This window comes from Artemia franciscana, chromosome 21, assembly GCF_032884065.1.
Source record: "Artemia franciscana chromosome 21, ASM3288406v1, whole genome shotgun sequence".
In the NCBI taxonomy this organism is placed as follows: Eukaryota; Metazoa; Arthropoda; class Branchiopoda; order Anostraca; family Artemiidae; genus Artemia; species Artemia franciscana.
The window spans coordinates 126,747-270,925 of record NC_088883.1 but is presented as its reverse complement, the minus strand read 5'-3'; the positions used below and the strand labels follow the sequence as shown (position 1 = coordinate 270,925).

The 144,179-nt window shown below is 34.3% G+C and overlaps 1 long non-coding RNA gene across 6 annotated transcripts; it reads left to right on the top strand.

Annotated features, from left to right (window-relative positions):
• The first annotated feature begins 39,377 nt into the window (after window positions 1-39,377).
• On the top strand, window positions 39,378-110,217 carry LOC136040993 (uncharacterized). Of its 6 annotated transcripts, none has more exons than XR_010620923.1 (5): window positions 39,378-39,463; window positions 52,845-53,123; window positions 57,354-57,471; window positions 63,974-64,107; window positions 97,073-110,217. It is a non-coding gene; the product is annotated as an uncharacterized LOC136040993 (long non-coding RNA). The 6 variants fall into 6 exon arrangements; XR_010620924.1 differs by having other exon boundaries at window positions 63,974-64,116; XR_010620926.1 differs by lacking the exon at window positions 97,073-110,217 and adding an exon at window positions 76,500-77,389.
• The last annotated feature ends 33,962 nt before the right edge of the window (window positions 110,218-144,179 follow it).

The window sequence follows — 144,179 nt, the reverse complement described above, 5'->3', positions numbered from 1 at the left end:
TTGGATTTCAAATTATTGATGATTATCCCCTCCCTCCTCCTCCGGTTCAAAAAAATTTAGTATATCAGCTTCACAAAACCTTGCTTGATGCTCGTACTGTTTGCAACCCAAACTTTTTATTCTCATTATGTGTTTTCTAAGTATAGGTTACTGTGTAAGGCAGAAACAAACGTGTAGATTCATATTATATCATACAAAAATATTATAATTGCAGATTTTGTATGTTTTTTTTAAGTATAGGCCACCAAATAAAGTGAAAACAAACATATAGATTGATATTCTTCAAGTAATAACAAATAATTTGCTTAATAGCATTCTTCTTTTGGTGATGACATTAAGTACATGCATACATGGCTCTGTTCTAACTAACAGTTAAAATGGACGGCATTCATCGACAATTCAGGCCACTGCAGATGCATATATCTACAGTGATTAAATTAATTGTTCAGTGTTAAATTCACCTATAGGGATTCGAGCTGAGTATCTGGCTTCAACTCATAACAATTAGGGGGGGGGGACAATATACTTTTAAAAAATCTAGGGTTGGTGTTAGTTGCTTTTAAGGTTTTTGATGAAAATACCAAAAAAGAGATTTTTTCATTAAAATACCCAAAAGAAATATCTAAAGATTAAGGGGTTGCAAAAAATAGAAGACTACACATATCCCCAAAATTCCTTTCTAAACAGAATTCACAGAACAGGGAGCTTAATGGAGAAAATACTACTGCTACTACTGCTGCTACTATTATCTCTGCTTCTACTGCTACTGCTGTCACTCAAACTAAGGCTATTACTGTTAATTTTTCTAGTACTACTACTTCTGCTATTGAAATAAAATCAATTTTGGATGTTTTCACTTTTTTACTTTAATAAAAAAAAGATTTATAACTTTAAGAAATAAATATCTGCAGGCCCTATATTTATATTAAACTGACTAATCCCGGTCTTTTTTTTCAGTAAAGCACAAATTATGTTCTGGTCTTCAAAAGGCATGGGGGTTATCAGCTCTACTCCTGTTAGTTTTTGCTCTTTTTCAGTTTGACTCGATCATTTATTGTTATTTCTGTTAACTATTTATTTATTTATTGTGATTTTTGGCCGTTTTACTCTTGGAAGATTATTTGAATTTATTTTTCTGATTTTTGGCTTAATGGAGCAAGAAGGTCTTATCTTTCTTCTGAGACATTTGTTTTGTGTAAAAACTTTCATTTTTTAATTAGTCAGACATATATCGGAAAAAGTAGTGCAAGCAAACAATCTGATGATATTTTCATATGTTTGTATGTTTAAAGAAAATTAGCGCTTTCGGTCCTAATTTTGATCTAATGTAATTTTCAAGGGAATCCAGGTTGTTTTCCGAAATGGCCATAAATCGTTTTCGCAATAAACTTCTACTTTTCAAAATCAATCGAAATAATAGTTACAATTCCTGAATTAGTTTCAGATGGCAATTTTTCTCATTATCAATTTTTTTCCAAAACAACAAAAGACACATGAAAAGCGGAAGATAGAATTTTTCAACTAAAAGTAAGAAGCAAAACTTAAACTTGAAATGAATTTATATTGCTCTGTATGACACGTGTTCTTTCTGCTATACTCTCAGAGCTCTAAGAAAAGATCCACCTCATTCAAGGTCAACGGCCTTGTGTTTGAACGGCATTTATTAAAGAAGTATGACAAAAGTCAAATCTTAGGGTAAAGAGTGAGAAAGGGGGAAGGTGCAGCTCCCTTATAAACAAAGTAATATCTGTTACTTTCCGTACTTAACATTCAGTTGAAAAAACTTTTTTGTCATTTAATTTCTGACTCATTTTCAAATCATGCCAGGAAACCTCCCATCTAAAATTTCTCAAGAAAATTCCCCCAGAAAATTTCTTCTCCAAGTACAATTTTCCCTGTGGAAAATTCCTCCCGCAGGAAATAATCTCCTGCAAAAGGTTCACCCAAGGGTCTCTGCTATATAACTAAACTGGGTCTCTATTGTTTAATGTTATGAGAGGTTTGGTGACGATTTATGACAAATATGCATAAGATATACATTGTGAAAAATTGCAAAAATAAATTTACAGTTACAGAGAAATGCTTATTTCGAGTACTTGATAATATTAAAACTAGCTTAGTGGAAATAGTTCACTCCCCTCCCTCCCCCCAAATAAGCTTATAAAAAAAATGTAAACTAGTGCACTTAGCAGTTGTATGCGTGTTAATTTTGAGTTAAATCTTCATAGCAATATTACACTTTGGATTTGGATAACCATTTTGGATAAACCATTTAAAAACCGATATTAATCTTATACAGTAAAAAAAAAAAAAATAATAATAAAGATAAAAATGTGGCAGCTGTATTGCCAAGGGTCTTTCCCATGCTCGGTCCATTTTGGCAGTTTTCTAAAATCAAATGGGGGGGGGGCGGGGGCAAATATAAGAAATGAGAAAAAGGTAAGAATTTTTGCCTCAGTCACCTTCCTCTATGAAACTTCCCATGAAGTGAAATCTGTTAAAATGGGGACAGTGAGTATATTGTTCGTCTTATATTTTTTGCCCTACCCCTAAATTCAGAAAATGTTGTCTTGAGTAATTTTATTGACAAGTGTCCCTTTTGGTGTTTTATCAAAAATCTTGAAAACAAAAAAACTTAGTCCGGCCCTAGATTTAAAAAAAATACATTTTGCCCTTCCCCTACTGACAAGAATGTAAGCCAATTTCTCATTTTGAATTGTAGATGAATGCCATCCATTAACATGGTTGCAGCGGTAGCAGCAACCTAGTGAAGAGCGAACCCCAGCCATGGCATCCAAAAGTTAAAAAACGCCTTTTAAAAAAGACTACCTGGTGAAAAAATTTGCCATTTGACTCAAACCGCGGATTGGTAACTATTATTTCGGTTCGTCTTAAAACTAAAAGTTTATTGCGAAAAGAAATTTATGGTGATTTCGGAAAAAAAGCCTGAAACCCCTCAAAAATGGTGTCAGATGAAAATGAAAAGTGGTCCATTGGAATCAGCTTTGTCGAAAGCTTTGTAGAGGGAAAACACAGTCTCCCTCCTTAAACAAAAAGGAAAATTACTTTTTTGCATGGGTAGCACTGATCTGTCTTCCGTTTTTTTTTTCGTTTTTTTTTTTTTTCCAGCGGGCCTAGTGGGCTACCAGAACGTCATAAAGACATTAATGGCTCGTTCAAAAGCTTTTTCGCATATTTAAGCACTTTTTATAAATTCCGCCACCTGCAAGTTCCAAATGGCAATGAAAACGGCGCTTTCGGTGATGTGTCTCAAGTGGCTAAGCTGGGGCTATTGGGCATGCAGAATTTAAAAGATTGATGTTTAATGGCACATTTGAAAGCTATTGCTCATAAATAAGTGCTTTCCTATCAATTTTACCATTCGTAAGTTCGACATAGCACTGAAAACAACACTTTTGGTGCCACTTCTAAAGCGGAAAAGCTCTGAAGCACAAAAAAGGCACTTTTGTGATTGCTATATTCTAGAACCCTTAAGTGGGGGTTTACAATAACCCCTCCTATACACCCCCCTCCCAGCCGTCTTAGTAAGTTTCATAAATCGTCTGCTCATCAGTAAGCTACTAAAACATTAGCTGGCAACCACACCATCGTAGATAGGTGTGGTCTAATGGTCTTAATTTGTGTCCAATGCTATTTCTCCTATGATAGAAAATCATGAATAACTTCTGCGATTTTGGTGATTTTGAACTGATTTTTTTTTTGATGACTCTCGAGTTAAAAAGGAAAAAAATGTTGGTTTCACTTTTTCTGTATATGCTTTACCTATTGTGCAAAAAAAAGAAATCAAGTTATTTTAGTTTGGTGAATAAAAATTTAGTGGATGGGAAATGACAGTAGATTTTTTTTTTAGTTCATCCTGCCAGTATTTAAAAAAAAATGTTGGTTGCAGAATTGTTATATTTTTATTTTTAACGGTGCAAAAAATTATTTTAATTTTCAACATTTTTCTTGCTAGAAGGTATGAAGTTGGCTCCAGAGGGTAGAATTTTGGATCATATGTAGATTTTATAATCTACAACCATTACAGAAAATTTCTGATGTCTATCATAAATAGTTTGAAAGCAAAATCAGAAAAATACAATTTCAAAATGTGCTTACTTTTTACTTATTTTACCCCTGTTTCCGGCTTAATAGCGTTGTTCATCAGCCAATAGAAAAAAAGGCGGGATTCTTATCCAATTTTAGGCATTACGCCTCCAAGGCATTGTGTCTCTGATTAGTTGACTTGTCAACTGAAGTCAATAAGACATTTGAGATATGAGGAAGAAAATTATCAACAAAAGGTGGCTGAATTTAAAATACCGGTAAGTAAAAATTACATATACAAGTTTCATTCCCTCTTGTCCATTAAATAAAAAAAAAACAAGTTTTTTTTAACTGCATGTAAGGAGCGACATTAAAACGAACAAAAATTATTCCGTTTATGAAAGGGGGTAGTCCCTCAATGTCCCGCTCTCTACGCTAAAGTTTGACTCTTTCTCACAACTATACTTTTTAAAACAATAAGAAACTTTAGCGTAAAGAGCGAGGCGTTGAGGAAGGGACTACCCCTTTCATATACGGAATAATTTCTGTTCGTTTTAAGTTTTAATGACGCTCCTTACTTGAAGTTAAAAAAAAACTGTTTTTTTTATGTAATTTCTGAACGTTTTTAAATTAATGCATGTTTTGATTTGGCTAACCATTCAACGAAATTTGCATATCTTTTTTTGTCTAAATGGCTTTCTCATATTTTCGTTCTGACGATTTTGAAGAAAATGGGGTGGGGGAGGAGGTCTAGTTGCCCTCCAATTTTTGGTAACTTATAAAAGCACCTAGAACTTTGTATATTTGTATTACATATATGAGGGGGTTTGCCCTTTCGTCAATACCTCGCTCTTTACACTAAAGCTTAAATTTTCTCCCGGTTCTTTAAGAATGACCCTAGAATCACCAAGTCCGTAGAATATATAGTTGAAATTACTTTAACGGAAAGAGCGAGGTATTTAGGAGGAGATGAACCCCTCATATGCGTAATAATTTCTGTTCGTTTTATGTTTTAATGCTGCTCCTTACTTTCAGTTGAAAAACTTCTTCATTATTATTTTTTCAGTGTTTTTTTTTAATAATGCTAGAAAATTCTATGCCCCTTCATTGAATTTCTTTTCCCCCGTGACAAATTCCTCTAAGTAAAGATCCTTCAACGTAGCTCCCTCCCCTCTACCCCCCCCCCTCAGCCAAAACCCCTCAACCGTTGACTTTTAATTAAAAGGAATAGTTGTGGGAAAAGTCAAGTCATGGCCAATTGTAGAAAAAGCCAAGACAGATTGTCCAATTAAGTGGGCATCAGGTCAGGGTAAACACTGATCAAAGTTTATAACTTGTAGCCCCTCCCCCGGGAACTATGGGGGAGTAAGTCGTCCCCAAAGACATCTTATTATGTTTTTTGACTATGCTTAAGAAAATGGCTATCTCAAAATTTTGATCTGTTGACTTTGAGAAAAAAAATGAAAGTGGGAGGGGGCCTAGGTGCCCTCCAATTTTTGGTTGCTTAAAAAGGGCACTGGAACTTTTCATTTTCATTAAAATGAGCCCTCTTGCGACACCCTAGGACCAATGGGTCGATACAATCACCCCTGGGAAAAAGAAAACAAAAAACAAATAAACACGCACCCTTGATCAGTCTTCTGGCAAAACAATTCTATGACTTTTAGGGCGTGTTTCCCCCTTTTTTCCAAAATAAGACAAATTTTCTCAGGCTCTTATCTTTTGATGGGTAGGAATAAATTTAATTAAAATCTGATTCTTTTGACGTATTTATTAGTATCAAAATTTCGTTTTTTAGACTTTCGTTTACTATTGAGCCGGGTCGCTGTTTTGTTTTTCTATGGTTCTTTTCATTTTTTTTTAGAAAGGTGCTGCTTGGAGAACAAGATAAAGATAATTTGTCAAATGGATCGAAAATTTCAGAAGAATTTTCAGCAAATCCTCTCATAGACGATTCAAATAAATTGGGAAACGGTAGTGGTTCTCACGGTGTTGATTGCCCCGATACGAATACTGAGATAGACTTATCTGGAATTCCAGATGGAAACTGCATTGTGAATCTAAGGTATTTCCTTGCTGAAGTAATTTCAGCATTCAGACACAAAATCAGTTGCGATCACGGAAAATTGATTATAAAGCAATTAGAAAAGAAAGGCCTGAAAACTGAACTGAAAGTTAAGTGTAATAAGTGTAACTGGGAAAAGAGGATTAAAGGTGAACCAGAATGTCCAGCAACAAGCGTAAAAGAATATCTTTCAAGTTTTACGGACCAGACACAGGTTGCTTTTTCCGAAAAAAAATCAAGTCTTAAAGGCTGCTTGAATTCGAAGGCTGTTTGGGGAGCCATGGGTAGTGGAGGAGGGTATTCTACACTGTGTGAATTCTTCGGGGTGCTTGGAGTGAAACCAATGTCACGAATAGTTTATTCCCGTATTGAAAGGCAGCTTGGTAATGCTTGGATGAATAGTTTATCGGAAATTTTACTAGAAAATGGACGAGAGGCCTTAAAATCTGCCATTCATGATGATAGGTATAAGGAGGACTCATACTGGACAAAAGTGATATGTGATGGAGGCTGGAATAAGCGTAGCAAAGGACACGATTATTCGGCCAAAGGATGTGTTGCAGTTATCATAGATGCATTTACGAAAAAACTGTTATATGTTGGCATAAAAAATAAATACTGTTATATATGTTTTTCTTCTGCAAACGCCAAAGTAATTCCCAAAGATCATTTCTGCTTTCTGAATTATAACGGAAATTCAAGGAGCATGGAAACAGATATTCTAGTTGAAGGCTTTCGTTCCAGTGAGGAGATGCACGGATTACAGTTTTTAGAGTTTATCGGTGACGGTGATTCCAGTGTTTTTTATAAGCTAAAACAAAGTGTTTCCTACGGTTCCAACATACGGAAACATGAATGTGCAAATCACGTCACAAAAAACTATACAGCCCATCTATATAATTTGTGCAAAAATAAAAAAGGTTTGTACACAAAATGTCTTCCCCGAGGAATTATCCAGCAACTGACAAAAAATTTAAGGGGTGCGATAAAAATAAATTCTGAAAATAATGGAACAGCAGAAGAATTGAAAATCTTGTTAAAAAGAGGTCCGTACCATGTTTTCGGAAACCACACAAAATGTGATTCTGGATGTCCTAAGATTGCTGAATTGACCGTGAATAGTAAAATAGAAGATCGGTGGAATAATTTTCCCCTGCACGTGTTTGAAGATGTTATGACAGAGGTCGATATTGTGTGTCGAAAAGCAGAGCAGCTTCGAAATGACGCAACTACAAACTTAGCTGAAAGCTACATGTCAGTTGTTGCTAAATTCATCGGAGGAAAGCAAATAAGCCGGTCTAAACGAGGTTCATATCATGCAAGAGTTCATGGAGCAAGTCTTGCTTATAATTCAGGTCCAAAATGGCATCAATTAGCTTGGAAAAATATTTTTGGGCTTAGTCCTTCTAGCGTAACAAAAAAATATTGTAATAAAACGGCTAAACTCCGTGTAATATCTAAACGTAATTTGACCAGTTATTATAGTGCTCTTGGAGGAAAACACGTTGCTAAGTTAAAAAATAGAAACTATAACTTTGGTAATCGTGACTATGGACCAAATTGCAATAAGCCAGACATGACTTCTGATGAAATGAATTTGGCCATACAAAAATATACTGACGAGAATTTAAAATTGGATTTTGCCAGTATAAGCTGTTTGTTCAACAGTACCAAGGGCCAATCCAAAAATGACACTTGGGTTGAAGAAAGATCTAAGAAAATAACTATCAGTTACTTCCACAGAATTGCAACCAGAAAAAACAGCACCAGAGTTGCCCCAATTGTTCAGCAAATTCGAAACTTGGGACCTAGATTCTGCTCTGCCCTAATGAAAAAGGGCTTAGATTTAGAAGTAGTGGCACTAGAAGCATATGAAAACAAATTCAACTTAAAAGTCGTAAAGGGAGATCAAATAGGACTCAGTGTGCATCCACAGTATCAGTATCTTGCTGCATCTGTAGATGGGCTGCTCCCTAATGGCACACCTATAGAGATAAAAACGGTGCATAATATACCAGAGTTCAAAACCATTTATGATGTGGCCCAGTCAAAAAATTTAGTTAAAGCATTTTTTCTTGAATTATCCAGTGAAGGTCTTCAGCTAAAAAAAAATCACAGGTATTTCGCCCAGATACAAGGCCAACTCGAGATACTGGATAAAATGGTATGCCACTTAATAGTTTATAACTCTATTGAGGATTGGGAAATAATTACAGTTCACCGATCGAAAGACTACTGGGAAAAAATATTTCCGAAGCTTGAAGCCTTCTGGAATGAATCCTTACTTCCTTAAATTTTAGACTCAAGGGTTGCAAGGAATATGGAAATCAGAGAACCTGTGTCTGTAAAATGTACAACAGCCCACCAACCGAAGGACTCAAGCTTGTCTCAAGAAATAAAAAGAGGAAAAAAAAGAAGGTTGAGTCGAGTTGAAGTGAACAGCAAGAAAAAAAACGCACAGAAGGGATCGGGGGAGAACAGTGAATTTACCAGGAACTCAATGCATGAAAACAGTGATTTTGAAGAAATAATTTGGTCTGATTTGGAATAGATAAATCTTCGTGTTTGATAAAAAAAAATGTGTTAAAAAATATTGGCACTCAATTAAAAGCTATTGCTTATATTTACTAGGTTTTTTTTTGGTTTTTGTTTTTTACAAACTCCACCATCTATTAGATTTCACAGATTTCAATGTTAACTAGTTCCTGAGGAGAATTTGCAATGAACTCTTAATCATGGTAGCTGCTTTGGCTGCAACCTAGTAAAGAGCGAACCACCGCACATAGTAAATAAAATTTAAAACGTTAAAATATTTTTTTCTTCTTTTTTCCAGTTCTGGCAGGTTACTAGAGGGTCATAGAGAGATGCATAAGAGTTCATTCAAAAGCTATTTATCATATGTAGTATAATTTATTTATGATTTATATATATATATATATATATATATATATATATATATACTAGCTGTTGGGGTGGCGCTTCGCGCCACCCCAACACCTAGTTGGTGGGGGCGCTTCGCGCCCCCCCCCCAAGCCCCCCCGCGCGCGTAAGTCGTTACGCGCCATAATAGTTACGCGCCATTGTAGTTGTGTCCCTATGTCCCACCTGTGAATATAGATAGATATATATATATATATGGTTTTAACTACGTAAAACTTGCGAATATACAACATTCTTTGCTGTCCCATTGTCTTTGCATATAAATAGATTGTCAGGTTTACCGACTCTTGAACATGCAACATATAATGGTCCATGGGAAAACAATCTGTATTCAGATCTATACCTCATGATTCTAATGATTGCCCTTGAGCTTTGTTGATGGTTATTGCTAATCGACCATTCCCTGTCCCGGTGTCCCGGTCGTCATTTACATCCCCCTGTTTCCCCCGGTGTCCCCGTTGTAGTTGTGTCCCGGTCGTCATTTATATTCCCTGTGTCCCGGTCGTCATTTGTATCCCGGTGTACCGGTCTGTATATACATTCGTTTTTTAGTTTTGTTCTTCTCCTTTATTTTTTTCCTTTTTTTTTCTTTTTTAGTTTATTTAGATTTTTAGATTTTTTAGTTTTTTTATTAGTTTTTAGTTTTTTTTTCTTTTTAGTTTTTTTGTAGTTTTTACCTTCTTTTTAGTTTTGTTAATTTTTTTTTTACTTATGTCCTGGTCGTCATTTATACTCCCTGTGTCCCGGTGCTTTGTTGATTGCTAATCGAACATTCCTTTTGTCCTGGTCGCTTTCTCTTTGAGTGTCGTCATAGTTTTTTTTTATTTTTTATTTTTTTTAGTTTTTTACCTTTTTTTAGTTTTTTTAGTTTTTTTAGTTTTTTAGCTTTTTTACTTTTTTTATTAGTTTTTAGTTTTTTTTTGTAGTTTTTGCCTTTTTTTAGTTTTTTCAGTTTTTTTTTTAGTTTTTTATTGGTTTTTACCTTTATAGTTTTTTTAATTTTTTAGCTTTTTTATTTTTTTTATTAGTTTGTAGGTTTTTTTGTAGTTTTTGCCTTTTTTTAGTTTTTTCAGTTTTGACGTCACCTGATCCAGTTTTTTCAGGTGACGTCACCTGACACATCCATCCACACATCCACAGACAGACAACTTATTTTTATATATATAGATATATATATATATATATATATATTGATTTATATATATAGATTTAGGTTAGTGATTTATATATATATAGATATATATAGATTTATATATATTATATATATGATTTGTATGATTTATATAAATTCTGCCATCTGCAAGTGCCATATAGCGCGAAAAAAGGCACTTTTTATGCCGTTTCTCAAGGGATTTTAATCAGAAACGAACTGAGATTAATTTTTTTTAAAGAAAGTTTTTCCGAGGGAAGTAACGAGTGAAGTTGAAACTTGAAACGGACAAAAATTATTACTTCACTGCCTATCTATTAGATATCAACAAAACTAGTACAAATAAACCAACTAACTATGTTTCCCTATACTTTTAGGACTATACAAAACTAGCGCTTTACTGAAAACGCAAAATAATATAGGAGTTTTGGTATAGTAAAAGCAAACCAGTGAAGGATACTTTTTACAGAATAAAAGTATTATCAATACGTTTTAGGATTAATCCCTTTTAAGATAAAATAACAATCCATTTTAGGATTGTTGCTTTATTTTATTTTTTTGGCGATTAATTTGGTATTACTCCTGCACAATGACTCAGTTTAATGGAAGGCTCTCGTTTTGGTTCTGAAAAGGACATGTTATGATTAGTTTGTACACAAGTTCGAAGCAAAGCCCTCTCAATAACATTAGGACTATAGGACTAGCTTTAGAATTTTTATCATAGCTTGAAATTCACTGTTGTATAGAGAGAAATAATCGGATTTCCAGAAATCATATTATGTCTTATTTGACCTTCAATTCAAGTAATACTAAAGCATATTTCTTGCAATTTATCACTGTATTTTACTCACTATCAAACAGTTCGTGGTAACGAACTGTAGTAAGGAGCGACCCGGCTCAATAGTAAACGAAATTCTAAAAAACGCAGTTTTCATGCTAAAAGATACATCAAAAGAATTGGATTTTCATGTTGATTTTAGATATATAAGTTTCATCAAATTTAGTCTTTGTCATCAAAAGTCACGACCCTGAGAAAATTTGCTTTATTTTGGAAAATAGGGGGGAAAGTTCTAGTGTCCTTTTAAAGTGACTAAAAAAATTGGAGGGCACCTATGCCCCCTCCCTCGCTCATTTTTTGCCCAAAGTCAAAGGATCAAAATTTTGAGATAGCCATTCTGTTCCGCATAGTCGAAAACCATAATAATAATAACTGCTGATAATAATAACTACTGCTGATGATGAACACTGTATATGTGTTCGAAATATCCAGTGAAATAATTTTATATCTATTCACTGTCAATAAAAAGGCATCATCCCTATTTTGAACTGTTTTACTTTCGTCATAATAATAATGTCTTTGGGGATGACTTACTCCCCCACAGTCCCTTGGGGAGGGGCTGCAAGTTACAAACTTTGACCAGTGCTTACATACAGTAATGGTTATTGGGAAGTCTACAGACGTTTTCAGGGGGATTTTTTTGGTTTGGGGGTGAGGTTGAGGGGAGGGGACTATGTGGAAGAATCTTTCCTTGGAGGAATATTTCATGCGGGAAGAGAAATTCAATGAAAAGGGCGGGGGATTTTCTAGCATAACTATAAAGAAAACAATGAAAAAATAAACATGAAAAAGTTTTTTCAATTGAAAGTAAGGAGTAGCAATAAAACTTAAAACGAACAGAGACTATTACGCATATGAGAGTTCTAAAAATACTTTAGCATAAAGAGAGAGGTATTAAGGAGGAGATAAATACCTCGCTCTTTATGCTAAAGTATTTTTAGTAATTTCAACTATTTGTTGTACGGCCTTTCTGATTCAGGGGTCAATCTTAAAGAATTGGGACAAAACTTAAGATTTAGTGTAAAGAGCGAGGTATTAACGAGGGGACAAACTGTCTCATATACATAATAAAAATGTAAGAATATAAAAGTTTGTTACGTAAGTTAATTCATAAGTTATGTATATTTTTTACTAATAAAAACGTTCGTTAAAAATTAAAAGTTCTAGTTGATTTTTTAAGTAACCGAAAAATTGGTGGGCAACTAGGCCTCCTTCCCAATCCCTTATTTCTCAAAATCGTCTGATCAAAACAAAGAGAAAGCCATTTAGCCAAAAAAAGAATTAATATGAAAATTTCATTTTAATAATTTATGTGAAGAGGGCCAAAATCAAACATGCATTAATTCAAAACGTTCAGAAATTAAATAAAAAAACTAGTTTTTTTAACTGAAAGTAAGGAGCAACATTAAAACTTAAAATGAACAGAAATTACTCCGTATATGAAATGGGCTGTCCCCTCCGCAATCCCTCGCTCTTTACGCTAAAGTTTGACTCTTTGCCACAATTCTACTTTTTAAAATAATTAAAAACTTTAGCGTAAAGAGCGAGGGATTGCGGAGGGGACAATCCATTTCATATAGGGAGTAATTCGTTTTAAGTTTTAATGTCGCTCCTTTCTTTCAGTTAAAAAAAACTAGTTTTTTTTTTTTTTATTTAATTGGTATTAAAGCCAGCGAGACCAAAATGCGACAGCTAGTCCTATAGTCCTAATAACATTAGGACTATAGGACTTAATATTAATTTGACTTATTTCATTTCAAGTAATATTTGAAATTATTTGACCTTCATTTCAAGTAATACTAAAGCATATTTCTTGCAATTTATCGCTGTATTTCACTCACTATTGGTATTAAAGCCAGCGAGACCAAAATGCTACTTAATAACTCAATCCAATATTGCTCTATGTACTTTGCGGTGATTAAAAACATATTTAGTTTTATGCTAGTGTTTTTAAGACAATTTTGATTGTACACTGAAAGTTGCTGATGTCAAAACTGGTGTAAGACTATGAAAGCTTTATAGGTTTTTTTATTGCTGTCAAGCTAAATGCTCACTTTTATTTCCCCAAATCAATATTCCTGTTTTGTATACTTGACTTTTGTGTTTTCAGTAAAGCACTAGCAATCCTAAAAGCATAGGGAATCATAGTTAGTTGGTTTATTTGTACTAGTTTTATTTATATATATTTGATAGGCTGTGAAGTAACAATTTTTGTCCGTTTTAAGTTTCAACTTCGCTCTTTACTTCCTTCGGAAAAACTTAGCTTTTTTCAATTAATATGGATCAGTTAATATTCAATCTAATGGAGCCTAAACACCATAATAGATAACCAGTTTTCTTGATTACAAATTAGAACACGGCCATGTATGAATATATTGATGTTATTGTCAAAAAAGAGTGCGATTAGGCAAATTATTTGTTGTTATCAGAAAAATAGGAATCTACCTGTTTGTTTTCGCTTTACACATTGACCTATATTGATAAAATAACTGCAAAATTGGCAATTGTAATATATTCAGTCAATTAAGGTTTTTATTGCAAAGAGTTCAAGTATCAAACTGGGTTTGGTGAAGCTTACAATGAATTTGTATGGACCGGTGGAGGGAGGGTGGAATAACATTCCTCTAAAGAGATTTTTTTACTGTAAAAGATTCATTATTTTGCAATTGGAAGCTTACCCCTCATTTGCTGTTTTCACTGCGTTTTTTTTTTTATTCCTAAAAAGCAATAGAAAATCTATAAGAAGACCACTGTCAATCCTGAAACCTCAAAGAAACCCTCCCCACTCGGGACAAATTTTCAAAAACTATTTGTCCATTTTTTAATTTGTATTACTCCTACCCCCCCCCCCCCCACACTTCTCAAAAGGTATCAACTCCCCAGTCTCTCCTGCCCACTTGAAAAAATAATGACACGTATTAAAAATACTGGACACGGCTCTGAAAGAAAACATTTTCAGGCTTATAACTTTTGCTACGAGAGCTTAAATCTGGTAATTTCACATATCTGCAACACCATAAAAATAGTCTTTTGATGTATATGTTGTTGGAAAAAGCGTAGTATCAATTTCATTTGCTATGATCCTAGGCTGCTCCATAAGTACAGTTTGTTTTCATTACCACAACCTTTTTTTATGGCAGGTTTGAAAAGATACATTAATACAACTATTTAAACTATTGGACATACTGGGGATATTTTGAATGTATTCATTTTGATTTTTAGTACTGCCTTAAGGTCCTTAGGGAAACGCTTATGCAAAAAATAAGCCTTTATACATATGGATCTTTTGATACATCATTAAAAAAGACTAAAAAAATCATTAATTTGATTAATAATAAAATTATTACAATAAAAGCCAAACCTGCATTAATTTAAAAACAAAACTATACGCAAAGAGGTCTTTCAGAGAAAAGCAAAGAGATCCAAAATCAAAACCGAAACCGAGAAAAATAAAGCCCTGATTTCTTTTTAAGTTATAAAACAAAAAATCTGGAATCTTGAACTGCAAAAATTTATAGGAATTATAATCAGTATATATGTAAACAGTGATTTTTTTTTCATTACATCTTTTAAGTCTTTTTAACAACTGAAGTAATTTTAGTTTTAGCAGAAATTTTGAAGAATTAAGTATATTGTCCACAATCCACATAGTTCTCGAAATCCAAAAACGACAGAATTGGTCTTAAAAATTTTATGCAGAGCCACTTGGAGGGGGCAGGGGCAAATGGACTTATGACGTGGGTATCGTGACTGGGGTGGAGGAAGTTGCACCGGGGGGGAGGGGTGATCACTTTGATCAAATTTCTGCTTTAATTTTGCTTTTTTTTCTTATATTTGAGTCAATACGGGGGATTCCGTAATTCTTCGGGTACCATTAGCCCTAGGAAGGATTTTGGACTTAGAGGTAGCGGGTGGCAAATAGTGAAACTCCTGTTCGTTGTAATTTTGTTGTTCTTTACTTGACTTGGTATGCATTTTAACTTCTACTCGCTTTATGATTTAATTTTCATCCATAACACAGTTGTGTGTAGGTTTGATGACACTATTTATTTTCATTTGATTTATGATTGCTTTTCATTGCACGCGGTATTAACCAAGTGACATATAGCGATCGCAAATTCTGTCGGTCTGTCCCGGTTTTGCTACTTTAGGCACTTCCAGGTAAGCTAGGACGATGAAATTTGGCGGGCGTATCAGGGACCTGATCCGATTAAATTAAAATTTTCCCGACTTGACCATCTGGTTGGGGGATGGTTAATTCGGAAAAAATGGAAAAAATGAGGTATTTTTAACTTACAAACGGGTGATCAGATCTTAATGAAATTTGATGTTCCACTAAAGAGTGTTCCACTACCAGATCCGGTAGATCCTGACCAGATCTGGTGATATTGAAGGGGAGAGTTGTGGGGGGGAACTAAATTCTTGGAAAATACTTACAGTGGAGGGATAGGGATGAAACTTGGTGGGAAAATAAGCACAAGTCCTAGATACGTGATTGACATAACCGGAACGGATCCGCTCTTTTTGGGGTAGTTGGGGGGGGGGTTAATTCTGAAAAATTAGAAAAAACGAGGTATTTTTAACTTACGAACAGGTGATCGGATCTCAATGAAATTTGGTATTTAGAAGGATATCGTGTCTCAAAGCTCTTATTTTAAATCTCGACCGGATCTGGTGACATTGGGGGAGTTTGGGGGGACCAATAATCTTGGAAACACTTAGAGTGGAGTGATCGGGATGAAACTTGGTGGGAAAAATAAGCTGAAGTCTTAGATACGTGATTTGCATAATCGGAACGGATTCGTTCTATTTGGGGTAATTGGGGGGGGGATTAATTCTGAAAAATTAGGAAAAATCACGTATGTTTAACCTATGAAGGAGTTATCGGATCTTCATGAAACTTCATATTTAGAAGGATCTCGGTACTCAGATCTCTTATTTTAAATCCCAAACGGATCCAGCGTCATTGGGGGGCTGTTGGGGGGGGAGATCAGAAATCTTAGAAAATACTTAAAGCGGAGAGATCAGGATGAAACTCGGTTGGAAGAATAAAACAAGTCCAAGATACGTGACTGACATAACCGGATCGTATCCGCTCTCTTTAGTGGAGTTGGGGGGGGGGGATAATTCGGAAAAACTAGAAAAATGAGGTATTTGTAACTTACGAACAGGTGATCAAATCTTAATGAAATTTGATATTTAGAAGGATCTTGTACTTTAGAGCTTTTATTTTAAATTCCGATCAGATCCTGTGACATTGGGGGAGATGGAGGGGAAACCGGAATTCTTGGAAAACGTGAAAACTGGGGTATCTTCATCTTACGAATAGGTAATCGGATCTTAATGAAACCTGATATATAGAAGGATCTTATATCTCAGATATTGCATTTTCGACTCGAATTGGATCCGTGGACATAGGGGGTCAGAGGGGGGAATCATAAATCTTGGAAACGCATAGAGTGGAGAGATGGGATGAAACTTGATGGGAAGAAGAAGCACAAGCTCTAGATACGTGATTGACATAATTGGAACGGACCCGTTCTCTTTGTAGGAGCTGGGGGATGTTAATTTGTAAAAATTAGAAAAATTGAGGTATTTTAACTGAAGAAGGGGTGATCGGATCTTAATGAAATTTGACATTTAGAAGAGATCCATGTCTCATCGCTCTTATCTCAAATCCCAACCAGATCTGTAGACATTGGGGGGAGTTTGGGGGGAAATCGGAAATCTTGGAAAACGCTTAGAGTGGAGGAATCGAGATGAAGCTTGGTGGGTAGAATAAGCAAATGTCGTAGATACGTGATTGACGTAACCGTACTGTATTTGCTCTCTTCGGGGAAGTTAGGGGGTGGGGTTCATTGATTTGACGAGTTTGGTGCATCTGGACGTGCTAGGACGATGAAAATTGGTAGGCGTGTCAGGGAGGTGAAGAAATTGACTTGATTAAGTCGTTTTTCCTGATTTGACCATCTGGGTGGCTAAAGGGAGAGGAAAAAATTAGAAAGAATGAGGTATTTATAACTTAGGAGCGGATGATCGGATCTTAATGAATTTTGTTATCTAGAAGGACATCGTGACTCAGAGCTCTCATTTTAAATCCCGACCGGCATTAAGCCTCTGATTTTCCTTTTAAATCAATCTATTGATTCTTAAAATTATGTTAGAGCTCATACCATATGAGCTCTTGGCTCTTCTGGCCTCGTCACAAGTGCCATATGAGCTCTTAGCTCTTGTTTGTTCTATTGATTGTTTGATAACAGCCAAAAATCATTTATTATGCCAAACTGGCTAATCATGATAAAACGAAAGAACTGTAAATATGAGAGACTGTAAATAAGAGAGAGCGACGGTAATACCAGCTAGTAAAGAATTAAAGAAAACTATGTAAATATTTCAGTCGACACCTTTACTTGACTGTCTTTAAAAGGCAAAAAAAAATACAGGTGAAAGTATGATAAAATAAACCGTACTAAAATAATTTTCAAGTTTGCAAAATTTAGGCAAAATAAGTTATGGTGATATGGTTCGCCTATTTTAAGGGCATTATGAAAAATTTAAAGCAGTAAATAAGGGCAATATTAGGGCAGTGGAGCGTAGCCTCATAATAATGGATTTTGATTCTTATAGACTTTTTTTTCAAGTGAATATTCTAATGGGGTAGCCGTCACACTCTTCCCATCCTAGCTTAGGATTAAATGAAGTTCCTTCTTTTGTGGTGGTCTCCTTAGGAAATCATTCTATGAATCATTTGAAAATTTGAAAATTCCTAAACTCGAGATGGCGGCATTGCTTAAGAAGGTCATCTAAAATCGGGGAAATCCATGCCTTAGGTGAGATTAAATACCCTTTTCATTGTGTTGACTCGTCAAGTGAATAATTCCATTATAATATTAGATGACAGGTATTTGTATGGAGATCGTTAGTATTATTGAAAACAAATTTTATATGATAAAGAAAGTTGTTCATTTTGAATTTCTGCGTTTTTCTCTGTGAGCTAGGGATTTTTTTATAGTAAATGTAATGTCATTTTCTAATTATTTTTATGCCTTTGAGGTGAGGTATGTTTTCCCTGGGATCCATTGTTTGGGTTTAAATCAACCCAAAACTCGTGGCAAATCCTTAAAAATGTGCGTGATTATGAACCTGTAATTACAAAAAATAAAATAAAATTGTAGTTTATTATACTTTTTTAGGCTAATCGGTCATTTTCGAACAGAGTACTATGTTCGCTTCAATTAAATGTCACAATTGGCATTGGATGAATCATTTTGCATTTTATGGCCATCTACATTCTCTCATTTCGTCTTAAAATGCTTGACTCTTGATATATAACACCAAAGCTGTCTTGGCAGCTTATAATTTACTTTTTAATTTTCTGAATATTAAACTTTGAATACTTGCATCTCAAACGGAGTAAAAACTTTGAGTTCCTTCATTTAAAGTCTCTTAAGCCAGTGCCCCTGTCAGAAATGTAGAAAAAACAATTTCAATACCTGTTCAGTATTACAAGAGTCAAAGGTGATCAGAAAACAAAAGTTCCCCTCCGCCCTCTATTCCTTAAATTCAGTTGACCAAAAATTTGAGACAAATACTTCGTTTATAACAGCCCAAAGATTATAGATAGTGCCTTTGAGGTTGAAAAATATTCAGAGTCCGGGACAAGGGCTTTAAGTTATGCTTGGGGAAGTATTAGGTGCTTCTGAAAAGGTTTCCACATAAGCCTTCGAGTATACTCATCCGATTTGAAATGGGAATTTCTATTTCTCTTTTAGAGAGTCAAAAGTGATCAGAGGGCAGCAGAACCCCCCCTCCCACACACCCTTTTTTCTCAAATGGCCCGTATAGAAATTTTGAGAAAGGTATTGTGTTCAAAATTGCCCATTGATCATAGAGCAATGCTACCGGGATTAAGAAAACCACGCAAAGTCCGGGATAATGGGTTATAACTTATAACCAGAGAGCTTATAAGGTTTGATAGAAGGGATGGTCTCACAAATCTTGGAGAACGCTAATGTGATTGGAAATTAAAAGTTCTAGCTCAATTTATAAGACTCAAGAGAAACCAGAAGGTAGCCAGACCCCCCCCCCCCTGGCACCCTTTTTCTTCAATATTTTCGAACAAAATTTTGAGTGTGTCGTTAATTGCAAAATGATCCAAATGTCAAATAACTATCAATTTTATTTCTCACTAAACGTTCCTTCCTAATACAATAACTGTATCAACTTCGGAGGAGGCTCACTCGAGTGTACATCGAAGAGTAAATGGCTAAACATGTTTTTTCCCAAAACATCCTATCAAAATTTGAAAATAACCAATCTGTTCTAAATAGTCCAAAGATTACAAACAATAACTTTGGGGCTGATGCAATCTTCAGAGCCCACGGGCAAGGGCTTCAAGTTAGGTTTGGGAACATCCAAGGTTCATATTGAAAAGGTGTCCGTATAAACTTAGAAAGATACTAATTTCTTTGGAAATTGGTAGTTTTATTTCCCTTTTAAGGAGTCCAAAGAACTTGGAGGGCAAAAAGGCTTGCCACCACCCACCCCTCCCCCAGATGCAGTCTCTTCCCCGAATGAATCCGATTGCAATTTTGAGATAGTCATTTTGTCCAAAATCATCCAATGATAATATAGCAATACTTCCACGGTTAACACAACCCCACAGAGCCTGTAGGTACGGGTTTTAAGTTATATCCAAAGAGCATATAAGGTTTGATAGAAGGATTGATCTTCTAAATCTTGAAAGAGGTTCATTTGATTGGAACTTGAAAATTCTGGGTCTATTTCCAAAAGTCAAAAGTAACCGGACGGCCACAAGCCATCCCTCACACACCCTTTTTCTTAACACTTTTGACTAAAATTCTGAGTTGGCCATTCTACTCATAATAGTTGAAATGTCGAATAACTATTGCTTTGAATCCCTCCCCCCCTCAGCCCTCAGTGGAAGCGCTATAAGCTCTATTAGTTGTCCTTCGTCAGCATATAAAGTTCTTACGGAAGGTATGGTTGTATAAACTTTTAAGGAGGCTCCTTCCATTGGAAATCAAAATTTCTTGCGCCCTTTTTAAGAGTCAAAAGTGATCAAAGGGAAATCTTTCTTCGCCCTTTTTCCCCCAAATTCTTCCTATAAAATTTTAAAATAGCCAGCCCTCCTTCCCTATCCTCTTTTTTCCCAGAGGTATCCAACCAAAATTTTGAGGTATTGTCTGCGGTTGGGTGTTTTCTGGGTTAATATTTTTTGTAAGCACCAGCTCCCACATCAGTAATTCATTGCAACTGATTAAACTTTAAAGGTTATAATAAAAGGTGGAATAAAAAGGGATATTTTCTGTGTATGTTGGGGGGAGGGTACTGCTGTGGGATAATTTCCACGAGATATTTTACGAGGTATTTTATTCCAGTAGGTAGGTTGAGTACCTACTGAATTGCCTTCTCAGTGAGGGCCCTCTGAAGGCCACTCTGCGCGTCCCCAAGTACCGGATAGGGGAAGGTCTTATAGATGCATAGGATATATCCCATAAAGGGAGGCGCTGATCAAGGGGAACCTAGCCCCTGGTGATCCATAAATTGAAACTGGGGTACCTTTACCTGGGGGCCATAAATACAGGCGGAGGAGGAAGAACGTCCCACCGGCAAGTGGACATGTCACGTTAGTTGAAAACCTTTTTCAAGCTATGGTTTAAATTGTATGATACTGCAGGATACCAGGGTGGGAGGATCCTCTCCAGGAGGACAACTGCAAAATAGAGCGGAAGATCCAAATTCGGACAACGGCCTCTGCATGTTGGGTAGGCCTGTTGGGTTCCAGCCCAACAGTCACCGACTGGCGTCCCTGCCCCTAGCCAAGCCAAAGAAGCCGGTTGGGCCTTGGCCTAGCAAACTAACCCTGTGAAATAAGGACTGTTAACGAAACGTCAACGATAAGCCTTGGATGTGGACATCTAAATCTGATGACGACCCATCCAAGCCCCCAAACCAGATTTTGAATGCGAACAATCTGTCTAAAATAGGCCTACGAAATGTTAGAAACCATGTCAATACTGTCAAAAACAGAGTAAGTCCTTCGCGAATGCAAGAAGATTGGACTTGACATAGTCGCCATTTGGGGAGCAAGGTAAAGATTGCAGCGAAAAGAAAATCAGCGACGACCGGGCGATGTTTAAAGTTTTATGCAGCAGAAAAAATTAAAGTCCCCATGCTTGAGTTGTACCAAAATTAAGTCCAAATGCGAAAAAGTCTACACCAAATTGTCGATGATCGTGTGCTATGCACCGAAAATTTATGCTGATGACACCCTTAAAGAGGGGTTCTACGACAATCCCCAGTCTGTGATCGATTCAATCCCACTCCACGACCTCACCTGTATTGCAGTTGACCTCAAAGCAAAGGTTGGCCAAGACAGATCCTACGGCCTTGGAGTGATGGACCAACACGGACTTGGCACCATAACCAAAAATGGAGCTCGACTTTTCAGCTTCACTAAGGGGAATGATTTGCTGATCAGTGGAGAGCTCTTTCAGCATAAAGATATCAACACATACACTTGGACATCCCGGAACGGTACCGTCAAAAACCAAATCGACCATTTCCTGATCCACCAGATATGGCGAACAAGCCTACGAGGCGTTCGAAGCTTCCAAAGCGCCGACGTTGGTTCAGACCACAAACTAGTAGTCACCATACTGAAATTGAACCTGAAGTCTAATACTCAGAAGCTAAATACAGACATACTCAGAAGCTTTGACGTGAACAAACTAAGTGACAAGGGCGTTCGATATTCGTTTGGCATCAAACTGTCCAATATATTTGAATCCCTATATGACCTACCAGAAGACGTCAAAGAAGATTGGGAGACAATCGGGAAAAACTACACAGATGCAGCCAAAGATTCCCACGGGTTCGGAAAGCCGGCTAAGCAACATTAGATATCTATGAAGACCTGGATCTTATAGAAAGGTGAAAGAAACTCAAGTCGAGCTCCCTTGGGAAAAATAATCGCTTAGAGGTGACCAAGAGCTTTGCCTATAAAGAAGCTGATATAAATCTAAACCAAAAGTGCCAGATCTGACAGACGGCAATACATGAACAAAAAGACTAGACAAGCCGAAGAAGCAGTGTGTCGTGGAGATACACAAACCATATATTGCCTTACCAAAGAAATAGTAGGCAAGTCAAGGATCTAAGAATGCCTCTTAAAAGATGAAGATGGAAGGCTCCTTACAGATGTAGAAGAACAAAAAAAATGGTGGGTGAGTTATTTCAAAGAACTACTTAATCGCCCAACGCCAGCAGTACCACCGGATATACCAGACCAATTTCTGTTCAGTTTTCACATCAGTGATGAAAAGCGGATAGCTGACGAGTTACTCTCAGCAACTAAGAGACTTTTGACTGGGAAGGCCCCTGGTAGAGACCGCATTTCAGCAGAAATGATCAAGTTCAGCCTATATCGAGCCCTGGCCATCTGGCTATCCTTCTTCTCGCTCCTCTGGCAGACCGTAAAATTCCCCAAAGACTGGAGAACAGGAGCCTTCGTCGAACTCTTCAAGAAAAGAGACGCTAAGGAATGCGATAACTATAGAGGAATCAATCATCTCTCGATCCCTGCAAAGCTCTTCACAAATTCGGCATTGTGAAGTGACATGCTTGAGAGGTGTCGCATAAGTGGGAGATGATAACAACAGCAATGAAGAGGAGAAAATTAATGACATGTTGTTCCTCTCACTTAATTGCACTATCTGTTTTGGCTTTTTCTACAATTAGCCATGACATGACTTGCCCAAGACTATCCCATGTTTAATTCAAAACGAAAATACCTAAGAAGATATTTTTCAGTAAAAGTACAAAAAAGAATTTTTTTTGAAATTTAGAAGGGCTGAATCTCATTGCCTCTTTGGCACCACCGGGCCTGGGGTTAGACCAAAACATACCAGCTTGGGTAAATTCAATAGTCTTTTACACTTTTTAAATTTAGTTTTTCACTATTTCGGATACCAGTTTCTTAAAGCAAATTAAATTAAAAAAAAAAATAACAGCAAGTAAGGAGCGACATTAAAACTTATATACGAACAGAAATTATTCTGTATAAAATGGAACTCGTTTTTATTTTTATTTTTACGAACGTCTTTACTAGTAATAAACTAGTAATAATTCGTACCTTACGAATTAACTTACGTAACGAACTTCTATATTCGTGTATTTTTATTACGTATATGAGGGGTTTACCCCCTCTCCAATGTCGCTCTTTACACTAAAGCTTGAATTTTGTCCCAAATCTTTAAGAATGACCCCTGAATCACAAAGCCCGTAGAAAAATAGTTGAAATTACTAAAAAATTCTTTAGCGTAAAGAGCAAGGTATTGTGGAGGAGACAAACCCCCTCAAATACGTAGTATTTTATGTTCGTTTTAAGTTTTAATGCTGCTCATTACTTCCAGTTGAAAACATTTTTTTATTTATTTTCTCATTGTTTTTTTTTAATAACGTTAGAAAATGCGTTGAATAAGGCATGGAAATTCTCTTCCCTCATGAAAAATTCCTCCATGGAAAGATCGAAAATTGGTATCAAAATTTCGTTTTTTAGAGTTTTGGTTACTATTGAGCAGAGTCTCTCCTTACTACAGTTTGTTACAACGAACTGTTTGATAACAAGGAGTAGGATATTTTATTTAAACGCCATCTAAGAAACTAAAATGATATTTGTAAAGGATGCGATTTATTTGATATATTTTAAAAGAGCACAGAAAGACGCATAAAGTTGTGTCTTTATCTAGCAAAATAGCGCAAAAACCATAAAATGCCCAAATTGTTAAGATAATTGTAAACATGTTTAAATTTTCAGAGAGGGCTGGATTTGAAGCCCCTTCCAGGATAGGGGCACTAATTGAACGTGGGAGGTAAGTAGAACCTCCCTCGAAGAACTAATTGAACGGCAAAAAAGTAGGAGAGCGGCTCGTCTGATGGGAATACTTTAATAAATTGGAATTGGAAATTGTTTCCCAATAAACGTTCTTTCCTAATATAATGTTTGTTACTCTGACAATGAGCCCCACATCCTTTATTTGTCAAAAGTATTCGCCCTATCTGATTGCAAAGTAATTTAAAATATTCAAGAATGATTTATAAATGTTGATGAGAATAGAAGGAAACATGATAATATGTTTAATAAAAAATATGCTCCATGTTATAAAGTAAGAACTACACTGTTTTAGTAGTCTATTCTATTTCTAGACTGCTACAAAATATCGTTAGTCTGTGGAAGATTGGAGTTGAGAAAGCATATGGGTTCTAGCCACCACAAAACTGAGTTCAAAAGCCAAGACACAGCAAAGTGAGTAATTGTTCCACTGTATCGAGTCTGTGGCATCAATAGGTAAAGAAAGGAAACGGATTTCAACACCGGTGGGGCTTATCTCCATTTCAAGGCCCATCAGCCAGGAAGTACAATGAGGGCTGGAGGCCAGCAATCTTGTGCTTTAGATCACCCGTCCTGCGTACCTTCCCCAGACTTCTCCAAGTACCGATCTAAAGCTGGGTCGACTCTGGGTGGCCTTATAGTCATGCCACTGACCCCCGTTCCAAATCAAATAATCAGCCACGCCAGGAATCAAAGTGCTATTTGTTTTTCTTTTTTTCACATGTTGTGCTTTAGTTTTTAAACTTTACTTATTAAGAACCCAAAGTATCAGCTACAGCTGATGAATGTGAGGACTGATTTTTTCTGTGATTTTCTGCACTAAATTTTTTATGAATTCCCATTGTTTTTGTCCTTTTTTGTGCCAAAAAGAATGAATGAGGTTCTACTCTTCCTGGCGTTGAAATTTCAAAAATTTCTGTCAGCAAGAATCTTCAAACTGTCTTATTGACAGGTTTGCTTTAAAACGTCATATAGCAATATTGAAAAACGAGTACATTTTAGCAAAACATTTTAATCCAAAGAACTATCACACTATTGGAATAAAAACAGACAATTAGAAAATTATCAAAATAAATTGTTTTTCTAATCAAGTAGATAATGAGCTTTTATAAATTTTATTGACTCCAAGGACAACTTCAAGTAATAATCCTTTAAAAAATGAAATTATATCAATCAAAGAATCCTGATACTTTATACCTCTGTTAATAGTTAATTGTGGATTGTTTTTCGATAATATAACCCATAAAATATTTGCTATTTTACTCTCTTAGTAGCCACTGTTATTGTCTTCGTTTTTGCGTAGACATAATGCAGCGTTATCAGCAGCGTATAATTTTTTTCCTTATGACTTGTTGTTTCGTCGCTTCATACCACCCAGCTTTCTGTTTCATTGCCAAAATAATAAGTCGTTCTCGAAAGGCGATCTCAACACAAAATAACAAAAAATAACGCCCGTGTTGGGCAAAAGGCTCATTATGTTTGAAAATTGGGTTCCAAAATACGTTTTTTTTTTTTTAAGTTAATTCCGAAGCGGAGTGTGTAGGAACCCGTAAAATTCTTAGTATACCCCCCAACTGGCTCCTAATGGTGCCAGGTCAAGTTATTGGGGCAAAAGGCTGCTGCAGCTCTGTTTGACTTAAAATCACAATAATTATGTAAGGAGTATAAATTTTTAAGAACAATATTAGCTTTCTTTTGAGACATTAAGCTGGTTTTTATTATTTACCGTTCCAGAGCTATGGCCCGATACGTCAGCGGCCGAAAATTTGGATTTTTCAAGCTTTGAGTGACGAGGGGGACGGGCTAACGTCGTCCATTCGAGCTCAAATTTCGGCTATCTCAATATCTGAAAAGGGTAGTCATTGCTGGGGTTAAGACTAACATAATTACGACATTGATTTTTTGCAGTCCCCCTTATCTACCCAATAATGTAACACAACTTGGATTCGGGTAAGCCATTTAAAAACCGACGATAATCTTGTACAGTAAATAAATAACAAAAAATATATAAAAAAGATGAAAAAAGGAGTAGCTGTGTTGTCTAGGATCTGTCACATGTTGAGTCCATTTTGATAGTTTTCTGAAATAACACGTGGAGGAGAAAAACGAGATATGAGAATAAAAAGGTCATATTTTGTTGCCTGAATCACCTTTCTCCATGAACCTCCTCGTTTAGTGAAATCTGTTGATAAGGGGACAGTGTGTATATCATCCGTCTTATATCTTTTGCCTCCCCCCCTCAATTTTGAAAATATTTTCTTGGGCAATTTAGTTGGCAAATGCCTTTTTTGTCAAAAACCTTGAATACTAAAAAAAAATTTCCCCACCCCTAGATTAAAAAAACAATATTTTGCCCCTCCCTAACTGTCAGAAATTGAAGCCAATTTCTCAGATTGAATTGTCGCTGAATACCGTCTGTAAGCAACTAATCGAGTCTGAATGACTGTCTGAATCAGTGTTTCCACTTTCTCGTTTTTTAAAACCCTAATAAAGAGCTGAAAAATCCCTAGAAATCCCCATCTTCAGTTCCAAAATCCCTAAAAACCTCCCATTTTCTAATTACTCCCTGAACCGCTTCTCCCTATCTCATTTTAACCGTACCATTAAAAGGTAACATATTTTGTTATATGGTAGTGATAGCTATCACTACCATAATAGAATGTCTTGTGATGCCGTTTAAAGTGCTTTTTAATGATCAGTTAAATACAAATAGCTTCAAATATGCTTCAAATAATATTAAGCAAATAGAAAAGAAAATGTAATACTATAATGTAGATTACAGTACAAGATGTTTAACACTGTTCAATCGTAACTTGTAAAACGTAATCAGACCTTATCTTCCCCTGATGTGTCTTCAACATTTTTTGTATGGTGGCTGAAGCTTTCACTGTTCTCATGTGGTGAAGTGACTGATCATCCTCACATTCCACATTTTCTTTAGCCGTTTTCATTCCATATTTTGTTTTTAGAATCCCCTGCAAAGTTTATGTTTTCAATTTATTCTGACGGTCAGTTTTTACTACTCTTACAGCACTGAAGAACCTCTCGACATTGACATTTGAAAATAGAACAGTGGAAATAAATAATACTGTCGGTTTCAGGTTAGGATACAAATTCTGTTCCAGCAGCATTTTTTGTAAATGTCGTCTTCGAAATGGAACCTTTTCTGTATCTGGCCTACTGCTTTGATATGGAACGCCTGTGCAGCTTTAAGAACTACTTCGATTGAATCAGGGGGGACGGCGGTATCTGACCTTGACGTACAGAGGGAATGTTGTCCGTTCGGACCCAAGTAAACGCTTTCAAGGGGAAGTTAAAACTTCCAAATGTTCACATCGATATCTAAAGCACTAGTTGATTCCACATAGTCCTTTGGCAGGAAATTCAGGAAGACCAATGTTTTAAGCTTTGTTTATGCCCCAAAACTAGAAATATTTTGGTTTCAAGAGCTCAAATTGTGCTTAAATTTGAATTTGCGACAGAAGTGATTGTTATATTTGTAAAGAACATAAAAAAAGACATCGACTGGTATGTTCACTTTATTTGTAAGTCAAAAAACTAAAAAAATAAAAATTTACCAATTATAGTATGAAGGTTCATGATGTGCCATTGTTTTTCAAAAATGGCTGTCAGTTTGTTTGTCTGTTAAAAACTAGGGTAATGAAACGGTAAGAGAGGTATTCGAATAGTTATAGCCTACCTCTATTATTCACGTCAGTACTTATAAAGCTGGCTACAAGTTCGAGTTCAAGTTTTTTTGATTTTACACAAAAATCGTAAACAACATACATACAAGTACTGTGGAGAAAAAGAATCGTACATGCCATGCTTGTCAAAAAAAATTTACTACAGTAAGAACAACTACGTACCCTATAAAACTATCAAAATATATTATAACTTTATTTATCTGAACTGTAAAAAATGACATGCTATCTACCAAATAATCTTATGAAAAAACAACCCAAAAATGACAAACCATATGACTTCATTAATCGAGAACAGTCCAAGCTGAAATTATTGTTTGAAGCCCACATCAGCATGGAACTGTTTCAAACAGTTCTTTATTGCTAGTTTGTTACTTAGGACACCTGTACATCTGAAAATCTGTGTGGTATTAAAAACTTTTAAGCAACTGAAGAAGTTCTTCTCTGTGATTCTAAGTTCAATTCGCAAGGAAGCAAATCCTAAATCGAATTATCCTGCTTCACTGATCAAGAAGATGATGATGATGAACAAATTAAAAGAAACCCCCCAAAAATTTCCCTAACAGTCCATGGGAGAGGAAAAATCCCTAGAAAATCCCCAAATCCCTAAGAAAACTCTCGCCCCTAAAAGACTTAAAAAATCCCCATTTTAGGGGGGAAATCCCCATAGTGGAAACACTGGTCTGAATACCATTATAGATAACCGGTTTCGTTGTTTGCAAATTAGAACTAAGCCCGGTATGCATGTACTTAGCGTCATTGCCAAAAAAGGATGCAATTAAGCAGATTGTTTGTTAGTATTTGAAGAATTAGAATCTAACTGTTTATTTTCGCTTTACACATTGGCCTATATTGAGAAAATAAATACAAATCGGCAATTGTAATGCATTCAGTCAATTTAGGTTTTTATTGCAAAGAGTACAAATATCAAACTAGGTAAAATCATTTTATATTAAGCATTAGTTCTTTTTTCATTACTTCTTTCAAGTCGTTTTAACAGTTGGAGTAATTTTAGCTTACTTATCGGTTATATAATAGACACTCGGTAAGTGAAGTTCGATTAATGCTAATGAAATGAAACAAAATACGATGAATATATAATAGATTAGAAACAAATTTGGGCTATATATTTGCACATTAGGGGTTGGGGGTAAAGCGTAGCATGTATTAAATTCGTAAACTAACCATTGCTGTATTTAATATATGCTATGCTTTACCTCCACCCCTAATTTGCAAATATAAAGCCCAAACTTTTAATAAACCTAATGAAATAAAACTAACCGGTTACTATCCCATCTGATCTTCGCCATCCAAATGATTTAAGGTATAAAGAAGTTACTTGACCAGTTTCTTGTGCCGAAATTTTATAGTGTCGATTATATAACCGATAACGACAAATTTTAGTTACAGTTTCTGTCAAAATTTGAAGAACTAAGCACATTGTCCAGCATTCATACATTTCTTGATATGTAAAACCGACGAAATAGGCCTTAACAATGTCATTCAGAGCCATTTGGAGGGGGGCAGGGGCAACTGAGAAAGCTGACATAATTACCAAGACTTAAGTGGGCGGAGGAAGTATGTAACTGGAGGGGGGTGGCGGGTTTCAGTCAAAATTTGAAGAACCAAGCACATTGTCCAGCATTCATACATTTCTTGATATGCAAAAACTTCGAAATATGTCTTAACAATGTCATGCAGAGCCATTTGGAGGGGGCAGGGGCAACTGAGAAAGCTGACATAATTACCATGACTTAAGTGGGCGGAGGAAGCATGTAACTGGGGGGGGGGGTCTGCCAACTTTGATTAAGTTTTTACTTTGGTTTGCCTTTCTTTTCTTATTTTTGAATCGAGAGGGGGGGGGAGTTACATTTTACTTTCCACTTGCTTAATGATTTTTGTTTCTTCTATTTACCTGTTGTGTATGTTTGACGAGGCCATTAATTTTGATTTCTGATTAATTTTTTGTTTACTGATTGTTTGATAGCAGCCAAAAATCATTTCTGAGACCACACTGGCTAATCATGACAAAATGAAAGAACCATAAATATGAGAGACAGTAAAGAAGAGAGAGCGAGGATTAATTTTGATATAGAAACGGCAACTATTTCTTTTAGCCTTTATTTTGTATTGTGCTCTGTCCTTTACTTTTTAATTAAATAAAAAAAAACAAGTTTTTTTTAAAAATGAAAGTAAGGAGCAACATTAAAACTTAAAACGAACAGAAATTACTCCGTATATGAAAGGGGCTTCTCCTCCTCAACGCCCCGCTCTACGCTAAAGTTTCTTACTGTTTTAAAAAGTAGAGTTAAGAGAAAGAGTCAAACTTTAGCGTAAAGAGCGGGGCATTGAGGAGGAAAAGCCCCTTTCATATACGGAGTAATTTCTGTTCATTTTAAGTTTTAATGTTGCTCATTACTTTCATTTAAGAAAAACTTGTTTTTTTTTATTTAATTTCTGGACGTTTTTGAATTAATGCATGTTTTGATCTTGGCTCTCCGCACATAAATAATTGGAACGAAATTTGCATATTAATTAATTGCAATTTGGAAAATTTTAGGAAGATTTTGAGAAAAAAGGAGCGAAGGAGGAGGCCTAGTTGCCCTCCAATTTTTTGATTACTTAAAAAAGCAACTAGAACCTTTAATTTTTTACAAACGTTTTCATTGGTAAAAAATATACGTAACTTACGAATTAACTTACGTAACAAACTTCTATATTCGTATGTTTTTATTGCGTATATGAGTGGGTTCAACCCTCTTCGATACCTCGCTCTTTACACTAAAGCGTAAATTTTGTCTCAATTCCTTAAGAATGACATTTGAATCACGAAGGCCGTAGAATAAATAGTTGAAATTACTAAAAATACTTTAGTGTAAAGAATGAGATATAACGAGGAGGTAAAACCCTCGCATGAGTAATAATTTTTTTTTCGTTTAAGTTTTAATGCTGCTCCTTACTTACAGTAGAAAAAAACTTTCCATATTTATTTTTTCATTGTTTTACAAATAATGCTAGAAAATCCAGCGCCCCCTTCATTGAAATTTTCTTCCCCCATGAGCAGTTTCTCCATGGAGATATCCCCCCACGTACCCCCACCCTCAACTCTCCCCCCTAAACCAAAAAAATCCCCCTGAGAACGTCTGTACACTTCCCAGTAACCATTACTATATGTAAACACAGGTCAAAGTTTGTAACTTGCAGCCCCTTCCACGGGGACTGCGGGGGAGTAAGTCGTCCCTAAAGACATATTTATTAGGTTTTTCGATTATGGTGAATAAAATGGCTATCTCAGAATTTTGATCCGGTGACTTTTGGGAAAAAATTAGCGGGGGAGGAGGCCTAGTTGCCCTCCAATTTTTTTGGTCACTTTAAAAGGACACTAGAACTTTTAATTTACGTTAGAATGAGCCCTTTCGCGACATTCTAGGACCACTCAGTCGATATGATCACCCCTGGGGAAAAAACAACAACGAAAAAACAAAAAACAAAAAACAAACAAAAAAAAACACGCATTCGTGATGTTTCTTCTGGCAAAAAAGGCGAAATTCCACATTTTTGTAGATAGGAGCTTGAAAATTCTACAAAAAGGTTCTCTGATACGCTGAATTTGATGGTGTGATTTTCGTTAAGATTGTATGACTTTTAGGGGGTGTTTTCGCCTATTTTCTAAAATGAGGCAAACTTTCTCAGGCTCGTTTCTTTTGATAGGTATAACCAATCTTGATGAACTTATATATTTAAAATCAGCATTAAAATGCGATTCTTTTGATGTAACTATTGGTATCAAAATTCTATTTTTAAGAGTTTCGGTTACTATTGAGCCGGGTCGCTCCTTACTACAGTTCGTTACCACGAACTGTTTGATTTTGCCCTTTTCGAATTTGATGGTCGAGCCCGTTTTAAGCATAGTCAAATATGTAGCGACGGAAGAAAGAAATAGGTAGAAACCTGTCAATTTTATTGACAATTGTAAATTAAAGATCTCTACTACAGGTTAAACTAAGCTTGAAGAGAGCGAAGCTATAAGTTTGGTCGTTGTTTTCCGACAAAAATCTTTTTCAAAAATTATAGAAGGCAAAGGATCAGCCACAGCTGATGAATGTGAGGACCAATTTTTTCCATGATTTTCCACATTCATTTTTTATGAGTTCCCCTTTATTTGTTCTTTTTATGCCAAAAAGAATAAACAAGTCTTTACTTTTTCTGGTGTTGAAATGTCGAAAATGTCAGTCAACAAGACTCTTCGACCTGCTTGATTGCCAGGTCTGATTAAGAAGCCATATTGCAATATTAAAAAATAAATAAATAAATATATGTTAGCAGGAAATAGGATCTAAGCGGTCTGTGTTTGCCAGGAAAAATTTTGGAATGTTGACATAAGTTTTTTTCAGGATTTTTTTACCGAAAAATAATGGGTTATTAATTATTTTTTTTTAGCATGGAAATACTGGTCTTCAGTTGCATAAAGGATTTTTCAAACAGTTCGTGGTAACGAACTGTAAGTAAGGAGTGACCCGGCTCAATAGTAACAGAAACTCTAAAAACGGAATTTCAATACCAATAGATAGATCAGAAGCATCCGATTTCTTATGCTGATTTTAAATATATCAGTCTCATCAAGTTTAGTCCTACATATCAAAAATTACGAGCCTTAGAAAATTTGCCTTATTTTAAAAAAAGGGGAAACAACCCCTAAAAGACATAGAATTGTAATGAAAATCGCACCATCAGATTCAGCGCATTAGAGAGCCCTACTGTCCAGATTTCAAGCTCCTATCTAGGCATATGTGGAATTTTGTACTTTTTGCCAGAAGAAAGATCACGGATGCGTGTTTATTTATTTTTTTTTCCAAGGTTGATCGTCTCGACCCAGTGGTTCTAAAATTTTGCGAGAGGGCTCATTTGAGCTGAAACTAGAAGTTCTAGTGCTCTTTTTAAGTGACCAAAAAATCGGAGGGTAACTATGCCCCCTCCAAAGCTCATTTTTCCCAAATTCCCAAGGCTCAAAATTTCAAGATAGCTATTTTGCTCAGCATATTCGAAATATCTGATAACTATGTATTTGATGACGACTTAAGCCCTTAAAGTCCCTGGGGAAGGGTTGGAAGTTTTGAACTTGGCCCATTGTTTGCATATAACCTAGTATTGGTTATTGGGAAATATACACACGTTTTAAGGGGGATTTTTCTACGGGGGGGGGGGCAGGGGGCCAAGAGAGAGGGTTATGTGGGAAGGTCTTTTCATGGAAGAATTTTTCATGGGGAAGAGAATTTTTGTGAAGGGGGTGCTAGATTTCCCAGCAGTATTAAAAAAAAGAAGAAATTAAATAGAAAAACAAGTTTTTTCAATTGAAAGTAAGGAGTAGCATTAAAACTTAAAGCGAAAATAAATTATTACGTATATGAGGCGAGTCTTACCCTCTTCAATGCTTCGCTCTTGACGCTAAAGAGCTATTTTTCTAATTAAACGGTCTTTGTGATTCAGGTGTTATTCTTAAAGAATTGGAACAAAAATTCGAAATTTAGCGTAAAGAGCGAGGTACTGAGGAAAGGGTGATCCCCCTCATGTTACGTTTATGAGGAATTTCACCCCCTCTTCAATACTTTCTTTACACTAAATTTTTAATTTTGTCAAATATCGGCCGATATAAGAAATAATTTGTCTGTGTTATTTTCTAGCCAATCTTAGGATTTAATTTTACTCTAAGCAGCTTCATAACTTTGATTTTTATGTGATAATAAACCAAAGATAGTGTATATATTCGGCTTTTTACAACTTAAAGTAAGGAATATCATTAAAACTAAACACAACCAGAAATTAGTACGTATATCTTTAAGAGCCCCATTCATATACTTAATAACTTCTGTTCATTTTAAGTGTTAATGTCCTCCATAGTTACAGTTAAAAAAAACTGTTTTTTTTTATATTTAATTTTAGACAGTTTTTCAACTAATGCATGTTCGAATTTTGCTCACTGTAAATGAAAAATAACAAGTAGTAGTACAGTAGTAGTAGTAGTAGTAGTAGTAGTAGTAGTAGTAGTAGTAGTAGTAGTAGTAGTAGTAGTAGTAGTAGTAGTAGTAGTAGTAGTAGTAGTAGTAGTAGTAGTACAGTAGTAGGAAAATAACAGTAGTAGTAGTGAAAATAACAGTAGCATTTTTTCGTCAAAATGCTGGGGGGAGGGGCAAAGTTTATCCAATCTTCCAAAATCAATTAAAAATGGTGGTAAAAACTAAAAAAAAAACAATTTTGGACCATAAAGGTACTATTTAGTACTACAAAAGTACTATCTAGGTGCTTCATAGTACTATAAAGGTAAATATGCACTAAAAAAACTGATCCGCTTCTGTTGATGCTTGAAATTTATAAGTTGATTTGGTTTTGACAAGATTTGGGAAGAAACCAAATTTCAGTTGGGGAGGCAAACTGAGATCTTATGGGGGGGGGCGTGCTGAGATCTAAGAGGGGCAATGCCCCCTCCATCCTGTCCAATAGCAAATTACAACCGCTGGCTCCTAATTCCCCTCTTCCCCTTCTATATAATGCAAATTATTGTACATTACTGCCTAATTTTTGCTTACATTTGATTTTATATTACTGTCATAAGCATAAATATGTGCCTACCTAAAGAAATTTCAGGTTTTACCCTTGATTGTAGTACGGCTGATTATTTGTCTCCGTAATATATCAACATTTTGATCATAGTGTGACATACTTTCAGGTATATTTAAAAAAAAGCCTCCCTAGTCTGATGAAAGTAGCAATTAACTAATCTATTTTGGTTTCATCCTGTACTGCGTCACGAAGTGTAATAAACTTTATCAGCTGGTGGAAATTTTTAGATAGAACTGAGTTTGAGATCAGGGTTGCAACCCCTAGTGATTTATCACTAATTCTAGTGATATTTTATGTCACCTAGTGATTTTCTTCTATCTAGTGATATATACTGATTTGTGTTCCAAAAATAGCATTTTTTCCTAATTCTAGTGAACTTTTACGAAATACATTTTTCTTGGGAAGTAAGTAGAGGAAGGACTTAGTTCCCAATTTATTAGCACCAACACATATCGTAGTCAACTGACATCTGTCTGTTGACGTGACCTTCCCTAATTACTTGTGAATTTGATGTAAAATGATATTACTTGGCGTGTGGATGTTTTCAGACCCGATTCGTCAACATTCTAAATGTCCTCTGGCCTGAACATGTGATCATCTCAACATATAACCAGGCTGTTAAAGGAAGCGCCTACGCTGTGACGGTTGAAAGCAGTTGCACGTCACAAGCTTGTACCTTCTAGCATTCTTACAGATATATTTTTAAGGGATCCATAAAACCAGCGTACCAATTTTTTCCTTTAATTCATCCAGTGTTTCCACTTCAGTTATCTGATACTCTTAATAATGGCATAAATGTATGCATATTAACGTGCCTCTAGGGGAGTACTGTCGAGATGCATATTAGCTATCGTTTTCAAATGAGTTTTTAGTCCTTTTTCTTGTTCCTCTGTAAATATTTATCATGTGTTGGAAAAGAGTGTAAAGAAACTCAGGTCCAGACTTTGTAGAGGGATATTCAGCTTCTCAAATTTTGTCATATAGTCTTGCAGAGTCACCATGTCATGGCCCTTCCAGAGAATCCGACTGACTTTTTGTAGATTAAAACAGGAAAAACTGCTGGTTTCTTTTCTGCTGCTTCCCAGCCACCTTTCTTCTCTCTCTATTGCTTCTGTTTTGATTTTAAGAATTTTATCTTGAATGAAATTTAACAGGTTTACTTACTGGTTCACCTACTGGTCTGACAGGATTAAACAACGCCAGAATCAATCAAGTTTTGTGTTTCGAGGTTGTCTTTAACCTTAAAATATGCTTTTTTAACGGCATTTACAAGCAAAGGTCACTTTTAGACACCTGGGTACATCATACCGAATCTACCCCGGATATTGTTTTCTAACGCGGGAGTTCACCATTCTACGGGATGGAAAAATGCTAACAGAAAACTGGTGAAGATTACACATCTCGAATGCTGCCAAAAGACAGGCAAATAATAAGAGGGTTAAACATAATTTAACTGCTTTTCTAATATTCATAATTAAGCATAGGTGTGCATACAAAAATCAACAGAATTCCAGATTTAATCACCATAAGACGTGACCTAGTCTGATATTTTAGGTAAAACTATTAATCAAGGCAAGACATTTTAAAAACATACACTGCCATTGGTCAGAGCTTTTATAGTCCACCAAAAGTCCCCGCAGGTTTTTATATTGAGATTATTTGCTTTGGCTAAACGTGGACCAGTCACCCCTATACTAATTTGGATTTTAACTTTTGTCCAACTTTCAATTTTTGAATGGAACTCTTAGAAAAAAAAGCTGTTATCTCACCGTAATTTGATTCCTGTTAAATTGCTTTTATGGTATTTCTGTTGTCTGGAAAGCAGAAGTATGATAGTGAGGCTATTATAACGTAGCAGGGCAAGAAAAGTAGAACATGGAAAATGCTAAAGGTCGAATTTTAGCGAAATATAAAATGACGAGTTTCTCAGAACCTATAATCGAAGGACCTTGGGAAGCTTTTTAAGCCCTTTCCCCTAAATCACAGAATCGTCTGCCCCCTCTTGACAAGATACAGCCTATGTCCATGCCAAAAAAAATTATCCTCGCACAAGAAAGCTAAACCTTCTTGAACCTGTTGGTGCCATATGTTTCCGGCTTAATTTTGATGATTACTTTTTTTTCTTCTCCGATTTACTGTTTAATTTGGTGCGTAATACTGTCAAAATTGCAAAAATTTACATGAAAATTTTTCAACAAAAATGAATTTGCGGTTTCCTTTCTAAATTCTTAAGATACTTTTTGTGTATAAATTCCTCTTTTTCCCATTCCTTAGCACTTTTCATCGAAACTAAAATAAAAACTCAATTAAAATCATCAGGTTTAGAAACCTTATTTTCCTCAGGGAAGAGGGAGGGGGTTCTCTGGGGTAATATCCAAGGGGGTATTTTCAGGGGATATTTTTCGCATGGGCTATTTTCCGGAGGGGAGAGGTAAACGCCTTGAACCGTTTTTCATATTTGTCCATGAAATAATATTCATTCTTGAAGCTATAAGACAAAAGATACTGAAGTGTAAATAGGCCAGGGAAGAAAGAAGGTAAAAGGTCCACACATTAAACTATAGAATAATCTCTCTTCGTTTGTAAATAGTTTTTTTGAAACCCCTTAATATTTTTAGCTAGGAACTGCTTAATACATATTCAAACATCCAACTTCTACAATGTTGAAATATTTTGCTTTTATTTTATTCATCCGCAATTTAATATGTCCCAAAAATATTGGAACTTCTAAAAAATTTCTTTCTTGGATGGAAAGCTGCTGGGAGATTAGATGGTTGGGGAAAGTGGAGGACGGGACGGTGGTCAGCAGTATCCCCATGTAGCCCAAACTTATATCAATGTAAGTTGACCTTTTCATTGCAATGTGTTTTACTGAGATCTGGCTCTAAATCTGGTTGATTTTTTGCCTATCTACAATAAAATGCCTCCGTCGGTAAAAAGCTAATAAATAAATTAAAGTTATTCACAACAGATAAAAAAGATTGCCCATCTAAAGCCACGAGCCAGACAAAATTTCCTTTGAAAAAGGGGGAAGGACCCCCTGAAAGTGAAAGAATATTGACGAAACTCACATCATTAGATTTAGTGTATCAGAGAACTCTATTGTAGAGGTTTAATGCCCTTGCCTACAATGGAGAATTTTTTTCCCCCGAAAGTTCATCTTATTGGACCAAAAGTCCTATCGTATTGGGAGAGGGATCATTCAAACGGATACTAAAAGTTTTACCGCCCCTTTTAAGCGACCAAAATACTGAAGGACAGCTAGCCCTTCCCAAGCTCTTTTTCTCCAAAAAATTTCTGATGAAAGTTTTGAGATGGCCACTTTGTTCATAGCTGAATGGTCCAATAAATATGCTTTTGAAGATAACAAGACTTTCCAGAGCCCCTGCAGTTAGTTATTTTTAAGTTATGAAATATACCCATTGTTTACATATAGTTTTGATATTGGGCAGTATGCTTACATTTTTGGGCTGGGGTATTTTTCTTGGAGACAATATTGTATGAGGGGGGGGGGGGGTGAAATTTTCAAATAAAATCCTGGAGAGGGGGTTGGAGCCACTTTTGCATTATCAAACGAATTTGACTGTGTAAACAGAATGGGACAAGTCCAAAATATTAATCTATGAAATAATTTATCTTACTAGGAACCAAAATGATATGCTGGTGCCATCCACCCCTGCAGTTCGCTCATACTTGGGTCTGAGAGTTGCCGTCGGGCGGGCCTGGAACTCCAGTCCTGTTGGATTTGACAGTCCTGTACCTTAGGCTCTTTCAAGAAACAGTTAGATAATTTTTTATTAAAAAGAATTGAAAAGAATTAAATTAAATTAAAATTATTTTCTTCAGATTTGTGTGGTCTGAGTGTTGGTTCCTCGATGTTTGTTTGGTTATTGATCTTTTTAGATTTTGAATCAGTATCCCAAACTCAGTTTCATTTAAAAATTACCACCAACTGTTAAAATTTTGTACACTTTGTGACGCAGTTCTTTAGTTCCCAAAATAGATTAAATTTACGGTAGACTAGACAGACCGGTTTTTTAATATACCTGAGAGTACGTCACACGGTGGTAAAAATGTTGACATATTACAGAGATGATTAATTAATTGTACTATAAAGAAGGGAAAAGGGTGAAATTTCTTTAGGTAAGGACATATTTATGCTTCTGACAAGATTAATGAATCAAATTTAAGCAAAAAATAAGCAATAATATGGAATAATCTGCATTATATAGAGGGGAGGAGCGGAGTTAGGGACTCTCCCCGTACATTCTTAAGTCTGTAATCCATTCCTGAATGTTCATTTTCCTAATTATCTTTTAAGATAGTGAAAAGTAGCTACATATAAACCGAGTAGTTGTTTATAAACAAAATATTTATAAATAAAAAGTTTATTATCTATGGCTATAAATTTAACTAAAATTATTATGCAATCTTTCTTATTTAGTAATACCTTAAAATTTTCATCTTTAAATTTAAAACATACATGTTTCGAATTACCATAAAAGCTGATTCGTTGATTTAGTGCTATAGATATTTCGGTTCAATGATAGGGTCACTCAAAATAACCCCATTTATAGGAAAACCTCCTGGTCAGATTTTCTGTTTTATCAAATGCAACTCTGTTCCATTTTCCAAAACTCATTTTAATTGTCGTCGTGATGCTGCGAGTTTCAAGCCGATGTTTCGTAGTCAAGCCTGAACGTTTAAAATGTTCAGTAATGTTGTATTTTTAAAGGAGTCTTTCCGCTGCACTGTCTGTGGATGCAACGTTTCGGAAAACAAAATATTTCTTTTTGAGAGATTTTTAGGCATTGTGTGTGACTTTTTTCTCAAAAATGATTTTTTTTTCAACTACAGGAATTTCCAGAAATAATTGACTACGAATAGGTAATCTGTTTTATAGAACAATTAAAATTGCAGATTATTTTAATACTATTTTTTCAATTTGTGCTAAGTTCTAATTTTAATTTTTGGTGAGTGAGGTATGCATAAATTTGATCGAGAACGAAGGCCGAGACCGAGTCCATTGATTTTTAATTAAAATTAAGTAGGTTATGTTTAGATTCGTTATGTAGCCCCATCTGTCATTTTATTGTAGGCAACATAGGACAAGAACCCGAAGAAGGAGAATAAAATAAATGCAAGAAGAGAAGCAGAATTTCAAGAAACACGAGGCAGGATCATGGTTTGGAGTTTGATATTGCATTATTTTGATAACTAGAACTAGGTTATCTCTTTTTCAAGCAAAGTAGGGCTACATAAATAAGTGTACAAATGCTGCTAGTCTCCAGTGAAAATATTCTGCCTATTTACCAAAGAGAATATGAAAGACATGTGCCTTATCTAGAACACTAGGCCTAGCCTCTTTTTGGGCCTGGTGCTTCTTATCTAGCCTTTTTGTCTCACATCAAAAGTAAAAATTGTTGAATCAGTCAGGGTAAAATTATACTCTAGCTACTTTTGGCTATCTTGGAAAGGGGTTAGGTTAGGAAAATGAAACTTTCAGGGATGGGTCTATGGTCTAAAGTATGTCTTGGGAAGGTATTTTGAAGTACCTACCTCCACACCTTCATAACTTCACAACTTTGATCAATCCCAATTTATAAAATTTTAAAGATATGTGAATACATATCCCAAATTCTGAAAAAAAAATATTGATAGGCCTATGGCTTAAAACACTAGGCTACCTTCTGGTAGGTAAAGTATACTGGGTAGGTAAAATACCTTCCTGTGACATACTTTGATGCTTCTTACACATGTGAAATTGTATTGCAAACATTAGAAAAGAAACTGGTATAGGCCTATCAACTTCTTGATAGGCCTACCAGATGATTAGTTTTGGCTTGTTTAGAGAATACATTTTATTTAAATATTTAGTTGCTATTTTGGTTAGGTTAGAATAGGTTTCTTTAGGTCATGTATTTGATATATGCTATGCTTTATCCCCCTCCCCCCCTAATGTACAAATATATTACCAAAATTTGTTTCTAAACTATTATATTTTTATCATACTTAGGTATATTTCATTATAACTAACCTAACTTCAATTCTTAAGTGTGTTCTAGCTAACAAGGAAGTTCCCATACTTTAGCCCATAGACCCATCCCTGAAGTTTCACTTTCTTAACCTAACCCCTTTCCAATAGTAGTCAATAGTAGCTTAAGTAGAATTTTACAAAGGTCCATACTAAATTCTTCCAATTAGCCTACCCTCTCAATTATTTAGCCTACAAAAATTTATAACATTCTCAGAAGTTAATTAATGCTCAAGAGTAAAGGTAGCCTTAGTTATAAATAGTTCAAGGTCTGTAATATCTATGAAGTAATTAACCAAGCAGAGTGATTTGTAATATTCTGATTTAGCTAGCTTTTGCTATTTTGGAAAGGTATTAGGTTAGGAAAATGAAACTTAGCAATGAATCTAGGTCTAAAAACATAATCTGAGAAGGTAATACCAAGTTTCCATGTTAACTCTCCTCTGATTTTTAAGTCTAAGAAATTTGCCTACTTGATACAAATTTTGAACTGTTGAAATTTTGACAATACAACAAGTTACCTTAATTTTTAGTTATCAGCTTCTTTTTGTATGTTTCAGTTCTGAAAATACAATTCCTGTAATTTGAGTAGTATTATAAGCCATATCTTTGGTTTTTCCTAAATTAAAGAAATGTAACCTATTTGCAGATCTTTTAAACCTCATCAATTAGAATTGTGCAAAGATGTGAAGCTGAAAACAGTCCCAGTATTTCATTTGTTACTTGTCTGTTATAGTGCCAACCCCAAATATCTTTATCCAAGTAGAACCTGTTTCTCTGATGCTGAATCCTATTGAAATATGAAAAAAATATGATGAAAACACAATACTTTATTAACAACTTTATGGAAATGTCTAGCTCTTATTCATAACAGGCCATAGATGATCATTTGTAAAACTACAGATAAATGAAACAAATGGCATTCTGCCATAATCAAACTATATATTGACATGCAAATGAGCTCGTTTCTGACATGCCTTTCTCATACACCTCCAGCAAGGCTTTTTATCAAAAGGTATAAAATAATTTTGTGTCTATTGACAAGCTGTTATGTTTTGGGCACCAGCCTCTTAACCTGGAAAAATCTAATTGCCTCTTCTTCAGTCTTCAGCAAAGATCAAATTTTCATTTGACATCTGTGGTCAGACACTATTCTAATGTAGATTGCAAACTAAAAGAATTTTATACATGGTAAAAAAAACAATTCCACATAGGGTGTACTTTGATGAAGAATTTGAGTTTGGCACTATAACAGACAAATAACTTTCATTTAAGCAGATGATATGTTTTGCAAGATTTCACTTCATAGCACTAACATTTTAAAGTTCATCAAAGGTCACTGCCCTCTTTACAGACTTCAGTCTTTAGAACTATCCCTGGAAGTTTTATTTTCACAACAATCCCTTTGCATGATAACAAAAAGTAGCTAAACTAGAATTTTACCAAGATATTCCCAGAATAATTGGGTAGGTAGGATAAATAGCTGATTGAAGGTAACAAATTTGTTTTGTGGTGTTTAAGGGGTAAATTATGAGGGAAAATTGTAGACAAGCTACTTTTTGTTATCCTATTGATGTTAAGAAAATGGAACTTTCATGGATGTATCAACTGGCTAAATATGTCTCAGGAAAGTATTTTGAAGTGCCTACCTCCACTCCTTCTGCCTCAAGAGAGCACTTCAATAAAGAAGCATGGATGCTCTGAAAAGCAGACAAAAATTTACTAAATGTTTTACAGAGAAATTGCCTATGGATTGCTCTGGATACCCTGTCAACTGACCCTATTTTAAACATAGACTTTACAAAAAATGTAGTTTAATGCTGCTTTTTAGGGCTATAATTAAACAAAGGTTTAGTTGGCTAGGCCAGGATGACAGATTGCCAAAGATTGTCCTTCTCAGTCAACCTTCTAGGGCTAAACAGAAAGCAAGTTGTCCTTATCAGGGGTGGGAGGGTGTCATAAATAAAGATTAAAAGGAAATGGGACTTCCTGGGAGGGTGTAAAGAAGGTGGCTTTTAATAGATTGGATTGGAGGAGGAGCAAGCATACCTGTGTTGGCCCTAGGCAGCTTGGTGCTGCAGTGAGTTATTAGTAGTAGCAGTAGTAAATAAAGAACAAGAAACTGGTTACAGCTTCTGACTTTAGATCAATCCCAATTTACAAGGTTTAAAATTTCTGCAAACAGAATTCCAAAATTTACAGAAAAAACCATTGAAATAGTATTAGAATCAGCAGTAAATATAATAAAATAACAGGGAATTCAGTACTAGCTTAAATAATCAAATCTTGAATAAAATTAAATCTTTCACATAAGGACAAATTTTAAGAAAACAACTCTCACTTCATATTATTTGTAATAATCATAGTTAACTCATTTTGCATGCTGCTAACCTTTATCTTTACGTCTTACAGTGTTTTACACTTTTTCTACCAAATTTTTTGAAAAAGTATGGATTTGATGAGTATGTATTCTGTTTTTCAATTTTTGCTGAAACAAATTGGATCTACAAAGTTTATTTAAAGCTGCCACTACTTAGAAACTGCAGTGGCATCAACACTTAACACCATCAAGATTATATTTTCAATATATCTTAAGAAAAACAAGGTGAAATTAAAGTTGTATGAACCAGTCAATATAGTGAATCATGCTGTTGGTGAAAAATTTATGTAGTACTTCAACCATAAAGTTATGTCTTTTCAAGTTTATATCCAACTTAAGATGACATTCAGCAACTTTTGATTTACCTAAATGTTCTGCCCAATAATTTTTTTTGCCCAGATTGTAAGAATAAATGTTATTTTGATGAAGCAGTACATTTGTTCTACTGTCAGAAAAGAACTGAGCATAGAAGTTTTAGTTGTCAAAAAAAGATACAATTACCAACAATCTGTTTGTGTAGAGACTTTGTGCCACAACCCAAAAATTTTTCTTTAATGTAGATAACAGAGATGATGTGGATTCCTTGCAATATGGGTAGAGGATAAATTAAAATTGTGGTTAAGCATTGTAGGAAGCTACAGTGAAAAATTGGGTTATTCAGGGATAATTGTAGAAATTGGAAAAATAAATAATAACAGAGGACATTTTATTGAAGGGCAGTGGGTGTTTGGCACATTGAGGGGGCTGAGAATTTTTTTTTATTATTCCTGTTCCAGAATGGTCAGCAGAAACACTGTATGAGATTATATACAAATGGTTTCTTCCCAGTGCAACAATAATCTTTGATTGCTGGAGAGTGTAAAGTACTTTGAACAATTAAGGTATTCAGCACCTGACAGTGAATCATTCCTTAAAATTTTGTGGATCCTGTGACTGGTGCTCACACACAAAACTTTGAAAGTCTAAGACATTCAGTGGATGAAACAATCCCCAAGAGTGGTAAATCAGGAGAGCACATGGCAGGCTATCTAGCCAAGTTGTATTGGAAGACTGTTTTCCCAGATTAAGGAGCAAGATTACACCATTTATTGCTTCAGGTGGCTTAGCTGTACAAACCTCACATTCATCAATCAGCTGAAAGTTCACTGACCACCAGCCAAGGGTCAAATTAAATTCTATCTTAATATTTTATTATTACCAATCATCTTTAAATTAATTCCGTTTTACCAAAATTTATTTTTATCATCCATATTCATCATATTTGATCAAAAATTAATCATCTGTATTTACATTATTTTATCTGACTGAGAAACTGCTATGTCACCCTTACCTTAGACCCTTAGATTCTTTTGTGCCTCCGGAGGCACCTAGGGCGTCCAAGAAGAGTCTCCAGTCGTCTTTGAAACTTGCAGCTGCAATGTCTTCCCACTCCAGCTGTATTGAGCCATGAAGGTGCTGCAGGTTGTTGTTTTAGGTACAACAGAGTGGGTCTTCCTCTGTGGTGGGTGCCATTGGGTAACCAGAAAAAAGTAGACTTGGGAATTCTGGAATCGTCCATGTGCAGCACATGTCCAAGGTAGCTCCATCTGCGCCTTTGTATGGACTTGCCAAGGGATGGTTGAGCTTTGACGTTTCTAATGTGCTCGTTTGTTACCTTCTGGGTTCAATGGATGCCAAAAAATGTACGTAGGCACATATTTTCAAATGACTGAATTCTCCTCTCTTGTTCTTGATTGAGATGCCATGTTTCAGCTGCATAGAGGAGGACGAGCAGGACGTTGCTGTTGTACAGGCAGAGCTTAAGCTAGACAGAGAAAGTACTTTATCTCCAAACTTTTTTGAGTCTGTTGAAGGTGCTGCTAGCTTGCCCAATTTGGACAATGACTTCTTTAGCTGTGGATTCTGTATTCTCAATAGTGCTGCCAAGATATTTGAAATGGACCACTAGTTCCACATCATTATTGCCACATTTAATGTTCATTGGTGAACTGCTAGTTGCCATGCCCTTGGTTTTACTAGGGTTGATATTGAGGCCAAAACCTTCTGCTTTTTGTTGGATGATCAAGAGCAGTGCTTGAAGCCTTGATTTGCAGGTTTTGAGGATGGCAATATTGTCAGCAACTTCTAGGTCGCTCAGCAGGCAATCATTTAGATGCAGCTCAGTTGAGTCAATGCTCCTCAGTACAAAATTTATGACGATTGCAAACAGTAGAAGGGATCTTCTCTGTTAGTGATAGAAGGGAGTCATCCCTGTTTCACCCTGGAGAGGATGGGAAATTTGCGTGAATTTCCCTCTGCTGTCTTTGCACAACAGGTTGTATCTTCATACATCACCATGATGAGATTTACTATGATATCAGGGATACCATAGTGGCAAAGGAGCTTCTAGAGTGACTGGCGGTCTAATGAGCCAGTCTATGAAGATTATGTAGAGTTTATTGTGCCATTTGCAGCTCTCCTTCATGAGCATTTGCAGTGTGAATATTAGGTTCATGCAAGAGCGGTTTGGGTGGAAGTCATGCTGTTCTTCAAGCAGGTATTCCTTTAGGTGATGTTGTATTGGGAAAGGATAATGTGGGGCAACAATTTGCCAGGAATCAAGAGCAGGGTGATACCTAGCCAGTTGTTACAGAGCATGGTATCGCCCTTCTTGAAGAGCTTCGCAAGTGTACTGTGACGCCATTCCGAAGGTAATTTTGTTGTTGTACAGATGGTTCCAAAGAAGTTTTTTCAATAGGTGACACAGGTGTGCATGGAGCATTTCAGCATTTCTGCTGTGATGTGATCTTCTGGTGATCTGCTGTTTTTCAGCATTTGACTGCCTTCAGAATTTCGTCTTCAGTCGGGGGCTCGGTGTGGATGTCTAGCAAGATCTGAGAATCTTCAGGGATGGAGATTGGTTCGTCCGGGGGGGGGGGGGAGGGTCTGTTCATTATTTTGTCGAAGGTGTTGGCCCACACCTCCTCCTTCTCTTCAGGACTGGTAACCAGAATGCCGTTTTTGTTCTTCACTGGACCATTGCTGGCTCTCTTCTTCCCAATGATCTCGTTTGTTATCTTGCTCAGTGACCTGCTGTCTCTGTTCTAGGCAACTTCTTCAGCTTTTGTGGCCTTTGCTTCATAGAAATGGCATTTGTCTCGGCGCGCGCTCTTTTTGACATCTTTGTCAGTCCGTCTGTAATTCTTGGTCTTGTAGATCTGATTCACGTCATGGCAGGCAAGGATCTAAAGTTTTGCGACTTTTCTCTCCTCTATGAGCTGCCAAGTGCGGTCTTATAGCCACTGGTCCTTTGGTTTCTTGTGGTGCACAGGGGTCTTGCCTGCTGACTCAATGTAGAGGATCTTTATCTGGTCCCATATAATCTCCTGGTCATCTTGGATACTGATGTAGAGTGCTTTGAACTTGTTGCAAAGTTTGGTAACAAACTTGTGCCTGGTCGTTTTATCTAGTAGCTTGTCAGAATCAAATTGGGGTTCTGAATTGGGTGCCTTTTTCTCATTCCTCTTCAACTTTAGGGAGAATTTGGTTACTAGCAGGTTTTGGTCTGATCCAATGTCCACGCCTCTATATGCTCTCACATTTTGTATACTGGAGAGGAACTTCTGGCTGACCAATCTGGATTCTAACTGCGCCACCAGGGAGGTACATGACCACTTGTGGACGTCTCTATGAGGAAGGAGGCTGCCTCCTATCACCAGATTATTGGCCATAGCAAAGTCAATACGCATTGTTCCATTCTTGTTATGCATGCACATGCCATGCCTACTGAGTGCCTGTGGGCAGTAGGACTCGTTGTTACCAACGATGTCATTTAAGTCGCCAAGAACACACATGATGTCATGTTTTGGAATGTTGTTGACCACTGCCTGTAGAGTGTGGTAGAATTCTTCTTTGGTCCCAACTTCTACGACGTTCGTGGGAGCATAGTAGACTACTACAGAAAGTTTGGCTTGTCACCCAGTGAAACGTTCTACGAGAATTTTTGGCGATATGGCAGTTTATTTCAAGAGAGATCTTGAGGTTTCCCTTGTCATGATGAGTGGAACTCCTTGTTCATGCCTGCTTTTGGTGCTGCTGTAGAGGATTGCAGAATGATTGTCAATTTGTTTCTCTCTGGAACCAGTCCATCTTACTTTGGACAGTGCAAGGATGTCTAAATGGTATCTACACATTTCCTGGCGTACTTGTTTGGTCTTTGATAGTTGGGACATTGTGCAGACATTCCAAAAACCAAATTTTAGGTTGTTGTTTGCTTTTAAAAATCGTGTCTGGGGCATGAATTTATCGTCGTCGATAGGGGTTGAGATCCGAGGGTCTTCCTTAACGTTTCTGTTGCAAGAAAATGTTTCCCCAGGGGATTACTCCTCTGGTTCCCGGGAACGGATTGCAAGTCCTTTGCCCAACCCTCCTCATTTGTCCAGGCTTGGGACTGGCCGCTGAGAGGCACGATTTGTGCGCCCAACAGGCAGAGTTAAATGTCACCCTAGTATAAAAAAATAAACTTTTATGCACATTTGTCTAACATTTGTTCTTAACTGTGTGTTGGCACCACTGCAATGACTTTAGCAACCTTGATAAGGTTGATGGGGTTTTATTCTGTGTTGACATCACTTCTGATTTCTAAAGTTGTGTCTATAAGCAAACTTTGAAATGGCAATTGTTTCAACACATTCTCTGAAACTAAAAAAATGCTTGTGGATTCCATGCTTTTTTTTTCAGAAATTTGATAGGAAAAGTATAAAAAACTAAAGGAAGTGAATATAAAAGTTAGCTGCCTGCAAAATGTGCTGACTATTATCATTCTGCATATTAAGATGTAAGAATTGTTTTCCTAACATGTTTCCTTATGTGGAAGTAGCTATCTAGGCAATTGCCATAAGTCTATTTTCAAAGCTAAAACCTGAGAAAAAGAAACTGAAAACTGAAAAATAGGGTTTAATATTGTGTCAAAATTTCAATAGGTAATAGACCTGTTAAGCAGACCAATTTACAAAACTAGTAAGTAAAAAGATGATTAACATAATAGCTTGGCAATACCTTCCCAGAGTATTTTTTTGCCCTGGGTTCAATGCTTAAAGTTTAATTTTACTGACCTAATCCCTTTCCGAAATAGCAAAAAGTAGCTTGTCTAGAATTTTATCATTTAATAACTTGTCAGGACAACTTTTTAAAAGGAGGTTTCAGCCATTTGTGCTAGACCAATGTAGATTTTTCATGTAGCCTTCTAGTTTTTCAATAGGCTTGTATTTTAGCTTAGGATGATGCATCTTTAATTTCTATAGGATATTTCTCTAGCCCTATTTCCTATCATTTATGTCCAAGAATAAGCTTGAGTTAGGACAAAATGTTTTTGCTATTCCAGGATTCCTAGTTGTTTTAGGCTTAGTCTTCTTGACATATTTCACACTATGTCCTACTTAGACTGATTTTAACCCCCCCCCCACTATTCTCACTGATGCCAACAGCCCTAGCCTGGTCTGCTTAAATTTGAAGGTCTTATTAGTTTGAATGGCCTAGGTTTATACTTTAAATGTTCTCTAAGTATTAGAGCATAATTGGGGTAAATTTGGAGATCTTTCTATGGTAAAGGTCTAGACTTTCTGTTATTGAGAAGAAAACATGTAAATAAAACAATTCTTAGGCTACTTGATAATATGCAGAAAAATTTTAGCTACCACATTTTGAAACCTGCTTCACAAAAATTTACCCAACCTTCTACCCTGATGTGAAATTATAAAGCCTGTAAAACGAAAAGAGTAGCAAAAAAAAAAAAAAAACAGGGAAAAAAGGGTGTTTGCTCTTGTTCTGCTGCCTTCCTATAGGCTTTGATCCTAAATAGGGGTAATAAAAATTCTAATTTGTCTTTGAGTGATCCCTTTAAAAAATTTCCACAAATAGTTTTTCTATATGATTTGGTTGGAGTAGAAATAAAAATCAGTCTTCATAATGCTGAATTGAAAGTAAACAGCAATGCCATCTGTACCAGAATCATAAGAACCCAAATATTGATAACATTAATTCACAGATTAAGCATCTTATGGTGATTCCAAATATGTATCTGTTTGGAGTTAGGAGTCAAATTCTCAAATTATTGGTAGATCAGATACTTTGAATAATTATAGAAAAAATAACGAAAACAATTGAAAAGATGGCATTCTTTATCCAAACCTGCAATCAAATTTAGCCCTGTATTTTAGCCCTGAATGAATATGTTTTTTGTGTCTTATAATTATAATTTCCTTCATTTTTTAACCAAGAGTGATTGTATTGGTCTAGCTCTACACTCTAAGAAAGCTATAATTTGTAATAGATATGTGGTATAAAACCATCTAATATATTAGTGATTAATACCCAAAATTGAAAAAAAATTAAGGCTCTAAAATTCAATGAAGAATTTCTTAGTCTTAGTTTTAATGCTTTAATTCAAACAACCTGTTTTGAAAATGCTTTACTTTCTATAACTACGTTTTCTTGAAACATTAAATATATTGGTGTTCGATAACCAAGTTAAAAAATATATGTGGGCTTTAATAATCTCTGTCCAACACTTCAGCATTGCTCCATAAAACTGAATGCTAGAAATGATTATCTTATCTTCCATAAGTAGGCTGCTTTTATATACTTTTTTGTAATTACTTAGTTTTTTTTTTCATTTCTATATTTACTTGACGATACTGATTTCAAAACCTCTAAAAAAATATTTGTTACTAAGCATTGCCACCCTTCAAAAACAAAACCAAGAGCTATGTTGGTATTTGTTTTCAGTTTTCTGCTCAAGCATCAAACTATTGGATTGCAATTTAAATATTGGACAAAATTTGGACATACTGTTCTTACAAATTTTGTTTTGAATAGTATTCTTCTTCAATTAGTCCACCAATAATTGTGCTACATAATTTTTGGGAGATGAAGAGGTTAATCTTCTTAATATGTTCCACTGTATATCCTACTTTGACAGATTTTCAACGAGATTTTGATTTTCAATCAAAGTACAGAGAAAAGAGTAGCAAAAAGCATGGAAAAAGTGTGTTTGCTGCCTTCATATAGGCTTTGATCCTTAATAGGGGTATTGCAAATTCTAATTAGTTTTTCTCTGAGACACTGAAGCTTCCCATATATGGGAGTATCCTCTCTTGTGGAGGATACTCCCGCATTCTTTGTTTTTTTCTGTTCTTTAAACTTAAAAAAAAAAAAACTTGTCAATTATTAGTGCCTTTGTCACATTACCCCCCTTCCCCTAAGAATTTGCTCTAGATCTAACTTTTCAAATATATACTCTGTTTTATTTTTTTTCAATATTCAACACAGGGTTTATTTTTTTAAATATTCAACACAGTTACTCATGTTAAACTGGATATATTTGAGGCTACTTAGCACAATCGGTACTACAATGGACCAAAAAATGGGGAAAAATAAGAGAAAAATATATTATTAAGGCAATAAATGGGTTTATCAGGAGAAGGGAGTACACTGTAAGGGTAAGACTATTATCTTGAAAATGAGCATAAACTAAGGAATTCATTAGCAACAGAAATGACTTACAACCCCCTCGTCCTTAATGTACAAGTATATACTCTGAATGCAATAGATTTTCTATTATTTTGAAAAAACCGTTAGAACAATTTGTGTTGTATTCATAAAAAAATTTGTGAAAAAATAGATATGATGCAACCAAACCCTCTAAGTAATAGCAGATCTCGTTAAGCGAAAGCATAAAACACCTCTGAGCGTCTCATTATTTCAAATATAGTTTTTACTTAAATGGGACAATTAACCAGGCTTTAAAATGCTTTCTGGTACAATAGTTTTGATCTGAATATTTTAAACTTAAATTTCAATGAGTCAAAATTTGTTTTTTTCTGCATTAATTTCTGTTTTTTTTTTTTTTTTTTTTTTTTGTTTTTTTTTTACATAGCCTTTTTTCTTAATGGGATCATTCTGATTCCCACAAATAAAAGGAGAATAGTATCTATCCGCGTTTCTGAAATTTTGGGCGTAAGTGCCTGGCTTTGTGGATCAGTAGATGCAAAATATTCCTATACTCCCAACAGTTTGAGAAATGTGAAGTTATGATAGACATAACTATAATTTAAAGTGCTAACTTTTTTTGGAAATAATGAGTGATTTTTAGACTGAAAAATATAGTTGATTACTATAGATATAAAAACAAATGGGAAAATACTTTGACAACCTTAAAAGAAGAGATAAAACTGCACTGACATCTGTCAAAGGGAATATGAGAACATTTTGCAGAACAAAGAGATGGGTGGGCCCAAGTGAATGGTTAAGAAATAAATTTACTATTAGGTGTTAAATGAAATGGGAAGGGGAACAAGGTGGGCAGGGGCTAAAGGATTGAAAGAAAAACAGAGGGATAATGTAAGAGATAGAATAGAAGATATTCAAGATTATTTGGATCTTGCTCTTGCTTTTATTCCTTTAGCACTCTAATGTAATCTTATATTTAGTTTATTCATCAGGAGTTTTTTGAAAGCTCCCATGAACGATTAGCCAAAATTTCTAATTTCAAATCAACAAACAAGGATTGAAAGAAAAACAGAGGGATAATGTAAGAGATAGAATAGAAGATATTCAAGATTATTTGGATCTTGCTCTTGCTTTTATTCCTTTAGCACTCTAATGTAATCTTATATTTAGTTTATTCATCAGGAGTTTTTTGAAAGCTCCCATGAACGATTAGCCAAAATTTCTAATTTCAAATCAACAAACAAGTTTATTAAATATTCTGTTTCTCAGCCTACTAGGAGGAGTAAACCCCAACCACATAACCAAAATGAAAGAACTAAATGAATCAAGAGTAAAAAATTCCCCTTAAGTATTTATCTGCGGAGGGAATATTTCATAGAGGGAGGAGGTTCCCAAGGGGAATTTTTGGTGAAGGGTTGGATTTTTTCCAGTTGAATTATCTAACGGAGAAGATTTTCCGCAAAAGAGAGCTTGCTTCAAAAGCTCATTTTTTTATTATTTGTTGCTATTTTTTCTTAGCTCTAGTTATGAGCTGGTGGAGATCCTTGTCAAAATATTTTTTTTTTTATTATTTTCTCTTCGTTTGCCCAATGGTTAAAAATATCCGTTGATTTCTAGATAATAATTTCTTGTTTATTGTTTCACTTCATGCATCTTTTTTGTAAATTTTTTTTTTTTGCAAAAGCCTTTTATTTCTAAAAGTGAATGCATTTCTTCTCAAATTAAAGCCTATGCAGAAAGCTATAATTTGACGCTATTTTCAGGTCTATCTAAATCAGGATACTGAAAATTCTGTTCTTTTTTTGTCAAAAAGTAATGTCAACAAAACCCTACATTTTACGCGTCAATTTTATAATATTAATTTTGATTTTCTTATCATTCATACAAGTTTAATCTAAAAAAATGCAGAACAAATTGTGAAAATATAATTGGGTAGATGGACAAAATAGATTCAAATCTATTGATTAATAACAAAACCAACTCGTTAAGTTATGGGAAAAAGTTTCAATCTCCTTAAGAAAACAGTAATCAATCAGATGATCAATATAGAAAAAAAACCTTCGCCAGCTTTGCCTCTTACTCAGACTATCACTCTTGGGTTTTTCTTCAATCAGCCATGGCCCTTAACTCTTTTATTTCAAGCCCACCAACTTGATTTTAGTTCTAAAATCTATTTCTTTTAAATTTGCCTAAAGATGGAGATCCATTAGAGGTGAGAAAGAAAAAGGACAACAAATAAATTCATTTGTCAGTTGACTTCTGACTATTAAATGAAGGATATTAACTTAATTCAGAATGTTCTGATTTCATAGTTTAAATTATGTTATGAAAGAGAGAAGAATAAGAGGTAAAAAGTAAAACAACAGAAAAAACACATGAATTTAATTATATTTAAAAGAAAATTACAATTCAAAATAACTTTTTGAACAAAATTGAATATTTAAGTATAATTTTAAATAAAACTGAAATTTATAACTGAAATTAAACTATAAAACAAAAATTTTTTCTTGATTCCAGTGTGAGGTGCTACAACTTTGAAAACAGAAGCCTGTTTTTTAATTTAAAAGGTTGAAGTATTTATTTACGGAAGTTAAAAGTACTTAGGAAAAATTTATGTACTAAAATCAATAATATTGTTCTTATTTGAGAAATTTTAAATTTCAGCAAATGACTCACCCCAAATTCATCTGTCCAAAATGTCCGTGAGACAAATCACAACCATACCACCTAGAAGGAAATATCTTCTCCATGTGATCATGCTGACAAGCTGACAAGCCATCTAGATCTGCGTTTTCCCAGCTGGAGCAACTGTCAAAAATTGCCATGAGAGCCTACCTGATGTTGTTTTTCTACCCAAAGAAAACATAGAGATTGGCAAAATCTACAGTCAGTGTTCTTGCTGTTACCTAACCGGTGTAATTGAAGCTGAAACCGATATGACAGGTATAAATACGTCTGGGAAAGCTTAGCTTTAAATAAAGAAGAAATATTGTTGTTTAGCCATTGAGGAGGGAGGGGGAGTGGAGGGGAGGCGGCTTTTGAGAGGTGAAAATGAATCAAATAAAAGGTATTACACACACAAGAGCTACTGTCCATGTAGAATTATTATTCAAGTTTTTAACACATTTGAAATAGTGTTTTTTTTGCCAATATTCATCACAGTCAGTCATTTTAAACTTGATATGTTCGAGGCTACTTAGCACAATCGGTACTACGACGGACCAAACAATGGAAAAAAAAACACAGAAAAATATGTTATTAAAGCAATAAATGGGATTGTTAGGAGAATGGAGAACACTGTCAGGATAAGAAGTTTTATTTTGAAAACGAGCATACACTAAGTGATACTAACCGCAGAAATGACTTTCCGACCCCCTCCCTTTTAATGTGCAAATATATACCCTGAACTGCATATAGGTAATTGATTTCCTATTATTTAGAAATACCAAAAGAACAATTTTTATTGCAGTGTTGTTTACAAAATGTCAGACAAAATAGATACTACGCTACCAAACCGTATAAGGAATTACAGATCTCGTAAAGCGAATGTATAAAACACCCAAAGAGTCCTATTATTTCAAAATATCACTTTTACTAAAATGTGACAATTAACCAGGTTTAGTAGTACTTTTGGTAAATTAGTTGTGATCTGGATATATTAATCACAAGTCTCACTGGGTCAAAATTTGATTTTTCCTATGTTCAGAGCTTTTTTTTTTTTTTTTTTTTTTTTTTTTTTTTTTTTTTTTTTTTTTTTTTTTTTTTTACAGCCTATTTTCTGAATCCGATCAATTTTGAATCCCACAAATAACAGGAGAATAGTATCCATCCGTGTCTCTGAAACTTTGTGCGGAAGTGAAGGCTCTTTGAACCTCACTTCCATTAGAACCATGACCGTTTTTCAAATTGAATGTTTTTTGTTTGCTTTTTTTTTACTGCCGGTTGCCCGAGATCCTTGTCGAAATATCTGTTTTTCTATTAACCTTTCTTTATTTCCCCAAGGCTTAAAATCACCCTCGATTTCTAGATTATCATTCCTTGTTTTTGTCAAATTTCATGCAGCTTTTAAGTAAAAAAAACTTTTTTTTGCAAAAGCCTTTTATTTCTAGATGTGCATCTATTTCTTATCAAAAGTCCTACCTATACAAACAGCTGTAATTTAACACAAGTTGCATCTGAGTTCAAATTTCAAAAGAAATTCTTTTGTCTTTTTTTTTCAAAATAGCAACGTCAACAAAACCCTACGTTTTATGCGCCACATTTATGATTTTAATTTGAAATTTCTTATGATTCATACAAGTTTAATTGAAAAAAATGCAAAATATTGTGAATATATAATTCAATTTAACCTCTGGGGCTGACATAGCTCCCGAGAGCTGGGGGGTAAGAGTTGTAAGTTGTGACCTAGGGGCATCTAAAGTTATTTTCGATCGGGTTGTCATATTAACTTTGATAGAAGCTCATTTGTTTTGAAATTTCTAGTTTTATTTTTAATAGTGAAAAGTGTTTGTGTTTAAATCAACCCAAAACTCATGACAAATCCTTAAAAATGTGCATGACTTTGAACCTGTAATTACAAAAAATAAATTTTTTTTGTAGTTTATTATCCTATTTAGGCTAATCGGTCATTTTCGAACATAATACTATGTTCGCTTCCATTAAATGTCACAATTGGCATTGGATGAATCATTGTGCATTTTATGGCTATCTACATTCTCTCATTTGGTCTTAAAAATTTTTGACTCGTGATATATAACACCAAAGCTGTCTTGGCAGCTTATAATTTACTTTTTAATTTTCTGAATATTAAACTTTGAGTACTTGCATCTCAAACGGAGTAAAAACTTTGAGTTCCTTCATTTAAAGTCTCCTAAGCCAGTGCCCTTGTCAGAAATGTAGAAAGAACAATTTCAATACCTGTTCAGTATTTCAAGAGTCAAAGGTGATCAGAAAACAAAATTTCCCCTCCACCCTCTATTTATATATACATATTTTCTCTCTTGTTCTCGTACTGTGATGAAGACGGCCCTTGGACATAGGGCCGAAATATTGACAGAACTGATTTCCATTGTCTTGGAAAAAAACTTTCCCTATTGTTTCTACTTTGTATTTGTTTGTTATTTTATTCATTTTCATTTGCAGGGGGAAGGGCAGGAAACGCTATTTAAGGGGTGGGAATCTGTCGAGGGAGTGAGATGGGATAAAACTTCAAAAACAGGCAATTTTTGATTAGAAGGCAACTAGCCACCTAACGCTCTTTCCCCCGAAATGTATCTGGCCAAAATTTTGAGATCAGCCTTTTGTTAATTGAAGTCTACTTCTTATATAACAATGCCTCTGGGGTTGCCACAGTCCCCTAAGGTTTGGGAAAGGGTGTCCTGGGGCATATAAGGTTATTGCTAATGGGTTGTCATATAAATTTTGGATAAGGCTCATTTGATTGGAAATTTCAAGTTCTATTTTCACTTTTTTAGAGGTAAAGTTGATTGGAGTTTTACAGGTTTCCCACGCATCCTTCCCCCAGCTAGTCCTTGTGTTTTATGACAATGACCCTTGGATTAACAGATCCCCCCAGAGCAGAAAGGAAAGAGTTTTAAGTTTTGCCCTGGGAGTATGTAAGATTATTATAGAGGGAATGGTCATATCAAATTAGAAACAGTCTGATTTGATATGGAAAGTTCTAGTTTTCTTTTTTAGAGTTAAAAGTGATCAGAGGGCTACTAGCCCCCCCCCCCTCCAACACACTTTCCCCCCAAATATATCAGACAAACTTATTTTCATCCAGAGGGCCATCGAATATTTTGATCAAATTTGAATGATTTAAATATCTGATCAAAATTATAGATAGCTTTTTTTAATAGTCCACTTGTCATATAACAATGTCTTTGGGCTAGACACAGCCCCTCAGATCTTTGGGGAAAGGGTTATAAGTGGTGTCCTTAGGACTTGTAATCTTATTGTAAAAGCCTGTAAAATTCGCCTGAAAATTTGTAAAATTTAAAATTTACCGAAAAATAAATATATTTTGAACGTTTTACGTTTTATAACGCTCATAAATCCAAAGTTGCCTAAGCATGAAAAACGGATGTCAGTATATACTAAACTATTAGTCTATGTTGTTCATTACTTCCCAGTAATTCTGCTTAATGTGAATATTTTCATTTTTTTCTTCTATTATGACAGATGAAAACATACGAATCGAAATGAAATTTGTTAATTGTATGATTCATTTTTGTTTAAAGCTTAAATTGTTATTTAACATTATTTTTTCTCGTTTTTTATTTAATATAGCTCTACTTTTCTATGACTTTTCTACTTTACTTTTCTCTTTACTTTTCTATATGTTGGTCAGATTTTAAAAATTAATTTTTCAAAAACAGTGGATGCTTGGTTTTCTTTAATAATTTTTTTTTTAAAAGTCAACTCTCCCTCCTCTCGACTAAAGGCTAACAAAAAGCTTACATATCAAAAATAAAATGGATGGTTGTCTTGTCACTGATAATATTTTAGCATTTATTCCCAAGTTTTTTCAATAACGAATTTTTTTTATCGGTTTAGTCTTTTCTTTCAGTTTCTATGCATCAATTGGGTTAAATATGGGACCATTAGGGTTGGGTGGGGATGTGATACTTTAACAACCAACTGGATTGGTATATTTGAAAAAAAAAAAAACACGATAAAAGGAATTCAGTAGTGTTTCAACTTCATTTATGTCAATTATGAATTTTCGTAATTATTTACCAGAATTGCTGTTGATATGCTGTATTTCCTTTTGTCTGTCCATTGTTATTGCCTACCATGTGTTGGTATTGTATAACTAACCAGCTCATGTGAATGGGGTGGGCACAATGTGTAGGAGGTTCGGTTGGAAGTGTTGAACCCCTTTAATGTGTAACTTTTTCTGGTTTCACATTCCATTTACTTCAGCCATATTCTTGTTCCCTCTGAGCCTTTAATCTCTCAAAATAACAATTTTGGGGATGTTTTGAGTAAAGGACATCAGAATGAAAGTTATAATTAGGTAAAGTTGCGTCATTAGACTCCGTATTTTATGCTTTTTTTTAATATTGTATTTTTTTTCTGACGAAGCCCCATCCCAAGCTATGGTTATTTAGCATGTGGCCTATTCTAAAGAATACATGCTAAACAGATATTTCTTATGTTGTTTTATAGGAACGTGCAATGTCATCGAGTCACCAAGTTCTATAGGGATCCCCTGGAAGAAGATTGGGTTTTTACAAAGTGAGCCGAGTGTATCGTCGAGTGTTACCTTTATAAATGTATGGTTATGGTAAGAACACTGGATAAGACTCGTTTTTTTATAATTTACTTTTAACTTTGTATTATTTTTTTTCGTTACCCTAGTAGCTAAATATCTTGACACATGTCCATATGACTATGGACTGAAACAAGTGTCATTTCAAACAGTCAAACCAGCTGGTAGAATGTAACACGTTCCATACTGTGTAAGAAGTTGGACTGTTAGATTGCATGTTGTATACTTGTTTTAAAGGGCAACACAAGTCATATCTGAGCCTTTGACAATGCAGCAGCCCCCCGCTCAGAACTAAGGGGGCAGGATCTTTCAATCCTTTCACTTTACATTTCACAATAGTTCCTTGTAAAAATAATAATCTTAAAAATGTATTGAATCTGTAGTAAATAAACAACTTATTTCTTCAGAAGTATGGGAGGAGGAGATTATACGACCCTACATAGTAGCTCTTGTATACAAGTAGCTCTTGTATATATAAGACTTTTCCATTTTTCAGGGCAAATTTTAAACAAAAAATAGATTGATGAAAAGCCTTGCTAAAATGATCTACAGGTGGAACAGGAGGGTGGGGATACCATAGTTTGCAATGTCCATATTTTTCTCTTTAATATCACATTTTGTTACGCATTTTTGTCTTAAAAATTGGTTAAGTGGATAAAATTAGAAAGAAATAAATATTACAAAACGCATGAAGAGGTGCAACTTTTGATAGTTTTGCTTTTCATCTGATCCCTAGTAAAAAGAAGTTGAAATGTTTGGAATTTAAAGAACACAAATAATTTAGTTTACCCGAAGCTAGCTTAGGAGAAGGCTATAGAAGCCTGCATAAAGTGTAGTTTATGTATATATATTGATCAATTCTCTTCAGTCAAATCATTTTGTAGGGGAAATAAGGTGTTTGACCGATGTTAAACTTCAGTTTGTTGTGTTTTACCCTGCGTTTTTTTAAACAGAGGGTTTTTTTGATACAGCAATACCCGTCTTATACGAGTAAAGAAAAATCAAAATAGAAATTCAAGCAAAAATAATGGGCATATGATACGGACATCAAAAGGGTAGTGCGTACCCACCGTTTACAATGATTTTCGTTTAGTTAACGTTTTTCTCTCCAATTTTTTCAAAGTGCCCATCTTTTTTGGGGTTCTCAAATAGGCTGGGCAACCTTAGTTACAAGGCCACTTTCAAAAATGTCAATGGAGATGCTGAACTATATCAAAACATACTTAGTGGATGTAGAGTCTCAAAAAATTGCATCAGCAATGTCTTAGGAAAGGCTGGTAGTACTAATAAAAAGTTTCAGGGCATAATTTAAGGAATGTTTAACTAGCAGAAAACACGATATGCATCATTGTTGTCAAAAATATGTATCTGCAATATATGAGAAGCGGCTGAAGATATCAATATGAATCTTTCATGGAATGTTCTAGAAATACTGAACTAAATTATAAGGCATTGTGTACCTCCAGGTGTTCTAAATTAGCTTTTATGAGATCTTAGGAGCGGCTAATGGAAATAAGTTTGTACTTTCTGGGAATATTGTGGTAGAAATAGAACTTAATCAAAAGACACACTATGTGCTTCCAAGTTTTCAAGAGGGCATATTTGTAATATTTTTGGGGATTTTTAATGGCATTATATTTAAACATTCAGGGTACTATAATTAGGGTAATGAAAAATGTCAAACGCCGCTTTGCGTCGTAGATCCGTATAACACGTAGATTTGCAATGTCTCTGGAATAGCTAGATAATATAAGAGAGATAAGATAATACTTATTTGTAAAAGGCTATCACAAGCTGTATAGAGCCGAATTCGCTTTATATGTCAAGAAAAAGCTAAAAAAAAAGAATTCAAAACAGTACATTAAGTCAAACACTTAAAATTAAAAGGAATTAAAAAAGCAAAATCATCAAAGATAAAGGGCAAATCAGTAAACTTAACAATTAAATTACAAAAACATTGCAGTAAATAAAAAAAGAATAAAAACGGCAATAGAGGAAAAGGGGAATTTGGCAATTACATAATCACGAATTATTATTAAGGTGTTCCAGAATAAAGGGTATACAACTTTTACGAAACCTCTCTGTAACAGCATGGATCGGAGAGTAAGTTGGGATTGCTAAGGAGGCTGACCGGGGGAGTCGGAGTCTAATGGGATTGTGAAAATCAGGGAGTAAGTCCTCAGTACGGGGATTAGATATGACTGATTTAGCGAAAAGCAGGCAAATTTTTTCCCTCCTTTCTTTTAAGGTGGTAATGCGCGTAGCTTTAAGGAGGAAGGAGTATGGAATTTTGCCTTCTTTGTAAATGATCCTGAGCGAACGCTTTTGGACCGACTCGATTTTGTCACTAAGTTCATTTGAAAGTTGCGAATGCCAGATCGGACATGCATATTCCAATAACGGCCTGATAAAGGATAAGTAAACACGGAGGGAATGTATCTTAGGACGATTAAATTTTTTTAGTAGCTTAAAAATGGATAGTGAAACATTTGCTTGTTTAACAATTATGGAAACATTTGTGTCCCACTTAAGATCATTAGAAATTGTGACACCAAGAAGCTTAACATGTTTCACTAGCATTTTTCTTGGGATCGGATCGCAAAAAGCAGTAGTAGATTTCAAGAAGTTGATTGTCATTATCTGGGATTTAGTGGGATTTACTGTCATATTTAGATTCTTGGATTCATCCGAACACTGGGCTAGGATTTCAACGGGGTCACTTTTAATATTCCTTTGACATACTTCAAGGATCGACAAGTCATCAACATATTTCCAACTTTGGGGGAATTCCTTGCCAATTTCGTTAATCATGACAAGAAATAATAGTGGTCCCAATAAGGTTCCTTGAGGTATACCTAGGGAGGGGGTTAGAGAAGGTATTTTTGTATTTTACAACTTGTGATCTGTCTGAAAGGAACGATATAACAATATTTACTAATAGTGGGTCAATTTCAAAGTTATCATGTAGTAAACGAATTAGGATAGTGTGGTCAACTAAGTCAAACGCTTTTTGGAAATCGACTAAAACCAGGATAAGCCAAACATTTGGTTTCTCTAGTTCACTTAGGATCATGTGAATCAAGTGTACAAGGTAATGGGTGGTGGAGGTTTTTCTTAAATTACCAAACTGTCGGATGTCAATGCGTGGTATAATTTTAATTTTAAGCCAGTCTCAAAGGAACCCTTCGTAATGCTTAGAAAAAACTGGAGTGACTTTAATAGGACGCATGTTGGTTATAGTCAGACTGGAAGATTTCTTTGGGATGGGTGTTATAAAACCTAGTTTCCAGCAACTTGGGAATTTACCAGATTTTGTAATTTGGTTAAAATTATCAGATAAAGGTCCAGCAATTGTGTCTGAAAAGGCTTTAATCAAGTCAATTGGGATGTCTAATGGGCAAGTACTTGATTTTATGAGCTTTTGGATTTTATTTATAACATCAAAGGGAGAAATTCGGGGTAAAGAGGTGGAGGGAGGAATAGTTTGAACTGAGCCAGTGAAAGGGGGGAGACTTTGTACTATGGACGCAAGATGCAGGTTCAAATCGTTGGCTATCTTGTAAGGGGGCTCAGGGAGATGAAAATTAACTTCAACAGGGTTTTTCCGCAAATCTCTTTAATTTTCCTGTACCATTGTTTGGGTTTGTTAAGAATACAAATACTTAACCTTACTATTGTAATACCCAGAAGCTGCCTTTCTCAATTTTCTCTTCAGGAACTTTCTTAGATCATTAGCTTGTGTGATATGTCCTTGCTTAAACAAAAGGATTTTTTTCCTTATTAGTTTTTTAAAAGTCGGAATAGCTAAGGGTATCTTGTTGAAACTTTCATCAAGTTTTGATACAGATGTTGTACTAAATCTAGAGACATCATTGTATCAATGTTGTCAAAGAGTATATATCTGTAGTATCTCAAGAATATCTATGGGTATTGGACCATTGTTCATATGGTTTAGTAGAACCATATTTTAACCCATGCATCTTTTTTATACTTGATACACTGCTTTAAATTGAAACTACTGGGTACTGTAATTAGGAAAAACGTACAATTTGAAAAACCACTTTTTGTCCCAGCTCTGTATAACAGGTGGATTTGAAACGTCTCTGGAAAGGCTAAGGGTATCTTATCCTTAACTGTGTTGTACACAGTTTAGTTCAACAGTCACCATTCACTTTCAATTAATGGTGAGAAGGCTGTTGAAGTCTCTTCTAGTGATGGAGGTATATCCAAGTTGTCTAAGGGTGCATCTGCAAAATATCAGAAATGCCTAAGTGCATTAAGCTGATATTCAGTGCCTGAAGAGGGGTATGTTTTACAAAATCATAAGACAGTATATGGACAAATTCTGTGTAAATGGTGTACCTGCAATATTTCAGGAAAATCTAAAGGTATTAAGTGGCAGACTATGACTACGTGTTGATTTAAATCCAAATAAACTATTTACTTCCAATTTTTCACAAGGGGACATCGTCAACATCTCGGGAATAGCTAAGGATAATCAGTTAAAACTTTCAGGGAACAATGAGGGTAATATCCAACTAAATCCTAAGACTATATATACACACATTTTCGAAAACGTTTAGATAATATACGGTATTTATTTTAAAAAAATCGCTATCACAAGCCCACAAAGGGCCGAATTAGGTCTTTGAATTCGAAAAATCACATGGTTACACGGACACTGGCAAAACTACAAAAACAACAACGAAAGAGAAAAATTATCATGAATAATCAATTGTGAGTAAATAATTTAGCTGTAAAAAGTCAATGAAAAAGTTAAAAAGATAAAAGCTAATCCAAGTAAACTTAAACAGATACAAGTATGAAAAAAAAATGATAAAGGACATTGAAAAAAGGGGAGGGGGAAATAAGTGAATAAGAAAAAATGAGATAAAAATATACATAAAAATTAAAAGGCACACTAAATAAGTGTCAATAATTCAACTTCATAAAGTAAATAAAAAATTTAATAAGATATAAACTGGTAGAAGAGGGGGAGGGGTGGACAAAAATAAGCGAATAAACAGAAAAAGGGAAACGAAATATACAATGTATAAAAGTTAAAAGGGATACAAAAAAAGAGTTGGGGGGGGGGAACAAACAAAAATGCAAGAACCTGGACCGGACCATCAGACAATAAAAAAACTAAAAAAAGGCGAAACTTGTGGGATATTTTATTCATTTTTATGTGATGAAAGGGGAAACTTTTTTTAAATATCTGGATGCAATGAAGCGAATGGGGGACAAAATAGGGATAGGCTCTGAAACAGCCCCAAGCGTCCGTAATCTGGGCTGGGAGTTAATTATTACAAATTTAAAGGTTTGACGACTATTTTTTTTGTCTGACAAATCTTAATTAGAATTTTTATTTGGTTTTCTACTAGTTCATCCAGGGGCAAGTAATTTCGAGTGAAAACTATAAATTTGGGACTTAAAATTATGTCGTTTTATTTGGATTTGTTTCTATCATCATTTTTATCACCCATAACACAAGTATGTATTGTATAAGAGAACTCGATAAAAATTGCTTTAGATAATTTAGCTTTAGCTTTGAATCACTTTTTCTCACCCTTAATTAATGCATACATTATTAAATATTGTGAACTTGTATCCTATATTTGATGTACATTTAAATTGAAGTACATTTAAATTGAAATTGAAAATTTTATATTAGTATTTACTGATGTTTTTTTTGCCAAAATAGACAATTAAATTTTTTCCAAGTCCGTATTAAATATTTTGGAAGCAACTAATCAAATATACCAGATTTTTGAAACGATATACAATATTTGTAGTAAATTCTGAACTATAAAATATAAAAATTGATACTTATTTTATTTTGACCGGACACTTATTTTTATTTTGACCGACACTTATTTTACTGTCAACGCTACCTGCTGAAATACATGCTGTTTTTTTTCCTTTAAGATTCCTTTCCGGCTTGATTCCACCGCCTTTTAGGAATCTCTCCCGTTTGGTAGCCGAACAGAATCTTCCACTTACAAGACTATCTGCACAGATCCATAATCGACAGAAGCCAACAATGAGGCTGGATTTTTCGCCTGACATGGTCTGCGCTAAGGCTTACAATACCCTACCGCTTGATCTGAGAGGTAGGAGCCTTTTTTGCTTCTTTCAAAAAGAGAATAAAAAATTATCTTGTTTTGAACTAGTTTTAATTGAATAAAGAATTTAAATATTTATGTGATTTTAGCCATAATTGAGTTTTTTTGTGTGAGGATTGGAGTGGTTTGCTCCTGGATGAAAAGGCGGGAACTTGTAAGGATGTTTTTGTTGGTAGGGGCCATAGTTGTATCGAGAAGTGGAGGCAGACCCATACTGTGTATTTAGTTTTGAAGCAATAAGGGACTCAGCATGCATTTGTTGCATAGAGATGAGAGATTATGTATGTTATAACTACTATAGTTTTTTTTTTATAAACCCGAGTGAACTGAACTGATCTAAAACTTTACCTCTTGTAAGGGACAGATGCTAAGCATTTATTATTATTTTACAGGGACGTAATGTCATCGAGTCGCCGAGTTCTATTGCAATCCCCTTAAAGAAGATTGCATGCTGGCAGTAATTCTACATTTTGACTGCGCATGCTTTTGCGAGGCTCTTAATACTTTTGTTGACAGAAGATCGGGGGTGAGTAAGGTATTTAAGCCTTATATAAAATGCACATTAACTCCAACTAGATTAAAATTTAATTATTGGCCATCTGAATAACAAATAATAGTCTGCAAACCAATAGTACATCATTAAAGGAAGGGAAACCGGTTGTGGTAGTTCATTATATAGTATTTTGATACCTGAATAGAACAAGGTGAACATCCCTGTCGATCCATATTTATGGTCTTTTCCAATATACAAATCAATTAATGTGCAAATCCCCCCCTCGTCTTTTTTATGATATTCAGGATGTTGCTGCTAATCACATAATCAGCTAATCTCAACCTCATTGCTAATAAGCTAATCCCATTTACTTGTATTTTTATTTCCATTTTAAAATTATTTTCTGTATTATTTATTATACAAAAAGAATATAATCAGTTTAATATAGAAACATAGGGGTGTGATTGCCTTGATTAAATGAGATATTTCAAGGGTTAAATATGACAAAATCATTGGAGAAGGGTAATTGAGGCATTTATCATGTAAGAGGACTTTACAAAAATTCTTTTTATAAAATTTATCATTTTTTCTTACCCTTAATTGATGCATTCGTTTTAATATATTGGAATATGTGTATTATATTCCGTATTTAGGACATAAAAATTGAAATTGAAAATTTCCAACTAGTATTTACTGATGATTTTTTTTTTGCCAGAATAGACTTCAAATTTTTTTTTGTCAGGTCTATATAAAATATTGTGGGTACAACGAATCGGATATGCCAAATTTTTGAGGCAAAAATGAATATTTCGTATTAAAATCATAAGTATAAAATATGACAATTGATAATATAATTTTACTGGCATTTCTATGTTTCAGATATACGTTTGTTTTTCTTATAAAGAATATAGATGGCAATATCAGATTCTTATAAATGACAGATTTGTTGTATTTCCAATCCCAACGTGCCATCACAACTTTATTTTAGTATTGTTTGGATAAGTAGTAGTAGTAGTAGACATGTTTAATAGCAAAAACTTGACAGCTATCGCTGATATTTGTTTCTGTACAACATATTCAAAATCAAACTACGCTTGTAAATATTAATAAAATGATATAAATTAAATGATAAAGCTAACGAGTGAATATGATGGCTGAGCCTATTATGCTATCATTTTGTTGCTTCAACTCAAAACATAATAATTAAAATCAGGTTTTGCTAGACCCAATGCTATTCTGTCAACATCTTCCTTTTCTCTGGTTTCATTTATATTATATACATTTTAACAGCATTTACCCCTATTTATCTTTTCAAATAAATAGATGTCATTCGTTTAAAAGGAAAGTAAAAATTCCATACGTACTATTATTTTTTTTAAATCCTCGATCACTCTTCATCATTGTGTTATATTCTTTCCAAATTCGATGTATAATCTCTAAAGTTTGTTGCATATACTACTGTTTTTCTCACCGCGTTAGTTTTACCATTTTCTTAAAGCAGTAAATGCATATAGTTTTTTGTTAATGTTCACTTTTTGTTGTTTTTTTTAATAAGAATTTTGCAAACTTCAAGTTTGAACGGTCGCATTAAATTCTCAAAACTGTCTACTGTAGATTCTTTATTGCTTTTTTCACATTATATTTCACAATATAGGGTCTGTTTTCTTTCTGCAAAAACTATAGTCAAACAGTTCCTAAATTGTTCAATAGCCCCCTACCCCCCAATTCTTTCGGTAAGCCACTCATGAGAAATATCCTTGTGCCTGAAGGTACAGCTATGTACAGAATTGACATATTTTCATAAATTATAATTTTCTTTCTTATTCCTAGATACTTCACGTAAAATGTCGCAGTAAAATGATATACCTTGTTTTGAGAATTACTCCTTTTATATAAGCAAGAAAAAAATAGTATAAACTTTTTAATGGTTATTACCTTGTAAAATGTTATTTCAAAGCCAGGTAAAAAGTAAAATTTAAATATACTTAAGAACGTGGCATTTTTCAGTAAGAAAAGTGGAGGATTATAGCTTCTATTTCTCCTTCGAGGGGGTTGACCATGGATAATAAGAGTTTGAGTTTGTTGAAACCATAGATGATGAGTATCGTCTTATGTTCAGGGTAAGGTACGAGTTTTTTCTTGCAAATCCTTAAAAATTTTTTATTACCCTGATGCTTCAAAAGTAAATGGCTTTTGCCAGCTTTGCCTCTTACTCAGACTATTGGTCTTTGGTTTCTATGGCACTTGGTATTAACCAAGTGACATATAGCAATCCCCAATTCTGTCGGTCCCGGTTTTGCTACTTTAGGCAGTTCCAGGTAAGCTACGACGATGAAATTTGGCAGACGTATCAGGGACGGGACCAGCTTAAATTATAAATAGCTGTTTTCCCAATTTGACCATCTGGGGGGGGGGAGGAGTGGGGGGCCGGTTAATTTGGAAGAAATAGAAAAAATGAAGTATTTTTAGCTTATGAATGGGTGATGGGATCTTAATGAAATTTGATTTTTCGAATGATATTGTGTCTCAGAGCTCTAATTTTAAGTCCCAACCGGATCTGATGACATTGGGGGGAGTTAGAGGGGGGAAACCTAAAATCTTGGAAAACACTTAAAGTGGAGGGATCGGGATGAAACTTGATGGGAAAAATAAGCACAAGTCCCAGATACATGATTGACATAATCGGAACGGATCCGCTCTCTTTGGGGTAGTTGGGGGGGGGGTAATTCTGAAAAATTAGAAAAAATGAGGTATTTTTGACTTACGAACAGGTGACCGGATATCAATGAAATTTGATGTTTAGAAGGATATTGTGTCTTAGAGCTCTTATCTTAAATCACGACCGGATCTGGTGACATTGGGGGGGGGGGGAGTTGGGAGGGGGAAACCTAAAACTTGGAAAACACTTAGAGTGGAGCGATCGGGATGAAACTTGGTGGTAAAAATAAACACAAGTGCTAGATACATGATTGACATAAACGGAACGGATCCGCTCTCTTTGGGATAGTTGGGGGGGGGGGGGGTTATTTCCGAAAAATTAGAAAAAATGAGGTATTTTTAACTTACGAACAGGTGATGAGATCGCAATGAAATTTGATATTTAGAAGGATATCGTGGCTCAGAGCTCTTATTTTAAACTCGGCCAGACCTGGTGACATTGGGGGGGGGGGGGGTTGGGAGTGTGAAACCTAAAACTTGAAAAACACTTAGAGTGGAGGGATCGGGATGAAACTTGGTGGAAAAAATAATCACGAGTCCTAGATACATGATTGACATAACCGGAACGGATCTGTTCTCTTTGGGGTAGTTGGGGGAGGGGTTAATTCTGAAAAATTAGAAAAAATGAGGTATTTTTATCGTACGAACGGGTTATCGGATCTCAATGAAATTTGATATTTAGAAGGATATCGTGTCTCAAAGCTCTTATTTTAAATCCTGACTGGATCTGGTGACGTTGGGGGAAGTTTGGGGTGGGGGAACCTAAAATCATGGAAAACGCTTAGATTGGAGGGATCGGGATGAAACTTGGTGGGAAAAATAAGCAGAAGTCTTACATACATGATTTACATAATTGGAACGGATCCGATCTATTGGGGGGGGGGGGGGTTAATTCTGAAAAATAAAAAAAATGACGTATTTTTAACTTACGAAGGAGTGATCGGATCTTCATGAAACTTCATATTTAGAAGGACCTCGTAACTCAGATCTCTTATTATCAATCTCAACCGGATCAAGCGTAATTGGGGGGGGGGGGGACCGGAAATCTTAGAAAATACTTAAAGCGGTGAGATCAGGATGAAACTGGATGGGAAGAATAAAAACCTGTCTAATATACGTGACTGACATAACCGGACCGAATCTGCTCCCTTTGGTGGAATTGCCGGGGGGGGGGGGGGTGATTTTGAAAATTGAGGTATTTGTAACTTACGAAAGGGTGACCAGATCTTGATGAAATTTGATATTTAGAAGGATCTGGTGCTTTAAAGTTCTTATTTTAAATTCCGACCAGATCCTGTGACGTTGGGGGGAGTTGGAGGGGGAAACTGGAATTCTTGGAAAACGGGAAAATTGGGGTATTTTTGTCTTACGAATAGATGATCGGATCTTAATGAAATATCATTTTTAGAAAGAATTCATGTCTCAGAGCTCTTATTCCACATTCAGACCAGATCGTTTGACATTGGGGGGAGTTAGAGGGGGAAATCTTGGAAAAACACTTGGAGTGTAGGAATCGGGATGAAGCTTGGTGGATAGAATAAACAAATGTCCTTGATACGTGATTGACAGAATCGTACTGGATTCGATCTCTTTGGGGGAGTTGGGGGGAGGGGTTCAGTGATTTGGCGAGTTTGGTACTTCTTGACGTGCTAGGACGATGAAAAGTGATAGGCGTGTCAGGGAGCTGCACAATTTGACTTGATAAAGTCGTTTTCCCAGATTGGACCATCTGGGGGGCTAAAGGGAGAGGAAAAATTAGAAAAAATTAGGTATTTATAACTTACGATTGGGTGATCGGATCTTAATGAATTTTGATATTTAGAAGGACATCGTGACTCAGAGCTCTTATTTTAAATCCTGAACGGTATTAAGCCTCTTAATCACGAGTCCTAGATACATGATTGACATAACCGGAACGGATCTGTTCTCTTTGGGGTAGTTGGGGGAGGGGTTAATTCTGAAAAATTAGAAAAAATGAGGTATTTTTATCGTACGAACGGGTTATCGGATCTCAATGAAATTTGATATTTAGAAGGATATCGTGTCTCAAAGCTCTTATTTTAAATCCTGACTGGATCTGGTGACGTTGGGGGAAGTTTGGGGTGGGGGAACCTAAAATCATGGAAAACGCTTAGATTGGAGGGATCGGGATGAAACTTGGTGGGAAAAATAAGCAGAAGTCTTACATACATGATTTACATAATTGGAACGGATCCGATCTATTGGGGGGGGGGGGGTTAATTCTGAAAAATAAAAAAAATGACGTATTTTTAACTTACGAAGGAGTGATCGGATCTTCATGAAACTTCATATTTAGAAGGACCTCGTAACTCAGATCTCTTATTATCAATCTCAACCGGATCAAGCGTAATTGGGGGGGGGGACCGGAAATCTTAGAAAATACTTAAAGCGGTGAGATCAGGATGAAACTGGATGGGAAGAATAAAAACCTGTCTAATATACGTGACTGACATAACCGGACCGGATCTGCTCCCTTTGGTGGAATTGGCGGGGGGGGGGGTGATTTTGAAAATTGAGGTATTTGTAACTTACGAAAGGGTGACCAGATCTTGATGAAATTTGATATTTAGAAGGATCTGGTGCTTTAAAGTTCTTATTTTAAATTCCGACCAGATCCTGTGACGTTGGGGGGAGTTGGAGGGGGAAACTGGAATTCTTGGAAAACGGGAAAATTGGGGTATTTTTGTCTTACGAATAGATGATCGGATCTTAATGAAATATCATTTTTAGAAAGAATTCATGTCTCAGAGCTCTTATTCCACATTCAGACCAGATCGTTTGACATTGGGGGGAGTTGGAGGGGGAAATCTTGGAAAAACACTTGGAGTGTAGGAATCGGGATGAAGCTTGGTGGATAGAATAAACAAATGTCCTTGATACGTGATTGACAGAATCGTACTGGATTCGATCTCTTTGGGGGAGTTGGGGGGAGGGGTTCAGTGATTTGGCGAGTTTGGTACTTCTTGACGTGCTAGGACGATGAAAAGTGATAGGCGTGTCAGGGAGCTGCACAATTTGACTTGATAAAGTCGTTTTCCCAGATTGGACCATCTGGGGGGCTAAAGGGAGAGGAAAAATTAGAAAAAATTAGGTATTTATAACTTACGATTGGGTGATCGGATCTTAATGAATTTTGATATTTAGAAGGACATCGTGACTCAGAGCTCTTATTTTAAATCCTGAACGGTATTAAGCCTCTTATTTTCCTTTTTAAATCAATCTATTGATTCATACAATTTTGTTAGAGCTCATACCATATGAGCTCTTGGCTCTTGTTTCAATTAGCCATGGCTCTTAACCCTTTTATTCTAAAGCCACCAACTTGATTTTAATTCTAAAATCTACCTGTTTTAAATTCGCCTAAAGACACAAATCCATTAGAGGCGAGAAAGAAAAAAATGACGACAAATTATTTAGTTTGTCAATGAATTTCTGTCAATTAAATGAAGGATATCAACTTAATTCAGAAATGTTTAGATACCATAGTTTAAATTATGTTATGAAAGAGAGAGAAGATGATGCAAAAAGTAAAACAACGGAAAGAAACACATCAATTAAATTATATTTAAGACAAAATTTAAAAATAACTTTAAAAGTTGTTTTCCCCGATTCGACCATCCGGGGGGCTGAAGGGAGAGGAAAATTAGAATAAAATAGGTATATATAACTGACGAGTGGGTCATCGGACCTCAATGAATTTTCATATTTGGAAGGGCATCGTGGCTCAGAGCTATTATTTTAAATCCCAACGGGCATTAAGCCTCTGATTTTCCTTTTAAATCAATCTATTGATTCTTAGAATTTTGCTAGAGCTCATACCATATGAGCTCTTAGCTCTTGTTTTTTTAAATATTGATCCACTGATTGATTACTGTCTTTTTTGAAGTGATTGAACCTAACGAGTCAGTTTTGTTAATAATCAATAGCCTAGAATTTATTTTTTTCATATATCTAATTATATTTTCATAATTTGTTTTGCATTTTTATAACAGTAAAATTGTATGTTTCGACTGGGATCTCCACCAATCTACTGTAAAAAAAAATTACAACAAAAAATCGAACAAAAAAAAAACAACATTTGAAGCAAAATCTGTTTTGCGGAAAATCTTTTCCGTAAGAAAATTCCGCTGGAAGACCCCTTACTCTCTACGGACTTTTCATCTGCGGAAAATCGCTGAAGGAAATTTTTGACATTAGCTTATTTCTTTCAATCTTTTCTTTGGGTTTTGTGGTTGGGGTTTGAGCTCCGTTATTGGATTGAGAAACAGAATATTTTAATTGATTTACTTGTTGATTTGAAATTAGGGATTTTGGCAAATCGTTCATGTGAGCTTTCAAAAGACTCCTAGATAAAGAAGAATATACAAAAATTAATGGTTTGGTTTCCTTTCTGATTAATAAACTAAATAGAAAATTACAGTAAAATGCTAAATGAATATTTTGCGAAAGTAAGATCCAAATAATCGTAAATATCTTCAATTCTATCTCTTACATCATCCCTCTGTTTTTCTCTCTATTCCTAGCCCCCTCTACACCTCGTTCCTCTTTCATTTACCACCTCTATTAGAAAATATATTTCATAACCTTTTACTTGGCGCTCCTCTCTTCGTTCTGCACAATGCTTTCATATTGCCTTTGACAAAGATAAGTCTAGTTTTATCTTATCTTTTAAAGTCGTCAAAGATTTTTTTTTTTACATCCGGTTTTATATTCATAGCTGTCAACTATTTTATTCAGTCTGAGAAATCACTCTTTATTAAAAAAAAATCGCAGTCTTTAAATTGTGATAATGCATATCATAGCTTCACATATCTCAATCCATTGGGTCAATTATAAGATCTTCAAAGAAAACATCCTTACCGTATAATTTACAAGACATTTTAAAGTTTATTTTTTCAGTCACGGTTCTCATGGGAGTAAGGTCCACAGTCATTCACTTATGCACAAAGTTTCAGAGGCACTGATGGATACTATACTCCTTTTATTTGTGGGATTCAGAATGATCCCATCAAGAAAAAAGGCTCTGTAAAAAAAAAAAAAAAAAAAAAAAAAAAAAAAAAAAAAAAAAAAAAAAAAAAAAAAAAAAAAAAAAAAACAGATTATGACTCAGTGAAACTTGTGTTTAAAATATTGAGTTCAAAATTAATGTATCAGGAAGTATTACTAAACCTGGTCAATTGTCCAATTTTAGTAAAAATAATATTTTGAAATAATAAGACTTTTATGGGCGTCTTATACTTTCACTTAACGAGATCTGTAATTACTTACAGGGGTCGGTAGCGTAATGTCTATTTTGTCGAGATTTCGTTATAACTGTTTATAACACAAATTTTTCTAATATTTTTCAAAATAATAGAAAATGTATTGCATATATGCAATTCAAGGTAGGAGGGAAGGGGGTTTTAAAGTCATTTCTGTGGCTAATGAATTACTTAATTTATGCTAGTTTTCAAAATAAAACATCTTACCCTGACAGTGTACTCCCTTCTCCTGATAAACTCATTTATTGCTTTAATAACATATTTTTCTGTTATTTTTTTTTCCATTGTTTAATCCGTTCTAATGCTGCTTGTGTTAATTAGCTTCGAATATATCCAGTTTAAAATTAGTGACTGTGACGAATATTTGCAAAAAAACCACTTTCAAATGTTAAAAATTTGAATAATAGTCCTACATGGAGTGTAGCTCTTGTGTATGTAATACTTTTCATTTGATTTATTTTTCAGGGTAAATATTTTACCAATGATAAACTTGAATTTCCAGTTTTTGTTGTGTCTGATTTTTGCAAGCAGAAACCCCTATGCTCCACAGACAAAAGATAGATAGATGAAAAGTCTTGCTAAAATATGGAAAAGTTTTAAGTAGAACAGGAGGGTGAGGCATACCACCATTTAGCTACGTCCACACTTTTCTCTTTGATATTGCATTTGATTACTCAATTTTGTCTTAAAAATCAATAAACATATAGAATTAAAAAGGAAAAAATATTGCTCAACATATGAAGAGGGCTGCAACTTTTGATTGTTTTGCTTTTCGTCTGATCCCTTGTAAAAAGAGAACTTTGAAATGTTTTATATTTAAGCCAAAGTTATATTTAATTATTCCAGTTTATTTTTTTTAGAGTTAAAATTTATTAGAGGGTTACAGGCGCCCATGCCCTCTTTCTCGCAGATAGTCTATGTGTCATATAACCATGCCTCTTGGGCTTACACAGCCCCCCCCCCCCCCCAGAGAGTGGGGGGTAGAGCAGCCATTTTCACCTTGGGGCCTATAGTTATTATGGAAGAGGTGGTCATGTCAACTTTGGAGGATGGTCGTTTGATTGATAATTTAGAATTATAGTTTCGTTTTTAAGAGCCAAAAGTGATTGGAGGGCAATAGGCCCCTGGAGCTTGGGGGACGATGGTTGTAAGTTGTGCCCCAGGTAAAAAAAACAAAAAAAGGTAAAGGATGCGGCATTTAGACTTTACAGTCGGTACCGGCGGTGCTGATCTCCGTTTCTTGGCCCTTCAGCCAAGAAGTGCAATGGGGGGTTGGGGGCCAGCCAACCTGTGCTTTGTGCCCCAGGGGTACATAAGGTTATTTTTGAAGGGGTGGTGATATATACGCTGGAAGAGGCTGATTGGATATTAAAAGTTTTCTTTGCTAAATCGATTAAAGTGCAGCTAGCCCCTCTAGCTTCCTTCCCCCCAAAATATATCTGATCAGAATTTTGAGATAGTTTTTTTTTTTTGTTAAAAATAGTCCACTTGTCATATAACACTTCCTTTGTGGTTTACACTGGACCCCAAAGCTTACGGGAAAGGACTATAAATTTTGCCCTGGGGGTATATTAGGTTATTTTAGAAGGGGTGGTCATATCAACTTGAAGGAGGCTTGTTTCATAAGAAATCGGAAGTTCTAGTTTCCCTATCTTATGAGTCAAAAGTGATTGAAGAGCAACAGCCCCTCCATGCCCTCTTTTTCCCAAGTATATCGAATGGAAATTTTGAGAGAGCAACGTTGTTCGAAATGATCCCTGTCAAACAGTTCGTGGTAACGAACTGTAGTAACGAGCGACCCGGCTCAATAGTAACCAAAACTCTAAAAAATTGAATTTGATATCAATAGCTACATCAAAAGAATTGCATTTTAATGCTGATTTTAAATATATAAGTTTCATCAAGTTTAGTCTTACCCATCAAAAGTTACGAGCCTGAGAAAATTTGCCTTATTTAGGAAAATAGGGGGAAACACCCCCTAAAAGTCGTAGGATCTTAACGAAAATCACACCATCGCATTCAGCGTATCAAAGAACCTTATAGCAAAAACTTCAATCCAGCGTATCAGAGAACCCTACTGTAGAAGTTTCAAGCTCCTATCTACAGAAATGTGGAATTTTGTATTTTTTGCCTGAAGACAAATCACGGGCGCGTGTTTATTTGTTTGTTTGTTTTTTCTTTTTTCCCCAGGGGTCATCGTATCGACCAAGTGGTCCTAAAATGTCGCAAGAAGGCTCATTCTAACGGAAATGAAAAGTTCTAGTGCCCTTTTTAAGTGCCCAAAAAAATTGGAGGGCATCTAGGCCCCCTCCCACGCTCATTTTTTTCCCAAAGTCAACGGATCAAAATTTTGAGAAGGCCATTTTGTTCAGCATAGTCGAAAACCATAATAACTATGTCTTTGGGGATGACACTCCCCCACAATCCCTTGGGGAGGGGCTGCAAGTTACAAACTTTGACCAGTGTTTACATATAGTAATGGTTATTGGGAAGTGTAAAGACGTTTTCAGGGGGATTTTGTTTTGTTTGGGGGTGAGGCTGAGGAGAGGGGGCTATGTTGGAGGATCTTTCCTTGGAGGAATCTCTCATGAGGGAAGAAAAATTCAATGAAAAGGGCGCAGGATTCTCTAGCATTACTATAAGAAAACAATGAAAAATAAACATGAAAACCTTTTTTTCACATGAAAGGAAGAACTAGCATTGAAACTTAAAACGAACAGAGATTATTACGCATATGAGGGGTTCTAAATATACTTTAGCATAAAGAGCGAGGTATTTAGGAGGAGATAAATACCTTGCTCTTTATGCTAAAGTATTTTTAGTAATTTCAACTATTTATCCTACGGCCTTTCTGATTCAGGGGTCATTCTTAAAGAATTTGGACAAAACTTACGATTTAGTGTAAAGAGCGAGGTATTAACGAGGGTACAAACCCACTCGTATACATAAAAAAAATATAAGGTTATGAAAGTTTGTTACGTAAGTTAATTCTTAAGTTACGTATATTTTTTACTAATAAAAACGTTCGTTAAAAATTAAAAGTTCTAGTTGCCTTTTTAAGTAACCGAAAAATTGGAGGGCAACTAGGCCTCCTTCTCCACCCCTTATTTCTCAAAATCGTCTGATCAAAACTAAGAAAAAGCCATATAGCCAAAAAAAGAATTAATATACAAATTTCATTTTAATAATTTATGTGCGGAGAGCCAAAATCAAACATGCATTAATTCAAAAACGTTCAGAAATTAAATAAAAAAAAACTAATTTTTTTAGCTGAAAGTAAGCAGCGACATTAAAACTTAAAACGAACAGAAATTACTCCATATATGAAATGGGTTGTCCCCTCCGCAAATCCTCGCTCTTTACGCTAAAGTTTGACTCTGTGCCACAATTCTACTTTTTAAAACAATTAAAAGCTTTAGCGTAAAGAGCGAGGGATTGCGGAGGGGACAACCCATTTCATATACGGAGTAATTTCTGTTCGTTTTAAGTTTTAATGTCGCTCCTTACTTTCAGCTAAAAAAATTAGTTTTTTTTATTTAATGAAAAATAAAAATGCTCCTGGGGCTGACAATGCTACCTATCTAGGGGGCAAGAGTTTTAAATTGTGACCTTGGGGCATATAAGGTTATTTTCGATGGGTTGGTCATATCAACGCTTATAGAGGCTCATTTGATTTGAAATTTTTAGTTTTATTTTCAAGAGTCAAAAGTGATCAGAAGGCAACTAGCCCTCCTAACGCCGTTTCCCCCGAAATGTATCTTGCCAACAATTTGACCTTGGGGCATATAAGGTTATTTTCGATGGGTTGGTCATATCAACGCTTATAGAGGCTCATTTGATTTGAAATTTTTAGTTTTATTTTCAAGAGTCAAAAGTGATCAGAAGGCAACTAGCCCTCCTAACGCCGTTTCCCCCGAAATGTATCTTGCCAACATTTTGAGATAGCCCTTTCGTTAAATGAAGTCCATGTCTTATATAACAATTTCTCTGAGGTTGACACGTTCCCTAAGATTTGGGAAAGGGCTGTAAGTTGTGTCATGGGGCATATAAGGTTATTGTGGATGGGGTCGTCATACCGATTTAGGAGGAGGTTTATTTGATCGGAAATTCCAAGTTCTATTTATTTTTCCGACGAGTTTAGTATCCACACAAAAACCATTAAAAAAGATTTGACTTTTTTGTCGCTATTAAAGAAAACAAAAAAATTATAATTCTTTATTTCGTTCCCTACAAATAATCCATATTTATCACAAATAATCCATGTTTACTTTTCTTATTTTGTCAGTCCATGACGGCTAGACTCTTCTTAAAGGATTTAATTGATACCTGTCCTGGACTATAGAATACTGTTTATAATACTGTTATAGAAAACTGTTCTGTAAATGTGAGAATTAATTTTTGAAGTGAAATTCATGTGAATTTAAGTTGCAGAAGAGCAAGATTCTAACGAGTATTCAAACAACTTAAAAATTGACGAAAGGAAAGAAGAAAAGGAAATAGCAAGCTCTGCCGATGAGGAAAAATTTCCTGACCAGACCGAGAACATTAATACCCTAAAGCTAATCTTCTTTTAAAAGGTTTTTATAGCCAGTTGAGGTGCTATTGATTGAAATGAATAAAAAAAATTGATATAAATCGACATAATTTGAGGTTCCATCCTGGGACTATTCAGTCCACATGGACAGTGAAATAAGAAAATTGGTTCTAAAGCAAAAATTAAATTAGAGTATATTAAAGGTAAATTAGGATTATGAGGGAAAGAATTACGATTGAACTCTAAATGTATTTGAATCAGAAATCAAAAGCTAAAGAAATAGACTTTAAAGGCATTATAATTAGGATTTTAAAATAAAAAATGGAATGCAAAAAGTAGATATAGAATCCAAACAACTACATTAGAAAGCAAAAATGAGAGTAGGAAATTCTTGGCCATTTCTCTTGGTTTTCTTCGGGCTCTTATGAGCCTTTGATAAAACTCAGAAACTAAGAAGAGGTTAAATAAAAATATTCCTCCCACTCGTTTACATGAGTTGTTCATAAATACGTTCTGAGACCATACTGGCTATGCATGACATATGAGAACAAAGAAAGGGAACAAAAAATGAAAAGAGAAAAAACAAATAGGTGAAAAAACGAGGATTTTATCAGCCAGTAGCTAAATATTGAAAAACAAGCAAATATTTCGACAAGGACCTCCGCCAAGTCGTCCTCAGTGCTCAAAAAAAAAAAAAAAAAAAAAAAAAAAAAAAAAAAAAAAAAAAAAAAAAAAAAAAAAAAAAAAAAAAAAAAAAAAAAAAAAAAAAAAAACAGCAAAATCTAACCTTTATAAGTGACCTGCACGAGAGGAAGACAGATACTGACTCAACCAACAAAAAACCAAGTTTAAATCAATGAAAGAGAAGTTACCAATTAGATTGAATAAGTATCCTTTGCCTTGCAACAGATTTCGCCTGTCTACAATTTCGGTTTTCATTAGATATGCGGACATGTTGTCTTAAATTAGATTGAGCGGAAATATTCATAGATTCTTTTAATATTAAATTATTATAAATTGGGCTTAAGGAAATATCTCCCGTGTCTCTATTTATAGCCAACTTTCTATTTATATGTTTTTTTATCTCAATAGCCTCTTTAAAAGATTGCGGTAGACCATTTACAGTAGATATTAAAGTTGCCTCTTCAAAAAGAACTAAATGGGCAGGATTTTCGTATATATGCTGGGCCAGAGCTGAATCAAAGTTGTCATTTTTATTTTCCAATCTCAGGGACTTGTCTATTGAAATTTTGTGTTCTTGCAATCGTTCCCCTAGTTGTTGATTGGTCCTTCCAATGTAAAATCTTCCACATGAACAAGGGACTCTGTAGACACCACTACCTAATATAGGGTCCGTTTTATCCTTTCCCGAGTTGAAAAAATGTTCAACTTTTTGTTCAGTTTTAAAAGAAACAGAGAGATTATGTCTTTTTAAAATTTTTCCAAGTTTGTCGCTGAGTTTTTTGAACATTTTTTCAACTCGGGAAAGGATAAAACGGACCCTATATTAGGTAGTGGTGTCTACAGAGTCCCTTGTTCATGTGGAAGATTTTACATTGGAAGGACCAATCAACAACTAGGGGAACGATTGCAAGAACACAAAATTTCAATAGACAAGTCCCTGAGATTGGAAAATAAAAATGACAACTTTGATTCAGCTCTGGCCCAGCATATATACGAAAATCCAGCCCATTTAGTTCTTTTTGAAGAGGCAACTTTAATATCTACTGTAAATGGTCTACCGCAATCTTTTAAAGAGGCTATTGAGATAAAAAAACATATAAATAGAAATTTGGCTATAAATAGAGACACGGGAGATATTTCCTTAAGCCCAATTTATAATAATTTAATATTAAAAGAATCTATGAATATTTCCGCTCAATCTAATTTAAGACAACATGTCCGCATATCTAATGAAAACCGAAATTGTAGACAGGCGAAATCTGTTGCAAGGCAAAGGATACTTATTCAATCTAATTGGTAACTTCTCTTTCATTGATTTAAACTTGGTTTTTTGTTGGTTGAGTCAGTATCTGTCTTCCTCTCGTGCAGGTCACTTATAAAGGTTAGATTTTGCTGGTTTTTTTTTTTTTTTTTTTTTTTTTTTTTTTTTTTTTTTTTTTTTTTTTTTTTTTTTTTTTTCTTTGAGCACTGAGGACGAGGTCCTTGTCGAAATATTTGCTTGTTTTTCAATATTTAGCTACTGGCTGATAAAATCCTCGTTTTTTCACCTATTTGTTTTTTCTCTTTTCATTTTTTGTTCCCTTTCTTTGTTCTCATATGTCATGAGTTGTTCAGAAGTCAAATCGATTAAAAAGAACTTCTCAGATTTTCTAGTTTGACGTTTCTGTGTTAAAGGACTTAATTGAATAAAGTCAGTATCCTATTCCCTAATTACAGAAATCTGTTCAAAAAGTCGCTGAGTAATTGATTTATTGATTGACTATTTGACGAGTTGTTTTATGCCAAATAATACGAAAATATTCTCCTTGCTAAAACGCAAATAAATAAACTTTTTAAGAATCTTTGACATCTCTTTAAAAGAATAGCCGGAAACGTATCATGTGCTTCTTTTATTTGTTCTATAGAATTCTTCAAATTAGCTTCTTACCGGTATATACCATGGTTAGCGTGAGAATTTGAAAATGTGAAACTATTTGGCCAGAAAAACTTAAAGGTGTATGTGGCATTTCCCTAAAAGGAATCGGAAAAAAGCTATAGAACAAATTGTTGAGTTATCAAACTGAGCAAGTTCTATTGTTAAACTAGCTTGTTTGTTCAACTATTCTCATTTTGTTCTCAAGTTAAATATAAGTTTCTATTGTTTCGTTTTCATAAGGGTTTTCCTGTGGAATTTATATTATGTAATATACCGGAGCCTTTAATCTCTCAAAATAAAAGTTTTGGATACGTTTTGAGTAAGGGACCTCAGAAGCATTGATGGATCCAGGCAGGGAGGGGGGGGGGCAAGGGGTGTACGCCTCTCTCCTTGAAAAGGTGGTGGATTCGTGGTTTGGATAGGGACGAAAGTAATTTTTTTGTAATTGGTTTTTATGGCACTTGGTATTAACCAATTGACATATAGCGATCGCAGATTCTGTTGGTCGGCCTGTCTGTCTGTCCCGGTTTTGCTAGTTTAAGCACTTCCAGATAAGCTACGACAATGAAATGTGAAGGATTATTTATTTTGTGAGGAAGAATTAGTGACTAATAAAATGATAAAAACATGATAATGCCCCAGGTGCTGATAATTGTTTTAGTTTAAGTGAAATTTATGATATACTTTGGACTTTCTTATGATTCATATGAATCATAAGAAAGTCCAAAGTATAAAATAAATTTGACGCATAAAATGTAGGGTTTTGTTAACATTACTATTTTCAAAAAAAGAGAAAAGATTTTCTCTTGAAATTTCACTTGAAACTTCTCTCAAATTGCAGCTTTTTGTATAGGTAGGACTTTTGATAGGAAATATATCTACTTCTAGAAAGAAATTGGCTTTTGCAAAAGAAAAATGTTTTGTTTTGACTTAAAAGCTGCATGACGGTTGACAAAAAAAAAGAATTATAATCTAGAAATCGAGGGTGATTTTACGCATTTGTGAAATAAAGAATAGTTAAAATAAAAACAGATTTTTCGACAGGGATATCCACAATCCTGCAGTAAAAAAAAACCTTCGAAACAAACTATGTTTTGCGGAAAATCTTTTCCATAAAAGAATTCCGATGGAAAACCCTCGCCGCTTCACTGGAAATTCCCTCTGGGACCTTCCTCTCTGCAGACTATTCCCTCTGCCAAAAATCACTGAAGGAAATTTGTGACATCAATTTATTTCTTTTAAATCTTTTCTTTGTGTTTTGTGGTTGGGATTTGAGCTCCATTATTGGATTGAGAAACATAATATTTTAATTGATTTACTTGTTAATTTGAAATTAGGGATTTTGGCCAATCGTTCACGTGAGCTTTCGAAAGACTCCTAGATAAAGAAGAATATAAAAAATTGATGGTTCGGTTTCCTTTTTGATAATTAAACTAAATAGAAAATCATACTAAAATGCTAAATAAATATTTTGCAAAAATATGATCCAAATAAACGCAAGTATCTTCTATTCTATCTCTTACTAATGTAAGATGTAAATGTAAATGGCAGACAGTAACAACGGCAATCAAAGGGATAAAATTAACCCTTGACTGGGCTGCCCACTTAATTCAACAATCTGTCTTGGCTTTTTTCTACAATTGGCCATGACTTCCACTTTTCCCACAACTATTCCCTCTTTGTTTAAATTCAAAAATCAACGGATCTCGGTTTTTTTCACTCTGTTTTTATGGCACTTGGTATTAACCAAGTGACATAAAGCAATTGCAAATTCTGTCGGTCTGTCGATCTGTTTGTCGGTCCGGGTTTTGCTACTTTATGCACTTCCAGGTAAGCTAGGACGATGAAATTTGGCATGCGTATCAAGGACCGGGCCAGATTAAATTAGAAATAGTCATTTTCCCGATTTGACCATCTTGGGGGAGTGGGGGGGCCCGTTAATTCGAAAAAAAAAGGAAAATAGAAGTATTTTTAACTTACGAACAGTTGATCCGATCTGAATGAAATTTGATGTTTGGAAGGATATCGTGTCTCAGAGCTGTTATTTTAAATCCTGACCAGATCTCCTGACATTGGGGGGGGATTTGGGAGGGGGAAACCTAAAATATTGGAAAACACTTAGAGTGGAGGGATCGGGATGAAACTTGGTGGGAAAAAATAAACACAAGTCCTAGATACTTGATTGACATAACCGGAACGATTCGCTCTCTTTGGGATAGTTGGGAGGGGGGGGGGTAATTCTGAACAATTAGAAAGAAATAGGTATTTTTAACTTACGAACGGGTGATCGGATCTCGATGAAATTTGATATTTAGAAGGATATTGTGTCTCAGCTCTTATTTTAAATCCCGACCGGATCTGGTGACATTGGCGGGAGTTGGGAGAGGAAACCTAAAATCTTGGAAAACACTTAGAGTGGAGGGATCGGGATTAAACTTGGTGGGAAAAATAAGCACAAGTCCTAGATACATGATTGAAATAACCGGAACGGATCCGCTCTCTTTGGGATAGTTGGGGGTGGGGGCTAATTCTGAAAAATTAGAAAAAATTAGGTATTTTTAACTTACCAACGGGTGGTCGGATTTCAATGAAATTTGATATTTAGAAGGATATCGTGTCTCAGAGATCTTATTTTAAATCCCGACCGGATCTGGTGACATTGGGGGGGGGGCCTAAAATCTTGGAAAACACTTAGAGTGGAAAGATCGGGATGAAACTTGGTGGGAAAAATAAGCATAAGTCCTAGATACATGATTGACATAACCGGAACGGATCCGCTCTCTTTGGGGTAGTTGGGGGGGGGGGGTTGATTCTGAAAAATTAGAAAACATGAGGTACTTTTAACTTACGAACGGGTGATCTGATCTCAATGAAATTTGATATTTAGAAGGATATCGTGTCTCAAAGCTCTAATTTTAAATCCCGACCGGATCTGGTGACATTGGGCGGAGTTTGGGGTGGAGGAACCTAAAATCATGAAAAACTCTTAGATCGGAGGGATCGGGATGAAACTTGGTGGGAAAAATTAGCCGAAGTCTTGGATACGTGATTTATATAATTTAAACGGGTGTATTCTATTTAGGGGGGGGGGAGGGGTTAATTCTTAAAAATTAGAAAAAATTACGTATTTTTAACTTACGAAGGAGTGATCAGATTTCATGAAACTTCATATTTAGAAGGACCTCGTAACTCAAATCTCTTACTTTAAATCTCAACCGGATCCAGCGTCATTGGGAGGGGGTGGGGGGCAGAAATCTTAGAAAATACTTAAAGCGGAGAGATCAGGATGAAACTGGATGGGAAGAATAAAAACCTGTCTAAGATACGTGACTGACACAACCGGACTGGATCTGCTCTCTTTGGTGGAGTTGGGGGGGGGGTAATTTTGAAAATTGAGGTATTTCTTACTTACGAAAGGGCGACCAGGTCTTAATGAAATTTGATATTTAGAAGTATCATGTGATTTTAAGCTCTAATTTTAAATTCCGATCAGATCTTCTGTTATTGGGGGGAATTGGAGGGGGAAATCTTGGAAAACACTTGGAGTGGAGGAATCGGGATGAAGCTTGGTGGATAGAATAAGCAAATGTCCTTGTAACGTGATTGACGCAACCGTACTGGATTCGCTCTCTTTGGGGGAGTTGGGGGGAGGGTTTCAGTGATTTGGCGAGTTTGGTGCTTCTGTACGTGCTAGAACGATGAAAATTGGTAGGCGTGTCAGGGAGCTGCACAAATTGACTTGTTAAAGTCTTTTTCCGAGATTCGTCCATCTGGGGGGCTAAAGGGAGAAGACAAACTAGAAAAAAATTGGTATTTATAACTTACGAGTAGGTGATCGGGTCTTAATGAATTTTGATATTTAGAAGGACATCATGACTCAGAGCTCTTATTTTAAATCCTGACCGGGATTAAGCCTCTGGTTTTCCTTTTAAATCAATCTATTGATTCTTAGAATTTTTTTTCGAGCTCATATCATATGAGCTCTTGGCTCTTAGCTCTTCTTGCCTCGTCACAAGTGCCATATGAGATCTTATCTCTTGTTCTCTCTATTTCTAGCCTCCTCTCCACCTGGTTCCCCTTTCATTTACCACCTCTATTAGTAAATTTATTTTTTAACCTTGTACTTGGGTGTATCTCTTCGTTCTGGACAATGCTTTCATATTACCCTTGACAAATATAAGTCTAGTTTTTTCTTATCTTTTAAAGTTGTCAAAGTTTTTTTTTACATCTGGTTTTATGTTCATAGCTGTCAACTACTTAATTCAGTCTCAGTAATCACTCTTTATTTCAAAACAGAGTTCGCAGTCGTTAAATAGTGATAATGTGTACCATAGCTTCATATATCTCAATCCATTGGGAGAATTATTAGATCTGCAAAGAAAAATCTCGGTCATACAATTTACAAGGTATTTTCAAGTTTATATTTTCAGTCACGGTTCTCATGGGAGTGAGGTCCATAGAGCCATTCACTTACGCACAAAGTTTCAGAGATACTGATGGATACTATACTCCTTTTCTTTGTGGGATTCACAATGTTCCCATCAGGAAAATAGGCTCTGTAAAAAACAAGTTAACGTAGGAAAAACCAGATTTTGACTCAGTGAAACTTATGTTTACAATATCCAGATCAAAATTAATGTTCCAGAAAGTATTACTAAACCTGGTTAATTGTCTAATTTTTGTAAAAATGATGTTTTGAAATAATAGGACTTTTAAGGGGTGTTTTATGCGTTCGCTTTACGAGATCTGTAATTACTTATAGGGTTTGGTAGCGTAATATATAATTTGTCAGGTATTTTGTTAACAACTCTTTACAACACGTATTGTTCTGACATTATATTAGAAAATCTATTGCATAAATACAAATGAGGGTATATATTTGCACATTAGGGGGGGGGGGTAGTTGTAAAGTCGTTTTTGTGGTTAATGAATCACTTAGTCTATGTTCGTTTTCAAAATAAAACTTCTTACCCTGACAGTGTACTCCCTTCTTCTGATAAGCCCGTTTATTGCTTTAATAACATAGTTTTTTTTCTATAGTTTAATCCATTCTAGTACTGATTGTGTTAATTAGCCTCGAATTTATCCATTTTAAAATGAGTGACTGTGATGAATATTCGCAAAAAAAAAAAAAAAATTCAAATGTGTTAAAAATTTGACTAATAACCCTACATGGAGAGTAGCTCTTGTATATGTAATACTTTTTATTCGATTTATTTTTCAGGGTAAATATTTTACCAATGATAAACTTTACTTTCCACGTTTTGCCGTATCTGATTTTTGTAAGAAGAAACCCGTATACTCCACAGACAGAAGTTAGATCGATGAAAAGTTTTGCTAATATAATCTTTAAGTGGAACAGGAGGTTGAGGCGTACCACGGTTTAGCAACATCCACACTTTTCTCTTTTATATTGCACTTGATTACTCAATTTTGTCTTAAAAATCAGAACACATTAAAATTAAAAAGGAAATTTTAGAATTAAAAAGGAAAAAAAAAAAATGCACAACATATGAAGAAGTCTGCGACTTTTGATTGTTTTGCTGTTCGTCTGATCCCTTGTAAAAAAAAGGAGTTTGAAATGTTTTAGATTTAAGCGACATTAAATTTAATTATTGCAGTTTAATTTTTTAGTGTTAAAATTTATTGGAGGGTTACTGGCACCCTTGCCCTCCTTCCCGCAAATTGTCGATGTGTCATATAAACATGCCTCTTGGGCTAACAAAGCCCCCGCCAGAGCCTGGGAGATAGGGTTGCCAGTTGTGGCCTGGGAGCCTATAGAGTTACTCGGAAGAGTTGGTCATGTCAACTTTGGATGACGCCCATATTACTGATAATGTAAAATTCTAGTTTTTTAGGTCATGTCAAAAGTGATTGGGGGCAATAGGCCCCTGTAGCTTGGGGACTATGGTTGTAAGTTGTGCCCCGGGGTATATAAGCTTATTTTTGAAGGGGTGGTCATATATACTTTGAAAGCGTCTGATTTGATATCAAAAGCTTTCTTTGTAAATTTATTAAAGGGGAACTAGCCCCTAACATCCCTTCCCCCAAGTACATCTGATAAAAATTTTGAGATACTTTTTTTTTGTTAAAAATCGTCCACTTGTCATATAACAGTGCCTCTGGGGTTAACACTGGCCCCCAGAGCTTACGGGAAAGATCTGTAAATTTTGCCATAGGAGTATATTAGTTTATTTTAGAAGGGGTGGTCGTATCAACTATGGAGGAGGCTCATTTTGTAAGCAATTGAAAGTTCTAGTTCCCTATCTTATGAGTCAATAGTGATTGGAGGGCAACATCCCCTCCATGCCCCCTTTTTCTCTAGTATATCCAATTGAAATTTTGCGATAGTGACTTTGTTAAAAAAAATCCTTGTGTCATATAAAAATGCCTTTGGGGCTGACATAGCTCCCAAAAGCTAGAGGGCAAGAGTTGCAAGTTATGACCTACGGGCATGTAGTTATTTTTGATGGGGTGGTCATATCAACTTTCATAGATGCTCATTTGATTTGAATTTTCTAGTTGTATAAAAGTGATCAGAAAGCAACTAGCCCCCCTAACGGCTTTTCCTCCGAAATGTATCTGGGCAAAATTTTGAGATAGCCCTTTGTTAAATGAAATCGACGTCTTATATAACAATGCCTCTGGGGTTGACATAGTCCCCTAAGCTTTGGGAAAGGGTTATGAGTTGTGTCCTGGGGCATATAAGGCTATTGTGGATGGGGTTGTTTTATCAATGTAGGAGGAGGCTCATTTGATTGGAAATTCTAAGATTTATTTTTTTAGAGTTCAAATTTATTGGAGTTTTACAGGCCTGCTTGCCCCAGCTAGTCTATGTGTTTTATGACAATGACTCTTGGATTGACAGAGCCCCCGAGCTTAGGGGAGAGTTTTAAGTTATGCTCTTGTGATATGTAAGATTATTTTGGATGGGGTGGTCACATCAAATTTGAATAAGTCTGATTTGATATGGAAAATTCTAGATTTCTTTTTAAGACTCGAAAGTGATCAGAGGCCTACACACCTCCGGAATTTGGGGGCAAGGGTCGTAAGTTGTGTCCTGAGGGAATATAAGGTTATTTCTGAAGGGGCATTTATATCAAGTTTGGAAGAGGATGACACTCCCCCCTCGCCCCCTAGATCCTAGGGGAAAGGGCTTAAATTATGTCCTGGGGGAATGTAAGGTTATTGTGGAATTCATTATTGTCAAACAATGGGAAAATCTAAAATTGGTGACACATTTTAATTCTTTAGAAATGTATAATTCTATCTATTCTTTTTTTCAAAATAGTAATGTCTACAAGACCAACATTTTGTGTGTCAAATTCTTTTATACTATATTGGATTTTCTTTTGATTCATACAACTTCAATCCAAAGAAAAGAAAATCATATTGCGAAAAATATGATTCGGTAGATAGAATATTGATTATATGGTTAATGTAAGAGATAGAATATTATATATTTGAGATTATTTGGATGTTGCTTTTGCAAAATGTTCCTTTAGCATTCTAGTGTAATTTTCTAATTAGTTTGTTTATCAGAAAGGAAAGTTCATTATTAATTTACTATATTTATCCGGGTTTTCGAAAAAGAGTGTTTGGTATATCTCAGGAACTTCTAAGAGTATTAAGTAGAAACTTTCAGGTAATTGCGAAGATGTTGCTGGACAACATCAAAGCTACTATGTATATCAAGTATAAAAAAAGATACATTGGCAAAATTTGCAATCTACCGAAAACTGGATATATCTTAAACATTTTGTCCTTTCATACGGCTCATAAATCCAAAATTGCCTGAGCTTTCAAGAATAGATATCAATATATAATAAACTATTTATCTACATTGCTTATTATTCTCAGTAATTTTGCTTAATTTGATGATTTTAATTTTATTTTCATGTTATGACAAATACAAATATACGAATCGCAATAAAATTTGAGTGCATGATTTATTTTGGTGTAAAGCTTAAATTGTTATTGAACTTTATTTATGCACTTTTTTTTATTTAATGTAGCTGTACTTTACTGTAAAAGTTTCTTTATTTGTAGAATTTTAAAAACTATTTTGCGAAGAACTAGATGGATGCTGCCTTGTCACTGTAAATGTTGTAGCATTCATCCCCAGGTTTTTCTCTAATATCCTTTTTGTGAAACCAATTTCTCCCCTGTTGACTAACGCTAAACATGAGAGCAGATTAAAATTTTTCATGTGTTTGGTTTGTTACAGCTTTTGTAATTTCTTCATATAAAAATGAACACAAAGGCTGGCTCATATGCCCTCCTTCTTTGTATAAAAGACACATGGACAATTCGAACAAACTACTTGATTACTTTTGTAATCAAGATTGATTACACTTGATTACATTGGAAGGATGCATCATAATATGCCTTATGTCTTTTCGTCTTTCTGTTAGTGTTACTCTCCATGTGTCTATACTGTATAACCAGCATGCGTAATTAAGTCACATTTGTTTGATGGGTGTTGGGTATGGTTGGCGGGGGGCTTATATTTGAGTCGGGAGTGGGGGTGCTGTAATTATTTTTTCTGAAGATCACCCAACCCTTAGGAACGGCTCTGCTCCAAGCCAACCACTTCCTTTTCCTAATGTGCAAATATTCAGTTTGGTCCCATACATTATGCCATAATGCACTCCTGTTCCGACCTATAAGTCTGTGGTGCTTTTTCCCGTGGCTTTATGTGATTGACTCGTCGTGTATTCTGTCACAGAGTGCATTTTGAGTTGTTTTCTTTATAAGAAAATCCTGACTTAAGGTTAGACCTGTGACCCAACCGTCAACAGGAAAGTAACCGGTAATAACCTAAATATTTAGTTGGTTTTAGGCTACGTATTTAATATACTGCGCTCTGGGCGGCCCCCTTTCCATAATTCTTCGTTGTAGTTTTCATAATTTTGTTGCTAGAGTAGGCCTATTGTATTTTCATTTTATTTCATTAGCATTTACCAAACCTCACTTCTCGAATGTGTATTATATAACTGATAAGTATCTTTCATTAAAATATAGCTATATTGTGGTTTTGCACCGGGCCGAAAGTAATATTGTCTGGTATATAGACCACGAAAACTAGTTATTGTGTCATGTTCGCAAGACAAAATCTCGAGAGAACTTGAGGGTGGTGGCTTTCAGACAAATTTGCCTCATTAAGATTTGATTTAATCCATTATTTGGATTTTGGTTTATTTAAAAAAAACGAGCCTTGAGAAGCGGCCCATGGGCCAATGGGAACTATTTTCTAAGATTTCTAACGCCAAAAGGCATACTGTTATTATCATGAAAACGGAACATAAGAAGTGGGAATGCTGAATTTGTTAAGCTCTTAAAGTTTTGATGTAAGGTTTTAACTGAAGCTAAACTCTAAATGTTTGACAATTTGTCCTAATTCCTTAAGAACAATTCCTAAAACACAATGGCCATTTAATTGGAAAGCTTTGTTTAAGAATTCTAAAAACTATTTCAGCGTAAAGAGCGAGCAGGAAGCAACCCCTTTCGTATACATAATAATTTCTGTTCATTTTAAGTTTTGATGTTGCTCCTTACTTTGAGTTGAAAACTTGATTTTTTAAAAATTTAAATTCTGATCGTCTTAAAAAAATACCTGGAAATCCGGCTCTCTCTCCATGAAAAATTCCGGTACTTGTGTGTTATATGCCACTCACTCAAGTCTACGATGTGTAAACCTCAAGAACGATCCGGTTTCTTCGATAGTTTTTCCGTCTCTTTAAAAAAAAGTTTGGGCTTTATATTTGCACATTTCGGGAGTGGGGAAGAAAGAACAGTGGGCGTGCATGCAAAATGTGTTCGGTACACTAATTCTGCGTATTATGAAATAAGAAATTAACAGTCCAAAAACTTTCCCCCCTCCCCTTGTTTGCAAATATATAGCGCAAATTATATATTTCCCGTATATTCTACACTTGCCTTCGTTTTGTCTCACGCTAAACTGAAAGAAATTAAAGAAGAAACCGGGTTTTTGTCGAGTTTTAAGCAGCGCAAACTTGAGTGAGTGGCGTATAATACACAATTAACAAAATCCTTCCTCCTACGGAAAATAAAAAACAAAGCTCAAATAAAATTCTCAAATTTGGAACGCATTGTTTCACTTTGGGGACGTTTTCCAGGGGGGATATTTATCCGAGGAATATTTTCAGTGGGGCTATTTTCCGGGGGTGTATTTTCAAAGGGGTGTATATTTCGGGGGGAGGGTATTTTGCGAAGGGGTTATTTTCAGCGGGGTGTATTTTCTGGGGGGGAGGAGCGTTTTCCACGGGGATATTTTCCTCGGGGGGAGGGGGAATATTTCTCGGGGGAAACACCTTGGGGGGATTAACACCTAGATTGGGGTATACACCTCCCAACTGATGAAAACGGCTTAACAAATTTAATGAAGTAGAAACTTGAATATGCACAGTGACAAAAAGCCAGTCTTCGGTTGCAGTAATAGCTACAAAATTATAGAGCAACCCACGGCCCATAGTAAATAAAAAAAAACAATCTATTTAAAGATGGTGTTTCAAAATTGCCATTTGTAGCTCAGTGAGAAATAGTAACTATTATTATTATTGCTCGTAACTGTAAAAAGGTCATCTTAAAGACAAATTTAAATAGATTCTTTAAAAAAGCGCTTGAAACCATTTGAAAATGGAGTCGGATGGATATGAAAATACACAAATGGAATTGTGGAAGCCCGATTCGTAAAAATTGCAATCCCCCCTTTTGAACAACAAGGAAACTCACTTATTGAATGGATGTTCGTTTAAGTTTCGTTTTAAGTTTCGCTGTTCCTTTTAAGTTTTAATGTTACTCCTTACTTTCAGTTGAAAAAAAAACTTGTTTTTATTTATTTAGTTACAATAATCAAACGAGTCAAGCTCAAAATCAGCAGAAATTAACATGATAGGGGCTCACAATTCCTATGCCCTCTCAAAGAAAGAACATAATTTGCACTTTACTGAAATTTTTTTCATTGGTCTCAGTTTTATAAATTTAATAAATACAAAACTATTTCGATTTTAAGAAATAAATATCAGTATGTGTATATTAAACTGATAAGTCATATTTATTTATATTTTTTGAAGCAATTAAATAAAAAACAAGTTTTTTTTTCAACTGAAAGTACGGAGCAATATTAAAATTCAAAAGGAACAGAAATTATTACGTATATGAGGCGGGCATTATGCTGATGATTTAAGAATCCTTGATGAAAGTGTGAGCAAAATAAATGAACTGTTAGGGGTTTTGCGAGTTCAGGGTGCTAGAACAAGTCTGAAAATTGATGTTAAGAAAACTAAGGCACTAAGGCTAGGAATAAGTGAAGATGAAAAGGTGAGGTTGGGTCAGAGAATTGGGACATAATTCAAATTTTTTTGTTAAGAGCGAGGTGGTTTTGAGGAGTAACCCCTCTAATATACGTAAGATTTTTTCGTTTTTAGTTTTAATGTTGCTTTTTTCTTTCGTTAAAAAAAAATATTTAATTTCTGATCGTTGTTTAAATAATTCCAGGAAATCTGGACTCCAGATTTCCTGAACTTAATTATTCCAGATTAAGGAGCAGCACTAAATCTCTTTTAAGTGACCAAAACATTGGAGAGAAACTAGCCTCCACCCAAGCCCCCTTTTCCCTAAAGTCGTCTGAACAAGATATTGGGATTCATTTGAGTACTTATATATTGTACGGCAAATGCTCAACAAGTGAAGTTGGGTTAATCCTAAGTTGAAGTTGGGTTAATTGCGGTCAGGCTATTGCTTCTGAAGAGAGACAAAAGATTTTTGGTGACTTCTGGAGACTAAGTAAGGATACGGAGAAAATATTTGACTTGAAAACAACTAAGACCGTTCCAACTAAGACTAAAACCAAGCAGAAAGCGGAGACGCACAGGAGTTGCACACTGCGATATTATTTTGTCGTTAAAACGAAAACAATCCGGATTTGCAAGAACTTTTATTTCGCTACTCTTGATATTTCAGAGGGAAGAGTTTATTACGCACATTCAAATGTTGCTACAACAGGAGTGCCAAATCCAAAGGCAGTACAGGTACCTCAAAATGAAACTAGTAACGAAGACATTGAACTAGTGATAAAGCATATTGAATCTTTCCTGTGCGTTGAATCGCATTATACCCCAGCCAAGTCTACCAGAAGATTCTTGGAGGCAAATCTAAACTTTCGCAAAATGTATTAACTGTATCAGGAATACTGCAGAGAACTAGCAAAAAATGATGTTAGTGAGTTCAAGTATCGTGAGATCTTTAACACGCAGTTTAATTTGTCATTTCATATTCCGAAAACAGATCGATGTGATGTATGCAATGAAAAACGTGTAAGTGAAGAAAACAACTGAAATGCTTCAGGAAATAAAAGACAAGTATGAGGCTCACGGGATAAGTAAAATTGAGACCAAGATTGAACGTGACGTGGACAGGTCAAACCTATCTATTCCTCTTCTTTGTTTTGATTGGAGAATTTTTTTCCGCTGCCCCGGGGTAATGTTTCTTTACTTTTCTATAAAAGGAAGATTACTACATTCAACCTCACGGCAATTCTTTCATTCCAGAGAAGGACTGGAGAAGAAAAAATTAATGAACTATACTGTTGCATTTGGTCCGAGTTTGAGGCTGGACGTGGACCAAACGAAATAGCTAGTGGACTAGTGGCCATACTGGGAAAAGTTCTTGATACTTACCCTGATATCTGTCAGTTAATTACTTGGTCAGACTCCTGTGGGTCGCAGAACCGAAACTCAAATACAAGCTTCGCCATCCAAGATGTTCTAAGAGAATTTCCACGCTTAGAAAAAGTGGTTATGAAGTATTGTGAACAGGTCATTCGACTATACAGGAAGTTGATGCTGTACATAGCACTATTGAGCGGGGGCTAAAGCACCTTGATTTGATTTCTCCACTAGATCTAGTGAGGAAGTTACTGAAAGTAAGAAAGATGCGTCCTTTTAATGTCTTGCAAATGACCAAGTCAAAGTTCTTTGATTTTCAGAAGGCAGTAAAGCTGTTCAAGTATTCGTTGGTACCGTATTCAAAGGTAAAACAGCTTGAGTTCTGTCAGGATAACGGTAAGATAGTTTGGTTCAAAACTTTTCTCTAGAGACTTGCAAATGGTTACTATATCCTAAGAACGTACTTCGGTTGAAAAGTGTCCCAACACTTCGGCTGTCCGTGTTGTTCAACATCTTGTTTTGCCCAAACTTTATCAATACAGTTATCCAACTACAGTTACCCAAACTGTATCTCCTGAAGTTCATCCCCAACCAAGACCAGAAGTATTTTGAAACCAAGATTGAACAGTACTACAAGGCCAAGAAGGATTTGGAAGCCTCTCTGTCTGTGCGAAATTCATTCTGACGTTTTTTTATGGCACTTGGTATTAACCAAGTGACATATAGCAATCGCCAATTCTGTCGGTCTCTCTGTCGGTGTGTCTGTCGGTCTGTCTGTCGGTCCCGGTTTTGCTACTTTAGGCACTTCTAGGTAAGCTAGGACGATGAAATTTGGCAGGCGTATCAGGGACGGGACCAGCTTAAATTAGAAATAGTCGTTTTTCCAATTTGACCATCTGGGGGGGGGGAGTGGGCAGCCGGTTAATTCGGAAAAAATAGAAAAAAATGAAGTATTTTTAACTTATGAATGGGTGATGGGATCTTAATGAAATTTGATGTTTGGAATGATATTGTGTCTCAGACCTCTTATTTTAAATTCCGACTGGATCTGATGACATTGGGGGGAGTTGGAGGGGGGAAACCTAAAATCTTGGAAAACACTTAGAGTGGAGGAATCAGGATGAAACTTGATAGAAAAACAAGCACAAGTCAGATACATGATTGACATAATCGCAACGGATCCGCTCTCTTTGGGGTAGTTGGGGGGGGGGGTAAGTCTGAAAAATTAGAAAAAATGAGTTATTTTTAACTTACGAACGGGTGATCTGATCTTAATGAAATTTGATGTTTAGAAGGATATCGTGTCTTAGAGCTCTTTTTTTAAATCCCGACCGGATCTAGTGACATTGGGGAGGGGGAGTTGGGAGGGGGAAACCTAAAACTTGGAAAACACTTAGAGTGGAGGGATCGGGATGAAACTTGTTGGGAAAAATAAACACAAGTTCTAGATACATGATTGACATAAACGGAACGGATCCGCTCTCTTTGGGATAGTTTGGGGGGGGGGTTATTTCTGAAAAATTAGAAAAAATTAGGTATTTTTAACTTACGAACAGGTGATCGGATCTCAATGAAATTTGATATTTAGAAGGATATTGTGGCTCAGAGCTCTTATTTTAAACCCGACCAGATTTTGTGACATTGGGGAGGAGTTGGGAGGGGGAAACCTAAAACTTGAAAACCACTTAGAATGGAGGGATCGGGATGAAACTTGTTGGAAAAAATAATCACGAGTCCTAGATAAATGATTGACATAACCGGAACGGATCCGCTCTCTTTCGGGTAGTTGGGGGAGGGGTTAATTCTGAAAAATTAGAAAAAATGAGGTATTTTTAACTTACGAACGGGTTATCGGATCTCAATGAAATTTGATATTTAGAAGGATATCGTGTCTCAAAGCTCTTTTTTTAATTCCTGACTGGATCTGGTGACGTTGCGGGAAGTTTGGGATGGGGGAACCTAAAATCATGGAAAACGCTTAGATTGGAGGGATCGGGATGAAACTTGGTGAAAAAAATAAGCAGAAGTCTTACATACGTGACTTACATAATTGGAACGGATCCGATCTATTGGGGGGGGGGGGGTTAATTCTGAAAAATAAGAAAAAATCACGTATTTTTAACTTACGAATGAGTGATTGGATCTTCATGAAACTTCATATTTAGAAGGATCTCGTAACTCAGATCTCTTATTTTAAATCTCAACCGGATCAAGCGTAATTGGGGGGGCAGTTGGGGTGGCCGAAAATCTTAGAAAATACTTAAAGCGGTGAGATCAGGCTTGAACTGGATGGGAAGAATAAAAACCTGTCTAAGATACATGACTGACATAACCGGACCGAATTTGCTCTCTTTGGTGGAATTGGAGGGGGGGGGTAATTTTGAAAATTGAAGTATTTGTAACTTACGAAAGGGTGACCAGATCTTAATGAAATTTGATATTTAGAAGGATCTTGTGCTTTAAAGTTCTTATTTAAATTCTGACCAAATCCTGTTACTTTGGGGGGAGTTGGAGGGGGAAACCGGAATTCTTGGAAAACGTGAAAATTGGGGTATTTTTATCTTACGAATAGATGATCGGATCTTAATGAAATTTGATTTTTAGAAAGAATTCATGTCTCAGAACTCTTGTTTTGCAAATCCTGACCAGATCGTTTGACATTGGGGGAAGTTGGAGGGGGAAATCTTGGAAAAACACTTGGAGTATATGAATCGAGATGAAGCTTGGTGGATAAAGTAAACAAATGTCCTTGATACGTGATTGACAGAATCGTACTGGATTTGCTCTCTTTGGGGGAGTTGGGTGGAGGGGTTCAGTGATTTGGTGAGTTTGGTGCTTCTGGACGTGCTAGGACGATGAAAATTGATAGGCGTGTCAGGGAGCTGCACAATTTGACTTGATAAAGTCGTTTTCCCAGATTGGACCATCTGGGGGGCTAAAGGGAGAGGGAAAATTAGAAAAAATTAGGTATTTATAACTTACGAGTGGGTGATCGGATCTTAATGTATTTTGATATTTAGAAGGACTTCGTGACTCAGAGCTCTTATTTTAAATCCTGACCGGCATTAAGCCTCTCATTTTCCTTTTTAAATCAATCTAATGATTCATAGAATTTTGTTAGAGCTCATACCATATGATCTCTTGGCTCTTAGCTCTTCTCGCCTTGTCACAAGTGCCATATGAGCTCTTAGCTCTTGTTAATTTTTTATACTTTTTCAAATAGTATTGCTGCATCAGAACTCGTTTGTCGTATCTTCATGGTGAAAAGAATAGGCAGCCCTCACCATTTTGTCGTATCTAATTTTGCTAAAATTTCGGTAAGGTCGGATTGTCGTATCTATATTTCATTCCAAGTTTTGACAATGAAATCTTCACCTTTTCCATCTCATATTCGGGAGACCTTCCTAGTTATTTTTTCTCTTTTTTTTTGTGATGTATTTGCGAAGAAAATTGGTTGTAACGTGTAAGTTCCAGCGAAGGTGAAATTTTAGTCATTTTTCTCGGAATTTTTAAAACCGTAGTTACGGCAAAACCGCTCTCAGGGGACGAGCTGCTTTTTTTTACATCTAAATTTACATTGAAAATTAAGAAATAATATTAAATAGCTAGGACATCTTACTGATGGCCTTACAAAACAAACAATTTTGTCCTGAATGCAATGGTATTTCAAAATATTCTTTAGATTTGTTTTAGATAAGTAAAACTGAAAAGAAAAACTCACAGCAATTATGTTCTATCACAAAAAAATCGCTAGTTTGTGCCACTAGGTGTTTATGTGGCTACCCTACTACAGGTTCAATACTCCGTACCAGACGCTGCATCCTGCTTGGCCCAGAATCCGTTTAATTCTGATTGGCCGTAGTGCAGTAGGCTACAGGAGAGCTATGATGGTTCTTTGTGCTTCACAGCCTCAATTTTAGGTGATATGTCTACTGCAGCCTAATCTTTATTAGAATGAAATTTTCACTTCAAGAAGAGGGACAGGTTTATCAATCTTTTACTACTGTACTGTACATACTAGGGGCCAGACCTAATTGCTTTTTTCTTTTTGGTGGGCTATTCTTTCAGATTTTTCGACATTTTGGACCTGTGATTAGCCATAGTAGAACCATACTTGCCTAACTCTCCTTTACTTTGTTGACAATTGGAAACTAAGTCATTTCATCATTCCTTTCTAGTCCTATCCTGGCAAAAAGTCTTACTCTAACTTTCCTAAAATCCCAAATTGGCAGCAGCAGCAAACACACATGTGTGAATTTTCAAAAGTTTTGCCTTTCTCAAACTAGTGGTAAGAGGCTTTTGAAAATCACTAACAGAACGGCCCACGAATGTTGCTAATTTGAAAATCCTTCTCTAGTAAAAAAAAAAAAAAAAAAAAAAAAAAAAACAAAAAAAACTTGAACCATTCAGAATAGGATATATATCTGTTCCTTATTGAAAATAAAGTCCCGACACAATTATTTTTTTTCCGACGAGAGGGCCAAAAATCTGACAATATCGGGAAAATCCTCAATAGTGGAAGCGCTGGTTCGGATAATCCTCTCAGTACTATCTAAATAAAACACTGAATTATATCTTCTTGCTTACTTTCCGTACTCTACATTTTTAAAGCAACTGTGGTTAATTTCGCCTATTTTTATTTTCGTTTCGCTTTTTGTACTTTATTTTTGTTTGTCTTCTCGTTTAGATATATTTCAAGTTTTGTTTCGAGTCTTTTGTTGCGAAACGATCTTAGTGGTCTATAGTCAAACAATAAAAAACTACGTTTTTTTGGTGAAAAGATGGTGGGATTGAATTCCCCTGCCCTGGCACGTACGCAGGAATGTGTTTCGCGGGTCCTTCAAATCCCTTGTTCTGTGAGATGTATCAGAAAAACATGTAAAAATAAACACAAATTTGGGGATTTTTTTTGGGGGGGGGAGAGGCTGGACCCCACCCCCTGCGTACATGTTAGCCCATTTCCCCTGCTCACCATTTTGGAATTGTGTTTCATCTGTTACTGATTACTATATTACTATATATATTTCTATATTACCATATTACTATATTATCATATTACTATTACTATAAAAATAGATACTGATTTGCTGATTGCCGTACCAAAGCACGGTGTTATGAGGCAAGCACGGTAGAAAAATGTGTCTATTGACTTCACATAAAAAATGTATCTTTTTAGGCGCAGAATTCTCACCGTACTATAGAAGAAGTACAACGTCAAAAAAGAAGGACAATGTCAATAGAAGTTGGAAATGGTAGTTGGATGTTATTTAAGAGAGAAGATGAGACTCAGCGACATCCAATGTGGTCCCAATGGCTGACACAATAGGATACAAGGTAATAGCCATTAATTTGGAAAACAAATTTGCATTATTACTTGATAACGGTTGAGAAATATTGGGTCTCTTGGATATAAGCAGGGGTATGAAATATTTGGAAACTTCATTGAATTCTGAAACTAAATTAAATATGGTTTTCTGGCAATTATCTATTTCTTTTTTAGCATATTATTTGCAGTTGTTAGCATCGTTCTGTGCTATTCTCCCTCTAAGGAGTCTTTTCTTTTGGAGTTATACTAGGTATTAGGGAGAGGCTACCAATTTTGGTGTCACGGGTGTTTTACAAATATTTCTTACTTAGAATTTTGTACTTAGAAAATTTTCCTTACTTACAGACTGAGGACAAATTTGTACAATTTATTCTTGAGTTTAATCCTAATATCGGAAAAAGGGTGAATTCGCCGTTTATCCTTGAGTCAACTGGCGCTATTTGATTTCCAGACCCTTCTCTCTAACGAATGGAAATCTCAAAAGCCGCCCATTAAAGCTAAAATGTAAACAACTAGTATAATAGTTCTTGGGAATTTGCAATTACTAGCGTAATCGTTTATGTGAACTCGTTCTTTGTCTTTCAGTCAGGAAAATTATACGTATAATAGAAGAAATTTCTTTTTGCTGATAGAAGTTTAAATGAGAATTTTAAAAAGGGAATTAATGGCGGAAGGGGCGTCAAATAAACGTTTCAGCTGCCGATTACAAAAACACAAATTGCCGCATTGAACAGTTGAAACCTATATTTTATAGCTTATTTGGTCGGTATTAGGTAGTCAAAACCTATTAGATGTAGATAGCAAAGTTTTCAGTGTAGTTTTTATTAATTTGCAGGGGAACTTTAGGATAGTTAGAAAAAATATATAGAATTTTTCAGTTTTAATATTCAGTTAAGGGAGTAAGAAGGAATAAAAGCACTTATTATAGAGGCTTGACTGTTAGAACAAGAAGCTGTGAATAAATTGAACTTTCAATAACATATCCCTGAGTAAATTTCAGTGATTAGGGTATAATGCGCATTGGTCAACAGTAAGGTGGGGAAGGGGGGCTGGGGGTGGTTATTTCAAGTAAACTCAACAAAAACATACAGTTAAGAGAAAAAAGGAATATGAATAAGCGACAAAGGTTACCGTATTTGTTATTAATAAATTAAAAAAAAAATCATTAGTCACGGAAGTCCATTCAATTACTGCTAAAAGAAAAAGATTCTAATATATCTTTATATTGGGTATCGGAATATCTGGAAACCTGATTCCAAACACAAATCTCTATTTTGCGGACGTATTTATACAACACCGAGATCGGATAAAATGTTTTATAGTATATATTTATATTTATAGTTTGCATTATTACAGTTTTTATTCATAGTTTAAGTGTTTGTTTATAAATCTTTGTTAATGCATATAAGGCTACATTCAAGGGAGGGTTATAAGTTTTGACCCCCCCCTAAACTTGTTCTATTCTTAAAAAATTAAAAAACATGCATATACAAAAAATGATTAAAAAAAAAATAAACTAAGGGCAAGCATTAGATCTGTTACAGTTAAATCATTAAACTAAAAATAATTTTCATATAAGAGTATTAATTATTTACTCCAACAAATTTTTCTCAAAAACAATAACTATCTGAAAATGGTGTGCTGTGCTATTGATTTTAACAGTCATAAATTTAATTCTGACAAATTTTATCAACTGGAGTATAATTAGACCTTCAGTTGTTTACAGGAGGGCTAAAACAGTGCATTCTAATAGCCTAGTCACATCACTATGGCTATGTATTAAGGAAAAAACAACAATAGCTTAACCAGCTTTCAACCAAATCTGTGCAGTAAGTCTTATAATCAGTGCATCTTCTCTTCCCGATTTCATCCAGAAGCTTTTTCCCTATTTGAAAGAAAAAGCTACCCATCGAAATGGCTTTGGGTTCTGGAAACCCAATCAATACAACCATCATCATGCAGAACTTAAGGATAAAAACTTACTACTTCTTGTGAAAGTTTCGCATGCAGAAATCTGCCATGTGACGGCTTGCAGCGTGACAAATCTGATTACCTAATCTGATAATTTCTTATGGACAAAAGCCAAGCTGCTGTAAGAACCTGAAACATAATAAGGCTCATTTTAAAATAAATATTCTTATAATAACAATTGACGCACTTATTATAATTGCTCTCTATCTCTCCCAAAAAATAACAGAAACGAAGCTCCTGAAAGAAAATTGGCCCGGAAAGAAGCTTAAGGAGAGATAGATAAGGTGAAAATAGTAGTATGGGGCATATGAGCCCATGAGGACATAATTCTCATAGTCATTTAATATAGCAACTAAATCCGATCATGACCCTTCTTAGCAACCAAATTGCCTATATTGTCAGCTAGATAGATTGCCAGATTACCTCATTTGCGTGTTTTAGCGGGGATATAATTTGCATATTCCTGACAGCCCCTAGCAACAAGATCCAGTAATGAACGTCCCTAGCAACGAAGTTTCCTATGTAGCCAGCCGTTACATATTGTTATATAAACATTCCGTTTTTTTTAATTCGAATGGACTCATTTAGGGAACTTATGGTCATCCATGTCCCACCTCAAGGAGCCTCCAGGAATGAATTTCACTTGTAATATTTTCAAAATACGAATTGAAGATCATATACATATGTAAATCATGATTTTTTTCTATTTGAAAAATATTTTTTGAGAAAACATTACGTGTGCGTAGATTTTGAAGGAGAACTTTAAAATTAGAATTTCATTTATTGAAAAAAACATAAAATATGTGATTTCTGATGCATCTATTGCTATGACACTGGTTATTCCTTCGGTTTCGGTTACTCTTGGGCCGATCTGGTCATTACTTATAGCTCAATACCACCCCGACTTATAGGAATCACCCTGACTTATAGGAACGATATTATACCACTAGCTATTATGGTGAAATTTCATGGTGTGCATCTTTACTGTTTTCATTCTTTTAACCCGCATATAACTTCCTCTTGTGCCAGCAACCTGTTTAGCTTGGCTTTCATATCTTTCCTTCTCTGTTCTTGTGATACCATTGCAATTTTTGTCTAATTCCTTGTCGACTTAGAGGCACAGTCTGCTTTTTCAAAATATTTGTAACCTAAAAACTCTAAAAAAATTACTGAAAAACTGCAAATGTGAAAAGTGATTAGTAAGATTTTCCGAACCTAGAACTGAAAACTGTCAATATCACTTTAGAGGAAGCACCTGAAAATAGAAATAAAACAGAATTGGTATTATTAGAATAAGGTGAAAAAGAGAAAAGGGTTTGTTTATAAATTAAAACATGAAATCGACATAACATGAAATCTAACATACTTGCCATACTTGCCAAAGAAAAAATTTAAAATAAAAACATAGAAACACGCAAACTATTGTCTTACAGTATTCTATGCCCTTTGCTGTAACCCTTGATGCAGCACAATGCATTGATCCTCTGCTTGGCAATTCTGGGCCCAGGGTTGAATCTCCGCCACAGCAAGGTTGTACAACCAGCTTGCTAATTGTCCCTGTAAAAAAGACCCAGCAACTGAAACATCGATTTGACACCCTATTCAACAGAAATGGTCTATAGGATGTATATCCTTTTTTATCCTTTGGCGCTCGAATATGTCAAGTCTAATTTGGTGGTCCAGGTTGTTAGTTTTCACCCATGGCAAATTTACGGTGCTTGTGTCTTGCTTTCCGTCTAATCACGTTTGTTAGTTCAAATGCTTCGAAAAAATTTTGCTTATACCAACGAATCATCCTTTATAACAGTTGCAATTTTTTTCCTTCCTCTATGGCATACGTGGAGCGATTGATAAGCCAAAATGGGAGGTGAAGCCACCTTGGGATATAGATAGATATATATATATGTTTTTAACTACGTAAAACTTGTGAATATACATCATTCTTCGCTGTCGCATTGTCTGTGTATATACGAAGCCTTATATGCGTATATTGACGTCATATGCAAACACTAACCAAGCAGTTGCTGACCAAGCAGTTACTATTCACAGTAATTGAGCCATACGTAAATATAATTCCCATAAGGTTCATCCAGCCCATTATATTTTCGCCTTCTAAAACAAGAACTATAATTATTTAATACTTTTTAACTTTTTCAATTTAAGCTACCAATATCATTTCGTAAAATCCAATAATTATTCCATGCATACCAGATATAAAAAAATAAACAGAAGGAAAAATGGAAGGTTATTTACCCTTGGGATGAAATAATCAACACATATAGCAATAAGACACGGGATAAGGGTGTAACTCTTTATGATATTGGTTGCGAAGAAAAAAGCCTTCTACAGTACAATTAATAGGTTAGCCACCTCCATGGCTAATATTAATTGATATAATGTTGGATAACAGCATCTGCTGTATCATTGATGATACTGCTGGTGGGGTGACTGAATTTGATAGAAGCTATGGAATTCAAACATGACACCACGGATAAGCCACACAACTCCAAATCCTGAATCTTGTCAGAAGCAATTAGGACCCTCCTGAAATATAAAATGGTCAGAATTAATTTGTAAAAAATCTAAATAACTTGTTTTCAAAATTATCGAAAGGAGATGCAGGTAGCAAGTATTTAGTATTAAATAATGATAATAAAAAAATAACACCAGCAACACAGTCGGACTTTCATAAACGGTTCTATGGTACCCTGTCAAATAAGGATATTTATAGAATTGTGATTTTACAAAAAAAATATAAATATGAACAGTCAAAACTATCAATACTATTTGTCAACTCCTATGCTCACGGACAAAATATTTCATGTCTAGTACGCTATTCAATTACTATTAAATACTGACTTTGAAGTACTTCCGAAGCGGGAAGTAGACTTTAGGAACAATTAGTTGTCCAACTATGCATGTCTTTTTATGAATGGAAAATAAAATAAAACCGTGCTGAAAACTGAACATGATCAACTGAGCACAACCTGAAGAATTATTCAAGACATCAGCGAGTTTAACATTATCATGGCTGCATCACATATATGGTTAATTTAACTTTCGTTTTCAATTTGTATCCATCCTTGTTGTTGCAAGTCTTCTAGACGCAAAGGTTTTTTTTCTTCATTAGTGACTCGTCCTGATCCCCGCTGTCACTTATCTTCTAACCACATATTTCTTTTTTTTCAATTTTGACAATTTCAAACATCTTTTCTATGCCCTTTGCTGTAACCCTTGATGCAGCACAATGGATTGATCCTCTGTTTGGCAATTCTGGGCCCAGAGTTGAATCTTCACCACAGCAAGGTTGTACAACCAGCTTGCTAATTGTCCCTGTAAAAAAGACCCAGTAACTGCAAAATCGATTTGACACCCTACTCACCAGAAAAGGTCTAAAGGATGTATATCCTTTTTTATCCTTTGGCGCTCGAATATGTCAAGTCTCATTTGATGGTCGCAAATTTACGGTGCTTGTGTCGTGCTTTCGGTCTAATCACGTTTGTTAGTTCAAATGCTTCTAAAAAATTTTTCTTATTCCAACGAATCACTATTTATAACAGTTGTAAATTTTTTTCAACTTATTTTAGAAAATAGGAGGAAACATCTCCTAACAGTCACAGAATCTTAACGAAAATCATACCACCAGATTCAGCGTATCAGAGAACCCTATTTCAGAAGTTTCAAGCTCCTATCTACAAAAATGTGGAATTTTGTATTTTTTGCCAGAAGGCAGATCACGGATGCGTGTTTATTTGTTTTTTTTTCCAGGGGTGATCGTATCAACCCAGTTGTCCTAGAATCTTGTGAGAGGGCTCATTCTAACGGAAATGAAAAGTTCTAGTGCCCTTTTTAAGTGACCGAAAGAATTGGAGGGTATCTAGGCCCCCTACCATGCTAATTATTTTCCCAAGGTGAAGGGATCGAAATTTTGAGATTTTTATTTTATTCAGCGTAGTTGAAAAGCCTTATAACTATGTCTTTGGGGACGACTTACTCCCCCACAGTCCCCTACAGTAGAATAAACTGTAAGTCACAGTTTATTCTATGGTTTTTGTGATTCAGAGGTCATTCTTAATGAATTGGGACAAAATTTAATCTTTAGTGTAAAGAGCGAGGTACTGTCGAGGAGGTGAACCGATCATATATGTAATAAAACATGAGAGTACAAAAGTTCGTTACGTAAGCTAATTTACAAGTTACGTTTATCTTTTACTAATAAAAACATTCGTAAAAAATTAAAAGTTCTAGTTGCCTTTTAAGTAACCAAAAAATTGTAGGGCAACTAGGCTTCATCCACCGTTGGTTTTTTTCTCAAAATTATTCGATCAAAACTATGAGAAAGCCGTTTAGCCAAAAATAAAAATAAAAATACAAATAAAAAATAAACTTGCAAATTTCGTGTTAATTATTCCTCTGCGGAGAGCCAAAATCAAAACATGCATTGATTCAAAAATCTTTACGCTAAAGTTTTTTACTGTTCTAAAATGCAGCGTTGAGAGAAAGAGTCAAACTTAAGCGTAAAGAGCGGCGCGTTGATGAGGAAGCAGCCCCTTTCATATGCGAAGTAATTTCTCTTTGTTTTAAGTTTAAATAATGCTCCTTCCTTTCAGCTAAAAAAACTTGTTTTTTTTTATTTAATATATAATTGAGAACGACAACTCCCCTTCCACACCACAGCTCTCAAAGCAAGGCCTGTAAGTTATGCCCAGGGAACATATAAGGTTTTTTGAATAGAAAAGGTGGTCGTATGGTCCTCGGAGGTAGTTTATTGGATTAGTAATGAGAATATTAAATACTAAATCAAGGTTTTGAATATTTAATTTTACTGTACAATACTAAATAATTGGGCTTCAACAAAAATTAATTGGAGAGAGCGTGGTGGAAGTGTATGTAGATCTCAGGCTGCAATTAAAAAAAGAAGAATATAATTAAAACCTTTTATAAGGATGCAGAGAAAAGGGCCTTACCTGATTTCCAGAAAGTAAACCAGATGAACCAGAACCAGCAGGCAACCAGCTCGAAGTTTCAGAAATAAAATCATAATTCAATTCACAGTTCTGTTTTCTAATTTGTCCTAATGTGAACTTACTATATGTGACATGGGTATAACCACAGTGGATGAGAGGGACCCTACTGAACCTTCGCTCAGGTGTATCCCCATTTGATTCAACCCCATGTAAATCAACTTATATTACTAAGATGAATATAAATAATATCGATCATTCCTGAATCAGGATTAACGTCAATTTATCCTACAAGAGAGAGATTTTTCTAAGCGTTTTTTTAAGCTCTTGGCTGCTATGACCCTTGGTTTTCTTTGTGCTAGTTTGTTGCTGTTGCCGCAACCATGAGATGCAAGTGGGGTATGGAAAGTTTTGCAAATTTTCATGTATGTAAGAGACGGAAAAATTGTTGTTTTTTTAGAGGGCAAGGGAATAGTTTTGTATAGAAATAGCCTAAAACACTTACATAAGAATTAGCCAATGAATGAAGACCACTCTATTCGCGTCAGATTTTATCACTTCCTACAAAACGGGTTGAATTACCCTTTCTAATTATATTTTTAATTTTAGGAGAGTTGAACTGAATGGGGTTGGAGTAGAAAAAGGTTGAGTTAAAAGGAGGTTGAGTTGCATGAAGGTCGAATGAAATAATGGTTAAATTGCACGGGAATTAAGTTGAATATTGGTTCTCTTAAACAAGGGGTTGGGTTGCACCAAGGTGCCATTACACACGGGGTTAGGGTGCACGAAGGTTCAGTTGCACAGGGGTTTAGTTAAATGGGGATTCAATTAAACAGGGATTGTGTTAAACGGAAGTTCAGATATATGCGTTGAGATAAACGAGGTTTCAGCTGCACGGTAACCACTAAAAACTAGTATACATCGGAGCAAACTGACTTGGCTTAACACCCAGATTCATTAGAGTCATGGTCTTTGGCAATTTGTAGGCAATGTAAGCTCTATAAGGGCGTATCTAATATTTTTGTTCGGGGCAGAGTATTTTTCCCTGGTGGAAGGGGGTGTTGTTTTACAGAAAAAAAATCACATAAAAAATTGGCTTATATGTACATTTGCTACATTTACGAGTCAGACAAAGATTTCTTGGGAGGTGGTTCTGGAACACCAAGCTCCGTTCCTAAGAAAACTCCATGTTATATACATTGTATCCCCTTGGAATTTACACCTGTAGAAGGTCGTTGGGCTTCACAAAAGTCAGTAGATATTAATGATCTAGCTCGGCAATACAACCAAACCAGCATAACATTGGCTAACTCAGACACAGTAGCACTTCGTTCATAAATCAGCAGCAAAATGTTTGCCACAATCAAGTACTTAAAGGTAAGAACGATCAAGATAAGTAACTTTTACCACCTACAAGAAGGGAAGAGGGAACAGTAGGTATAGTGAACAGATAGGGAACAGAGCTTTCATTTTTGCAATGAAAAATAGTTCACACAGAGAAAATACGTTTTAATCAAACATAAAATTCAACAACTCAAACATTTAAATTCCTATTTACCATATTCAGGAAGAAAAAGTGTATATCCATTGCTTTGAGCAGAAACAACATACAAACGACCCATTATAAACTGACAATAAATAGCGATATCAAAACTTCTGAGAAACAGAAAAGGGTCAATATATGCGGTCTGAATGCCAACTCCTAACCCATCTTCCTTTCTGAATAGTTTTTTTGCATATAGGATTGGCTAAACTTTAGCGTGAAGACTGGGGACAGAACCTTCCTGTCACATATAGGACAAGGTAATACGCAAAAGGTTAACATTTGTATAATAATACTTAAAAAAGATTATGTGTCTTGATCTCAAAGGGCTCTTGAGAAAATTTGAAAACTCTCGGAATAAAAAGGCACTTTTCGGAGGCTTCAGGCACCCCAAGCCTCAATATATGCCTCAATAAGCCCAAGCACAAATATATGCACTACCTCACTTAACAGTAGGTGCACATACATAGAGCCTGTACAACTGTGTGCAAACTGTATTGTAACTGAAGGACAATTTCATTGTGTGCTCCGCAGTGTATGGAGATATAGATTCTTATTACAGTCGCATGTGTCTTTTTCCATCTTTACATTCCTAAATAAATTTAGCACCATCTTTCCCATTTTTTAAGGAATTATATTTACCTTGGCCACCCATATTTACAATAGTGTTGTTCAGTTTGAAGTCCTTAAATCTTCCAGAAAGAGGCAGATAAATATGAATCCATCCAAAGAACAGCCCAGCAAATAATTTTCAAAGAAGGCAAAATAGCATACTCTCTTCTTCTTAAGAAAAAAATAAAACAAATAAAGACTAAACAATTAGAAACGTGAGGTTCGTTCTTTATGAGCCGAACAAACGATGTTCGCCTAACCCAGGCCTAGATCAAACCTAGATGTTGCTAGGTCTGATCTAACAGATTAAAAGCCAAACTTCCTCTTAAAAGTGGCGACTCGTTCATTCGTATTTTGTGACATCAATTTAGCAATTTGTGAAAATCTAGCTTGAATGTTTTTTCTCTAACCCAGTCAAATCACCAAGCTCGTAGAGTATGCATCCTAGGTACATATAAATTGTTAAATTGATTTTAGAATAAATAATCCATAGGATTACGTTTATGGATTCCATGCCGTTTTATCAGAGATGACCAAATATACCGAAATTTTTTTTAGGCAGGGGTAGGTTTTCCAACTTTATCATGTTAATAAAAGCTCTTCAAATGCTTGAATTTCTTTCAAAATCACTTCAGGAGTAAAAACCTATTTTTTTGTTCAATATAGAAAATTTTGAAATATCTGAAAATTCTGAAAATATCTCATTTTGCAGAGGTACCGTAGTTGGAGAAATCAGATGGTTAGAGGATTTCCAAAGCGGTTTTGATACCCAACTGTTTTTCAAATTTTTGTTCCAAGATTTAAAAGCTCATTTTCAACTCGATGGCAGTTGAATCCATCTTTACCGACCATTCTCTTGGAAATAATGATTTCCTCAAAAATAAGGAATTTCCTCATCCAACCCTACACTGATCTTACAGGAGGGGTGAAGTAGAGTTTTTCGTATTGTCCAATGGAAGAGTCTTACGAGTCTAAGACTTCGTTGAGTCTGATGATAAAAAAAAAGGAAGAAAAACATTCTTTCGGTAGACAAGTCCGCATAAAAACATACTCATGGGGATGACTGACTTCCCTCCAGCTCTCAGTCTCGCGAAGGGTGAATCCTTCTAATGAGCCGTTGTTACTTAAAATCCCAATAAGATGAATATTCTTTTTTTGCATATGGTAATATCTTTGTGCTGGCCGTCCTGGCCGAGTTGGTTGGTGCGCTGGATTCGGGATCCTTTGTCTGAGAGGACGCGGGTTCGAATCCCAGTGTACCCAATTTTTCAGTTGGGACGGGGGTCAGTGGCGTGACTCTGTAAGCTTAGCCAGAGTCGACCCAGCTCTAAATGGGTACCTGGAGAAATCTGGGGAAGGTAAACAGGAAGGGTGTGTGAAAGCACAGGATGGCTGGCCCCCAACCCCCCATTGCACTTCCTGGCTGAAGGGCCAAGAAACGGAGATCAGCACCGCCGGTAGGGACTGTAAAGTCTAATGCCGTATCCTTTACCTTTTTTTTTTTTTTAATATCTTTGTGTGATTGGTTACTATTGACACGGATCATTCTTGGCTTATAATGAGGTACCTTGCACTATTTGAGAAAATGATTGAAATCATGCACCACAATTGCATTGCTATTTTAATACATTTTTGAAAACCAAGTATATACAAATGAAAGCAATAAATTACTGTCCCAGTTTAGTTTTCTTTTTCGGTTCAGTTTACCTCTTCAACAATCTGATAAATAGTATAGGAGAATTGACATCAATGATTGCATAGTCCTGAAAAACAAAACAAAAAAAATCAATCAATAGAGTTATCCACAAAGACCTTGTTATAAGTTGCAAATTACCATTAGCAGACACTTTCAAAGGATTTTTTCTGGGGTTGGGGTAATAGCAAAAACATTTACAATTTTATTATAGTATATGTACCCACTGAAAGTACCCAGAAATTCAGGAAAATTTAGGATTTTGGGTGGCTTGACCTCGGCAATTCCTCTGCAAAAGTCCCTTTTAGATCTCCCCCCTGTCTTAGGAAACATCTGATTGATTATGCGGATTTTCATGATTGGAAAAATATTTTTTTGGGGAGGTTGATTCAGACCACTTTTGGAGAACAGAGGGACAAATTCCAGAAAGTTACCATTTTTTAAAGTAATTTTTCAAGAATAGAGGAAAAGCCGCAATTAAAAAAAAAACTTGGGAGGGTGTTTCAAAACCTTAAACTCCCCCAATTCCCTCTTCAAAGCAAAGAACTTTCGCAAGATGTCTGCATGGTCTTCAAGCCTTACAATTAAAGAATGACTTAAAACGTGCCAAACTTAAAACGAACATATATTAACATAAGCAATAGAAGGGTATGGGAGACAATCAGAGTCGAAATTGAAGTAGATCTAAAAGAAAAGAAACAAAAAACCAACGTCATCCTTAAGCTAGGAAAATCTAAAGTCCGTTTATTCTTGTTCTGTTTTAATACGCACTAAAAACAAAATTGCTGCTTCTGGGGCCTTTTATTGGGGACATGTTCTTTTGATTATTGTTGTCTTTTGCTGATTGTTCTTTTGATGGGCTAAAGATTTTACGATGGTAGTTTTGAAACCAATCATGTCTTGAAAAGGCTGGGTTATTTATCTTTCTAGAAATTAGAGACAATGTGACTAGCTTACGAAAATACTTCACAAACGTGTACCAATGAAAGTAATCACTCTTTTTCTCATTGGCTAAACTGTATGTGGGCTGTATTTTTTTTATACCTATTAAAGCCTCAAATATTCGATAAAATACAATTTCTTTGTTGGTTTTATCTGCTCTGATCCTCGATCTGCATATCTTTAATGTTTACCCTTTCTGGGTAATCATATTAACCCCTCTGAAAATAAAAACTAACGAAAAAGTTAAAAATTCTTATGTAACATGATTCGTAATAACTTGAAACTTAAAGTAGTGAAAAAAATCCAGACAATAAAAGTTTACAAAACTCAACTTGCAATTTTTACATTTTTTGGATTTATAACAAGGAGGTAAAAAAGATTCAAATTAGTAATTGTCAAGCTAAATTGCTATCTTATTTTTCTTTCTTGGGTTGAAGAGAAGCAATACAGAATTTTCTAGTATTTATTCCATAGTACCCTTAACAATTTTGTTGCATCCAATACAATTGTTTCTTTTTTTTAGTTCTAAATATATAAGGGTGATTCGATTTAGCATAAAATTTAGAAACTTTTAATTTTCAAACATTGCGAGAGATACAGGACGCTTTACGGATTTGTAAAGTACACAATAAGAGAAATCTCTCTTTTCTTACTTTCGAACCTGTTCTATCTAAAAACAGCTTTTATAAATAAGTGTATTCTTCAAACCTGTTACTTCTTATAAATACTAGGTGCGGGTTGAACTATTTGTTTTATTTTCGCGATAAAATATACTTCATTTCTCCTACATCCGACAAAACTTGACTTTTTTTTTATTCCTTCGGGCATATGTTTGTGATAATGTTTTTCCCCAGAAGGTACGTAGTTCATAAAGAAACAGGACAGTGGGTAGAAGAATTCAAACCTGGTAAAGTATCTCAAATTAATTTTCTGTTTATTATAAAAACAAGTAAAAAAATTTGGCTATTCATGTGGCTATCAATAAAACACTTATTAAAGGCTTGGGATTTTTCAATTTTTCCTGATATTGCTCCATAGAATTTTTTTTGAAACCTTGAAACTTACCCATAACCATGAAAACCAGACGCTTAAACGATCCGTCCATGTTTTCCAAAAGTCTTTTAAAGAGCTCTTCACGACATTTTTAATGATCCACTCTAGTAACCATGCCAATGGAAAAATGAAACACCATTCTAATTTCGCTACTCCTTTTGACACGTTTCGGAGAGTACTAGGAGAGGTCCAGATGATTATCTGAAAAAAAAGATATATATATATATATATATGACATGATGAATGATTATTAAGAACTAGCAGTTCATGGCAATGAACTGAGCGTCAGAATTGACGTGGCTCAATAGTGACGGAAAATCTGAAACAGTATTTTGACGCCAATAGTTACACCAAAATTGACTTTTTACGCTGATTCCAAATATATAAAATACAGTAAGTTTAATGCTTCGCATCAAAAACTAAGAATCCAAGAAAATTGGCATGATTTTTGAAGAACGGGGAAACAACCCCGAAAAATCAAGCGATTTTAATAAAATAATACCATTAACTCAACGTATCAGAGAAGGCTACTTCCAGTGATTTAAAACTCTCCTTTGCAAAATATCAAGTTTGTGTATATTTTGCAGGAATAAAGATCGCAGATGCGTTTTTTTTTTGTTTTTTCCCCATGTGTAATCCAAAACTGTCCCAGTTTAATTTTCTTGTTCGGTTGAACAATAGAACTCTTTATTATGAAAATTTTAGTATTCCTTGAGAAAGCCATTCAACTTCATTTATTGTCGAAAACAACCTTAATTTAATTCAATTCCAGTTTAGTTACACTGATATAATGTCGAAAATTAATTGGAGATTCAACGTCTTCAGCTTTAAGACTTTCAAAAAAAATATTTGGACCTTCATGTTCACCTCCTCTACATTCTGTAAAATAGTAAGGGAGCTTGGACTACCATAGTTGCACGGTCCTGAAAAAAAACAACCAAAAAATCAATCAATGGAGTTAGCCAAAAAGACCTTGTTATAAGTTGCAAATTACCATTAGCAGACACCTTCAAAAGATTTTTTCTGGGTGGGGGTAATAATAAAAACATTTACAATTTTATTATAGTATATGTACCCACTGAAAGTACCCAGAAATTCAGGAAAATTTAGGATGTTGGGTGGCTTGGCCTCGGCAATTCTTCTGCAAAAGTCCCTTTTTAGATCTTCCCCCTGTCTTAGGAAATATCTGATTGATTATGCGGATTTTCAGGATTGGAAAAATATTTTTTTGGGGAGGTTGATTCAGACCACTTTTGGAGAACATAGGGACAGATTCCAGAAAGTTACCATTTTTTAAAGTAATTTTTCAGGAATAGAGGAAAAGCCGCATTTAGAAAAAAACTTAGGAGGGTGTTTCAAAACCTTAAACTCCCCCAATTCCCTCTTCAAAGCAAATAACTTTTGCAAGATGTCTTTGCATGGTCTTCAAGCCTTACAATTAAAGAATAACTTAAAACGTACCAAACTTAAAACGAACATATATTAACATAAGTAATAGAAGGTTATGGGAGACAATCAGAGTCGAAATTGAAGTAGATCTAAAAGAAAAGAAACAAAAAACCAACGTCATCCTTAAGCTAGGAAAATCTAAAGTCCGTTTATTCTTATTCTATTTTAATATGCACTAAAAACAAAATTGCTGCTTCTGGGGCCTTTCATTGGGGACATGTTCTTTTGATTATTGTTGTCTTTTGCTGATTGTTCTTTTGATGAGCTAAAGATTTTACGATGGTAGTTTTGAAACCAATCATGTCTCAAAAAGGCTGGGTTATTTGTCTTCCCAGAAATTAGAGACAATGTGGCTAGCTTACGAAAATACTTCACAAACGTGTACCAATGAAAGTAAAACACTCTTCAGCTATATATGAAAATAATAGCTATTTATCTCGTAGGCTAAACTGTCTATGTGGGCAGTATTAAAGCCTCAAACATTCGATAAAATATAATTTCTTTGTTTGTTTGATCTGCCCTGATCCTCGATCTGCATATCCTTAATGTTTATCCTTTCTGGGTAATCATATTAATCCCTCTGACAATAAAAATATATTACAAAAAGAGAAATCACCAACGCAACAGCACAAACACATTGAAAGAAAAAGAGACAGATGGAGAAAAGGAAGACTGTTTTCCTAAATTAGAGATTAATATAGATCAGCACTTGAATGAGGCCTTAACCCAACTCATCCATTCGGATGAGTATATTCGGATATATATATATATATATTTGTAATATGTAACCCAGAATATATGTAATCCAACTCATCTGCATATCTTTAATGTTTACCCTTTCTGGGTAATCATATTAACCCCTCTGAAAATAAAAACTAACGAAAAAGTTAAAAATTCCTATGCAACATGATTCGTAATAACTTGAAACTTAAAGTAATGAAAAAAAAATCTAGACAATAAAAGTTTACAAAACTCAACTTGCAATTTTTATATTTTCCGGATTTATAACAAGGAGTTAAAAAAGATTCAAATTAGTAATTGTCAAGCTAAATTGCTATCCTATTTTCTTTCTTGGGTTGAAGAGAAGCAATACAGAATTTTCTAGTATTTATTCCATAGTTCCTTGAACAATTCTGTTACATCCAATACAATTGTTTCTTTTTTTAGTTCTAAATATATAAGGGTGATTCGATTTAGCATAAAATTTGGGAACTTTTAATTTTCTAACCTTGTGAGAGATACAGGACGCTTTACGGATTTGTGAATTACACAATAAGAGAAATCTCTCTTTGCCTACTTCCGAGCCTGTTCTATCTAAAAACAGCTTTTATAAATAAATATATTCTTCAAACCTGATATTTCTTATAAATACTAGGTGTGGGTTGAACTATATGTTTTATTTTCGCGATAAAATATATATTTCTCCTACACCGACAAAACTCAGCTTTTTTTTATTCCTTCGGGCATATGTTTATAATAATGTTTTTCCCCTGAAGGTACGTAGTTCATAAAGAAAGAGGACTCTGGGTCGAAGAATTCAAACCTGGTAAAGTATCTCAAATTAATTTTCTGTTCATTATAAAAACAAGTAAAAAAATTGGCTATTTATATGGCTATCAATAAAACACTTATTAAAGGGTTGGGATTTTTCAATTTTTCCTGATATTGCTCCATAGAATTTTTTTTGAAACCTTGAAACTTACCCATAACCATGAAAATCAGACGCTTAAACGATCTTTCCATGTTTTCCAAAAGTCGTTTAGATCGTTGAAAACGACATTTTCAATAATCAATTCTAGTGGCCATGCCTATATAAAAAACAAAGACCTTTCAAATTTTACAACTCCTTTGGACATTGATCGAAGAAAACCAGTAGAGATCCAGTTGATTATCTGAAAAAAACATATATATATATATGACAGGATGAATGATTATTAAGAACTAGCAGTTCATGGCAATGAACTGAGTGTCAGAATTGACGTGGCTCAATAGTGACGGAAAATCTAAAAATCAGTATTTTGACACCAATTGACACAATTGACTTTTTACGCTGATCCCAAATATATAAATACAGTAAGTTTAATGCTTCGCATCAAAAACTAAGAATCCAAGAAAATTGGCATGATTTCTGAACAACGGAACTGGGAACAACCCCGAAAAATCAAGCGATTTTGATAAAATAATAACATTAATTCAACGTATCAGAGAAGGCTACTTCCAGTGATTTAAAGCTCCCCTATGCAAAATATCAATTTTGTGTATTTTTTGCAGGAATAAAGATCGCAGATGCGTGTTTTTTGGTTTTTCCCCATGTGTAATCATGTCGAACCAATGGTCTTCTAATATCGGAAGAAGACTCTTTCAAACTGAAACTAAAACTTCCAGTTTCTTTTCAAAGTTATAAAAAAGATTGGAGGGTAGATAGCTCCCCTCCCACGCAGCTTATCCCCCTAAGCAACCTGGTAAAGATCTTAAGATAGCAATTTTGTCAAACATAGTTGAATTACCAAATAAAAAACGATTTCGACAATAACATGGACACCCCCAAACTGTTTGTGAGTTAAATTTATCTTACTTAAAAAATAATTTTTGTTGATTTTTTGCATTAAATCAGAAAAAAAACTAATAAAAAATTTCAGTCAAAGATCTCCTGAATAAAAGCTCAATGTTAAAGTTAAAAATCGAATGGGAGGAAATATTATCTAAAATAAGGTGAGACAATAAAAATGGTACGATTAAAAAAAAAATAAAGAAATAAATTATATTACTGGATGTAATTTACATGTACCAGTCATTTAAAAAAAATAAAAAATCAGTATTTGAATATTAATACAGGAAACAGCAATTAGAACGATAGTGCTCATGAGCTTCTGTTTTATTTTCATTTCTTTGTGGCGATTTGTGGAGGACTATTCTCAGGAGCCCTCTTAACACAGAGCTTGCCTTAGCAGATCTGGCCGAGATTTCGGCCTCAAGTGTGCCACTAGAGGATATAATTGATCAAAGATATGTGAAGGGCCTTACCACATCAACAGCTGGGCTGTTAATCTTAACAGTTGAGAGTGGTGCTGATGTTGTCTTTTCTCTGGGTATGATCTTCGTCATCTTTCAGTTGATATAAAGCCCAGCTCTAGAGGCTGTGAAGGAGTGTCTCGAGTACAGACTTAAGTTGGTTGATATTGTCACTAAGGACAGGTACATCGTCCACGAAATCAACATCGGATAGAGTCCTCCCAGCATAACTGATGCCGAATGGTTGGGTATGGTGCGTCTCGCTCAGGATGTGGTCGATGAAATAGTTAAACAGCTCAGGTACAGCAACGCATCCTTGCCATATTCCATTTTGTATTTGGAATGAAGAGAAAACCTTCCCGTTAACCAGGACGGCGTTTTCTGTGTGTTTTCTGTATGTTCTGGCGTTTTCTGTACTATCTTTGTGGGTAGGCTAGCTTTCAGGATTAGCCAAATGGACGGTCTTTCAACAGTGTCGAAGGCAGAACTAAAGTCAATGGGAGCTATGTAGGTTTTTTTTGTTAAATTCCACTGTCTTCTGAACGATCTATCAAACCGTGTCAATCTGTTCTGTCGTCGATCTTCCTGGTATGAATTTGGTTTGTTAGGGGCAACGCAAAGCATGCAGGGAACTTGTTGCACGTGTCAGCAGCAGCATCACAAACAGCATTCCAAGAAGAGACAGTAGGGTGTTACCGCAGTATTTCCCGCAGTCCGTCTTGTTCCCTTGACACACTGACTAAACACTGACACAAGGATTCCTTTCTTTCAGTTTGATGGTCTAACTTTTGTGTGCCAGATAATGCTGAACACTATCTGCACCCAGAATATCATTGCAGGCCCACCTATTGTGAGTAGCTAAGAAGCGATGCCACAAGGACGGTTGTTTTATTATGCCCAAGTTTCTTTACGGCCGATCTGATCTCCTCAGGAGAAAACTTGTCGCTGTCAGTGGAAGCGGTAGTTTTTGCAGCAGCAGCAACAAGCCCGGGGTCAATGCAATCAGGTGGATGTGAATTGAGCAGTATATCGAAGTGTTTCTTCCATATACCAAGACATTGGGACTGATCGTACATGGTTTCTCCATACGCTGCTTTCCGGCTTGTGGACGCAATGGAGTGTTGCCCAGTCAGCTCAAGCAAGATCTTGAATGTTGCACCTATGTCTTTGGGAAGCTTGCTCGAGCTCAGTGGCTTTGCCTCCAATGAAGTCTTTCTTGTCCTTGTGAAACATAGACTTGCACTGTTTGTTGAACTGTCTTTAGAGTGTGATATCTCCTCGTAGTCACGCTAGCTGTATCTGTTCAATCACTTCGAACGTTTGGCTGCTAATCCACTATTTTTTTTTTCACTACTTCAAGCCCACAACTTCTGTAATTGCAGTGAGAACATTAACTTAGAAAATATTCTACGCTGACTCACTTTTTGAACACTGTTGGAAGGGCTCAAAGTGGTTAGAGACCTCAACCATATACCGTTTACGAACCAAAGGATCTTGCTTCAATCGAGAGGTGTCTATCTTCTTGGAGGAAGAGGAGTTATTCTTGTTGGCCATCAGCCCAAGTTTGATCCTTGCAGAAAGAAGACGATGATCAGTATTGCTGAGCTCAGCACCTCTGTATGAGCGGCAGTTCTGTACAGACGAATGCCAGCGTCGTCGCAAAATGTAGTCGAGCATCTTTTTGTCTTGCCGTCAATGTTGTTACATGTGAGCTTCGCAATGTCTTTTCTCACGACCAATGTATTAATGACTGATAGGGCGTGGGTGATGGAACAGCTGCTCTCTATTCTCATTCAGAGCGTCAACCGTCAAAGGTTCAACAGCCGCATCATATAGGTCAGAACTGTTAGCAACAACGGCGTTGAAATCACCTATGACAGTGAGGTAGTCGTTTGGCGACACAGAGGAGAGCATGAAGGATAGCACTGCATAGAAGTAGTCCTTATCTCCATTCTCGGCCTCATTTGTCGGTGCATAGCAGGTAAGAACAGTTACCTTCCTATGCTTGCTATCTATTCTCGCTGTCAGTAAACGTGAGGAGACAGGTGTAAATGACAGTAGCGCTTTCCGGGCGAAGCTGTTGAGAACAAGGTTGACTCCCTCTCTTTTTTGGGTTTACGTTTATTTTGAATATCAATGTTGCCACTTACTTCCAATACAAAAAACAAGTTTTTTTAACTTTATTTTGGAGTACATGAGAGCTAGAGGTTAAAGAATAGGTTGTTTATTTGGGCATCAAGTCTTCACGCTAATAGGGATGTCTAAGCATTCAGAAGATTGTAATTGAAAGGGTAATAAGCAAATAAATATCCTTTTGAGAAGTAATTTAGGTCAGGTAGTACATGTGAAAATTCAGAGAAGACTCATTCAGATCAAAGAAGCTGCAAATCTTCATTATAGGTGAGAAGCTTGAGGTTATGCCAAAATGGAACAAGTACGGTTTAGTTCAGCAAACAGATTTAAAATAATTTAGAGCCTAAAGAATTCATTTGGCTCAGGGGTAATACAAGTAGATTTTCTATAGAAGTTTCATTTTCAAGAGTGCTAGATTGGTTAGAACATTGAAACTTTAGGAGAATACAATCAGGTTAACAAGGGTTCGGTGTTTTTAAGTCAAATTATCTGGAGGTTTGAAGAATGCTAGATAGATTTCTGGGAGTAAGCGAATACATGAGAAGAAAGTAGGTGCTTCTAAACGGTTTAGAGCCCGACCGATATATCAGGCCAATATTGAAGTTAGTGTCATAATCGGATATCCGCAAAAAAAAAAAAACAGACAAAAACAAGCTTTTTTTTATGCGCAACTTATCATGAAAATGGTAAGAGATTTTTGTGCTAATTTTTCCTTGTCCAGTCCTTAGAAATGAAGCCACCAGCAAAGTCAACCGGGTGAGTCAAATGAAGTCAAAGCAAATTTGTTGTCAATGCACACCTACATGTCAAATCACAATTGGTGTATCAATATTCGAAATAAATGCTGAGCTCACAAACGTACAATTTCTACCAAAACAACTAAATAAAACACAATAAATCATACGTTTGGTTTGATGAATATTCACTTGCGTGGGTAAGCGATCCATGAATTATTCGATTAAAATCGTGCTATCTAGTTAGGGGCATAGCTAAGGGAGGGGATTTCACTGAGTGGAAAGGGGGGAAGTTCGGTATGTGGTGCCAATACCTCCAAAAACCATTTACATTTGATATCTAGCTTGTGAGTCGAAATTTTTCGACAATTTTTTGGACACAATCTTCAAATCCCTTCTCCAACCTTAAAATCCTAGTTTTACCCCTGTATCCAAAAAAGGAGAGGAGGTACAGCAGTTTGAATTGACAGCATATTTGATAACAGACTTACAACTTCGACAAGGGATGAAGAAAAGCTTCCTTTAGAGTGATCGTGAAGTAACAGCATTCGTTTGGAAGCATCTCTGCTGTCTACCCTCTTTTGACCCAAGCTAAAGAGATTTCAGCATGGTGGGGAACATTTATGATAACAAACAAAGAGGTTTAAAAGGCGAAAATGCTGAAAAATTGTGATTTGAACTTGCTTTTTTGTTTTATTTTTGTGGGTGTGCGTTGCTACGGCCCAATGGAATTTGAAAAATATTATCTTATCAAATACATCGGACTCAGAAAGTTTCATTCAATTGTTTGACATCATTCTATTAGGCAGAATTCAGAAAGTTGAAGTCATATTTCCTGTTAACAGAATAAAGCCATATTTCATACTAGGGACGTTTATTTTCAGAAATCCTCAACAACAGGTGGAACAAACCACGTGCCCTAGGCGTTGTAACGATTGATTTTTCAGTTCATATAAAGAAAAAGGTGGGTGAGCCTCTTTGGGGTAGTTTTAAGCATTTTACCCCAAATAAAAACTAACCAGAAGATAGTTGACCAAGCAGTTGCTGACCAGGCAGCAAACTGACCAAGCAGTTGCTATTCACAGTAATTGAGCCAGACGTAAATATACTTCCCATAAAGTTCATCCAGCCCATCATATTTTCGTGTTCTAAGACAAGAACTATAATTCTTTAATACTTTTTAACTTTTTCAAGATAAGCTACCGATATCATTTCATAAAATCCAATGATTATACCATGCATACAAGATATAAAAAAAAACAGAAAGAGAAATGGAAGGCTATTTACCCTTGGAATGATAATGTCGCAAACTAAAAGAAAAATATACACCGAGCTGGTTTCTTTTTCCCAAATGTGCTTTGCGAAAAAAAAAGCTTTCCACAAAGTCAGTCCTTGATTTGCAGTGCCCATGGCTATTACTAATTGGCATGATGTTGCTGTAAAGGTTTTGATGCAGGTTTTGATGGAAATCTGATGGCAGTCCTGAGACGGATTGATGCCGGCGGAACCTATTGAATGAAATGAAGACAGCACAGATAGGAAACACAGTTCTATAAAATTCAAGTAGGACACTCCTGAAATATAAAATGGTCAGAATTAATTTACAAAAAAAAATCTAAATCACTTTTGTTTTCAAAATCATCGGAAGGAGATGCAGGTAGCAGGTGTTTAATATCTATATTTATCTATTCGCGTCCCCCCCAAGCCCCCCCCCCCCGCGCGCGTAAGTCGTTACGCGCCATATTACTTACCCGCCATTGTAGTTGTGTCCCTATGTCCCACCTGTGAATATAGATAGATATATATATATATATGTTTTTAACTACGTAAAACTTGAGAATATACAACATTCTTCGCTGTCCAATTGTCTGTGCATATAAATAGATTGTCAGGTTTACCAACTCTTGAACATGCAACACATAATTGTCCATGGGAAAACAATCCGTATTCAGATCTATACCTCATGATTCTAATGATTGCCCTTGAGCTTTGTTGAAGGTGATTGCTAATCGACCATTCCCTGTGTCGCCGTCATAATTTATATATCCCCCTGTGCCCCCCGGCGTCCCCGTTGTAGTTGTGTCCCTGTCGTCATTTATATTCCCTGTGTCTCTACGTTGTATTTGTTTGTTATGGAAAGGCAGTGTGGTCTTCGTCGCTATTTTTGTCCCAGTCTGTAATTTCTCTTTGAGTGTCCCGGGCGTCATTTATATTCCTTGTGTCCCGGTCGTCATTTGTGTCCCAATGTCCCGGTCTGTATATATATTCGTTTTCGAATTGGTTTTTTTTTTAGTTTTTAGTTTTTTACCTTTTTTTTTAGTTTTTTTAGTTATACCTCATGATTCTAATGATTGCCCTTGAGCTTTGTTGATGGTGATTGCTAATCGAACATTCCCTGTGTCTCCGTCGTCATTTATATATCCCCCTGTGCCCCCCGGCGTCCCAGGTGTAGTCGTGTCCCGGTCGTCATTTATAGTCCCTGTGTCCCGGTCGTCATTTGTATCCCGGTCGTCATTTGTATCCCGGTGTCCCGGTCTGTATATACATTTGTTTTTGAATTGGTATATGATGAAATAAATTTTTGTGTTTTTCCCCTTTTTTTCTTTTTAGTTTTTTTTTTGGTTTTTACTTTTTTTTAGTTTTTTTCTTTTTTCTTTTTAGTTTTTTTTTGTAGTTTTTACCTTTTTAGTTATTTTTATTTTTTTAGTTTTGTTTTTCTCCTTTATTTTTCATTTTTTTCCTTTTTTAGTTTTTCAGTTTTTTTATTAGTTTTTAGTTTTTTTCTTTTTAGTTTTTTTGTAGTTTTTCCCCTTTTTTTAGTTTTTTTTACTTATGTCCTGGTCGTTATTTATACTCCCTGTGTCCCAGTCGTCATTTGTGTCCCGGTGCTTTGTTGATGGTGATTGCTAATCGAACATTTCTTGTGTCCCGGTCGCTTTCTCTTTGAGTGTCCCGGTCGTCATTTATATTCCCTATTTCCTGGTGTCCCGGTCGTCATTTGTCTCCTGATGTCCTGGTGTGTAATTTCGTCAATCAACAAACATGACGTCAGTCAACACACAAACATGACGTCACTCGACACACACACACACACAGACAACTTATTTTTATATATATAGATAGATAGATAGAAGATAAAAAATAAGTTCTGTGTCTGTTGACTGATGTCATGTTTGTGTGTCGACTGACCTCATTGTAAGGATTGAGCATTATGCTGTCATGAAGTTGTTTGTCAACTGACGTCATGTTTTTCGACAGACAAAATTAAAGACCGAGACACCGGGACATCTGTATATATATATATATATATATATATATATATATATATATATATATATATATATATATATATATATATATATATATATATATATATATATAAATATATATATATATATATATATAATATATATATATATATATATATATATATATATATATATATATATATATATATATATATATATATATATATATATATATATATATAAAAATAATAAGCTGTATGTTTGTGTTTTGACAGACATCATGTTTGTGTGTCGACTGATGTCATTATAAGGATTGATAATTATGCCTTCATGAAGTTTTTTGTCGACTCACGTTACGTTTGTCGACTGAAGAAATTACAGACATCTTCTTTTCATAATTCTGTTGATCATGGTGAAAATGATTTAGCTAACAGGATAATTAATGGTTTCCAAATGAGACAAACTGAGAAAAAGAACGAAGTGAAAGCAAAACAAGATTAAAGTTTAAGACAATACACGAAAGCAGATTAAATAATAAACCCATATAAAATACAAACAAAGTAAATAGCAATACAATACTATGAACATGAAATTTAAACACAAAAAAAAATGAACAGCTATACTAAAAGCTTACAATTAAAATTAAACAAATAAAAAAAAGTAAATAAAGACATAACTTATGAAAGCAAAGTGGATACAAACCTCGAGCTAAATAGCTTTCATGAAAAGTGAATTGGTGCAACCCATACCCCTCCCCTATAATATCTACCTCATCGCACCTTTTAACGTTTACGCTTGGATTCGGGCTTCTTCTTCTTCTTCTTCTCTAATTCCTAATTCTTTTCGACGTCTACTTTCTAGATGTTTGTTCAATTCGATCTCAAACTCTGGAGTTATTTCTTTCATTATGTGACTCCCTGGTCCTTCAATTAGACCTTGATCCAAATACTTTTCAGGATTGTGTATCAAATCGTTGTTGAATTCATATTCCGTGGACTTAAAAGACTTTAAAAGTTTTTAAATTTCGAATCGCATGCACATTGAAAAATAAAACACCTGACTGCATTCCTGGCTTGAAGTAGTTAACATATATTTATATATGTTAATATACATATTTAAACATATATTTAGAGCAAGGAGTGATCGTAATAACTTTGAAGAAACTTATTTGATTGAAAATAGGAAGTTTTTGTGCCTTTTTCAAGAATCAAAAATAGGTGGAGGGTAACCAGCCCCTGAAAAACAGAAACAAAAAAAAAATTCAACACATCATATCTGAAATAAATCGAGGATTTTTTTCCTCTCAAAATATAGGGCTAATTAAAACTGCATCTGTAGTAGGTCTTCTTTTCATAAATCTGTTGATCATGGTGGCAATGATATAGCTGACAGGATAATTAATGGTTTCCAAATGAGACAAATTGAGAAAAAGAACGAAGTGAAAGCAAAACAAGATCAAAGTTTAAGACAATACACGAAAGCAGATTAAATAATAAACCCATAAAAAATACAAACAAAGTAAGTTGCAATACAATACTATGAACATGAAATTGAAACACAAAAAAATTAACTGTTATACAAAAAGCTTGCAATTAAAATTAAACAAATAAAAAAAACAAAACAAGTAACTAAAGACATAATTTATGAAAGTAAAGTGGATACAAACCTCAAGCTAAATAGCTTTCATGAAAAGTGAATTTGTGCAACCCATACCCCTTCCCTATAATATTTACCTCATTATACCTTTTAGCGTTTACGTTTGGATTCGGGATTCCTCTTCTTCTTCTTCTCTAATTCCTAATTCTTTTTGACGTCTACTTTCTAGGTGATTCTTCAATTCGATCTCAAATTCTGGAGCTATTTCTTTCATTATGTGACTCCCTGGTTCTTCAATTAGACCTTAGTCCAAATAATTTTCAGGATTGTGTATCAAATCGTTGTTGAATTCATATTCCGTGGATTTAAGAGACTTTAAAAGTTTTTGAATTTCCCAATCGCATCCACATTGAAAAATAAAACACCTGGCTGCATTCCTGGCTTGAAGCAGTTATTTAATTCTAATATTATTAGATATATTTGCTTCATTGTACTCCTTTGTAGATAATACCATATTTCTCACGAAATTACTTAGCAATTTTTCTCTTAGGATCAAGTCAAACTAATATCTGATTCGTTTATGAACACACAGTAGTGATAAGAGGGCAAAAAGCCCAACCATTTACACATTTTTCCCCAAATATTTCCAATCACAATTTTGAGATCGTCATTTTGTCAAAATAGTCCAAATATCAAACAGCTATGGGACCGGATTTGATATCCCCTCAGCCCTTGGGACAAGGGCATTAGCTTATACTAGTTGTCAATTGTTAACATATGTGGTTTTTTTATGGAAGGAATGGTCATATGAACTTTAGAGACGGTTCATTCGATTGGAAATCGAAGTTTGTAGTGTCCTTTTTAGGTTTAGGAAGTAATCAGAGGGTAACCACTCCTCACCCCCATTCACCCCTTTATGTCAAAACACATACAATCAAAATCTTGAAATAGCCATTTTGCTCAAAATAGTCCAAAAGTCAAATAGCTTTAACTCTTTTGCGGATAAATCCCTTGCTATTCATGGGGCAAGGGCTCTTACTTATGCAAGTTGCCCAGTTTTAAAATATAATGAATTGAGCAAGGAGTGATCGTAATAACTTTGAAGAGACTTATTTCATTGGAAATAGGAAGTTTGTTTGCCTTTTTCAAGAATTAAAAATAGGCAGAGGGTAACCAGCCCCTCAAAAAGGGCAACAGAACAAATTCAACACATCATATCTGATTTAAATCAAGGAGTTTTTCCCTCTCAAAATATAGGGCTAATTAAAACTGCATCTATTGTAGGTCTTCTTTTCGTTGATTTATAGGTCTTCTTTTCATGATTCTGTTGATCATGGTGAAAATGATATAGCTGACAGGATATTTAATGGTTTCCAAATGAGACATACTGAGAAAAAGAACGAAGTGAAAGCAAGACAAGATTAAAGTTTAAAACAATACACGAAAGCAGCTTAAATAATTAACCCATATAAAATACAAACAAAGTAAATAGCAATACAATACTATGAACACGAAATTGAAACACAAAAAAAATTAACAGTTATACAAAAAGCATGCATTAAAATTAAACAAATAAAAAAACAAGTAACTAAAGACATAACTTATCAAAGTAAAGTGGATACAAACCTCGAGCTATATAGCTTTCCTGAAAAGTGAATTGGTGCAACCCATACCCGTCCCCTATAGTTTCTACCTCATCGTGCCTTGTAACGTTTACGTTTGGATTCGGGCTTCTTCTTCTTCTTCTCTAATTCCTAATTCTTTTTGACGTCTACTTTCTAGGTGTTTCTTCAATTCGATCTCAAACTCTGGAGCTATTTCTTTCATTATATGACTCCCTGGTCCTTCAATTAGACCTTGGTCCAAATACTTTTCAGGATTGTGTATCAAATCGTTGTTGAATTCATATTCCGTGGATTTAAAAGACTTTAAAAGTTTTTGGATTTTCCAATCGCATCCACATTGAAGAATAAAACACCTGGCTGCATTCCTGGCTTGAAGTAGTACTTTAATTCTAATATTATTAGATCTATTTGATTCATTGTACTCCTTTATAGATAATACCATATTTCTCACGAAATCACTTAGGAATTTTTCTCTTAGGATCAAGTTAAACTAATATCTGATTCGTTTATGAACACACAATAGTGATAGGAAGGCAACAAGCCCACCCATTTACCCTTTTTTCCCCAAATATTTCCAATCACAATTTTGAGATCGTCATTTTGTCAAAATAGTCCGAATATCAAACAGCTATGGGACCGGATTTGATATCCCCTCAGCCCTCGGGACAAAAGCATTATTTATACTAGTTGTCTATTGTTAACATATATGGGTTTTTTTATGGAAGGAATTGTCATATGAACTTTAGGGGCGGTTCATTCGATTGGAAATCGAAGGTTGAAGTGTCCTTTTTAGGTTTAGGAAGTAATCAGAAGGTAACCACTCCTCACCCCAATTCACCCCTTTATCTCAAAACACATACAATCAAAATCTTGAAATAGCCATTTTATTCAAAATAGTCCAAAAGTCAAATAGCTTTAACTCATGGGCGGATAAATTCCTTGCTATTCATAGGGCAAGGGCTGTTACTTATGCAAGTTGCCCAGTTTTAAACTATTATGATTTAGAGCAAGGAGTGATCGTAATAACTTTGAAGAGACTTAGTTATAAAAAATTAACAGTTATACAAAAAGCATGAAATTAAAATTAAACATAAAAAAAAAACAAGTAACTAAAGACATAACTTATAAAAGTAAAGTGGATACAAACCTCGAGCTATATAGGTTTCATGAAAAGTGAATTGGTGAAACCCTTACCCCTCCCCTATAATATCTACCTCATCGTACCTTCTAACGTTTACGTTTTGGATTCGGGCCAATTCTAATTATTTCGTTATGGTGGGGTAATTGCCGTAGCCTATTGGTCAAAAGCAAAACCTATGTAATCCTGTGTAGACCAATGAATTAATTCTTGTTTAGCATCTAGACTTGACACTTCAGCGAAATACGAGATTTAAGTGGATATTTGATTACGATTTAATGTGTCTACGAGTTTTTGAAGTGAAATAGAAAAAATAAGGAAATCAGGGAAAGGCTCTACCGGGAGGGGGGGGGAACGATGTTTGTCTGATTCGTAAAAACGGAAAAAATGAATTTTAAAAAAATATGGTTATTTTTAGAATTCTTGTGAACCCCATTAAAAAAATCCTTGTGTGATACGGCACTGAATGAGAGATTAGGAGTTTCTGGAGCCGGGTATTTTTTATATGTTTAGTTGTAAATTTGAAATTGTTGTTTTAGAGTGAAATTACCAGTTTTTCTCTGATGCGCATGCTTGCGTAATGTAGTTGACTTGAGTTGGCTAGGCATCTTCTTATACCACACTACTTTTTCATTTACAAAAATGAAAGAGAGAAAACTGGGTTTAATTTAAAATGGGTTTACTGGCGCTGATTTATTGAAATTAAACCTCTTTTTTCCCTCTTTAATTTTTAACTATAGAAACTATTTGGCTAGACTAGCTGACAGTTCGACTGACTAGCTGACACCCAATGTGTTGCTGGGGCGCGCAGCGCCTCAGCAACCCATGGCTGGAATCAGCTAGTCTTTTTATATAATGACTAATCATATCTGTTAAGTTTATCAATTGAAAAAATTTAGACGCTCTTGGAATTTCTTCAACGTTATCAATAAATATATCTATAGTATATATATATATATATATATATATATATATATATATATATATATATATATATATATATATATATATATATATATATATATATATATATATATATATATATATATATATATATATATATATATATATATATATATATATATATATATATATATATATATATATATATATATATATATATATATATATATATATATATATATATATATATATATATATATATATATATATATATATATATATATAGATTTCAAAATATCTGGTTTTATATCTTCAAATTTTATTTCATTTGATTCTTTAAGATTGCTTCTAAGAATTGAAGCAAAATAATCGCATATAGAAAAATCAAAGGTTTTTTCAGCTATTTAAGAGTGTTATTAATTGAGGTACAGTGCTGAGTTGATGTGAACATAAGTTGTTGATCAGTTCTTCCTATGTACCAAAGACCACAAGAACAAGGAATTCTGTAGACACCAGAGTGTTTACCTATCAGGATAGGGCCTTTTTCTTGGTAGATTTGGGAACTGATAGTTTTTTTGGGTCTAAGGTAAGTTAAACTATTATTTTTTCGTAGATTTTTGGAAATTTGGTCTGAACCCGTTTAACGTACGGGAGATGCACATTATATTAATTATATTATATTGATAATTTACATCTACATCTAATAATGGGGATGTAAAAAATTGTGAGAAGTATGTTTCATATCCTATTTGTTTTCATATTTTTTTGGTCTTTTATTGAATTTTATTTATTTTTGCGTGGCAGGGTTTTCTCTTTAGATTTTTTGAAATGTGGTCTGTAACCCATTTAACGTACGGGAGATGTAAATTAATGCCAGAATTGCCTCTTACTCAATTCAACTATCTGTCTTAGCTATTTCTGCAATTTGCTATGACTTGATGCCCACAACTATTCCATTTTAATTCAAAAATCAACGTGACAGTAGGAGTGAGATGTATAAAGAACATTGAGTCTATATAGTTGAAATTGGTGCTATGAACCAACAAGAGATAAATATATTTCAGAGGATGCCTCAAGACTTCTTAGACAATCCTTCCAATGCAACTGCCGATACACAAGTGCAAAGAATTGTGATAGATACAAGTGATGAATTTGAAACTTTCAAAGAATCTAGACCTAACAAAAGCGTAAAATTAAAAGAAATCAACGATGAGTTTTTATGTGCGTTTTTACAGTATTTAAAAAAGAAAGAGTTTACGCTTTTTCTAATTTCTGAACTATTCACTAAAAAATTTAATGCAGGAATATATCAAATTCGATAATTAGGTCGTTGTATATTAGGCTGTGATTTGATATTTGTAGATTTTCTTTTTATAATTTCTATTTCTATCACCAAATAAATTTGTGCTAGTTTAGAATTGTTAAGATAATTTTAATCTTTAATGACAATCTCATTAACTTATTGATATGTCAACGTATTCTTTTTTGTTTAATGCATATAGCGAGGTCAAGAATCCCTAAATAAAAATCCTTAAAGTTAATAAAAAATCTAAACTATAAAGTAAGTCTAGATGGATCGAAAATTTGGATTATGAAAATAATTATGATATTTTGTTTTTTCCTGAAAAACATTTAAGAATATCATGAATATTAAAATTTACTGAAAAATTTGTGAATATCAATCCGATCATTATTTATATGGAGCTGTAGATGAAGCATTTAATCTATTAGAAAATAAAAGTATTAGTTATTTTTAATAAAGAATTCATTTCCTTATTTTACAGCAATAACTTCAACGCCTATATTATATACGAATTTATTTTTGTACAAGTATATTTAAACATTTTACTGAACATGAGACAAGAATTATAAACACTGTTGATGCTGATTACGTACCCAACATTATTGATAATTGAGAAAGATGCAAAAATGATTTATTGAATAAAAATGTAGGAACAAATTACAAAATATTTAAAATATTGATAAACTTATTGAAATTGTTAATGAGAATGATATTAAGTTTATGATATCAGAATCAAGACATGAAGCCAAGAATAAAGTAAGAGCTTCACCGGATCGTAATAATAAAATAATATGTATTTACTGATGAGTGTTAATTTATCAAATGCATTTTGTTATGATAGTAATCGAAACTTTTTAATTACTACATTTGCTTTTAATTTATATATAAAAAATGATAACACAAGGCCGGATATTAGTCTTGGTAGATAGAGTTGAACAATTTAGAATTCTATATCTTATTATTAGATCCATTATCTTTTATAGTAATGGTTGTTGGGAAGTGTACAGACCTATACAGAGAATGTTTTATTAGTACTTGAAGAAAAAAATAGTATATTATCTACTAAATAGCTCAAGCGTTTAATATACCTTTGTTGAACCCATTATTTTACTGATTAACAGTATCTAATAGAAAAATAATTATACAGTCATTGTTTCGTATTGAAAGAGAAAAAACAATAGAATATATTGATGAAGTAAATGATGATAGAAATATATGTGTTTACGATTATACAATATTAGGTTTGATAGCTGGACATAAAATTATTAAAATATTAAATTTAATAAAAGAAACTACATTAGCTTAAGATGGATTGAAAGAATCAACATATATATATATATATATATATATATATATATATATATATATATATATATATATATATATATATATATATATATTCAATAAAATCAAAACACAAATATTAGCCTCAGAACTCGAAACGATTTTTTGAAAGTTAGTAAGCATAAGAGTCGTTGTTTTCTTTGCCAAGATCATTTTGTCCCACGGACTTCTGTTATGAGTACATTGTATAATACAAATTTTGCATGCAAGTTATGTGGTAATGTTAATTGTAGAACAATTGATGTAATTTACCTATTAGAATGTAATAAATGCTGCCTACAATATGTGGGGGAGACTACTAATAATATATATAAAAGATTTTCCGGACACAAGACAACAGTTAATAATGAAAAAACTAATAACTATCTAGTTCAACGTTGTAATAATGGTACATGTTCCATATCAGATATAACTGTCACAATTTTAGAAAACTTAGAGTTAGAAAATTTAAATAAAGAAGATAAGAATAATAGACTATGTAACCAGGAGTATTTCTGGATCCATACTCTTGGTACAGCTTATCCTATTCGGCTAAATGATCGTGTAGCAAAATATGGTGACATGTCTCTGGTTGTTGTTAAATGTATTAATGGTTTTATGGACCATCCTTTTTTACTTGTCCTACTAAACGTAAAAAACGACCGAGAGGACATAGGAAAAGTAATATAAAAAATGAATTAGATTTGCATATGCTTTCTATAGATCTATGCCAGCTACTTGAATCTAGGGGTATGATTTCTCTAATAAAATGTCTAAATAATTTATCCAAGAGGAATTTAATCAAACTTTTCTGGATTGTTAAGAATAATACAGCTCTTGAATATAATTTTAAAGTAATATGTGATACAATTTGCATTATAACTAAAACGAAATTTATTTCAAAAAAGAAAAAGTTTGATAAGATTGGTAATAAGGATAAGAGATTATATTTACCTATTAATTTTACTTGTAAGCAGATTGAAGATATTAATTTACCGGAAATTTTAAATCAGCGGGGTGTGAAACAACCCCTTCCTAGTAATTTGATTTATAATGATGGTCCAGTTTTAACTTATACATTTTCAAAAACTACTGGGCAAATTATTTTTAATTATAATTTAATACTTCAAAGATTGGATAGTGATATAAATTGGAAACCGGTTTGTAACTGTAAGCAACTTGGCCCACTTGTAAATCCCACGTACAAACATGTTATAACAGGGGACTTGTCAATAATAAAGCATGATGATCTTCAAATTATAATGAATAAAGGGGCTAATTTCCGTCTTTCTCATCATCTGAAACCATCGAGTGTTCTTGATGGCTTGGAAAATAATTTTGATTTATTTATTGATAAGTGGTGTAAGAAAGAGAATAAAATAAAGAGAGTTTTCAAAGTTGGAAGAATGTAATTATTTGTAGAATACGAAATAAAATATATTCCAACTTAAAAAATGGTAACACTAAATCATTATTTTATAATGCTAAGATTAAACAAGCAATTGCTAATCTACAGAATGAATTTGTAATTGTGCCAGTGGATAAAGCTAATAATAATTTTGCCATAATTTGTCAGAAGCTGTATTGTGATATCTTAAAAAGGGAGTTATGCACAACTAAAGTTTACGAAGAGGTAAATTAAGAGGATGAGAATTTAATTGAAAAGACTGAAGAAATACTTTTTAAAAATTTTAATATTAAAATAAAGGATAATGATAAAAAGTTCACTTTCCAATATTGGACTGTAAAATTTCATAAGAATCCCCCTAAACCACAGTTTATTGCTGGAGCAGCTAAATGTCCAACCCGCATTTCTGCTACTGACCTCTCGTTAATTTTAAAGGAAATTATAAATAAACTTAAAACCTATTGTTTCTGGTATTAAAAAATTTTCGAATTTAAATCCTTATTGGAGTGTTAATAATTCACTGCAAGTGATATATTCTTTAACAATGGTTTCAGCTAAAAGAATTGAGTCTTTCGATTTTGCGACAATGTATACTAATTTATAACTTAATGTAGTTAGATAATTTAAAAACTGTTATCAAGAAATCTTTCCTCTTATCCAGTAAAAAGTTCGTAAAAATAGACACTTATAATAAAAAACTACATGGAAAAATTGCTTTAAGACTACAGTTAACTTAAGATGTTACAGCTTGGATATGATTTTTGAGTTATTAGAATTTGTTTTATACAATACTTATATAAGATTTGGTGGTGAATTGTACAAGCAAATCGTGGGAATTCCCATGGGGGGCAGCCCATTTATAGCAGACTTGTTTGTAAGTAAACTAGAATATAAATATATGATGGATAAGAATAATCTAAATAATTTAAAATATGTTTTGTCAAATAATAAAAGATATTTGGACGATATTTTGGTCTTAAATTGTAAGAATTTCATTGATATTTCTAAAAATATATATCCATCAGAGCATACTCTTGAACCTAGTCATGGCGCCGGTCATGAAGATCATTTCATAGATTTAAATATTAATATTTGTGATAATAATAAATTAAGTTTTAAAATGTGTAATAAAACGGATGATTTTGATTTTGAAGTGATTAGTTTCCCATTCCCTGAAAGTAATATACACTCAAATATCACATATTCGGCGTTTTTCTCACAGTTACTTCGTTATGCAAGGATTTCTGGTAATTATATTGATTTTAAAAATAGATGTAAAATCTTAAGCCAAAAATTGATATTAAGAGGTTTTTCTGCAAATAAAATAACTCGGCAATTTAAAAATTTTTGTTTTCATTATAACAAACTTTTAAATAAATACCAAAAGAATTTTTTGGAAATGCTTAAGGAATTTTTTTGGTTAATTTCGGAGGTTCACAAAAAGATGATGCAGCGCCATTTATTTTGAATTGTATTTCTAATAGAGCGGATTTTTTAAAAAATAGCCACATGGTAAAAATGAATTCTATAATTGTTTAGGTCATTCACGTTTTTTGCAAAGTGTTAATATTTGTGATTTGGTAAAATATATCACATTTGGTTTACCTATTTTTCTTAAAAGAGGAACATATTAACAGGATAAGTTTGTTTTGGTTTTACTTGGTTGTTCTAAATTTGCTGGTTTTTTTATAGGCATGTATTTTGGGGGTGATACCTGACACGGGGATGTCATGGATATTCAGTGGTAGGCACAACACTTGACTTGGTAGAGAATTTAATGTGCCGAAACCCTATAGGCAAGTGCATTCTCCTGATGAGCCCTTGTGTTGGGTTGTTGTCTCTGAATTATTTGTCTTTATTGTTTCTATTGTTTGGTAAATGACGACTTATACTTATTGACGACATGACTGCCTGTCCATGGATTATTCTTTATGGTTTATTGTGTATGGCTATGCTGTTTGACCTAAGTGGTTGTATGGATGAGTAGGGTTAAGGCCTCATTCAAGTACTGGTCTATATTAATCACTAATTTAGGAAAACAGTTTTCCCTTTCTCCTTCTATCTCCTTTCTTTTTTCTGTTTCTTTTTTTTAATGTGTTTATGCTGTTGCGTTGATGATTTGCCTTTTCGTTATATTATTCCAGGTTGGATCCAGTGCTGGTGGAGAAATTTGTTTTTTTTAGTTTTTTCCCCGACAGACCTTTACCTTGGTCCAGGTCTTTAACCTGATATTGTTAATTATTGGTGAGATGGCACTTATGCAAATTTCATGTTTTTTCATGTTTTCAAGAAATAACTTTTTTATTATGTATTATTGACCTTGGCATGTTTTTTGGACTTTGATTGTTGGATTTTGATTTGGATGTTGGTTTGTTTTGGATTTATTTTCAATAATTTTTAAAGCCCATTTATAGCTGACTTGTTTTTAAGTAAACTACAATATAAATATATGATGGATAAGAATAATCCAAATAATTTAAAACATGTTTTTGTCAAATAATAAAAGATATTTGGATGATATTTTGGTCTTAAATTGTAAGAATTTCATTTGTAATGAAATTTCAAGAATTCACAAGAATTTCTCAATTGTAAGAGTCAACTAGAATATAAATATATGATGGAGAAGCATAATCCTAATAATTTAAAACATGTTTTGTCAAATAATAAAAAATATTTAGATGATATTTTGGTCTGAAATCCTTACAATTTAGTAAGGATTTCATTGATATTTCTAGAAATATATATCCATCAGAGCTTACTCTTGACCCTAGTCATGGCGCTGAACATGAAGATCATTCCTTGGATTTAAATATTAATATTTCTGATAATAATAAATTAAGTTTTAAAATATATAATAAAACGGTTGATTTTGATTTTGAAGTGATTAATTTCCAATTCCCTGAAAGTAATATACACTCAAATATCACATATTCGGCATTTTTCTCATACTTCGTTATGCAAGGATTTGTAATAATTATATTGATTTTAAAAAAAAAAGTAAAATCTTAAGCCAAAAATTGATATTAAGAGGTTTTTATGCAAATAAATTAACTTGGCAATTTAAAAAATTTAGTTTTCATTATAACAAACTTTTAAATAAATACCAAAAGAATTTTTTGGAAATACTTAAGGAAATTTTCGGCTAATTTCGGAGGTTCACGAAAAGATGATGCAGCGCCATTTATTTTGAATTGTGTTTCTAATAGAGCGGATTCTTAAAAAAATAGCCACATGGTAAAGAGGAATCCTATAATTGTTTAGTTCATTCAGGTTTTTTGCAAAGTGTTAATATTTGTGATTTGGTAAAATTTATCACATTTAGTTTACCTATTGTTGCTAAAGAGAGGAATATATTAACAGGATAAGTTTCTTTTGGTGTTACTTGGTTGTTCTCCATTTGCTGGGTTTTTTTATAGACGTGTATTTTGGGGGTGATACCTGACACGGGGATACCATGGATATTCTGTGGTAGGCACAACACTTGACTGGGTAGAGAATTTAAAGTGCCGAAACCCTATAGGCAAATGTATTCTCCTGATGAGCCCTTGTGTTGGGTTGTTGCCTCTGAATTATTTGTCTTTATTGTTTCTATTGTTTGGTAAATGACGACTTATACTTATTGACGACATGACTGCCTGTCCATGGATTATTCTTTATGGTTGATTGTGTATGGCTATGCTGTTTGACCTATGTGGCTGTATGGATGATTAGGGTTAAGGCCTCATTCAAGTGCTGGTCTATATTAATCACTAATTTAGGAAAACAGTTTTCCCTTTCCCCTTCTATCTCCTTTCTTTTTTCTTTTTTTAATGTGTTGCATTGTGCTGTTTGCATTGATGATTTCTCTTTTCGTTATAAATATGTGTTTTAGCAGCAAAACAATTGAAGCAGATGAAGTTCCTAAAGATAATAATGAAAAATGCAATTTAAAATTTAAAGATGATAAATTAGTATACGAGACATTTTCTGCAGTATTTAATACAAAATTAGATAATAAGGTTTAGCAATAAATTCTAATATCTGTTTTTTTTAAACACTTATTTGACTTATAAAGACGACGTAGAGATTGTTAAAGAAATAATATCGTGGATAGATTATTCGTAGACGGATTATCATGGGTAAAATTTAATGGATTAAAGCCACAGATACAATCTTTGTTTAAACTTTGTTGTCATAAACTTTGTGATGATAAAAGTAATGTTGAAGAATTGAACTAACACCGTTAAAAAATCCAATATTAGATTATATTTTCATGCAATGAAGAATAGAGAGCCCGATAATAGTTATACAACTTTTTCTGTTACAGTTAATTATATACGAATAATCGAAAACTTTGCCAATATATTCTAATCCATTATCTTCTTTAATTATAAATTATTATTTTTACATATTAGCTTAGTTTTTAATAATTATTATTGTCTCTATAAATTTTTTATTATTTTGTTCTTCTTTTTCGTTTATTGAATTATTTCTAATAATAAGATTATATAAAAATAAATTCAAACTCTACAAAAATACAAAACAAAAAAAAATTTCTATAAAACTAACATATATAAAAATGTTCATAGAATTTATCGTCGAATTTTTGAAATTTATGTATAAAATCGTTTACACTAAATGTTAGATTCAGATTAATATTTTTGTCTGTCATTTGTATGTGGAGTCTATTTACGTTATAAATGCAATTGACATCAAATTTCTACTTAAATGATAAATTAATTAGTGAATATTGTTTGCCAAATTCATCTGATTCAAGCTTTGACTGTTTATCTTTGAATGACAATATATCGCTTGTATCAAAAACATGTAATTTAGAGGGTTTTGTTGGTTTCATTCATGAAAAAATCGTCTCAGTTTTATAACAACATTAATTTAAGAAGTAATTTAAAGTTATAATATTAATAATGTAATACAGAATTTGGTGATGTTAGTTGTCACAAGAGAGAAATTGATTTGAATAATGATTGTCCGAATATTATAATAAATAATACAGAAAATTAAATGAATATAAAAAAAACATGAGAATGAAATCGTTGATCTTTTTTGGAACACTATTCTTATATGATATTTATATCTATAATTATTTTGTTCATATTTATGCTACAGTAAATGGATAAGCTAGGACATTTTAATAAAAAAAATAATATTCAAAAGATTAAACCATCTAATTTTGATGAGCCTAATTATTAAGGATTTAATTTTAATAAAATTAGATGTAAAAAATGTAATAAAGTAGATCCAAAGTATAAAACATATGATGGCAAAATTTTACTAAACAACTACCTTTACACAAATTTATTGTATTCACTAGAGATTAAAGTATCTATACATAATAACGTTTATAAAGAAAAAAATATGATTTTATTATTGAAAAAGGATTTAGATCAAATTTCAAAAACACAATAAATACTGATTATTCGAAAATAACAAAAGTTGAATTTAATATTAATAATCTTTCAGTAAGCTATTTTAAAGTTGCTGAAAATATATAATTTAAAGATAATGATTACCCAGAGCTAATACAAATAGGTAGTGATGTCAATTTGCTGAAACATCCTAATAATATAGATATCAATAGTAAATATATTCATTATAGTGATAATTTTGTAAATTTTTAATTAACAGATAAAGATATATATAGTTTTTAGTTTGTAATGAAGTAAGTGTTGGTAATTTTGGTTATATATTCAGTGATATATATAGTAAATTAGCATATCTCCCTAAATGTATTAATTTACTTTAACGTTTTAAAGTGTCAGACTCAAATCCTATTGCTGGTAGCGATGACTCTGTTAAAAATTTTCTAATAAAAAAACACATAATAAATAAAAGAGTATAATTTTGCTAAAAATATAATTGACTCATATAGAGGTGGTAAAAAAGAATTTTAAATAATGAATTAAAACATTTTGATTCTTTTTATCTTTAGATTTAGATATTTCTAGTTTATTTGGATGATGAATTAAATGATGAATTAAATTTGTTTTATAGTGGTTAAACTATCGAAATGTCCCCACCTATTATAACTGACATAAACAAAAACACAAGTCCAAAAACATGTACAATCCACAATATTATCAAAGAAAAATAAATCCAAATAAATTTATTGGTAGATGTTCTATTAATAAATTAGATGATATTTATTAAGAAATATTAAAACTGACTTGATTAACATCTTGAAATGTAATAGTATTGCTTTTGTTGTATTAACTAAGAATACAATAACCAATGCATAAAAAAAAATCGTTTAATATATAAGCAAGATGATAAATTATACTTAAGAATTATCAAAGTAAACAATGTTTATCAAATTGAAAGAATTGAAAAATGGAAAACACTTCAAAAAAAATATTTTGAATAATATTCATTACAAAAAACATAGATGGGCTTTGAGCTTTATTTGTTGTTCATGCCAGCTGATAAAAAATAGAAATATCAAATATAAATTCAATTTCATCAAATGAAAAATATATTGAACTTTAATGAAAAAACAAGTAAAGCAAATTTTGAAGATATAAAATTAAAGAAGAAAATTAAAACTAATTCAGTAGATAAACTGACAGTCAGCTAGTATGCATATTATAAAACTTTAATAATCAGTGATCAATCTTTTGTTTGAACAACCGGTCTATCATACAAAGAATCTGTTTTTACAAATTCACTACATGATTTTTTACCATCTGCAAAATATACTTCGACCTCATCATTAAACACTTCACTACAAATCCTTGTAGATTTATACATAGTTTTGTTGTAGTTGTAGTAGTATAATCCTTTGTGGTTTTTTCTTCTGAGAAAGTACACAATTTTAGTATGTATAAGTTTCTAGCTGTTTGAAGATATGGGAGAAATAGATTCTTTCTAAATATACTATAATTCAATATATTTTGAAAATTGTAAGTATAACCTATTGAAATTATGTCTATCAAATAAATTTGTTGGATCTATTTTGATTAAATCATCATCCAATAAACGAATGTAACAAAATTCCGGTAAATTTTTAAGGTTAAGTAAATTTGTTTCAGGATCTATAAGAATTAACTAATTTAATTTAAATTTATAACCAGCATCACCCAATTTATATTTTATGTTAGTATTTTCTTGGCTTGGTTCAATAATTGTATAATTAAAAACTGATTTATTATTATGAGGAAAATAACCTCTCAATTTAATTTGATATGATAATATTAATTTTTGAATTCCTAGAGCACCTTATGTATGGTATTTCAAAATTACTAGAGCATCTTACGCTGTTATTTCAAATAATAGTAACCCATCATTATGTCCCTTCTTTGATTGGTGAAGGTAAAGTAGTTTGTATACGCAAGAAGGGCAAGGATCTTTCACAATCTTCATCATATAGACCAATAACACTTTGTTCTGTTATTAGTAAATTATTTGAAAAAATATTACCTCCATAATTAACAACAGTGTGATATGAGGGATCAACCGTTGGGTTTTCGAAGTGGTGTAGGGGTTCAAAATGCGCACGTAATATTTTTAGAAATATTGGAACAACACCATGAGATTAAAAACCAATTATTTGTGTGTGGAGTTGATATTTCAAAAGCGTTTGATAGTATGTTGCATAGCCACGCTTTTTTGTCACTGTTGCATAGTGGGGTGAGCCCATTTATAGGGCAGTGTTTGGCAGGCTGGTATGGTAATTCATTTGACAGAATCTTTTCGGGAGGGCAAGTTTCAAACCGAATTTATTTACGCCATGGAGTTATACAAGGGTCAGTTGTTAGACTCTTTATATTTAATGACGCAATTAGATCAGCCGCACGGTTCATACCCCCATGTGTGATTAAGGGTATCGACATTAGATACTTATCGTATGCTGATGATATTTTGTTGTTCTCGGATAATTTAATACCAATGCAGAATGCAATTAATATATTAAACTCACATGTACGAGAGATAGGATTAGAGATTGAACCATCAAAAATAGAATTCCTAGTGGCGAATAGTAAAAGTGATATCCAGCATTATTCAATTAGGGTGGGATCACTTAATATTATTAATAAAGATTCCATTAATTATGTTGGGATGCCTCTTGGTCCGTCATTTAAAGCTACGCGGAAGATGGTGTTATCATCTGTGTTGGGAAAACTTAGGAAAACATATGGCCTGCTAGTCAGGCTGAAAGGTCGTTTTAATAAACAAACACTTGCTATAATTTATAATTCAATGTTGCGTTTACTTTTTCCGGTTTTGTAAATGTTTTTTTTGAATTCCACTATGGTTCAAAAATAGTTATATTATACGAAAATTCGGAATATTTGATATTACCGTTAAAATACAACAACAATACGACCGATTTCTTAGACGGTCTAGAGAAAATAGAATAAATTTTCCCTTTAATTGTCTAATTTAATGGAAAAACAGTTTTGTCGTTATTTCTGTAATAAAAGGGATATTTATGCGCTATATTTATGGCTGCTATTTTATAAGTTATGTTTATGAGTCAAGTTACTATTTATAGGTCATGTTTTGTGAGTTTTTTTTAGTTATGTGCAAAAAAAACAGTTATGATTTACTGATTTTCATTAGAAGTGTAATTTTTATATTTTTCAGTTTTCTTTCCATACTCCTCTGTGTACATCTTTTGTATGTAAAGAGGGCATAAATAAATTATTATTATTATTGCTTCCTTTTTATATTTAATTTCGATTTAAAATTAAATGAGCCTTAGCCAAAGGGCATTAGACCACCCCTTCGATACAAACCTTGTATATTCACAATGGATGGCTTGTATAACTTACAACCCTAGCCCTGGGAGCTGTGGGGGGTTTTGTCGACCATGGACACATAATTATTGGACCTTTGCCAATTTTGAACAAAAAAGTCATCTAAAAATTTTGAGTGGATGCATTTTGAGAAATGAGGTTGTGTGTGTGGGGGGAGGGGTTGTGGAAGCTTGTTGCTCTCTGTTTACTTTTGTCTCTTAAAAATGGAATATTAAAAATTAAAAACCATTTTATACGTAAATTATATTGTAGCACCTTTTTAGCAGTTGTTTTCATATTCCGTGTAATTTAAAAGCGCCAAATATATAGTAGGTTTCAGACTTTTATAGTGAGAAAAGGAGGCAAAGCCTAAACTTTTGTTTTGGTGTTTATGTCAGTACCTGTTGTATGTTTTTTGCTATGAAGCTTTATTTACTTTCTTTTCGTTTTGGTTTCATTTATCATTTCATTATAATGACTAGTCGTTTTTTGTTTGAGTTGTTGTAGGTTTCTATTTCGTCTGATCTTGAGTTCAACATGGCCTCTACCTATCTTTAAAAAGTGTATTTCTCGGAGTTTTTTTAAAACTAATATTAAACAATAAAAGTTTGTTTTACGAGAAAACCAAAGCTTGAACATCTAAAAGATTTCCAAATACCCCACCGGTATTTTCTAGGGTGAAGATATTGGCTTTATATTGGCAGCATATTTATCTGCAGGAATGAGCCAAATCACTAAATGTTAGGATTGCCCAGTAGATTTTTAGAAGTATTTTAGATAAACCAGTAGATTTCTAGAACAAGTATTTTCAGATTGTCCGATAAATTTTTAGAAGAAATATTTTTCTATTGCTCAGTTGATTTTTAAGATAAAGTATTTTCAAATCATCCCATTGAAGTTTTTATATCCTGCAGCGTATAAATAAATACTTCATCTTCGGTTAATTTTGATTCAAGAAAGCAGTTTCTGATTTGGCACTCTGTAGTAGTTTATTCCACTGCTGGACACTGCCATCAATCACAGAGTAAGTATATTTTTTTGCTCTAGCAGACTTGAAGAGCGTTTTGGTAATCATTTCCCTGTTTCTTATCTATTCTTAGTTAAACTCCAAATAGGTTTTTTTCCAACTCTCTTACCAAGTTTTGTTTCCAGCTTACTAGCGATGGTCTCACAAGAAAACTAAGATGTAATCCTTGATTGCAAGCTCAGGCTTTTAAGATCATTGAACATGATTGGATTAAGCGATTGGACCAAGCTTTGAAAAGTGACGCAGATAGCTTCGGAACCCATGACAGTCGACGGGTAAGTTAAACCAAATTAAATTTTTATTGAATGATTCCAAGTTAAATTACATACTGGATAGTTCTTTCGTAAGTGAAGAAAACTTTTTAGGCGCCTCGGAGGATTGAAAGATTTTATAGAAAATAAGAGGAATTCAAAGAAAGTTGGGAAAGGATTAAAATATGAACTAACAAGGTTTGAAGTGCAAACAATGAATAAAATTGCCGAGGATCTGGAAAATGCAACTTGACGGCATAATAGTAAAATATTAAACGGGAATGCTAATAAATTGGGAAGTAGTCAGTCTCGAAGTGTTCCTTTCAAAGATAGGAACAGGACCAGAATTAGTGATAAGGAGAGGTCGGTAGAACATTTTGAGAATGTGGTATACATGGTTAGAGCTATAGAAAAAATATAGAGGTTCGAAATAAGTTAGTGAAGATTATGAATATGATTGTTGAAAAAGGAGAAGTACTTAGCGATTTTAGGAAAACCCTAATAAAACCCCTGTACAAGAAAGTTGATAAGAATGAGATATAGAGAAAAACTCAATGAAGAAAGAAAACAAAACGCAAATTCAGCGAGTAGCGAAGTAGCGAGTAGCGAAAAACACGAAAATGACGCGGATATTTCATTTGTATAAAAATGTCTTCAGCGTACAAAAAAGAAAGATTAACAACTAAAATAAACTAAAAACCCATAAAAACTATCACCAATACTAAACTGCAATTATCACAAGAGACCATTTTGGTTACTGTTATAAATAAATTTATTATTAATAACTCTATTGAATATAACCTCTGTCATTACAAATGGCTAGTCAGTTTAAGATCTTTCTCACTTATTTGTTGTCATTCGTCGTAATTGTTAGATACTTGATTTACTCCGAGGTATCAGGAACCATCTTCATCACTTGCAAGATATGCCTGCCTATATTTGCCGAGCAATAGACAAGGTGCCTGAAGACTTTTGCCAATAATGAACGGAGAGATTTTCATTATTGTTAATGGAGATATTGTTTGGTTTTTCTATCATAAAAGACAAAGAGAAAATGAGTTAAAATGGAATTTTAAAATTTGAATTAATAGGGAATAGTTGTGGGCATCATGTCATGGCTAATTGTAGAAAAAGCCAAGATAAATATTTTAATGGAATGGGAGCAAATTCTTGCATTAATCGCCCCTTATAAAGATTGCATAAAAATGAAATTAGTTCATTTGTTACAGATATTTCTATCTATTATTCGTCCCTGCGTCATTCCTAAGGCGGTAGAACGAGAGTAAATAGTCATAGAGCTAAGATACTCATAGAGCCTATAATTTTCCAAGCGTTTGGTGATTTTGTTATGGGTAAACGGAGGAGTATCCGGGTGCCTCTCTACTTTATTATTTCTGACAGCGAAGATAACTTTTACAATTAGGTATTTAATTCTTAAAAAAAATTCTCATGTTCGTGGTTCATTTATGACTATGTGTGACTATCTGGTAATAATAAGTAATTTACAATGATAACCAATAATGTATTTTATTCTATTTTATAAAATCGATAAGAAAATAAAATCAATGAAAAAAAAATCAAAAAGTAGAGAAAAACAAGGGTAGTGTCAGCCAGTGGAACAACATGAAAAGAAAATAAGCAAACTTTTCGACAAGGAAATTTACCAAATCGTTCTCAGCGCAAAAATAACTGTTGAAAATCCTGGTGATACACAGGGTATCTGGAAAATTGTAAATGACATATTGAAGGGTGAACGTAAAATTTTACAAATTGATAAAATTTTAATGAAAAAAACGAGTGGTTGAACTGAAGCAAATTGCTGATGAGTTTTGTAAATATTTTTAAAAGATTGGGACTTAAATTAAAAGTGATAATGCTCAGTCTAGTGATGTCAGTTTGAGTGAAGGCTTCATTGATGAATGAGGGTCAGGAAGCGTAATTGTTATCAACCCCTGTACTCTGCTGGAACTTGAAAAGGTTAATAACAAAATTAAGTCAAAATCTGCCGGGATAGAAAGGCTAAGTCTTAAAGTTTTTGACACTGTTGTATGCTATTTGTTATCACCTATTTTATTTTTGATTAATCTTTTAACGGAGAAATGCCAATATCTATATTCAAAATACAAGATATGAAACCAGATATCTTGAAATCTATTATTGATTATATGGATAATAAGTTTATAGATATAAGTATGGATAATGTTGAAGTAATTCTGAGATTTTCTTAATTTTTTCAGTAGATAGATTGAACAGTTATGTGTAGTTATTTTCTAATAAAAAATCTTAATACATTAAATAGTCATTACATAGAAAGATTAGCAGGCATATTAAGTTTAAAAGAATTAGAGTTCTATACATGCATTCGTAGAGGATATATTAATGGATGTAATACAAGCTGAAGAATTTTTAGATCTAGAATATCATGAACTAAAGGCTATTTTATCAAGTGAAAAAATAGATATACCAAAAGAATGAGATGTATGGAAAGCAATTATTTTATGGCTCAAAGATAATACTAATAAAAGGATTAACTACATTTCTGATTTAACATCCTTCATAAATTTTTCACAAATCTCTCAAGAATTTATAAAGACTACCAATAATCGATTATCAAAAATTAATTTTACAAAAATATGAACCAAGAATATCGACAATGGGTTGCATTTACGTGTTTGAAACACATTACAGGTCCGGTCACTACTTACATGTTTATTCACCGAGACGTGAATTATGGAGGATGTTTGAAATGAAACTATATTATACTGACAAATATATATATATTTATGGTAATTCTACATTTCTTCTAGATTACCGTCACTCATCTCAGTGTGTACAGAGACATCAGCCGTTAAACAGACCTTTTGCCCTTATAAAATAGCCAAACGGGATGCGAGCTAAATTCGTAAAGGCCAGGCTAACCAAATTGCAAGGTGTCTGGTAGATAGGTACCTTGTTTTGTCAAAGACGGAGACAATACCAAAGGTGTTAGCTGGCATCGTGCTACAATCATAAAAGAATCAACCATATTTCTAATTTAACATCCTTGATAAAATTTTCACAAATCTGAAGAATTTATAAACACTATAAAAGAACCATTAACTGATTATCAAAATTCAATTTTACAAAAAACGTAAACCAAGAATATCAACAATAGGTTGTATTTATGTGTTTGAAATACATTACAGGTCTGGTCACTGTATACATGTATATTCACCGTTCCTCTTATCTAGAAAGAGGTTCTTAAAATAGAAACTTTTAATAAAGCTAGATGGATAAAATACTTTAACAATATAGTTAGTTCGAGATGTTACAGCTTAGACATGATTTTTTACTTGTTAGAATTTGTTTTATATAAGCCTTATATAAGATTTAATAGTAATTTGTATAAGCAAATTGTGCGAATTCCCATGGAGGGGGGGAGAAGCCAGCTGACTTGTTTTAAGTCAGCTTAAATACAAATACATGATGAATAAGAATAATCGAAATAATTGAAAACATGCTTTGTCAAACAATAAAATATAGTTACATGATATTTTGGTTTTAAATTGTAAGAAATTTATTGATATTTCTAAAAATATTTATCCATCAGAGCTGACGCTTGAACCTAGTCATGGCACAGGTCTAGAAGATTATTTATTCGATTTCAATATTAATATTTCTGATAATAATAAATTAGGTTTCAAAATGTATAACAAACAGATGATTTTGAAGTGATTAGTTTCCCGCTGCCTGAAAGAAGTATACACTCAAACATCACATATTCAGCATTTTACTCACAATCACTTAGATATACAAGGATTTGTAGTAGTTATATTGATTTTAAAACTAGATGAAAGTCCTTGATAAGATTGCCACACATCTCTGAAGAACCTTTAAAGACTATAAAAGAACTATTAATTAACAAAAATTAATAAAAAAAAAAACATAAACCAAGAATATCAACAATGGGTTGTATTTACCTGTTTGAAACACGTTACAGGTATAGTAACTTCGCACAAGTATATTCACCAAGACATGAATCTTGGACTAAAGTTAATATGAAATCATATTACCTTGACGAACTATATAATATAAAACTCATGAACGACAAAATTTTCAGGACTGGTGAAGAATAAAACATATCGCATGTCAATAAATATTTTGATATAAAAACAAGAGAAAATAAAAAACTAAAACAAACATTGATAAAACTTCGTTACGCATCTATCGTTACTTTAAATGGTTTTCTATATGTTATTGGTGGTAAAAGTTTAATAAAACCTATAAACAGATGTGAAAAATTGAATTCTGTAAGTGA